The 124220-nt window shown below is 40.3% G+C and overlaps 2 protein-coding genes across 10 annotated transcripts; one reads left to right on the top strand and one right to left on the bottom strand.

The window, feature by feature from the left end:
* Positions 1–13953: 13953 nt before the first annotated feature.
* On the bottom strand, positions 13954–30732 carry LOC308394058 (calcitonin gene-related peptide type 1 receptor-like). Its single transcript, XM_080878204.1, has 13 exons — positions 30557–30732; positions 25925–26000; positions 24660–24813; positions 24296–24406; positions 23808–23920; positions 23620–23714; positions 21904–22027; positions 21658–21811; positions 21512–21572; positions 21363–21423; positions 19693–19905; positions 19566–19607; positions 13954–16343 (listed from the first exon to the last, which is right to left on the bottom strand). The coding sequence occupies exons 2-13, from the start codon at positions 25991–25993 to the stop codon at positions 16137–16139; spliced, it is 1404 nt and encodes a 467-aa protein (XP_080734330.1). The 5' UTR covers positions 25994–26000; positions 30557–30732; the 3' UTR covers positions 13954–16136.
* Positions 30733–37840: 7108 nt separating this feature from the next.
* LOC308394200 (inositol polyphosphate-4-phosphatase type I A-like) lies at positions 37841–116959 on the top strand. 9 transcript variants are annotated; one of them, XM_080878412.1, is made up of 28 exons: positions 37871–37976; positions 52891–52972; positions 65583–65642; positions 72601–72842; positions 73617–73661; positions 74048–74166; positions 74791–74907; positions 74990–75069; positions 78264–78375; positions 78872–78962; positions 83252–83399; positions 85647–85777; positions 85859–85963; positions 86059–86167; positions 86404–86421; positions 88162–88348; positions 88435–88650; positions 90438–90579; positions 91512–91700; positions 92205–92237; positions 92863–93035; positions 95594–95717; positions 95796–95863; positions 96619–96818; positions 96894–96991; positions 97101–97213; positions 97387–97541; positions 116467–116959. In XM_080878412.1, exons 4-28 carry the CDS (start codon positions 72734–72736, stop codon positions 116597–116599), a joined length of 3015 nt encoding a protein of 1004 aa, XP_080734538.1. In that variant the 5' UTR covers positions 37871–37976; positions 52891–52972; positions 65583–65642; positions 72601–72733; the 3' UTR covers positions 116600–116959. The 9 variants fall into 9 exon arrangements, with proteins under 9 accessions (XP_080734535.1, XP_080734539.1, XP_080734542.1 ...); XM_080878410.1 differs by lacking the exon at positions 65583–65642; XM_080878411.1 differs by lacking the exon at positions 52891–52972 and having other exon boundaries at positions 37883–37976.
* The last annotated feature ends 7261 nt before the right edge of the window (positions 116960–124220 follow it).

Here is a 124220-nt window from a genome sequence, read left to right on the forward strand (position 1 = left end):
AATACTTAATATCAATTTATTTCATTTACAACATTTGATACAGTTATTTAATTACAATTTTAATAAATAATTACATTTAATGAATTGCTTGTATATTTAGTTAATTTATTTTGGCCCTCATGGCCCTCCATTCTACCCAACTCAAAAACCCACTATCTCACCACTAGAGGGAGCCAGTGCTTTAGATTTCAACATCTGAGCACAACAACCCAGGTGGCTTGGGTAAATAAATGCTGATGATTTTGTTTTATAGATCCTCCATTATATAAATATATATTTTAAAAAAAAATTACAAATCCAATATAAGTGTATACTTATTAATCTGACTAAATATTTTTCCAATGGCAACACTTTTTAAAAAAAGACAGCCGGAAAGAGAGGGAGCGGGAAGGCGTCCTTACAGGAAGAAAAAGCCAAAGGTCAGGCAGCATATGTTTCTGGGTCGACCTCTCCTCTCCTCGCTTGCTGAAAGACGTGACACTCTCGCCATTTCCTGCTGCCCGAGCTCGCTGCACATCTGTCGAGGTGGTCATTTTTAGTCGGGCCCTGCTATTTTCATTTGAAGTGTGGAAAGTTGTACGGAGCCAGATTGACAAGTGTGGCTATGCACACGTTTCCATCAGTTTGCTGCAAAGAACCTTTGCTGTAAATGCAGCTCGAGTTTATCCACTTTGCACCTTAGATGTACGTTATTTCTGCAAGTAAAATTCAGCAGGAGTAATTTAACAAATGAATCCCTCACTGCTTTACAAATCAAAGACATGAACAACTCTTAATCATTTATTGTACCGTTTTTAAGACCACGTTGAGCATATTACCTCATTGCAATGAGCTTATATCTTATATGTTTATACATATTCTTAAAATATGTAAATAAAGATCATTTTTATTTGCATTTAATTGATTTTCTTAAAATATCAAGAATGGCTATGCTGTGTATCTGTCACTGGTGGGTTTTATCCTGCCTGTCATGCTAATGCAGGAGCTAAAACTTAAGGACTGAGTATGCATATAAGAGCATGTGGTCTGCATGTAGTCTGTGCATTTCTGACAATCTGACAAACCAAAATTTATGTTTCTCCATTTGCATACCTTTATTCATCTCTGATTTGCTCCCTTGGGTCATGCTGGCCAGGAGACTGGTCAACAACCAGCTGTCACTGAGTAAAATTGGTTGCAATTCAATTTGTTTCAATTCATTTTTACTTATAGCACCAAATCACAACAGCAGTCACCACATGGCGCTTTGTATTGTAAAGACGCTACAAAAACATAGAGGAAACCCCACCAATAAAAAACCCAGCTATGAGAAAGCACTTGGTGACAGTGGGAAGGAAAAACTCCTTTTTAACAGGAAGAAACATCCAGCAGAAAAAGGCTCAGGGAGGGACGGCCTTCTTCGGTTGGAGTGGGGAGTTACTGGCTGTTAGCACATTACCGGGGTTGCCTGTAGAGAATAGCGTCTTAAAAAATTATATTTTGTGTCATGAAACAGTTTCTATGAGCATGCAGATGTGAACATAGAGACACTGTCAGCATGCAGGGTTTGGAAATTTAAGCTTTGGACTTAACTTTTGGCTGATGGCACTAAATAAAAAGTGAAGCTAGGAGGGTGTGATAGATGTTTGAATATTATAACTAAGGCAAATCAGTATAACATGAAAACAATTCATGTCTATCACCCTGATGGAGCGCTAAATGAGCACTGTATGAATGCATATCAATAGTGTTATTATTATAAACGGGCATGTGGAAGTGCTTGTCCCCAGAAACTGTGCAGTCTTCTGCTAATCTCAGAGAGGAAGTCATTCCTCATCTCCTGAGGAAACACTGCACATGAGCACCAAGGCTCCTTCTCCTCTTTCCACGCCCTCCCGCTCACATGCATGTTTACATTTTGGGGTTTTCTCTGCAAGGCTTTCTGTGCCTGCTTCACCGAAACGACGGCCGCTGCAGTCTGCGACCCTGAGATGACTTGGCAGCGGCGCCCAGATCCTGACTGGGGTGTCCTCTTGTTCGCTGAGGAGCCTCGATGAGATTTCCCAGCTACACCTTTTCCTTCCTGTGCACCCTCCAACCCCACCTCACTGACGCCCCTCTAAAAAACACTTAAAGCACACTGGGAAAGGAGCATGAGAAAGGATCCAGCCTCTGGCGTGAGTTATTCTCACTGGCGTGAAAACTCTGGGCTGACAACAAAATTCTCACCATTGAAGGACGGCGTTCAGTTTTCTCTGTCAACAACAATTTGTTGGATATCCAGGGAATATGTTTTCTTGGTATTTCTTCTATAGCCTTAGCTTAATCTCATCTTTATTTCTTTTACAACTTCCCTCTGGTTTTTAAACACCTCCCACTGCTAATATCACTTTAATTGACACATTGTTGCCTACAAGGGGAATATTGTATTGAAAAAGTGATGTTAAAAAAATCCTCTGAACAATGGTTTTATAGCCAGAGATTGGATGTTAATCATATTACAGACAAAAACAGCAGAACTGATTTAAAACCAAAGTATTTTGAATGCAGCCTCATTTTCCAGACCCTACGGTTTGGTGGTAGTGGACAAAGTTTCCCTTCAGGGCTCTAGGAAGTCCCCTGTGAAACAATAGTGAGTGTTGACTTGTGATTTTTTTAGTGGCAGTTTGGTGAAGCAGCCAAAGCACCCCAATGGACACATTGGAGAGTATGTGAGTTTCAGCATGATCAAGAACTGGAAAAACTAGAGACTGAAGCACCAACCGTCATGGCTGCTGACTCTTTTCTGGGTTATGAGTCCTACACATACTGCAAAACTCTATTGGAGGTCTCCCCCAGATGGGACTCAAACCCATACCCCCTGGTTTATGAGGCCAGGGGTGAGTTGTGCCAGTTTTTACTTAAAGTGACTTTAAAGAGAGGCCATGAAAGTAATGCTTCCACCTTTCAGGATGTTGTGCATCCCTGGGAATAATCACTTTGGATGTGAAATATAGCATTTAAGAAATATAGCTTTCTGAAAAAAAGGTGGTCTTGCAGCACAACTTGCCCCCATTGTGGGGTAAGTTGTGCCTTTGAAGAGAATGACTTGAATTGTGCCACTGATTATTAAAGTAAAACAGTATATTTTGATCTCAGAAATTGTAATGCTCTATAAAAGCTAGACAAATTCAACACAAAATTACTTATCTAAGGTTTATTTAAAGTTATTTCACAACATCAGAGGCCAGTTTTATACAAGTCAATTGTGCCATATGAGCACATCAAAGTCAGTTTTATTAAACAAGGCCTAGTGTCACATGAACACATGTTCAGAACAAAATGAAACTCAAATGAAGACGAAATTAACTGCAATTCTCTTCACAGATCTGGTCTATTTCATAACATCCCACATGTTGATGCTACCCACTGCTCCCCTCTGGCTGTGGGTAGTTTTTTATGCACATCTTCTCTAGGGAAGACTCCGTCATCATTTTCTTTCAAAGTGAAAATGAGCACCAGTGTCGGCACCATCAACCGTCTCAACCAAAGACTTGATTGGCCGGTCCAGATCTTTTATATCCTTTTATAGCCTTGTTTCTTTTCCATCTACCTTGTCCTTTACATGTATCGTTTTAACGTCATCCTGAATACGTTCATCTTCCTCGCCACCTGACGAATGGACTTCCCTTTCTCCACTTCATTCACTCTAAAGGAGTGGAAGCCCTGCCTGTCCTCCTTATTATAAGTTCGTTGCATTATGGTCTATTTCTATTTTTGGCCTGAAATTAAGAATGTCACTGTGAAAAACTGTAAAAATACAACCTACAATTACAATAAAAGAATATGTTTAAAATATTTATAATTTGGGGGAGTTGTGCCACTGGCCAAACTTAACCCAGGCCCCTTAGCACAAATCATGCCAACCCCAACATTTTGAAAAAAAAAAAAAAAAGCATGGCGTATAGACTCATAGTGTAGCTTAGCAAAGGACTAGAAAATTTGGGAAGTGTTTTCAAACTTGTCTATAACTGTTCAGACAAAAAAATCAGAGAACCTTGATTGTAGAAATTTTACAGTTTTTAAGTGAGCTTATTTCTCATGCAGTGAGGCTCTCTTCTTTGCAGGATGAGTAAAATGGCTGACTCTTCACAAATGTACTGCCACTTGATCAGTTTCTTCTATGGCTTCCTAGAAAAAAGGGGTGGCACAAATTACCCCACTTTCCCCTACTGAGCAGAGGTCTCGAGCCACATCTTATTTCTTCAAGAAGTCAGACTTTCTTTCATTTTTAAAAGTGCTGTTGAGCAATATTTCTCCAGGCTTTTTGAACGTCTTTCAATGTGTTTCTTTGTACATTTGCTGCTTTTCCACTCTGACCATTTAGGGAGAAATGTTTTCGTTGGTTAAGCCCATTTAACACAATATATGACTCATTCAATCATAAAACAAAGTTCCTAACTCAAGAGATGAACCAGTGTTGTGTCTGCACATAAGAGCTAAGACTCAGTGTGTCCTTAAAAAAGATTTGAGGAAACTGGACAACACAAGTTCAAGGCCTAAAAAACAGAAATGGTCTCACTGGAAAGGCGGCCGTAAAGAAGCCTTCTTAAGAAGGGAAACAGGGAGAAAAGGCCCAAGTATAAAAATTACACAAGAACAGGACTGAAAATCAATGACAACAGGTCTGATAGGTTGATGAATTGGAAAGGTCTGGTTAAAATCCGCGCCAATATGTTTTTGTATGCTATATTTAAAAGATGATGGAGGCTGTGTCATAGTTTTGAGGCTGAATTTTGAACCAATGGTGTTGGAGATCGTGTCAAAAATAATGGAATACGACCTGGAAAGCCCGGAGAACTATTCCTAAAGAAATGAGGGTTGAGTCAACATTTTTGCACAGTACTGTATGTTACAGTAACGACTCCAACTATCAGCTGTACTTCCCTTTGTTCTCATTTTGGCTAAAGTGCGCTTTTTTTTAGTTGTTGTTGTGGGTTTCATGACAGCTTAAAAAAAGCCAGCTGTGTTGTAAAACTCTTTAGGGAAAGCAAACCTTTTTTTTGTTTTGGTTTTTTTTTGCATCAACACTTTCATTCACATGACTAAAAACGTCTTTTCTTTTTAAGCAGTTAATGCTGTGACGGCCTTTAACTTCCAGCTGAAGGTCAACAGTGGTGTTTTTCAACACCCCTGTGCCGTAAATCCACAAATCCGCCTTTTAATTGATTTAACTGATTAGATATTTTCCAGGAGAAACTCACTCATATGGTGTGACAGGAAACATTAAGAATAGATTGTAAACCTAAACCGTGGGAACTCACTGACATCACAAAATTTCAATCAGATCTGAATCTAAATGGTACTCTTAAATCTGCATACAGTACTTTCTAAAAGTATGATTTTATCTGGGTTATTGTTTAAGATCATGTATTGTACATGCCAGAGCTCCAGGCTGGTGTTTTTTCTGTTTTGTTTTGTTTTTAATCTCTTTTTGAGGTGGTATTTAAAGTCAAACGTCTCACATACACACAAAAGGCCAGTCACTTTTATGGATTCTGCTCCTAACACACCCCTCCTCCTCCAGCTGTGATGGTGGCTGATCAAAGGGGAAATGGGCCGCTATAGAATCCCACCTTTTCCCAGATCCTGGGAGGAGCCTGCGCCTGGTGGCAAAGAGAAGAACAATGGCAGGAAACTAGGAGAGGAGCTAGGGAGTTCCTGTTGGCAAGATGATCCCGAAGACGAGAGTGATGGCACGCCTCGTACAAGTGGACACTGGCCCGCTGCCCTGAGCAGGAGGAACTGTGCTCTTTAAAACTAGAATAAGGTTATTGTTTGAGATGTTTTCAAGAGTTTGATTTAAAATAACTGATGTTTGCAAAGAGGGATGTCTTAGATGTCCTGCTGCAAAATGTAAAACAACAAAAAACAAACTGAATATCAGAACACAATTGTTTGCAAGGTAAACAAATGGTAGATGTTATACTATGGTTCATTTAGACTAGCATCAAGCAGGGCTGAACCTAACCCAAGGGGTACTGCTGCAGTGGGTGGAGGTAGATGGAAAGATTAGCTCAACTATTACAGTTAGAGAATTACGTGGATCTTAAGTTAAATCTAAAGTTAAGGAGTTCAATTGAACAGATAAGGAATAATTAGGTGACTTTTTTCATGTTTTCAATGTTTTGATACTAGTGTCCGAACAGATTGCAACATAAAAAACTGTTGCGTGATTTGCCTCCAGTAATCTAAAGACTGATTTCCATCTATAGTATTGTCTAAAGGATTAACGAAACACATGCAAAAACAGAGTCTGTAAAATTCTAATAAACTTGAAAGGCAACATTTGGTGTGACCACCTTTATTCTTCAGCAGTCTGAACTCTCTTAGGCAGCCTTCTTTTCATGTCTTTAAGTCATCTTCAGGAATAGTTCTCCAGGCTTCTTGAAGGACATTCAAAGCTCTTCTTTGGATGTTTCTGCCTTTTGTTCTGTTCTCTGTCAACATGATCCCACACTGCTTCAATGATGTTGAGGTCTGGGCTCTGGGGAGGCCAATCCATGACTGATAGTGCTCCACTGTATGTTTTTATATAAAAGTATGAATTCACTGCATTGGCAGTGAGTTTGGGATCATTGTCATGCTGAAAATGAAGCTGCTGCCAATTAGATGCTTTCCAGATGGTGTTACACGGTGGATCAAAATCTGAAATTTGACAAGATCTCCAACACCGCTGACTGAAATCCATTGATTTGAACAAAGAATCCTGTTTTCAGATTTTTTTGTCCTCTACTTGTTCAGTTACCTCAATTTTTAAGGACACATTGCACACCACACTGATATGCAAAGCTTTCAGCTATTATCTCTCTGGGAATCACCTTGTTGGTGGAAAAATACTATTTTATGTCAAACTGAGTAATCTTTGGCATTTTTCACAGATTCAACTAAAGAAATGGAAACAAATGTGTTTTTGTGACAGGCTGCTCGTAACAAATTTCCTTAAGTCAGAATTTAAACTAGTTTTGCTAGGTTGTCTGTTAAATGTCTTTTTGTGCTTGAAGGATTCATAAGTCAGTGTTACGTGGCTTAACAAACAAAAAAATTCTTTTGAAAATGGTCAGGTACAAGGCCTGGACTGAAAAATGAGTAAAAAAGCAGTTATGTCCAAAGAAAACCTTGACAGGCCTTCAGAAAGCTTGGAGAAACATTGCTTAAGATTACTTTTTAAAAAGTGGCAAGAAAGTCTGTCTTTCTCCAAAATATAAAGAAATGAGGGTTGGCTCGAGACTTTTGCACAGCACCTGTGATTTATTTTAGCTGAGCTCACTTTTGGATTTTACTTTGAAATAAAATTATTAAGCTGACTAGTTTGACACCTGTCTGGTTATATGTGCCCTACTGCAAACATGATAAAAATGCCTCACCCTACAGCAACAGAGTATTAAAGAATATTTTTCCTCCAAGATAATGGCTCGAACGTCATACAGCTGCAGAGGACAAAAAGAAAAACAAAAAATGAAACAGCTCAGTAGGATTAATTAATACTGCCTTAAGAAATACAGTATTCTGTCATGGGTCCTAGCTACACCCCTGGCTGGCTAGAACTCGGGAAATGAACTCTCCACATGATATATTCACACATTTGATCGTGACATTCCTTTTGGAGCCTCTAAAGTCGACAACGAAGTGTTGACATCACGCTGTGATGAGTCGCTTAGATAATTCATGACCTTGCAGCGGTCTGAGAGGGCCGTGCAGCAAGCGGCAGACTTCCTGTGGTCCCACCCAGGCCCGGGTCACATCCACACGGCCGGGGCCACATCGCTCACCCCAACCCTTGTGCTGTACACCCTCCACGCCCTCAAGCACAGCCAAGAACTCATTCCATTGTTCTCAGGAGTGAAACATCCCCATGCACAAGTGGCCAGAACAGCACGCCATGGGCCAGATGTGCGTATGGTATGTGTATGAACAGGGCAAAGCATTGTTTTCAACAAATTCAAAAGAAAACCTAAGAGAAGTTTCTAATGAAGTGCAGTTACTGGAAATTGTTTCAGCTTATTGTTTCAAGCTTGAGTCATTCTTCCATGAAAAAAATTAACTAATTCTCGCTATTTTAACCTACTGCAAAATGTGCATGGCATGATGCACAGTATGTTCACCGGTGGTTGGTATCATCACATTTTCTGCACCAGTCAAACCACGCCAGAAGTGACAGAACACCTTCTTCCCGCATTTCTGAGCTCATTCAGACCTCTTCAGCATTCCTAACATACCGCCCACGATGCTAGTAAGGTAGATCTCACCGTGTCTTTTTTATCAGAGGGATTTTCCAATCATACACCACACTCATGACAAATGGGAAGCGGGGAGTTTCCTCTTTCAGGAGAGAAAAAATCCATTTGACTGACCCAGAAACTCAGATGATAAACTATTAACTTACTTCAACTGCATGACGGGCTTATTGGCATTTCTATTCACTTGTTTTAGTGTCTGTTAATTGTTTTTAGTGCAGTATATGATCACTTATATCATACAGAGCGTAATGCAGTATTATGAACTGAGCCATCAACCATTTAATGCAGTGGTTCTGAACCCTTTGGCACATGGCACATCCCATTTCAGAAGCTCAGAAATGGTTTCTTAAAGTCATGTCTTTAATCAAAAGAAAAGAAATCCAGCACAGAAGAGGTTGGGTGGCCATTCTTAAGGAAGGAAAACTGAGAAAATGCTGAGGTATGAAAATTACACAAACTGGACTGAAAATCAGTGACAACAGATCTGATGGACTGAAGCTGCATGTCTTTGGACGGTGGGAGGAAGCCGGAGTACCCGGAGAGAACCCACGCAAACACGGGGAGAACATGCAAACTCCACACAGAAAGACCCCGGCCTGATGTTGGAATTGAACTCAGGACCTTCTTGCTGTGCGGCAACAGTGCTAACCACCATGCCACCATGCTGCCTTGATTGAATTCTCATTCTAATAATTAACAATAATTACTGAGGAGGTCAGGAGAGAGTTACAACAGTAAAACATAGTGTGCTTTAAATACACTTTAAAACACAGTGGCCGCTGTGGCATGGTTTGAGGCTGCATTTCAGTCAGTGATGTTGGGGATTTTGTCAAAACTGATGAATAATGAACACAGAAAAGTACCTCCAGATTTTGATCCACCATCTGGAAAGCATCTGATTGACAACAGCTTCATTTTCAGCATGACGATGACCCCAAACTCACTGCCAATGCAGTAAAATCATACTTGCATATAAAAACACACAGTGGAGCACTATCAGTCATGGATCGGCCTCCCCAGAGCCCGGACCTCAACATTATTGAAGCAGTGTGGGATCATGTTGACAGAGAACAGAACAAAAGGCAGAAACATCCAAAGAAGAGCTTTGAATGTCCTTCAAGAAACCTAGAGAACTATTCCTGAAGACTACTTAAAGAAATTATCTATGTTTGCTAAGCCAGCTAGCTAGTATAATGTTATTTAAATAAAGACACATCTGGCTCCAAAAAACTCAGTGTTTTATCATCTAGTGGTTGCTTTTCCTTTTTTTTTTTTTTTTTAACCAAAGTGCTAAGAAAAGCTAGTGGATAAAGATGCAGTGTGATTAAAATGATTCTGAATTATTCATTATTAATAATTATTTGAATTATCATATGTTTATTCTCAGTAAGATTTAAAGACATGTTTCTTCTCACATTACAGAGCAAAGCCAGCATTGCATGGTTTACTGATAACTGAAGGTCCTAGTAGTCGTACAGCAACTTAATTGGTGATTGCTTTGCCCAGTGATGCAGTGATGCAGAGATACAGTTATGATTAAACATTTACATCCACTCATCATGGGCATGAACATCATGGTAATTTTAGACTTTTAATGATTTGAACTGCTGACCCAGAGCATGATGCTACCACCACCAGCTGGTACATTTTTCTTAGGTCTGAAAGCCTCGCCTTTACTCCAAACATACCTCTTGTCAGTGTGACTCAATTTGTCAGTCTTTGTCTCTTCTGACCATAGAACGTTTTGGCTTGTCTATGAGGGCATCTGCAAATTTCAGTCGAGCTTGAAGGTGTCGACTTTGGAGCAGGGGTTACTTTCTTGGTCGGCACCCTCTCAGTCCATGATGATGTGAAATTTTCTTCATGTTTTCACTGAAGACAATTCAGACTTGAGCCTTGGTGGTCCCTAGATTTTTCCTCTCATCTAAGGATGGAAACTTGGGTCTTCTTCCAGAATTGTCTACACTGATGATCTTTGAATCTGCAGTTGTTTAGAAATGGCTCCATGAGACCTTCCTAACTTGTCAAATCTACAATTCTCCTTTTTAGATCGTCACTGATTTCCTTGGACTTTCTGATTGTTCTGAGTATTTATCAATACAATAAATGTTGTTGAAAAATCCTTCATAGAGAAACTACCAGTTGTAGTCACTAATGAGACATTACCAGGCCTTAACCTTGTCAAGTAAAAAATAATCGTAGAATCTTCATTACCACCAAAGATTTAGTTGAATGTCTATAATTGAGATTGTATGTAAACTTCAGGCATCCAGTCTTGTTTTTTAAAGTCATTAAATGTGAATGCTCTACAGTCATTCTACTCTGAAAAAGGAACAGTTCAAAGAAATCATTAAAAACCCCAAATTAACATCACATTCATGCCCAAGATGAGTGGTTGTAAACTTGTCTACATCCCACACAGTCCAAGCCCTAATTTAAATCTCCACCTTAAGGCCTCAACTGTCACACACGTAATTGATGTCAGCTGTGTGTGAAGCAATAGTGCTTAACTGTGCTTGATGGTTTGAAATGCTGTGAACAGGAATGAGACCGCACTTTGTGTCAAATGCCTTGGCGTTACTTTGACTGTCTCAAAGCATGTTTCACACTATCATGGATTTGTGACGTTTACTTTGCTCAAGACGACCTAAGGACTACCTTCCTCATTTGAACATCAGCTAACAGTAACAGATGTTCTGCATTTTTATACCAGTCTATCCGTAACCACAGGAAATTACTTCAGATCAGTGCATCAGCTACACTGAATTAAATCTACTTGTGACGATGCCAATATGAGACAGATTTATGTGACGATTTCTGCCACATCTGCAGGATTGCCGCCAAACATGAGCGCACATGTGTCTATGTTAAGTCACGTCCTGTGGAAATGGCCTTGACAAATTCACAGAACTGCTACTGACTGCTGGAAACCCGGGGACAAAAACATGCATTAAAGTTTCAGTGAAGGCATGAGGAAGTTAAAGCAGTAAACAAGTGTTAGTCATGAGGCTGAGGAAGTGCTCGCTACCAGCACACAAGAGCCGACGGATCAGGAGTTCAATGGCAATGTATTCTTAGAAACAGGAAGCCTGCAATGCATCCAGTGGCCTGATTCCCATTGAAGTAAATAGAGATGGGTGCAGCTTATCCAGTGGTGCTGTGATGGGTAAACAGGAAAAACAGATCTTTACTGATCTTGCGCTGATGTTTTTACATGTGCATTTCTTCAAGCTGAATTTGCACCTCTGACTTTATCTCAGTTTTAAAGGAAGCCCATGCTACCGAAAACCTCACAGGATATCACATCCTCTAATTTTGAGCCAACTTATTAAACTTACTTAGCTCAAGTATTGCAGAAATGTTTCTGCAGAAAATTACAAGGGAGGGGACGGTTCATGATTACCGTAATGATGCTCCAAGCACTGCTCAAAAACCCGCAGATAACAGGAGTCCTTTGTGGATTGAGGTCATGACTATGAAAGGCATGTGAGATCATAAAAAAACCCCAAAAAACACTGGTCGTGTACAGATGCTTTTCATCAATGTGCATTGTCCTTGCAAATGAATCTGTTTAGGAGGAAAAGTAGCCGGTTAAGTGCTTTTACAGCTTCTCTCCTTTGAAATTAATAAAGTATGCGCTGTAAGTACAGATATAGTCTTTTTCCTTTGGGACTTCCTAATGGTACCTGCTCACATACATTCTGGATGAGAAGCAGACAGTAACACACCCTGCTTTGTGTGGAAACAATATTCATTGCAGTGGGAAACACTTTCTGAAGTCAAGGAAATCCCACCCTTAAATAAATATGTGGGAAAGATGGTTAAGATGGTTAAAGATGGATAAAGATGGTCTTGCATCTCAGTTTAAATCAGCTTATTTTTATTTACAGCATTGTTTCTCCAGTTTAAATGAGTGCTGTTAGGATTTATCCAGAAAAATGTTACAAAACAAATAAATCACAAAAAACTGAATGAAAAAAAGCCACAAAATACAAACTGTACAACAGCCCAAATTACTTAAGCTCTTCTCTCTGACACAAAACAAAAATTTTGGTCTTGTATTCATGTTTTACATCTGCTTTAAAGTTTCAAAATATGTAACACTTATGTGAAACGATAAGACCAGCTTTCCAGTCAGGTTGTCAATACACTACATTTACATTCTAAAAACAGTGGATCTGAGGGCGTAAGGCCACAGTCACACAGTTCTGAGAGACCAGTCTGCAACCATTTGGGAACCATGAGAAAAAAATGTGTATTCCCCTACAGGGTGGTAAGTGGTTGGTGACAACTGGCAGGAGAAACAACCGGCAGTGCTGCATGAAAAACTCTCTATGCTATAGTCCCTGGCGGATAGTTGCAATCACTTGTAGTGCATGTAAGATGCCAACTAGTCTGCAAACACTCAACAACTACTCTCCAAAACTGTGAAAAGTGCAGTGCTAAATGGAACCATTTGTCTTCTAAGTTGAAGCTGGTAATTCATAACTTTTACTTTGAAGGGGAATGTTCTCTATTTCCTGTTTGTGTTGCACTTTTTCAGATTTTTACCAGCTCTCGACTAGTAGTTGATGAGTGTTCAGGTCACCGTCTTGCATTCAAACTATGCATGACTGTGACATTATGCCAGCAGCCAAAATTGTGATGAGGTGTTTTTGGTGCAGCACCTAGCAACGACAAGCAACCTCCAGCAACTATTCTCCAATACACATTTTCCCCTAGCGACTGGAGTTTACAAGGGGGTCAGGAACTGGTTTCTTGGTCTGTGACTGAGACCTAATATAAAAACATTACTCTGACTAATGTGACATCAAAGGCCTGTAAAATACATCATATATAGACTGCTTACATTGCAAAAAAAATCTCTGCGTTCTGGATATTTTGTGACCACAAAGCAATCCTGTCAAATTATGACCAGTATAGCGTGCTATGTTTGTAAGGAAACTTTCATGGTAATCACCTGGTAGCATAGTTTTTGTAACAACATGTTTTCTCACTCACGCAGAGATGAGAAATAGCCATGGTTATGTAGCCATAACCACCAGGGCCAGAGGAATTTTAGCCGGTTAGCTTCATCAGGGAATCGAACACCTAGCATGGCTCTGTCAAAAATTAGCCATTAGGTTACCAGCTAACTTTAGCTAGCTATATTTCAGCTTGATATTTATTATTGGGTGGCTGTAGCTCAGGTGGCAGAGCAGGTCAGCCACTAATCAGAAGGTCGGTGGTTCGATCCCAGGCTGCATCCTGGCTGGCATGCCAAATATCCTTGGGCAAGATACTAACCCCATGTTTGCCTACTGGTGGTGGTCAGAGGGCCCGGTGGCGCCTGTGTCCGGCAGCCTCGCCTCTGTCGGTGCGTCCCAGGGCAGCTGTGGCTACAATGTAGCTTGCTATCGCCAGTGTGTGAATGGGTGGATGACTGAATGTAGTGTAAAGCGCTTTGGGGTCCTTAGGGACTAGAAAAGCGCTATACAAATGCAGGCCATTTACCATTATTATTTACAAAGGAAACACAATCATGTATGTCAGTCTTCTCATTCTCACCAAAAAAGTACTTTCCAAATCCCAAACTACTAATTCAAGAAATCAAAGCTGAGAATCCAAGAATAAAATGTTATAATATAAGCCAGTGTCAAAGATTTCTTTAACAGCAAGGTGCAGTTTGTTCTTCTGAGACACAAATAAATAATAATAATAATGGATACTTTATTGATCCCCATGGGGAAATTACTTGTTTTTCTCTGCATTTGACCCATTCACTCAGTGAAGCAGTGGGCAGCCCACTAAGCAGGCGCCCGGGGAGCAGTGTGTAGGGACGGTACCTTGCTCAGGGGTACCTCAGGGTAGCCGTTAAGTGGATTCGAACCGCCGACCTTCCGATCATGGGGCAACCACTTTACCTACTGAGCTATCCCTGCCCCCAAAGCACTGCATACTAGAGGATTCATTGTCATGCAATATTTTAAAAAATTACTTAGAATTGCTTTAGCAAGATTTAATTAATAAGTTGTAGAAGACACTGGTAGGAAAATTTGTTCCCTTTGGAAACTAAATTGCCCGAAACTTTCCCACAAAAAGTACCCACTCCAGTGCAAATACTTCTAGAACACTGCTGAGGGTCCTTATTTGTTAAATTCAGAACAAATGCCATTATAAAAAAATCTAGCATAAAATTAAAGAACAGCAAAGTTCTGTGTGTCCTCTCAAGCAACTCAAACAAAACCTCACCATGTAGACTGTAACAGCCAAGAGCTGTTTTCCCAAAGATTTCTCTGTGTTCACATTGCTCTAGAATTATCTGCTACATGGACACAACCGCCTGTTGCAAGTGAAAAAAATAGATTTCCCCACTGGTTAGAGAGTGATTACTGGAGGTTGCTGCCTGCTGCCAGGTGAAATCGATCACAAAGAGAGACCAAAACCCTCCTTATGATTGTTTTTGTCACGAGCAAATTGCCTGTAGTTTGCATTGTGGTTGCAAGGAGGTTGCAAACTGGTCTCTAGGCTGGGGCCATCTGACTCTACATTGCCATGCATCACATGTTTGGCAGTTAAGTAAAGCCTCAATAGAGCTGGAAATACTTTTTTCAACCAATTGCAACTCTTTTGCAAAAGGATTGAGGTTTAAAGCATTTTAAAATTATATTTTCCTTATATCAGACCTGCGAGCTATGCTGTCGACTTCTACATGACAGCCTCACGCTTGTGATCCTAGACAAACCTATTGGCTTTCATTGTTGTTTCCCCCATGTTGTCCTATAAAGTTTCACACCACCTTGCACCTGCACCGAAAACCTGCAGTGGAAAGGTGCTTCCTGTTTTTAAAGGCCAGAACCAGCAGCTCTACAGGACAGTTTTGTCTTTTAACCTCAGACATATACAGTTTCCCCCCATTTACTTGATTTAAATGACAGTAACAGTGAGAATGACAATAATTATCAGTGCATTGTGTGAAATAAGTGATCCAGAAGTTAGGAGTTTATGTGACAATATTGCTATATACAACGAATGGTTTATAACTGAAACTAATGAAAACAACATTATGTTAAGTCCCTTACAACATGTCATTCATACACAATCAAATTTAAGTACAAACATATCAATCACGTCTCCAGCATTTTGGAATACAACAACAGTGAGCCAAACCAGTATACTTATCTATTAAGTATTAACTTAATAGAGACTGGAGCTGTCGCCAAGCCAGGCAAAATTATTTTGTGGACCTCACTCAGAAAACAAGAACTACATAAATAGAAAATTTACCTCAAAGTTGAGTTCAGTCCTCGTCCCATGCCGCATATCTTTATTTGACAAACAGCTAAAGCATAATTGACATTTTGCAAAGCGAGCAGGTTATTTTTGAATGTGTCTTTTTATCCGTTTCTATTTTAGCTTACGTTATTTTACATATACTTTACAAATGCCATTGATAACCACTACAAATAATATAAATAAAACTTCTTGCTCTTCATGCTCGCTATTCAGCTTAACAGCAAACAGCTGCAACACTGAGCTCCTCCATGAAACTTGAAGTGTCAGAAGGAGTGATGATAGAGGAAGCAGTATTTCACTTAGTTTACCGTCTACTTTTAAATTCCATCAAGCTCTTGAAAATGCCCAGAAAAGATATCCGCACAATACAAAAAAGAAATATTCCCTAGGTTATCTGCACAGTGCAGTACACTTTATTGTTGTTTGATGGCATTATCCTCATAGGATCTTAAGTCTTTGTTCTCACAGTCCTTCTAATGAAGTGAAATATGGGAGGGTGTCTTTTGGTTTAGTTTTTTGCTTTGAAAATGGAAGAAATACCTGTGTTATTTCTCAAAAACCTTGGGAGGAGAGCAAAACAGTAAGTCATGAACCTGAAGAGCTTCACACAAAAGGGCTGTCCGATCGGAATATGTCTGAGTAGCTCTTGCCGTTCATGTGCTCAGTGTGACTCTCGATGCTGTAGCATCGGTGGACTTCGGTCAGCGACGACGCCACGTAGGAGGCCGAGCGGAAGATGTCAGCGTTGGCGAAAGTACCGACAAACTGCATCCGCTGTTGATTCCAGTATCTCCGGAGAATGCTCTGAACCTGCAAGAGGAGGAACAAAGACGATGAGAGAAAAATCCGTGCTGGTGGTTGGACTTATCTCCAAGGGCGGTCCTAGCCTGTTTGGTGCCCTGGGCGAACACTCGCTTTGTGCTCTATTTGGAAGAAAACAGAGCACAATTCATGCAGTCGGGGTCAGAAGTTCACTTTCACTCATCATGGGCATGACTGTCATGGCAATGATGTGCTTTTAATGATTTCATTGAACTGTTCTTTTTCCAGGGTAGAGTGATTGCACAGCATACATATTTCATAACTTAAAAAAAACAAAACAAGAACAGGATAAACAAATTTTAATTTATTTTTGGAATTTCAAGAACTAGAAACTACTGAAACATCAGCATCACTGTCCACAGTAACGCCTGTTTTACATGGGCTGAGCTGACCAAGAAAGACATCGCTGTTCCAAAATCGACACCTTTAAGCTAGACTGAGATTTGCAGCTGCTCACATTGACGAGCAAAAAAGCTTCATGCTTGGATTAAAAGATTGAGCTGTTTGGCCACAGTAACAAGAGGTATGTTTGGAGGAGTAATTGTGAGGCTTTCAAAGCTAGGAACACTGTACCAGCTGTCAAGCACAGTGGTGGTAGCATCATGTTCTGGGGCTGTTTTGTTGCCAGTGTTGCAAAAAAGTTTTGCACAAAATGGTTGGAATAATGAACGAGAAGTACTACCTCCAAATTAATCAACTTCACCTCAAATCAAAAGCTAGGCAGTTAAAACTTAGACACAGTTGGGTGGGTCCAACAGGACAATGATCGCAAACACACATTAAAACTGGTTTCGGAATAATTAAAGCAGGCTAACATCAAGTTTCTGGAATGAGTCAAAATGTACATTTTGGCACTGTGTGGTCAGAGAAAACTGTACACTCAAACCTTTTTTTCCAAAGTCATTAAATGTGTATACTGTACAGTCACAAAGTCTTTGAAGAAATCCTCAACCACAACGTTCGTGCCCAGCATGAGTCGATGTGTTTGAGCATAGCTGCACATTTTAACTCCAATCACTCGATTCATTATAACATGAGAACCTTTTTTTATTTTTGTGATTTTGACTCTGTATATAACAACAGTGGTTCTTAAATCAAACAATCAAGAGGTGATTAAAGTGCAGACTTTCAACTTTAATTCAAGGGGTTTTACAAACATTTCTACATTAACTGTTGAGGAATTACAACAATTTTTATACACAGTCGCCAATTTTCATTTAAGTTGAACAAACTAAGGTAATTTTATATGTAAAGGAATTGTTTAAAGACTTGGATGTAATCAAATCTATAACTCATGGACCTCACTAAGTGCCGCATTTCATCCCTCAATATGTTTTTCTTGGCTTTAGGTCAGCTAACTTATCATCTGAATAATATCCAGTTTCTTTAAGACTATAGCTCTGCAAACTTAAAGATTACTCCTGCTACTCCTATCAGCAGTCACATCGTCAATAAACCAGTCTCACTAATGATGGTGTCCTTCAGAGCAGAATTTTCTTTGACCGCTTAGTGGGAATTCCAGGGAAAAGCTACTAGCAAATGGAAATCTGCCCCATAACTTTCATCTGCTTAGCATGCGCACACCAGCTCACCCTCATCTTCACCAGACTCTTCAGCCTCTCACTGAATCAGGCAGCCATCCCATCCTGTCTAAAATCAGCCACAATCATCCCAGTGCCGAAGAAGTCTCCCATCTCCAGCCTGAATGATTACCGCCCTGTGGCCCTCACACCGGTAATCATGAAATGCTTTGAGAGACTAGTCCTTCAGCACATCAAGGATTACCTCCCCCCAGAATTCGACCCCCACCAGTTTGCATACCGTGCAAACAGATCCACAGAAGACGCCATCGCCACAGCCCTCCACGCTGTGCTGAGTCACCTAGAGCAGCGGCAAAGCTACGTCCGAATGCTCTTTGTAGACTACAGCTCAGCCTTTAATACAATCATCCCGGACATCCTCATCACCAAACTGGTCACTCTTGGCCTCCCTCCTCTCATATGTGCCTGGATAAAGGATTTCCTCACAAACCGGCCCCAGACTGTAAGACTCGGCCCTCATCTCTCCTCCACTCGCACACTGAGCACCGGCTCCCCACAGGGCTGTGTGCTGAGCCCCCTCCTGTATTCTCTCTACACCCACAACTGCAGTTCGACCCACAACAACACTCTCATCATCAAGTTTGCTGATGACACCACGGTAGTCGGACTCATCTCGAAGGGAGACGAGGCAGAGTACAGAGAGGAAGTCCTGAAGCTGGCAGCATGGTGTTCAGAAAACAACCTGACACTGAACACTAAGAAAACAAAAGAGCTCATTGTTGACTTCAGGAGACATAGCACCGACTTGGCCCCCTCTACATCAACGGGGAGTGTGTGGAGAGGGTCCACACTTTCCAGTTCCTTGGTGTCCTCATCTCTGCTGACATCTCCTCGACAGGAAACATCTCAGCGGTCATCAAGAAGGCCCAACAGCGGCTGCACTTCCTGAGAGTCCTCAGGAAGTACAAGCTGAACTCCAACCTGCTGCTGACCTTCTACCGCTCGTCCATTGAGAGCCTGCTAACCTACTGCATCACGGTATGGTACGGCAGCTGCACCAAAGCAGATAGAGTGAGGCTTCAGAGTGTGGTCAAGACAGCACAAAAGATCATCGGCTGCCCTCTCCCCTCCCTGATGGACATTTATTCCTCCCGCTGCCTCAGCAGAGCAGCAAACATTATCAAGGACAGCTCCCAGCCTGGCTTCAACATGTTCAGCCTGCTTCCCTCAGGGAAGTGCTACAGGTGCATCAGCACAAAAACCCACAGACTCAAAAACTGTTTCTTCCCCAAAGCGATAACCACCCTGAACTCACACATGCACAGATAGCACAGCCCCCCACTTCCCACTTCCTCTAAGGACCACCACTGTGCAATACCAATTCTATGTGCAACAACTCAACTGTATATACATAACACTATTTATTACATATCACTTACGTCTTGTATATTGTACATTTTATATGTATGTATATATATATGTTTTTCCCTATGTTACTATTGACCATATGTACATAACGCTGCAGAACTGTACCCCCCCAGCATGTTTACACTGAGTAGGAGATGCTCTGTATCTCATTGTACAACTGTATAGTGACAATAAAGGCAATTAATTATTTTTTATGGAAGAATCGGCAACTGTTCATTTATTAATTTGCTCAATTACTCACCTCCCCGTTGAAGAAGCAGAATATTGTCGAAACCAAGAGACCCTGAATAAAACAAAGAAAGTTTATTACGTAAAATATGTGCTAATATTAACATTATTATGCCTCTTTCTCCAATGCATGGACTGACCTGGTAGTGCATCAGGATGTTCATGATGTAGTGATAGATCTCAGAGTGGCCATCAGGTTTATATGGGAGCAGGACAAACTGGATACCGAGAAGAGGGATGAGAATGAGGGTGGCTCTCACAGCCCTCATGTAGAGGCTGGATTCGGCCTGGTGTGTCACTCGCAGCTTGGTGATGAGAACCCGAACGATGTTCAGCAGGAAGAAAAGGTTCACCTGGAGTCAAAGTAGGCACACACAACTTTTTATTGAAATATCAGACGCAGATTAAAAGGACAGGATAGTTCTTATCAAGTCAACACCGAAAGAAAACCTGTGCCAGACCTTCAGAAAGCCTGCTCATAAAGCAAAATACATAGCGTACAAGATATAAGGACAATAGGTGGTTCTAGAGTTTTATAAATTAGCGTATATAGTGAAGTACACCATCTTAATTCCTTATGACAGCTTCCACAATTTTACCTCTTTACCAGATAGATGTGTTGTTTTTTTGTAAATTTCTTTTGACCCCTGCCTTCTTTAACATACCTTTGCCTCCAAGTCCATACTTTCTTCTTAATACAGCTTGAATTATTTTGTGCATTGTATATCATCAGTGCAATGTTTACATCAAGTCAACTGAAAATTGTCAAAGTTTGTTGGTCATAATTTACTTTAGCATATAAAGTGGTATTGTTTGCTTTCAATGCAGTTGGTATGGAAGTACTGGGAATCAATGAACTGGTTCTTGTGAAGTGCTTTTCTACTCCACATAAGTACTCAAAGATTGGAAATGCGTCATTCACCCATTTACCTCTTTTCATATGCTCCGTTCTATATAACATTAACACTCACAAGCAACTTGGAGCTAGCATCTTGTCCAAGAATATTTGGATAGCCAGAGATCAAATCCCCAACCTTTCATTTAGTAAGTGAGCTACTGTACCCTCTAAGCTACAGCCACCCAGGTTATTTCTGCATGAGACAGATTCAACAAAGTGCTGGAAACACTCCTCAGAGATTTTGGATCCATGTTGACATGACAGTATGACACAGTTGCTTCAGATTTATCAGCTGCACAGCCCAAAGATGCTCTGTTGGATCGAGGTCTGGTGGCTGTGCAGGCCACTAGAGTACAGTGAACTTATTGTCATGTTCAAGAAAATATACTGAGATGATCTGAGATTTTTTATTCTGCAGTCATCAAAAAATGTGTGCACTGTGGTCATAAAGGGATGGACATGGTCAGCAGCAATACTTTGGTGCTTAGGGGCCCAAATGTGCAAAGAAAATATCTTGAATATCATTACACCACCATCAGCAGCCTGACACATTGATGTAAGGTGATCCTATAAGGATGGATTGTAGACTCGGTTTCCTGTTCTTAACTGACAGGACAGACTGGTGTGGTCTTCTGCTGCTATTAAGATGCTCTCCTGCGTACCTTGGTTGTAACAAGTGGTTATTAGAGTTATTTTCCTCTTCCTGTCAGTTCAAAGCAGTCTGACCATTCTTCTCTGACCTTTGACATCAACAAAGTATTTTCACCCAGAGAACTGCCGCTAACTGGACATTTTCTCTTTTTCAGACCATCATGGTTCTTTGGGAAAATCCCAGCAGATCAGTAGCTGCTGAAGTACTCAGACAAGCCCGACTAGCACCAACAAACACGTGAAACAGAGTTTAGTACTCACCACCAATGCAGCACAGATGGGTCCATGGATAATGTAAAGCAAGGAAGTGTTTATGGTGCACCTGTGAGGGAACAGATCAGATCATTATATCCAGATGGGATGGGAACACGTGATATCTGTTGAAAGGATGTGTGAATCCAAAGACTCACTTGTCACTGTAGTAAAAGTTACGCGCTATTGAGTATATCACTGCCGGCATGATTGGAAAGCCTGTGAAATCAATAATGTTGAGTGACATTTGTGTTTGATAGCCAGGAAGTATGCACGCATAAATATTCACATGTCTTTAACTTACCCCAACCCAGCAGATAATACCAAAGGAGATGCTGTTCTTCTGCAAACACAGCCACAACTATCAGAGTATGCAGGTAGATGCCCTCACAAAGCATCCAGAAGTAGTTACAGCTCATCAGGTACATATGGATAAACTCCATCAGTGTGCAGCTTATCTGAAGGAAAACAAAACGTGTTTTTACACGACTCAAACAAATGGAGCCTGAGTTACTATCCAATATAAAAGGTGGAAAAGCAGGTCACTCACAGAGTCAGCATATTTGTGTCCTTGCTTCGCTAACATTGTGAGCACAATAACGGTCGCAATCGAGTTAAGAATGAAGGAGAGAAAGAGGTTTTTGTGGAGAGTTATCCTTTGGCAGCTCAGACTCCTGATGGTTATTAGAAAAGAAGACACATTAGATTTTTACTTTTGAATCACAGATTTGTCCATAAGGTCACAACAAGCACCACTGAGACACCGACCCCATCTCCCCAGTCAAAACAGGTCCAGGCATCATGCCAAAAACTGCATCAGAAATGGACGGATGTTCATGCATAGATGTATATTGTTGCAATAAGGAATGCATTTTGTAATTTATTATTATTATTATTACTTAGGGATTTCTTTCTAACAATTTCGGGCACTTTCAGATGTCAGCTTGATAGCCTTTAAACAGCTGTTAACTGCTGTGAATGTGCAAGATCTAAATCTAGTTTCTCCTGCATTGAAAGTTAGTAATAACAAACTAATAATGTTATCTAAAACTTGGGTTTCTAAATGGCCCTGATGAGATAGGAAAATTAAATGTATTAAAGCTACCAAGAAGAAAAACAATCTATGGCAATTTAAATTGTGGAGATTTAAGGGAATAAAAAACAGAATTTAGCAAATTCTATGGGACATGAAATACTGGGATTGAAAGTTTGAAAATTTTTTAGTAATTAACCTTTTTCTTTAATTTAAGTCTCAAGACTTTTCAACACATTTATGCAGTTAACATAAATTTACAATGAAACTTGGTCTCATTTGTTGTATGTGACTTGTCTCCATTGACTCCTTGCTTTCTGTTGTCAGCATTACAAGCCTCTGCTACTTATTACAAAACAATTCAGAGTGAAAATGCAGAGAAGATGGGTACACTGTTATCATAAGGGGATAGACATTGTCAGCAACAATACTCAGGAAGGCTGTGGCGTTTAAAAGATGCTCAGTTGTTACTAAGTGGCCCAAAGTATGGAAAGAAAATACCCCCACACCATGACACCACCACAAGCCTGAACTGCTGATATTAGGAAGGATGGATGAAAGCACGGATATGCTTTCATGTGGTTTTCATCATTCTGACCACACCATGTTAATGTCAAAGCAGGACTCATCAGACCAGGCAACATCTTTCTTTTTCTTCTTTTATTGTCCAATTTTGGTGAATTGTAGCCTCAACCTCGTGTTCTTAGTTGACAGGAGTGGCTTACAACTGCTGCTGTAAATCATCTGTCTCAAGACTGAGGTGTTTTTCTGCATAGCTTGGTTACGACAAATGGTTATTTGAGTTATTGTTGCTTTCTTAGCAGCTTTAAGCACTAAAGCCATTCTTCTCTCAAGACATCGTCACCCAGAGAACTGAAACAGACCCCCCCCCCCCCCGATCACTCTATGTAAACTCTAGAGATTGCTGTGTGGCAAAAAGCTGAGCATTTTCTGAAATACTCAGTCCCCCCTGTCTGGCATCAACAACCATATCACATTCAAGTTACTTAAATGAGCGATCCTCAGTTTTCACTTCAGCAGGCACGTCTACACGCCTAAATGGATTGAGTTGCTGCCACGTGATTTGTTGCCAAGATATTTGCTTTGCATTTGAGTTCTGTACCTAATAAAGTGGGTGTACAAAATCTTAACTAATCACAGTAAGAGCAATACAAAAGATAAAATATAAAATAATATACTATAAAATATAAACAAGAACAGTGCCAGACTTACTTAAAATGGAAAAAAATTCCCAGTGAAATCAGCAAAGACAGCAGCGAAAGTCCATGACCGATCATAACCAAGTAGAAGTGAGTCATTGTTGCCTGCTACAAAACACAATACATACAGGTTTGCATTAATTATTGGCTATCGACTTCTATTGTGCTTTACTGATTTTATTGTACTTTGGTCACTTTTACCTCTCCGTGATGTGTGAAGTTGGCTTTGCAGTTTGTGTAATTGGTCCACGTCCTGTTGCTCTCCGGATGCCGTGCCCACTCTCCAGTCTCTGTGCAAACTTTTTGAGCCATCACTGTGAGCAGATTTGAAAATAAATCGTCATTTTATTATGTTGATACTTTGGGACTGTTGAGTTTAAACAGAAGGTGGACAGCAGAGGGGGAGAGTGCCATCAAGCTAAAGGAGGAGTCCAGGCTTGGTAACCCTGTGGGACTTCAGAAGCAGCTGACAGGTACCGACAGGCCAAGCAGGATGTAGCCCAGGCAGCAGCCGAAGCTTTAATTCAAACTGCATAAAAGTTCGAATCATTTATTGATTGACTGATCGATACCGTCTATAGTGATTTTACAGCTCTCAGTTTAACAACCCTAATGACATAAAGGAAAAATAATGTGAACGCTCAAGGTTAATGACGTTATATGAAATCACAGAGGGCACAGAGATTTACCGTGTGTATCAAAATCATCAAAGTAGTCTGGACAGTTCTGCTCTTTAACGCCAGCTTTAGTTTCATCCCAGCACAGCCAGCCGTCCCACGTCATGTTGCACATCGGCTCCGCTAACAGAGGCAGAAGACAGACCGGCAAAATCACGTTAAAGAAGAAAGGCATGAAAGTTCAGTTCTGCTTTTCCTTTCATTTTAATTATTTTTATAGTCATATTAATAGATTTTAGTACTGTAATACAAAATACACAATTCTTTAGGTACATATACAGATTATACCTGCAGCATTTACTGCATTTATGCAGAACTTTTACATGCCATTGATTATTTTTATGGTGTGATACTGTGCATGTCTACCACTGCTCACCAGTCGTTTTTGTTTTGTGCTGCGACTCTGTTATCCTCTGGAAACATCTGTACTGGGCCATGGTGATTTTAGACAGTCTCAACAGATCTCCATGGTTCACTGAATGATTCGCTGGTTCCTTGTGAGCATCTTTAGCTGTTGCCTCCACCAGCATCTGGAAACACAAAATTTGCAAATGTCAAAAATGTGTAATTCAACCATTCGAGCTGGTGTTCCTCAACTCGTCCCATCCTGTTTATCTCTCATACGGAGAACCTATTCCATAAAGCACCTTTCATGCTATACTCAAAGCAAAATAATTGACTTTTTATACATAATTTAGCCATCTACTCAACTGTTATCCCATACGTTTAGCTTGGAAGTTATACTCTTACAGTAAAAAGCTTTAGTTGCCAGACAGAGTTTCTCACATTGGACTCTATTGGGCTGTAAAACAAGCTCATATCATGACCCCTCCACCACTGTGCTGACAGCTGGTATGAGGTTTTTGGCTTTGTGCATTATGGCCAATCATCGCACTGGTCTCATCTGTTCAAAGGGCACTGTTCCAGAAGTTTGGTGGTTTGTTCCGGTGCAGCTTTACAAGCCTAAGCCGAGCTGTTGTGTTAGTTTTAGAGAGAAGACACTTTCTTCTGGTAATCTTTCCAAACAAACCACACTTGGTCATTCTTTTTCTAATTTTAGTGTCTTGAACTTTTACATTTAACGTGCTAACTGTGGCTCCGTTTGTGATAAATAAATACTGACACGATGTAAATTTGTCATGTTGTGAGGTTGTATTTACCTGCTGAGCACGAGAATATTTTTATTGAGAGGTGAAACCCTAGAACCAAAAGAGACTCTGCTTTCTGTTTACTGTGGCTGTGCTCTGACTTGATCTACTACAAGTTCTGTAACTTTAGGGAAGCAACAGTCAATCAAAAGAGCCAAACTTAGCCAATAAAAAAAAAGAGTTTACTGTATTTTGACAGAGAGTTGTTTGTTAGAAACAACGAGTTTGCATGAAGTTTATTTTAAATAGCTGAGATTATTTTTCAAATGCAAATTCAACATTCTGTGATACATCTGGGAACATTTATCTGACATTAAAAAAAGGAAAATGCTCTCAAGATATATCATTTATTCCAGCAGGGCCAACTTATCATTTTCTTTACTAAAAAAAACCTTAAAACATCAACTCATGGTGTGACAGTTAATGCTCAACTCATAAATATGTACCAGACTGTTGTCCCTGTTATCAATAGTAAAGGAAAACATTTAAGTACCTTGTTGAGGGAGCACAGGACCAGGAGTAGCACGATGTAGCTCAGATCCATGTGCGCTCTGATCTTCATACGTTTCCTAAAGAAAAGTCACAAGAGTTGCAGCTGAGGAAAGAAATTTCTCCAAATATGCACACAACATATTACAGGTGCTGGTCGCATACAGATTAAAAGCATAGCCTTTGGACACTCGCCATTAGACTGGACGATATTTTTATACTTTGTTAGATGTTATTTTTATTAGTGTTGGAGGAACAGGTAAAAATGTCACCACTATCCCAAATAGTTTTCTCCCAAAGGCCCGATAATAACAACAACACTTCCTGAGCTGCAGCAGCTGCTGGGCTGATCCAGCACACAATGTGCTGACAGGAGCTGGAAACAAACTCACGTGCTCTGTACTGCCAGGACCATAAAATAACACATTTAGCATTAAAATTTGGTATCTTCGTATTATTATTTTTACTATTAAATTTGTAATTTTGCCTTCTAATTATCTTTCAAAGCCAATATCAGGTCCCCCATCCTTTGAAACTGAGAGGGAAATGCTTGTAGCTTCATGTTTTTAACTTGTAATGAGCAGTCCTCTCCTTTTTTGGACGATGAGGTTACAGATTTGACCTGTTGCTTCCTCCGTTCTCCCTTCCTTCCTTCCTGCATGCTTATTAAGCACCGTGAGCAGGTTTAACCAAAGTTTAGCCAGAAGACATCACCACGTCAAATACCTGTACAGTTGGTGTGGCAGAAGCTCTTGAACCTAGTGTGGTTCGTACATTAAAAAAGCATGTATCCTTCAGTCAACAAGAAGCTCAGTTTTTCCTGACACATGTAGTGCTGTGCAAACGTCTGGAGCCCCTCATTTCTTTCTATTTTGCTTCCAAGGAGCCAGAAATACATTTTTGGAGGCACAGTGGCTGCTTTTTCACCCATTTTCAGAAGAATGCTTTTTTTGTTTGTTAAGCTACTTCACAATCATTCAAGCACAAAAAAGTCTCCTAACTCAAGGGATGAACCAGTGTTGTGGCTACATAACACATAACTCAGCAAAGAAACCATTTTAAATTGTATCTTTAGGCACTTTGTTGTTAGCAGCCTGTCACAAAAACACATCGTTTGTTCACATAGCTTTAGTTGAATCTATAAAAAAATGCCAAAGATAACACAGTCTGACATAACATTGTATTTTTGCAAGAACAAAGTGATTCTCAAAAAGCTGTTACTTCAAAATTTCAGCATATCTCAGCATATTGTGCAGTGTGTCAGAGGACAAAAGAAGTGGCAGGTCTAAAGAAACAAAACTATCTACAGCAGATGAACAGGATGTCATTTCACATACAGTAACAGGAAAAACCCCAAAGTCCTGCATTTCAGCCAGTGGTGTTGGAGATCTTGTCAAAATTAATGAATTACGAACACAGAAAAGTACCATCGTGCAAAACCATCTTGAAAGCATCTGATTGGCAGCAGCTTCATTTTTTAGCATGACAATCATCCCAAACACACTGCCAATGCAATAAAATCATACTTGTATAGAAAAACACACAGTGGAGCTCTATCAGTCATGGATTGGCCTCCCCAAAACCTGGACCCCAGCATTACCGGAGCAGTGTGGGATCATGTTGACAGAGAACAGAACAAAAGGCAGAAACATCCAAAGAAGAGCTTTGAATTGTACAAACTCTGTTTTTGCCTTACACACTGTAATTACACGTTTGTTACAATAAATCCCTCCACCCATTTCCCATTTTCCTAGAAAAATATAAAGAAACGGGGATTGGCTCATGACTGCACAGGACTGTAGCATAGAAGAAGCTAACATCAAAGCAGCTGCTACTTAGAGATATTTTAATTTAACTACAACAACAACTTTTCTTATGTTTGCAAGACTTTTTTTTTAATTCACTTTTTACCTCACTGCAAACTGTGGTTGAACATATGTATAAGAATATATTTAGTATTAAAAAAAATTAATAATGCAATAAAAACTGAAATATTAAATGCAACAGTAAATACATCAAGGGGAGAGAAAGGTTAATAAATAGAGAAGCAAATTAAAACATAAATATTAAATTTATGTCACATAAATTAATGCCTATAGCCTACAGCTTAAGTAAAAGTAACTTACCATGCCAATTTTGATCTTCACGCAGGCCTTAAAGGGCCAGAAAACTGTACCCTAACAGAAAATATTTTAAATCCTCTTAAATGTTTCTTGCAGATGCTAATAGATGAAGATTCACGTTTGTAACTAAACTAAATAACAGGGTTAAACCTGCTTTGGCAGGAAAAAGTCAAACGTTGAGCTGGGTAGTCTAAAACCAAAGTCTGTGTCTTCGGTGACAAAGGCGTTGCACAATAACTTTAAAGCTGTTGATTACATTAAAGCATTTGCACCACCTCATAAACTGTCATTAATGAGTCTACCTTTCATATCTACAGTTTAATGCAGCACCAGAAAGTCTCTCTCGACATCAAACTCTTTCTGAGTTTCTCCTCTCAGTATGTCAGTGTCATACAACCCATCTATAATCTTGCAGCACAAATGTAATTAATTTCCACCTCCTCTGGCTGCTAATTCAGGAAATCTTTGTCACTTTAACAGATTAATATCCTCTTGAACACACCCAAAAAAAGGGAAAACACTACATGCAGTATGATTTCCTGCTGCTATGCAAAAAAGACATCCAATATCTATTCGTGCAGTCACTCCCTTGGTGTGTAATCCATTTGTGTGAGAACTCAGAGATTTAACCACTTCTACATGAGAAATGCCCTTCACTGAAAACACCGTCCTGTCCTGGAAATCTGTGTTTTTCCCACTCATGCTATTGCAGCTTTTTGTTAGGTGTTACAGAAAGCATATACAGTCACCCGCCACTTTATTAGGTACACCTGTACATTTCATCGGCAGTAGCTCAACATATTTAGGTGTCCAGACCTGATCATGACAACCTGCTCAAGTTCAAATTGAGCAACAGAACTTGGAAGAAAACAATTTTGAATGCCTCGTGGCTGTTGGTGGTCTGTGAATTTCAGAAACTGCTTATCTGCTGGGATTTTCCTACACAACCATCGCTAGGGTTTACAGAGAGTGATCTGAAGAGGAGAAAATATGCAATGAGCGGCAGTTGTCTGAGTGAAAATGCCCTCAGAGGAGAATGACCATCCTGCATAACTTGTTGCCAGTGTTGGGACTAACGGGTTATTAAGTAACGCGTTACAGTAACTACGTTATTATTGTGGTAACGAGCACAGTAACTAGTTATTATGCCAAAATCAGGAACGCGTTACTCGTTACTGGGATTTAGATAGGCTCGTTATTCGTTACTTCGTGTGGTGGCTATCGCGGAGCTTCCACAGATTCAGTAACATTAGCAAGTGGTGGAGGCCAGCAGGTGGATGAGAGGAAGGGGAGGGAGGAGGAGGAGAGACCTGAGGCGGCTGCCGGTCCGAGTGTCAGGTGAACTGAACTTCAGGTAAGAAGTTATAATGAAACCAGGAGATGTCCTTATTGAATCATCAAAACTGAACAGGTGATGGAGAAACAGGTTTACCTTTTAGGTGACATGAATGAGTTGAAGGGAAGTTATGAACTGTTTCTGAGAGACAAATAACCCCAGGATCCTTTTTTATGTAGCTGACAGCTGGTAACTGTGCAGGGGCGGGTCTAGCAAAGTTTTGCCAGGGGGCCAGGTAGGGCATTAACAGGGAAAGGGGGGCACAAAGAAGTTAAAATTAACTTAAAACCAAAGTTACTTTCCCTAGTAACTAGTTACTTTGAAAGTAACGAGTAACTTGAAGTAACTGAGTTACATTTGATAGAAGTAACTAGTAATGTAACTAAGTTACTAATTTAAAGTAACTTACCCAACACTGTGCTTGTTGCGACCAAGGTGTGCAGAAAAGCATCTTACTAGCAGCAGAAGACCATGTTGGGTGTAACTCCTGTCAGCTAAGAACAGGAAATGTGGCTACAATTCAAATTTACCCCAAGTGGAAAATAGAAGATTGAAAAATGTTTTTTTCTCTGATAACCGCATTTATCCATGCTGCCTCGTATCAACAGTCAGGCTGCTGGTCTTATGGTGTGGGGGATAGTTCTTCGGCACACTTTGGCCCCCTCAGCACCAGTTGAGCATCATTTAAACACCACAGCCTGCCTGAGTTTTGTTGCTGACCATGTCCATCCATTTATGACCACAGTGTACCCATGCTTGACATGCTATGAAGTCAATATGGCCCAAATCTCTGAGGATTGTTTCCAGCATCTTGTTGAATCTATGCTAGTAAGAAGGCAGGTCTGAAGAGAAAGAGTCCAGCCCGGTACTAGCACATGTACCTAATAAAGTGGCTAATAAGTGATTTTACTGCATCACTTTGGTAAGTCGGTAAATATGTTGTGGACTCATGTCACACCATAAGCTCCCACCAACATTTTAAACAGTTCAAATTGGACTTGACGTTTGTTTGTTTGTTTTTTTCAGCTTGTCTTTTAATTCTTCCACATCATTCACACATTTTAATTTCTTTCTGTGCTCGTGCCTGATATGACAACAACGTGACATTAAGCAATGAACATTTTGACCCGTTTTCAGCATCTTGACCAGAGTGCAAGTACAAGTTCCAAGAGCTTACCTTCACACAAAAGAAGAAACAAAACTCAGAGTTGCCAGAGTCAGGAGTAATCCTTCAGTCTGAGAGTTTGGCTTTGCTGATAAAGGAAAACAATGAAACAACCCTGATCCCCCTTTTTTGTTTCCAGGGGCAGATCTCCACTGCTTGTTTCACACCGGAGACACAGGCGACACTGAGCTGGGCTGTCCTGATAAAAACGGACTGACTGGAGCTGCTGATGACATCACACGCTTGTCTGCTGTGACGAGACATCCCAGGAGAGCAACGATGAGCATTACAACGCAGCTGGACATTAATCATATAGATGAAGGATGTGAGGATGTAAGTGCTGTGACTGAACAACGGATTTATTGCTACCTGTAGCTTTACTGCATAGAGAGTTTTATAGCCTTAAGAAATGACTGCAAATGTATAGCACTCATCGGCGACCTTATGATGAGTGGAAGCAGGACGAAAAACAATAAAATGACGCAATATATAATAAATCACTGTGCATTTGGACCTTTTTTATTTATTTATTTAACTGCAGAAACCGAACCAAAGAGCATGAAGGTTTTAATTCCTTAACAAAGGCGACCTCTGCTGGGCAAAAATAATAAATAGAGCCGGCACTCCATACATCCTTGATTTAAATCTATGGGAATTTATCTTTAAACATAACTGAAACCACATCACACATTTGTGTGGAACAAAATCAGTAGATCGAAAGCAATGTGGGCTGTAGCTCATCTTATGTATTAGACTGGTAATCTGTAAGAGCACGAGCTGTTCTGTGAGATTTTACAATTTACATTCACTGACCACTTTATCAGATGCTGGAAACATTCCTCAGAGATTTTGATCGATGTTGACATAACTGTACCACACACTGTGGATAAATATTATACAAGATAATCTGTATGTACATAGAGTTTTGGCCTTTTTAACAAACAGTTCACAGCTGTCAACAGAATTGAAAAAAGGGAACTTCAGATCCTTAAGTGTGAGAGGACAGCGAAGGTTCAGCTTTATTCCAGCTGTGAGAGATGAACTTCACATTTGAGAGACTGTGATGATTCGTTTCTCTTTGTGATTACAGGAGCTGCCCTCAGATTCAGACCTCAACACCACCCGGTGACAAAAATAAAATCATCCTGTGTGTTCACTCTTTATGCTAAGAAAGTTAAAGGCAAAAAGTTAAACTTGGTTGTTACCTCTGGGGAATCATCGTGTATTTAAGATGACTGGAACACCCCTACACACTGTGCATCAGCGCGAAAGAGCGCGCTATATTGAGTTTTGAGGTTTGTGTAATTTGGCATGTTTTGAGGGTGTAGTTTTTTGTATGGTTTTGTGTAGTTGGTGTGCAGGAGAGTCATTTGTTTTTGTTTTGTGTGTCAAAACAATGAGGGCACTACTGAATGTCACAGTTGCTAACCACCAAAGGCAGATTGCATTTTTAGGTAAACGGTTGTGTACACACTTTGTCTGGGTCATTAACAAGCGTTCGAAGTCTTTTCATTAGTCTTTTTTCTTCTTAATATGTTTAAAACCTAGAAAATAAATTCAGTGGAACACCCCACCCAGTCAACACACACAAGTGGGGCCCAAATGTGGAGTAGCAGGGCTAATATTTGGGGCCCACTTGGGAAACCAGCTAATTTTGTCCTCTGTTTCCATGGTGGCCCAAAATGTGTTTGTCCAATTGGATTAATCAAATCAGGCCCAGCCAAAAGAACATGTGTGTGGCCCAGATGGGTAGAAGCATGTTTGATATTTCGGACCCACTTCGGTTACCCGCCTGGGACCCAGCTATTTTTGTCCTCAGTTTCCATGGTGGCCCCAAGTGTGTTTGTCCAGATGGGATTTTGGATAATACAGTAAGCTATAATTTAAATCACCTGTACAACAAAGACAGTTTATCTTTTTTATTTATACAGACTAATATGAAATTTTAACAGTATGCTTTTTTAATATAATACTTTTTTTGTTTATAACATATTAACTAATATGTCCAATGTATACACAAAAAAATAACAAATCAATGTGATACAGTTTAAAAGAAAAAGAAATGCAGCGAACCACAGCTTTTCACTCATTCACCGATCATTGGTCCTGGAAAAAAAATATTAGTGCCTTTTTTAACAAACAACATCAGATTTACGATACTACTTGAGTTGTTTTGGAGGTTGTGCTGATCAAGTTGTTTGACCCCCTACACTGAACTCACATGGCAACAGAAAAGCTATTTACAAAAGGATTAACCAAGTAGGCGCTCAAAAATCAAGTTAATGAGAAATATTTTACCTTATATCATCTGAATTGAAGACAACTGTTTAAAAGACAGTGTCTCAGTGATGGACAAAGCTTAGAACAGGCAAGTGGTTAACCAGTTTGTTGCATGGTGCAGAAACAATCACCTCATAATGAACACAAAAGAATGGATGATTGTGGATTTCAGGAGGAACAGGAGTAAACAAAGCACGGTTTATATGCTGAGAAAGGAGGGAGAAGTCTGGAAATGTAACAACGACTACATCAAACAAAAAGAGAACAGATTCTACTTCTTGAGGTGTGTGCCAGGTGGGCACCGAATATATAATAGGGCCATCAGATAAAGTTTGGGAACGACTACTTTAATGTCTACACCAAGATGCGGAATATCTTCTCCAAGTCTCTTGTGGAAATTTCAATCTGCTTTCCAGCCATTTGTTCGGGCAGCAGCATCAGAGTCAGTGAGTTTTAAGTCAGTTGTCAGTCAGTTGTAATTAATTTTACCTCCACAGTTTGTACAGTCTATCTAAACCTAGTCACTAAGGTATACCACTCTTGCACAAGTCACTGTGCCCTTGCCATGCGGGTTCCTCCTCTAGCTCTTGCACCAATAAACCTGCCTTTTCTGCCTCTTTTTTCTTCATCTGGCTGGTAAGAGCATTTTTTTCAAGCTGCCTGTAAAGCACAGATATTGACCACAAGAAAGTGAGACTATATTACTGAATCTAAAGACACAGCTGTCGTTGTCTTTTCCCTTTTAAACATGCTTATATTTATACTGTGACACTGCATAAAACCTTACATAAATGAAAAATCAGAGTATAAAAAAACTTAAGTGACTGATTAAATTGTTTGGCAGAACGACTACAGCTGTAGTGAGCATCTGTTATTCAAACATCAAGAAAATATCTTACAACTAATGAGCTTACCATATAGCACTTCAAAAACTTTAAGCCCTCAAAATTCTCGCTTTCCATGGCGCCCAACGAAATTATATTGCCTGAAAAGAGCACTTACAGTAATGAAGGGCATCATTCTTCTTGTGGTTTCATCAACAGTGCTCCCTCCAATCTCTGCCACAACAGCAACCTTAGAACAGACAAGGACATTAATTTTACTGACAGCAGTAGCTTCAGTCACACCTAAAAGAAAACAAGCAGAGCTACACAGTAATTAGACTTAATAATATTCATGCTATTTGACTGAGAGAGAGTTAAGTGTTTGCTGGGCATGTTCTCATTTAGACACACCCCTGTGTGTCAGTTATCTGTTTTGCAGAGAGAGCGATGCTGCTACCAAAGCAAAGTTATGAATAAATTTGCGGATACCTTCCCCGGATTGTTGAGACTGAAATCAAGTGTGTAAGTAACTTTAAAAACTGATCTAACATTGTAGAGCAGCAATTTGGACTGGTCTCCATTTCAAGAGCTTTGCCACAGATTGACCATCAGCCCCAAACATCATCTCTGACTCCCGGTCCCGTGGATTATTCCTCACCCTCTGAGCCACATGCTGTACCATGGCACAAAATGCCAAGAGAAAAGACCAAACTCTAAGGAGAGAAGAGAACTTTTTCGTGTTATTATTGATGATGTCCTGTGTAAAGAAAATATATTATATAAGACATGCAGCCTGTACTGTGGAAGCCGGATTGCTCAGGGGTGTTTTATCATTTGTCATTGTGTTACAGTTTGACCGTGCTATTTTGCTTTGTTTTTTAATGTCAATTTTATGTCTAAGATGTTACGCGACAACGTGTTATTTTGTGTTAAAGTTCTTCTCATGTCGTGCTGCATAAATGCGTTTTAACTGAACATAGCGAGGAGATACCAGACTATCGGATCTTTAAGTCTGACGTAATTTGCTGTGTCTGGGCCCAAACTCTGCTGCAGGTCCATAAGTCAAACGATCACTGCGGCATCACTGAGAGTTTAAAAAAACTGTCTAAATTCTTTCATCTGTAATAAAATTAAGGGTGTGGCTGCTCTACCAGGTGTAACAATTAAGATCAACATCCAGGCATCTATGAAAACAGAATTATGAAATTTTACGGAGTTAGAAGTTAGCAGGTGAGTTAGTTCACTAGTTTCCATCTGAATATAATGTACCATGTTCTGACTGACAGATTTCTGAAACAAATTAAAACATACAGCTCTGCTTCTGACATAAATGAAGACAGGAAAGTAAACAGCAGTGACGTATGTAGGGTTACTGAAGTTGGGCTAGCTGGTTTATAATAATGAGCTACGTGATCGCTAGCAACACAGCTATGTTAGCATAATATAACAGTGAATCTGGAGGACAAAGGCTAACTTCTTCGACTTGATAAAAGTTAGAGTTCCCGATGGTTAGGGACAAATACAGTCGCATGGCAGGATGCTGTAAATTGACCAAACTTCAGTTATGAGAACAACTGAGATAATCCATCCACAGTATATGAGGTTAGTCATTAATATACTGCTGCATGGGCTGGACTGTAGTTACATCGTAAGGGTTTAAAAGCTGAGCTTTAAAATGAATAGCGGTAATAAAAACCGAGAGAGGCCGACAGTGATTACTCACTGTTTTTAGGGGCTTGTTGAGATTAAATAGAACAAGATACAAACCATTAAGATATGTTAAAAACACAACAGCCAATTAAATGCAAAGTAGTTGGGGCCTGGAAGCAGGGTTCATCACATCATCACTTAAAGACTCTAATGCTTTTCTGGATGATGGCTTTCTCTTCACAGTTCTGTTCAAAACACGGTGACCTTTGGTCTATTTAATAAATGTTCATCCTGTTTGGCCTAAACGTTAAAGCGTCATTTCAGTTTTTTCGCTTTCTGTGATTGAGTTTGGTATCCCTGCTTTATGGAGCTCAAACCAAGGCAAATTTTAGGTGATTACACTGTCCCTTAAATTTATTTTTCATTTCTTTACTTATTTTGTGACACAAAACACCTCAGTGTTAAGTAAAATTATGAGTAGCAGATGATTTGACCTTTGACCTCTGGGAGTGGGTCCTTTCAGGGGCCAAATATCCATGCTAGCTACTGCTAAGACTAATATCATCATCCCTGAGGCAACAAACCAAGTTCTGTTGGTGGGAGGGACGAATGTATTGATTCACATATGAACAAGGAGCCCAAGCTCCCAAAAAGTAGGTTGAAATATTTTTTTGTCTGAAAATTTAAAATCATTGCCATAGAGAGTTAAAATAATTTAAGGATAAAATGAATTCAAATGATTTTCTGCGACTACAAAAATGACCTAAATAAGACAGAAGTACACATTCAATGTTTTTAGGTTTTTGTCTACAACAGGCATGAGTTTTCAATATTTGTTATGCACAAGGTTCAGCTGCCCCCATGAAGTGTCTTATTTCTATTGAGCTCCTATTTTGGATTTAGGAGACAGACACTCTTTCTACTTTTAAGATTAAGCTTAAAACTGAACTTTTTGATAGAGCATATACTAAGGGCTGAATCAGATATGTGTTTATACACCGCTCTGCATTTAATTAATAGTTATTGTTAATCTCTTCCACAGCGTGTCTTTTGTCCGGTCTTCCTCCCCTCACCCCCAACAGGTCGCAGCATATCGCCGCCCTTCCCGGAACCTGGTTCTGCCGGAGGTTTCTACCTGTTAAAAGTGAGTTTTTCCTTCCCACTGTTGCCAAGTGCTTGCTCAAAGGGGGTAGTCTGATTGTTGAGGTTTTTTCTTTTTTATTGTAGGCTTTCTACCCTTCAATCTAAAGCGCCTTGAGGAAAATGTTGTGATTCGCCTCTGTATAAATGAAATTGAATTGAATTGAGTGGGTTCAGCAGTTTTTAATAAATAAATAAATAAATGTGACTGATATTGTAAGAAATACCCTGCATGTAACTCATGGTAAGAAGAGCAATATCGCCCCCTCCTGGTTCAACTAAACTCCCATGTTTTTGTCAGAGAGACCGAGTAGTTTATTACTGTTATTTAAAATTTTCCTTCTGTGTATTTAATAAATAATTATATAGAAGTCAGTAACACCTACTCATATTTATGAGCAGCATTCCACCAACTCATTACAAACGAGATCCCGTTAACTACTGCTAAGTGGTCTTGAGCAGTAGTTCCCCAGGAGAAGTTTTTTTTTCCTTTGCAATAATCCCTTCAATAAAAACACATATGCACTAACCTCATGCTTGCTGTTAACAATAGCCTAAAGACACAAAATCAAGTCAAGTTTTTTCCTGAAGTTGACATTTATTTATTTATTTATTTATTTTATAATTATATTGATTCTATTGATTGTTTGCCAAGCACTGAAGTCTCTGCTTAGACTGTTCTACTGGGATTACTAATTTAAAAATGAGGCAAAAGCACCAACGTTGTGTTCAAAAATGGCACAGTGAGCTACAACCTGTTGCTGTAGTAACTCTAACACGGTTATTTATTTATGCTTTTTTAAATACATACGTGTTCAGTTTTTTTTATAACTAATTATATAATTTTTTTTCTTGCAAAAATGTCACCTTAACACCCAAATACGTACATACGGAATTCAAAACTTTCTTATGATTACCCGTTTGGCTGGTAACATGGACCCAGTCTGATGTAAACTTATTGAATATTGCTGCTGAACTCTCAGCCATTGACTGTATATAAGTTATATAGAGATACAGTCTTTATTTTTTATTTTTTTTTATTTTTTTGAAGGCTGCAGTCAAAGCAAATTATTGTAAAAACAAGACAAGTCAACTGTGGAAAAGTAACAAATCAGAAATCCTGTTAACAAATAATATTACAAATTGAAGAGCACTGATGAAGATAAGAGGAAGCATTTCAAGTTAGTCATTCTCCCGGTGAATACAAATCAAAATAAAATACGAGGAGATTAAAAAATACAAACATTAAAATAAATAGCTTTATTATTTCAACGTTTAACAGTTTCTTATTATTAAGGAAGATAATTTCTTAATTTTTGTCAGTCTGTATAAAAAAAATAGTAACGTAAATTGCGTAAAGGTCTGCGTGATGACGCTACCGGCGTGCTGTGCGGAGGGGGCGTGGCCGACGGCTTTGGCTGCTGCAGCCAGAAAGAAGCAGTGAAGGAAACAGTGCGGCAGTTTGAGGACGCTCTCCTGCTAACAGTTTGTGTTTCTGTTCGTTAATCGGATATTTAATCCCGCACGCAGCCGAGCCCGTAAGTAGAGTTTATTTACGGTAAACCTTAATTTAGGTGACGCCGTATTAAGATGTTTTTTGTCGGCTGTTTAGAGCTAATTTCTGCGGATGTTGTCAGTGTTTATAGTGCTGAGTGTAAGTTGGGAAACGGAAGCGTTGGTTTGGTTTCAGTGAAGAAGACAGTTCACAGATAAAACTTGTAACTGACGTCTAACGTCAGACGCAGAGGACATTAACTAAGACAGCACGGGGGGTATAAATGCGCTGAAGTGTTCAATGTTGTACTGACAGGACATATTAAGATGTGTAGGTGGTTTCTTGAGTGTGGCAGGCGGGTCAGAGCGCAGAAACGCTGCTGCCTCTATTACGTAACTTATTGAGGAAAACGATGCGTTTTCCTACAACCCCGTGCCTCTGTGTGTGTGACAGGAGTGTAAACATACACAGTGTCCTGCTATGACACCGCTGGGCGTGCTTACAGCAGTGATGCTGCGGCTCATGCACGCATCAACATGGCCATTTGTTCTCGCGTTACTGCGTGTGGATGCTGGCACATGTGGTCCGCGCACTTTACTGCAGTTTTTTTTCTGCTGGTTTTGAGTTTCAAGGTCAGCTGGACATCGATTTCTGAAGAGCTGATGATGCTCTAGAGGAGGAGGAGGAGGAGGTGGTGGTGGTGGTCGTGGAGGGTGACCTGCCAGGAAATAAGGCCTTCAATGCGAGTGTGTATGAATGGATTTAAATTAGCTTCAATGCTGGTGCCAGATGATGAGCAAATAAGTCTTCCAGCTGGCTTTTGCATCTTTGATTTCAGGCATGTAAAGAGACCCCTAAAAGTTTAGTCTGGTTTATTAAACAGTATATATATATAAACAAATTACAGTATATAGGTTATAATCACACATTTGTGTGGAACAGGTGTTACATTTAGGCAGTTTGAGTGTGTTTTACTTTGCTTTGGTGAAAGTATTACATCCTTCAGGTCTGTCTTAATTCTTCATGTTGTAGTGTCAATAAGGTGCTGGGAACACTCCTTAGAGATTTTGGTCAACGTTACATGATAACATTGCAGAGTTGCAGCACATTTATCGGCTCCACATCTATCAGAAGATGGTGCACTGTCCAGGGACCATGTCAAGGAATGGACATGGTCAGTAAATATACTCAGGTAGGCTGTGGTGTTTAAACGATGCTCAGTTGGTACTAAGGGGCCTAAAGTGTGTCAAGAAAATATCCCCTATACCATGACACCATCAGCAGCAGTCTGAACTGTTGATATGAAGCCATACAGATCCATGCTTTCATGTTGTTTACATCAAATTCTGACTCATCTTTCTAATCTTCTATTGTCCAGTTTTAGCGAGCCTGTGTGAACCATGGCCTCAGCTTCCTATTGTTATCTGACCGGAGTGGCATACAGTGTGGTCTTCTACTGTTGAGATGCTCTTCTGCATACATTGATTGTAAAAAGTGCATATTTGAGTTACTGTTGCCTTCCTTTCAGGTCAAAGCAGTCTGGCCATTCCGTTGTTGGCCATTCTCTGTAAACCCTGATGATTGTGTGGGAAAATCCCAGCACATCAGCAGTTTCTGATTTACCCAGACAAGCTGCCATGCCACATTCAGTGTCACTTAAATCACCTTTCTTCCACATCCTGATGTGCAGTTGCCATGTGATTGGCTGGTTAAAATTTGTGTGTTAACGAGCAGTTGAACAGCTGTATCCGTCTGGTGAAGTGTTCGCTGAGTTTATATGTAATATTTTAGAAGTCAGGGAGGCTTTGAAACAGTGATTTTTTTTTTAATGATTTCTTACAGTTTTTTGTTTACATCTTTGACTGTGCAGCAGTTAAACCGAGTAATGGAGACAGTAACTAACAGAAAAAGAGGGAATTCTGATTATGACTCAGGATTGGCCACATTTGAGGGTTAACTTCCTCTAAATAAATCCAGTTTATGAGAAAGAAGAGCGGCAAATACACTTGCTTGCTGTTGATCGTTAATTACCTTCGAGTGAAGAGGCTTCGCATGTCAAGTTAAATAAATTTAGTCTCTGAATTTAGAAAGATGGCGTATTGATTCTGTCTGTATTGACAGATTGATGTGATTTGAAGCCATCTGGTCACTGCCCTCCTCTGTCTGTTATATTTGTGTGTGCGCGTGGTGACTCATCAAACTCTCCCACTCAGTGCCGAGCTGGGGGTCAGGCGGCAGCACGTTGATTCATCTTCATCCGCGTCTCCCTCTGCGCTCTCGTCATGTATACAGCGAGCACGTGTGCGGCGGCGGTCGTGGCAGATGTTCTCTGTTGTCTCATTACCCGTCTGTTTTAATACATGCAGGAGGAGAAGTATGTAGCTTACATAATGAGGAGGAGGAGGCCAGTTGGTAATGAGCTGTGTCATCCTCTTCATCAAAATACATCGCTCCATAAACCCTCGATGTTATCAGGTCATGTTAAACACAAAGATGGAAAGACAGTGGAGATGAGCTAGTAGATCCGCTGCCATCAGCATTTTGCTGGGATTCAGGACATAAGCAAAACTGAATAAAACCAAAGAGAAACGTTTCATCACATCTGCTAGTTCTGGTTTCATTTATTGATATCAGCGACTAATGAGAAGTTACTACACCAATAACTAGACTGTGGGTATCTGCTGATACCAAGCACTGGTCTGATACAAGTGTAAAACTAATTTAAAGTTAAATTAATAATATCTACTTTGAGCAAAGTCTTGAGCCACCTCTCACTTCTTTATATTTTGCTTCCATGGAGCCAGACCTTTCTTTCATTTTTTAAGTGCTCTTGAACAATAGTTCTCCAGGCTTTCTGAAGGTTTTCAAAAGTTCTTTTTCCTTTTTTTTTGTTAACCCATGTAACACTGACATATGAATCACTTGAGCACAAAAGGCTCCTTACTCAAGGAATGAACCAGTGTTGTGTCTGCACACAACAGACAGCTCAGCAAAGAATCAATTTTAAAATGTATCTTTAGGCACTTTTTTACTATCATCCTGCCACAGAAACACAACATTTGTTTCCATTTCTTTAGTTGAATCTATGAAAATTGCCAAAGATAAGTCCATGGAAAATTCCAAAAAACAAAATAGTATTTATTTTCACAAACATGTTGATTCCCAAAGAGATGTTACTTGAAATTTTTTGCATATCTCAGCATGGTGTGCAGTTTGTCCTTTTAAAAATCAGAGGAAATTGGACAATCGGAGGTCAAAGAAGTGGCAAGCCTAAAAAGAGAACTGTCTACAAGAGATGAACTGTATTTGAAAGTCACGTCTTTAACAGTGAGAAAAAAAAATCCAGCAATCCTGCTTTCAGCCAGTGGTGTCGGAGGTCTGTGTCTAAATTAATGAATTATGAACACAGTAAAGTACCATCATCTGGAAAGCACCTGATTGGCAGTGGCTTCATGTTCCAGCATGACAATGACAAACAAAATAAAGAAATGAGCGGTGACTCGAGACTTTTATACAGTACTGTGTAACGAGACGTTATCTCACAGAGGCACCAACAAATATTCTAAAGGTAATTTAAGGTTACATTTCAGTTTCCCGCAAAGATGTCTTCATGTCTGTTGCAGTTCCAACTGATCAACAGAAACTGAAAGACATGTAAAGCTTTCTTGCAGTAGAGTATACAAACCAAATGTTATTCACATTTAAATACCATGCATGCATGCATACCATGCTTATGTGGCAATTGTACTGACCTTTAATCTCTGATATACAGTTGAACAGGTCTACCTGAAAGTCTGGTGAGTGTAATTTTAACCTGATAAGTATCTTATTTTTACCATATCTTACTTCTGTTCAGGAAAAGAAAAGGAAATAATTTTAATTCCAGATTTGCAAGAGTTATTTAGTTTCTTCTACAAATATCTTTTGTGAACAGTTCTTTTTAAACCACAAAGAAAAGTTCTGGTAAGAAATTAACCATATTGTAGTAGACTTAGAGTTTAGATAAAGTCCTTACACGGTAGTGTCTTGCCCAAGGATACTTTAGCATGCAGACTGGCACCAGTCATCAGTTTAGCAGATGACCTGTTCTACCGCCTAGCTACAGCTACCCGAGCAAACTTAATAAAATAAATAGTTAGTAAAATACAAGGAGACCAGTTCAGATTGATTAAGAGGAATTTGAAAAGTTCTGCTTCAAGCTAGTGTAAAATTGTAATGACAAGTTGGCTATAAAATAGTTTAGATGCTTTGATTTGACCATGTCTGCACTGGTTTTTCAGATGGAAACTGAAAACGAGTGTCACTTGCAACCGGTTCCAAATTTTTCCAAAGAATGAGACTTTTATGTGCGTTTATCAGCTTTATTAATCCATGCAGGTTCTGGCTCATTATATTTTCTGTAACTTATTTCAGTTGAGGTGAAGCCAACAGCAACATGCTGAAACATGAATGAAAACGATCGTCATGCAAATATTTTTTCACCTCCTCCATTTTAAATGTGGGAGAAGGATTTCAGATAATAAAGCAGTTGTATCAACACTGAAAATGTGCGTGGGTATACTTGTTTCCTCATGTAAAACCAGGTTAAGAATCAATAAAGGGACTCGATAAAGAAACACATCAGTAAGCCAATTCGATAATGACTTTGCTATCAATAAAGCCTCTGTCAAATAGAGTAGGAAAAATGTATTCCCGCCACTACAGCTATTATAATATGCAGTTTTGAATGTCCGAATTTGTTGCTTAGTCCTCTGTGATCTAAGTCTTCACCATTGCTTACCCCAGTGGTGTCCAAACCCAGGCATCAAGGGCCGGTGTCCTGCAGGTTCTAGATGTGTCCTTGATCTATCACAGCTGATTTAAATGGCTAAATTATTTCCTCAACATGTCTTGAAGTTCTGCAGAGGCCTGGTAATGAAGTAATCATTTGATTCAGGTGTGTAGACCACTATTATCCTTCTATCAGAACACAAAATATTGATTTATTTGATTGTTCTCTTGAGTCTCTTTCAGGGAACAAAGAAAAATAATCCTTTGAACTTGCGCACCAAAAACATTTTCTCCAAATTAAGTAAGTAAAGTAAGTTTGGAGTTTCTTTTCAGATCCTTTCTAGCTTCTGTCCCTTTAAAAGCCATCCGTTTTCTCATTGGCTGCCCCTCATAAACAGATGGCTTGAATTGCAGGTGGGTGGAGCCAAGATGTCAGCTCTCAGTGACATCAAACAGAGCCTAATGTAAGAAAAGAAAGCATTTGACACTGAGCGCAGAGCAGTCTGAAGCCTGGGGAATGACTGACCTTTACACGTGGTGATCTCATTATGCTTTTAATATGAGAATCCACCATTGTAACCACACAGGCTTATATTTGACACCATTTTGGAGAGGTGCAGTTTGGGTATGATGGGACACCTCTTGAGGAGATGTTGTTGCTTTTTCTGGCAGAGAAGGTATTAACTGGCTCAGATATTTGGGAAGCAGCGAGCTGGAGACAAATGTTTGCAGACAGGCAGGGAAAATAGGAGGATGCAAACCTTGAGGAATGATATACTGATTTCTCCCTGCAAGACAAATAAGAAATTTATTTAGAATTTCTTTTAAATTTTGATTTGCCCTACTGCTTGTCAGTGCGGTCTAGTCTTTGTGAACTATGTTTGCAGATGACATCGTTATCCATAGTGGGTGTGTAAAGGAGGAGGAGGAGGAGAGTCCAGAGTCGCAATGAGGGTGCTACACCAGAAGCCTCCTTCTGATCGCTTTAGTTGCTAGCAACCAGTTGGCGTGATGAGTCCTTCCTTTCACTGAATGTTTAAGAAACTAAAGCCCTGAGTGTTGATTTTAGAAAGTTCTCTTTTCTTGCTCATCACCCACTTTTATTAAAACTGCTGATATTGGGATTGTGGAGAGTTATAAGTAAGTAGGTAAAATGTATTTATATAGTGCTTTTCACAGCTAAAAATCACAAAGTGCTTTACAACACAGGAAATGGAAATATAAAACAATGTAAAACAATAAAAACAACATAAGAGGAAATTAATCAAATGCTTTTCTAAATAAAAATTTCTTCAGCTGTTTTTTAAAAGGATCAATGGAGTCCGTGCAGCATAGAGACAGTGGAAGAGAATACCACAACTGTGGTGCCACTGCCTGAAAGGCCCGATCACCACGAGTTCTAAAACGAGTGCACGGTACCACCAGCAGTCTCTGATCTAATGACTTTAAAGCTCGAGAAGATGAATTTGGTTTCAGCAGGTCAGATAAATATTGGGGAGCTTGACCATGTAGCGCCCTAAAGGTTAGAACTTAAATTTTAAAATGAAACCTAAAACTTACAGGCAACCAGTGAAGGGAGGCTAAAACTGGAGTAATATGAGATCTTCTCTTGGTGCCTGTTAAGAGACGTGCTGCAGCATTCTGCACAGTCTGAAGATGATTTAAGGCTGATTTGTTGACCATTACAGTAGTCTAAATGGGAGGAAATAAAAGCATGAATAATCGTCTCAAGGTCAGGCTTTGACACCATTAGTCTGAGTTTTGAAATATTCCTTAAATGATAAAAACAGTTTCGGACCAGCTGCTTAGAATGCTGCTCGAGCGACATCGAGCTGTCAAATATGACACCGAGGTTTCTGAGGCTCGATTTTACATAAGGGTCTAAGAAGCTGATATGCTGCCTAATTTCTGAGGCCATGTTGTCTGGAGCAATAATTAGAGTTTCTGTTTTATCAGAGTTTAGTTGGAGGAAATTGTCATTTAACCATTGGTTGATTTCTGTCTGTTGCTCTTATTGTAATTATAACTTTAATATTATTGTTTTGTTTACTCTTATTGTTGCCTGCTCCTAAACTAATTTCCCCTTGTGGGACAATAAAGAATTTTAAATTCAATTGAAATTGAAATTCTGCAGCACGGTGGCACGGTGGTTAGCACTGTTGCCGCACAGCAAGAAGGTCCTGAGTTCAATTCCACCATCAGGCCGGGGTCTTTCTGTGTGGAGTTTGCATGTTCTCCCCGTGTTTGCGTGGGTTCTCTCCGGGTACTCCGGCTTCCTCCCACCGTCCAAAGACATGCAGCTTGTGGGGATAGGTTAATTGGATAATCCAAATTGCCACTAGGTGTGAATGTGCGAGTGAATGTGAGTGTGAATGGTTGTCTGTAGGGCTGCTCAATTAATCGAATTTTAATCATGATTACGATCTGGGCTTTCAACGATCATTAAAAATGACTGAGCCGATTATTAGCCCCTCCCTAATTTATCCGCGACACCTTAAAGGCCGGTCCGTGAAAATATTGTCGGGCATAAACCGGTCCGTGGCGCAAAAAAGGTTGGAGACCGCTGATTAAGAGGACCCGAGGGAAGCTCGGAAAGCTAAGCAGAAGTTATTTGGAGAGTGACTGCCGTTGGTTGAAAAGAGAGTTTAAAAAAAACAAACTTCAGTGGTGTTGCACACTATTTTATATTATTTTTTTAAAGTCATTGTTAACCCTTTAAAGCCGGTGGACTTGGTTCTATAGTAGGTCTTAACGGGTTAAATAAATATCGTCAAATAATCGTGATCTCAATTTCAGTGAAAAATAATCGTGATTATCATTTTTGCCATAATCGGTTTGGCTGAGATGAAAGTTATAGTTTTTACAATTTCAATTTCAGTGAAAATAATCGTGATTATCATTTTTGCCATAATCGAGCAGCCCTAGTTGTCTGTCCCTATGTGTTAGCCCTGCGACAGACTGGCGACCTGTCCAGGGTGTACCCTGCCTCTCTCCCTATGACAGCTGGGATAGGCTCCAGCGCCCCCCGCGACCCTGAAAAGGATAAGCGGAAGCGAATGGATGGATGGATGGATGAAATTGAAATTGATTGCTGCTAGGCCTGCCACAAATGATTATTTTGATAGTCGACTAGTCACCGATTATTTTTGCGATTAGTCGACTAATCAGATTCTGCATCCATTGGGAGTAAAACGTACAGCTTATTGCACCAGCATGCATCTGCTCTTATATAACTATCATTAGCTCACAGCTTTAAGTGTTTAAGGTATGTGCTAACTAAAAATAAAGACAAGATGATAGTTTATTAAATTTTAATGAAATTTGCAGATTGTTTCGGTGAAGTTTAATAAACTCCTTGCTATCTAAAATATAACGGGACATCGGAGTATATTCTTGAGCATCTCACACTCCTGATGATCAGTTGTCTGCTTGACGTTTATTCAGCTGTGTAAAAACTATAACTTTCATCTCAGCCAAACCGATTTACTCAGGAACAAATAAAATACTGAAACGGGCTCTAGTGAGCCTTGAACCCCGGCTATCGAGCTAGTGGGTAACAGACGTCTCCGAAAACGTCGGAACGCTTTTGAAAATATGTGGTGTCTTGATAAACTGAGCAGATATTTGAAGTTTACACAGTTACATTCTTGCCCGAAAATATGTTAAACGTTTATTTTGTGACCCAGAAAGAATGATAAGAGTAATATTAAAACTAACTAGCTGCCGCCATTGTTGGAAACTGAGCTGGGCCGCGCTGTGAATTCTGGAATAGGTTGGGCCACGAAGTATACACCCGACGCATCCTTCAAATCTAGAAAAATGAAGGACGCATTTGTCAGCCCCATTTTTCGGAGTCTTCGAATTTGCACAGTCTTTGTCGTGTCGCTGTAACGTAATCGGCCTACAAATACGAGCACAGGAGGATGCGGTTCCTGAATTTGGACACAGCTACGATACCGGACACTGCTTCTTCTTCTTCAGGGTTTAACGGCAGCTGGCATCCTTGTGCATGCAGTGCTGCCATCTTCTGTTTCAGTCCGTTATTACACAATTAAATCCTACTACTTATTTCTGCGTCTTTCAGGATCTTACAAAGCTTCAAATGACGCGTCAACTATTAAATTAGTCGTTGACGATTTTAATAGTCGACATAATCGTGACTAGTCGACTAATTGTGGCAGCCCTAATTGCTGCTGTCACTCTTAGTTTGTATGAAAGATGCAGACTTGTCTGCAAACACTCAACTACTTGCAGAGGAGAACTCAAACTGGTGTAAACTGGAGATGGGGCCTCAGTGCTGCATTTAACACATTAAAAGGGCCCTGATGTTGGAAGGTGAATGTTCTTCATTTCTGGTTTGTGTTGCACTTGTTGCAGTTGACAAATGTTTGCAGACAAGTTGGTGTCTACCATGCAAACTATGGCTAACTGCAGCAGTCTGCTAGCAACCAATTTCAAGGATGTTTTTGTGCAGCACCCACTTTACCTCACATCCAATTTCAACCATTGACTGCCAGGAACCCCAGGGAGCCCCTTGCCAAACGGTAATACACATTTTTCCTTAGCAACTAGTAGTTGCCTGGTGGTTGCTGACTGGGCCGTACTCTTTTGTGACCGGGGCCTAACAACACTTCTTAGATGAGGATGATGAATTTGTGAAGTGTACTGTTGCTGTCTGCTTGTGTCTTGTTTGTAAATGATTTGAAAGAAAATCAAATGTGCAGTGATATGTAGAGGGAAAGGAAGAATTCTAGCGAGGAAGGAGGTAGGATAATATAAGCAATGCTGTGTTTTTGGTATATACAGTTGTCCATATGTGTCTGCGGGGAAGTGAAATCTTAGTCTTAAAGGGTGACGATGACCTTTATTTAAAAGGCATTGAGGTGAGTAACCAGTCAGGATGTTGGCATATCTTACTTTATTGGCTTCTTTACTACCCCCTTCCTCCAACACCCAGCCTATTGATATTATTTTTGCCTACAGCAGCCTTAGTGCTCCGTGTTGCCGCCTTCATCATGGTGACATTTTTTTGTGTCATTGTGATGATTCATTATTAGTGACTTACTTCTCCTTCGCACCAGATAAGGTCACGTAGAACTGTTTATTAGCGGTTTTTCTTTCCACCCTTATGAGCAAAATAAATTTTTCCTGCACATGCAAGCACTGAAGCATTTCACTTTTCACACGACTCAAGGGACAAGACGGTGAAATAAAGCCAGCAGTCTGAGTATCAGTTTTCACAATTAGAGCCGTGGAAAGTTTTATTTTCTAGTAATTGTAAGTCAGCTTCACCACATAGAGATTTTATGTTAGATAACTGTTGCTTTCATGGCTGAAGTGTGACTGGTAGTTTTACTGTGTCATTACTAGGGGTGCAACGATATTCGTATCGATATTGAACCGTTCGATACAGTGCTTTCGGTTCGGTACGCGTATGTATCGAACAATACAACATTTGTAATTTATTTTATCAACTTTCCTTCTGACGATGCTGTCTGTGTGGAGCGCTCAGTGGATTTGCGCTCGACAGTGCAGCCTAGGCGGAGTAGTCGAACGCAGATTCACTGAGCGCTCCACACAGACAGCATAGTCAGAAGGAAGAGCGCAGGGCAAGCTAGCGTGACAGAAGTTAAGCTCTCCTTGCAACATGGCAAATTGAACCTCCCCCACCCTCATTCAGATCTGGCGTTTGGAATTATTTTGGTTTTCATGTGACGTATGACCCTGAAGGTAAGCGCTCATGGACTAAAGTAAAACAGTATGTTGGATGTGCCATGCAATGCTCAATTACATGGGTGGGAGCTAGCGTGTTAGCGCAGTTAGCTTGTTAACGTGTTGGCTGTCTAGCCCCATGCACGGGGCTATCAGGGGTAGCTCGTTAACGGAGATTTGCCGTGTTGTGGCGTTAAGGTCATTTTAACGAGATTAACCTGAAAGCACTAGTGGGAACACAACGAATATGACTGCACATTTACACCAATATCATCCTAGTGCAAAGACAAAAACAACAAGCATGCATGCTACAAACTTTACCCGAGTCATTTAGAGAGCCGTTAGCACAGGATTCGCCTTATGGGGACCTGATATGTTTAATATGCTGCTGAGAATATAGCCCAGAAGAAGCGGATAGTATAGCTTTTATTTTGGAAAGAGACATTTCTCTGTAATAAACTCTCTTTTCCAAAGATGAGTGATTCCTCAATAAGATACAGGGCTCGCAAAATCACTAGCCCGACGTCCCGGGGCTAGCGATTTTTCCAGTCGGGCTACCAAAATCTATCTCTGCCCTGCCCGTCGGCCTATCGTAGGAAGGAAAAATATATGTCAATGCTTTTGCATTCTTTCGGAAATGTAGCTGGGTAATTATGTCATTGGCATCGGTGAGCCACTGTCAATATGTGACATATTGAAGTCGCGTTTGAATTTGCGCTTGTTTTTTTGCTTTCACTTTGCAATCGCGCGAACTGTGTATAGAGAGCGACAGCACTGATCTGTGAGTGATGATAATTTGTGCACCAATTCCTCTGACATCGTCTTATTAATCGTTAGCTTACTACGCAAACATGACAAGTGAAATCTCCCGCAGCTTAAACATGTGAGAGGTTGATCGCGCAGAGAATCGCTGAGCTTATGTGAGTGCGCGTGTAAAAGCAGCAGGATTTATTTCAGTTCTGCTGAGCCAAATAAGACAGGTCAGGGTGAAGAAGTGACAGCCAAAGAAAAGCTTACCACAAAACGGAGAAGTTATGACAAATCAGACTATAAGGCAAAAAGAAAGTGCAGCTTTATGGTTTCATGGACAAAATAATTTCTGTGGCTGCGATATGATGAGCTAAATAACCAGGGCTGCACATAAGTGGTCCACAGGTGCGCATTCGCTGTCAAAATAAAAAACACGCACAAGGGTTAGGGTTAAATTTAAAAACTGTACTTTTGAGTTAAAATATATATTTATAATTTTAATAAATGACAAATTAAAAAAGCATGAACATTTTATTTTGTATCGAAAAAATATCGAACCGTGACACCAAAGTATCGAACCGAACCGTGAATTTTGTGTATTGTTGCACCCCTAGTCATTACAAACATACTTAGTAAGTAGATAAAGGGTCGTGATTGAGAAAAGGATGAAGAATAGTTAGCAAAAAACAAAAGGTGGTTTCAAAACTCCCTGATGTTTGTGCCCACATGATGAATTTAACCCCTGGAGGGTCCTAGAAAAATGCACTATTGGGCTTAGAGCCACAAATCGACCTAAGACCCTCCAGGGGTTAATGGCAGTTCAGTCTCTGAATTCATGTTAAAATCTTATTTTAAGCCACAATTAGAGCACAAGCCAACTTAAAAAGACTGAGTTTTGACAACTTTTAAGGACAAAGAAAAAACATGGATTTGCTGCTTTTTAGTAATGACAAATGCCACCATCCTGGTGTTGTAGTGCTGTCAAATGTGCCAAATATCACCTTTGATTTTGTGTATTGTATTTTTTAGATGGGTTTTTAAAAGACAGAATTGATCTTGAGTCTCACTTTGTGAACAAAGCACAGCAGAATGGCCCTTAATAGATTTGTTGACCTGTCCCTTTCCCCAAAGAGCCAGTCTACAGCAGAATTTGGGAATGGTGTATCGAATGCCAACTTAATATAAAATAGTTCACAGTATGTAAAATCTCACCACTAGATCTCAGTTGATTGGAGATTGCAGTCGACTGAGTTGTTTTCTTTCCACTCCGAGTTTAAGTTCATAATCTATGGTGGTCAGTGTAGGACTAACAACTCTGGCTGCCGCAGCTTACCATGTGAGTTCACATCTATGTACTTCGGAGGAGGCTGTAAAACTTTGTGGAAGGAGTCTAATACAAGTTTATGAGTTGGTGAAGCTCACTAATGTCTGATGACAGCAATATGGAGATGGATTTTTGAGGATTTCTTAAACGTTACTGTTGGTAAGCGTGGATGTTTTTGCTGCTGTTAGCCTCTGTTACCTGCTGTTAGCCTGCATTAGTGAAACTTTGCTTTGAAGTGGATTTAACATTGTTGGACTCGGACACTTGGTGAATAAACTCTCATACTATGAGAAAATGTAATCAAACTGTTTATCAGAGGGAAATGTTAGGACACTGGAGCCTCACATTAGTTGATATCATGTTCGCTGATAACCAGCTGCTGTTGTTTAGCCAGCTTTTTCTCAGCTGTCTGGAGATGTGAGGGTCGCATTTCTAATCTGCTGACAGTAATTAACTGCGTCAATATTGTGAGTAAATGAGCATGTTTAAGCACATTATCATGTGTTAGAGCCCTGACTTCAGTTGAGGAGATGAGGCTTGAAGTAAAGTGGATTGAAAGAGGTGGCGATGTGGGAGGAGAGAGAGCAGTGGTAGAGGAGGGGATAGATATAATGAGAAAGAGACGATGATGATAATATACAAGTACAAATTTAAATGGTCATATATAGTTGGAAGGAGCTACTTGTTTCTTTCCAGAGAACCTTAAAAAGAGACTGGATGGGTCACGTGCAGGACATGCTTAAAAAGTCAAATTTGTTTTGATGTCTTTGTCACAATTTATAAAAGTCATGGCTGCCTGCTGACGCCTTTCAACAGGCATTACCACAGTGGCTGCAGATTGGCAGGTGTTAGATACACACCCAGTGTTTGTAGTATTTTGCAGCATTGCTGTATTAAACAATAGTTAGGTCATTTCCTTTTGAAGCGGCGGAGCTTGCAGATGTTTTAAGAGCCCTGTGTTGTGTTTGTTGGCTTAAGGCTTCTGTTCTTCATCAGCAAGTCTTCAGTGATTACTTCCTTTATGGTGCAGGAACCAGTGCTTACAGTTTCCATCAAAGAGAGACTCGCAAGTTGACACTGCCAGCTCGCTTCTGCTTTCATTGTCTTCTAGTCTTCCAAAGCTGAAGACACTTCTTTTCTGCATCTTTTTGTGTTGCAGCATAATCCTGAGCAGAAAAGACCTCCGCGGCTTCACTGGTTCACGTTTGAAAGCCCTACAGTATTCAGTAACCCTTTGTGTGTTTATTTAATGTCCGGAACTGTACTCGTCTTACGTTTATGCTGGAAAAGCCATCATCAGGTATTGTTTGAATCGTGGCTGTTAAGGAAATATCCCTGACAAGTCAGTATCCAATGTGTCTAAACAGAGGTTTTCACCTGTCAACATGTGACTGCCAACTTTCTCTTCACTGGTGAACTGAGTGGTTTGTGTGCTGTTTTACTTCTGTGGTTGTTTCATTTCATTAAAGAGCTGTGTGATGGTTGGTTTAAACAAGTCAGGCTTCACTATATTTAATCCTATGTCTACAAACCCAACCTTTATGTTCTAAAAAGGTCTAAAAGACCTTCAGGAGATATTTGTTAGTCAGAATCTGAAGTGTAGGAAGACTAGTATATCAGCTCTTAAGTGTCATCAGGGGGCCAGACTTAGAGCTGCTGCTGCTGTGGGCCAGATTGTTTAAAGACACTTCCTGAAACAGCAGAAGGAAGTGGGTGCTGGCTCAAGCCAGAAGCAGTTTCACACTACAAAACACAGAGTGAGGCTTTGACTCTCCTTTCATACTCAACATCCCTCTCTGTCAGCTCATATATTCCAGGACGTTTTCAGCAAATATCAGAAACGTGATTAACAGATGTACACGTCAGCTTGTTGTTGTTGTCTGGGTTTCTTTGGCTCGTAGGGCTGAGGAGAAGTCGTGGCATTTGCAGCTTTTTCGAGCCAGAGTTGAGCTCGATTGAAGTGAGAAATGGATGGTGAGGGTGATGAGGCTGAGAGGGAGGGGGAGAAAGTGGGTGTACTCTGAGGTCGTGGGCAATGCTCATTTTCATGTGAAAGGGCTACAGCTGCTCTGTCGCTCTGAAGAAATTATTCATGCTTTATTCTAATGCCGATCCCAGAGGGGACACACACACACACACACACACACACACACACACACACACACACACACAGAGGGGTAACTGTTATCGGCTCATGGGTGCAAATGTTGACGACTGATCTGCTGCTACTGCTGCTGCTGCGTCATTTTTATTTTCCAGCTTTGCTTCAGTGGTTGAAAATGAACAGCAAGAGCAACTGCTAACCCAACCCTGACTGTGGGTTCATTTAAGAGTTCCGTATGTGAGAGGGACACATCGCAGATCAGCTCTAAAACCCTGACCTTCTGCTGCCATTTTTCAGATTGTAATATGTGCCTGGAACATCGTCCTCACTGACCCCAGATCAGATTACTTCCTCTTTCCTGTTTTCCCATCAGCAGACTGTGAGTAGGCAACAAATATCAGTATTTAGTATTAGTATTTATTTATTTATTGTCATTGTCAAGAAAAATGAAATTGCGTTTGGGGCTTCCATACAACCCAAAAAAAAGAAGAAAATAATAAATACCCCTTAAAACCCAAGTGTACATATTTAACCCAGTGTGACTCCAATGCAATAAGACAATCCTTAGCAATAATGTTCGTAGAAATTCAGACAAAGACCTGAGAAACATGACAAAATACAACAATGCAACCCATTCAATATTATTGTACTGTGAGATATGATATCAGATATACTATCAGAGAGACCACAGACCTAAACCACTAGAACCAACGAGCATGGCACCTGTGGCTTGAACTATAAAGCAGGATATATATATCCAGGATATGTTCCTACTTTCTGGTTTCACTTTAGGGCTTTATACAGTGAGCAAAATACAAAACACAAAAATCTGCTGTAAAAAATGCACATAAATTGACAAGAAGAGGAAGAAACTGAGATGCTGGGTTCATCCGATTCTCACAAGCAGGGAAGAGTTTGTTTTGATCCTGGACCCGCTTTCCTACATATTTAATTAACCGAATTTCCCAGAGGAACCCACCCGAGGGATTAATAAAGTTTTATCTTATCTTAATTTCACGTTCTAGCTCTGTGTTTCACGTAAAATAGTTTCATTTTACTGAAAAATATTTTTAGCGCACTAAATATTCGCATATAAAAGACTTTACTGTGACACTGGAATTCAGCAGGGGTGTGCGGCTCTATCAACAATCGTTTAGTATCGATACTATGTCGGTATTGGTATCGATACTTGTGTGGTAAGTTCGATATTTTGTCTTTGTCTTAATTTTCGTGTGTAAATTGATAATGATTCATCTCATAAATCATGACACACTACATAAGTTGCCTTTGTTTGTGGAAAGTATCGGTACTGGTATTGGTAACGGCAGTATTGACCCTGTATTTACTTGGTAGCAGATAGAAAATTTGCAGTGTCGCACAGCAGTGTAGGTTAAGGTGTTGCACAAACGTGGTTATCAGCTTCACAGGTCAGCCAGGGTTTTGTAAGTTTAGCTACGAGAGGTGGTGGTGGCACAGAAAGGTTTGGAGAGGTTAAAAACACTTAAATACAAGGCGACACAGCTGCTGCAGTGCTGCGCGAGTGCTTGTTCAGTAGTGTAGGATTTTATATTAAAAGTAAATCGTGAAAGAAAACCTGAACAGCATTTTATTGTTAATAGCAAATTATACAAAAACATTATATCCAGACATTCAGCACGAGCCAAATGTAAGCTCAAACGTATCCTAGGTGGTCTTTTTTCCTGGGATTTTAAGACCTAAGTTTAGCTCCACCTTATCTTGGCTTGAGCTTTTTAACAGTCCGGTTAAACCCTGCTTTTCCACCATTTAATTCACAGTTTCCTTTTTCTGTGCTGCTATCAAGTGCTGGGTGGAGTCTTTTGTTTACTTTTCAACAGCTGCTAACATTTCCTGTATGCGTGCCTTCATCGCCTCAATGGCCTTTTTTTGTTGTTGTTGTTGCCTCCAGCTGTGAAACAAGTTTGTTACGGTCATCATCAGATTGCTTTCAGTTGTTCTTTAAAAGCTTTGTTGAAACAGCTTTCTTTTTAGTTACTAGATAGCAGACATGGGAATAACCAGACACCCATGCTAGGAGAGTATCACAATACTCAATACAATATTATCATGTTGTCATATATTGTCAAAGTTAAACGTTGTCAATACTGTTTCATGTGTCCACACTAACACTGTCATTCAAACCTGCCATACATGTTACCAAAAGATGGACTCAGTCTGCAATTAAATGTGATCAAGCCGTTGGTTATAAGCCGTCTGTTTCTGATAATACAGCAATTAGCTATGATTAATCATCGAAGCTAAGCGTGTCCAGGGTTTTTCAGTTGAGCTGATTTAATGTAAGCATGAGTTGAGCCCTCCTTTTTTTCATAGCATGCCCAGAACATTTTAATTTATTTAATAAAATATTGGTATTTGGTGTCCCTGTATCGATACGCTGATGCCCAGCAGTGTTATTGTATCCATGACAAATACCTAAAAATGTATACTGGTGTTATGGTGGTGAGCATAGGACATGACCTTAAAGTGATCTGCCATCATAATCCACAAAACCCACAGCACAGGCCTCGGGTAGTGTGCATTTTAATTCCTTCATTTATTCATATTCATAATAATTTCCCACATATGGTTTTATATACAAAGTCATGTCTCAGGGCTGCACCAACATGGCCAGAATCAGGACCGCTTCTGTCAGTATTTTATTCTTGAATATTTAACGTGAACAAGCTTTTAGAGTTCTTTAAATTTAAATAGGATGCAAATGGAAAAATTAGGGGTGGTGTTCCCTTTTGTTATGTTTGCTTGAGCTGAACTAAACTGCTTTTAAGAAAAGGTGAAAATGCACCTCTGTAAAAGAAAAGGTGTGCTTGATTTACAACACAAGACAACTATAATCACTGAAAGTGAAATGAAATTAAAATCCAATGAATCAATCAGACATATTGTGTCCTCATGTGTCTTATTTTGTCTGAGTAGCTGTGAAACCCCAAAAGATTGTAGCTGGCAGTGATGTACAATTACATTACTTATGTTTCCTCCATATCTTAGAGCTGTTTGAGGCCAGTAGATACACAACAAACACTGTGGGCTCAGAAGTAAGCTACTTGTGCAGTGAGGTTAGATATGCACATTTGATCTGCCCTCAGGAAAACAGGGTTGGAGGAGGGATTCAACTAGCTCCCATGCTTGTCGTTTCTTGCAACATATGGAGACTTTTCGTATTTGATGTCAAGAAAAATAAAGAAAAATAAAGCTCAGAAATAGTGATTGACAGCCGGGCTGTGTCTGTTTATTTTGTCCATATTTAGCCCTAAAAGAGTTGTGAAAGTATGACAGCACGCCACCCGCACAAACTGGTGGAAATATGACTCTTAATCAACCCACTGAGCCTTTTCCTGTTAATTATAACATCTGAGTGGTGCATAAAGACAAAAACAGTCCTTTATTTCTTTGTCTCGCACTCTGGTTTTTCACAAAATGAAGTCTTGCCTTCTTTGAGAGAAGTGTTTGTAACCTTCTAACTGAATGATTGCTAAAGACAGTAAGGACATTTGTGAGTATGAGTGGAGTTTATTACATGTGTGATGTGGCACAGATAGCGTGGTGTGGTCTTGTAACTCTTGATTACTGTCACTTGCTGTTTCACATTGTTGTGCTTTTGTGAACCAGCTGGGCGACAGTCGACAGAGTTTTGGCAGCCAGCGTCATGTTGTCGGTGCTTCCTCTAAAAGTATGAAGGCCGTAAAGGCCACGGCACGCCTGGGCAGCATCGTATCACGTTACACATCAGCCCGAGCTCAGCAGAGGAACTGATTTATTCATATTTGAGAAGGTTTTTGCATGTATATCACAGACAGAATAAGCTTCTCTGTGCTTAAAAACTCAGAGTGATGGATCATTGCTCTGAGGGTCAGAGATGTAAGCTAACTCCTTCCCCTGGATCTATTAATCCTTTAATGCTAACCTTCAGATTATTATTATTATTTATTTATTTTTTTGGGGGGGGGGGGTTGGATTTTTTTTTTTTTTTTTTTTTTTTTTTTTTAAACAGTGAATCACTTTTACGGATTTATATCTGTGCAGCTTTTCACATTCACATATTTGTGTCAAGGGCTGTTGGAGTTTATGGGTGTTTTAAAAACATTATCTCCATTTATCTCAGGTCTGTCCTCCTCTTCTCTGCTCCTTCAGGAGCTGCTTTACTGCAGCTGCACGCTGAAAGTCTGAGTAAAATAAAGTGACAGCAGGTTTTGTCACGCACCAAGAGATTCACTTCCCTCAGTGAGCCGTACAGTCAGACTGAGTCACTCACACAGGTGCAGATAGGCTTTTGTTGCTCTGCTGATGGGTTAATTCTGAGTTTACTGACTGTTTTTGTTGCTCTTGCTGCTACTCGTCTTGTCTTCTCTGCTTGCTGAGCATATGTGCTAAGGTCTGGTGCTCAGAAGTAATTGGACAGTAGTCAGAAAAGCAGTTTCATAGCCAGGCAAGGCCTGTTTCCTTTGTTACTTCAAAAACCCAGGAGATTGATTCCAAGTGATGAGCTTCTGTTTGGTAGCTGTTGAGTGGATTTTCAGTATGAGGTCCAAAGAGATGTCAGTACAACTCAGGGACGCCAAACATTAGGCTGAAAAACCAAAATAAACCTATCAGAGAGACAGCATAAACTTTAAGAGTGGTCAAATCAATCTGCTCCCCGAAAGGGCCTGAATGACCACAGAAGACAACTAAAGTGGATTATTTTTGATACTGTTAAACAGTTTATTATATTTGTTGGCACTCTGATGTTCCATTTTACCCTCATATGTTGTATACAGAAGGATTACTTTTTATAATAGATATTGCAATGTTAACAACATGATAACTATATAGTTAATTATGAGCATTTATTAAATAATAATGCTCCATAAATAAAAGACAACAATGTTGTTTTTGTGCATAACAAAAAGCTCACAATTGTGCAGTCAAAATGTAAACTAACAGACGCTGAGCATAATAACAAAGAGATTTCACAGCTGCTCTGTTCCCAACTTCTACTGCCTGACTGACAGCCTGGAGTTTGAAATCTGCTTTGTAACCGTGTCTCTGAACAGGTGCCATTTATGGTCCTTATACACACACAATACGGTAATATTACGTTGAAGCACAGTACGTATCACTCCGCGAGGCTCCTCGGTAGCCGTAATGCTCCAACAATCCATCAAGCCGGTGCAGCTCCGTAACTTACCAAAGTCGAACTAAAACATTTTTTGACAGATTGCTGAGCGCCGTGTATCACCTAAAATCGGTTCGCGGTCAGTAAGCACAACCAGAATTCATACATAAGGCGCGCTGTCTATTTTTGAGAAAATGAAAGGATTTTAGGCCGTGCATGTCGTTAGCGCGGTTAGCTCGGTTAGCCCGCTATCACGTTGATGCCGTCCAGCCCCACGCACGGGGCGATCCGCGGTAACTCGTTAACGGAGATTTGCCGTGTCCATCTTGTCGTTGCCTGCAGATGAAGCGATGGAGGAGGGGAGCTGTGTTCAGTGAAGGAGAGGCGAGGCCGAGTAACGTTGCGTAAAGACAAAAGTGGACGAAAGAGCGGCAAACTTGTGGCTCCACAACTATAATTATAACGTAACTTATACTATATCGATATAAACGATATTGTCACATCTTATATCTCGTATGAAAATATATCGATATTTTTTAAAAAAACTCGATATATCGCCCAGCCCTACTTCACATTACCTTAAACACTCAGAGCCACACTTTTTTTTTTTCTTCCTAGGCTTGGATATTTTTCATGTCATTAAGAGTAAGATTCCTAATATGGAGCTACATATATAGAGATACAGAAGCCTCACCCATCTGCTGTTTAAGAAGAATGCTATCTTAAAGAGTTAGAAAAAATTTTATTTTTACCTGTGAATCATGCAAAGCTGCTCTAGTAAACTTTAGGGATAAAAATAAGGAGCTGGAAGTATGTCCACTTTAATATTGATGCCATATGTTAGGAGTGAATTAGCTGAAAACTATAAGATGATGAACTTGGGGGCAACACCCAACAAATCCAAATCCACATGCTGAAACTGGAACAATATTAGCCATATTCATGGTGGGATTGTTTTTATTTATTTTTTTATTTTTTACAACAACTGAAAGTAGTTTAACATGTCATCTACAACCATGTCCATCTGACCCTTTCCTAAAATGTTTTAATCTATCTAAACACAGTGTTCCCTAGAGTCTCTGTGCATTAAGTGTATCCGTCTAGTTTATTTTTATGTCTGTGCAACTTTAATCTTTTGTGTGATTTCGGAAATGCATTGCTCTGGATTGAGCCATACACTTGTGTACCTTAGCACATGAATTCACATATAGCATTAAAAAGCTTATAAAAGCTTATTTTGGTTCAAAGTCACCAAACCTTAGATTTGACTTGTATTTTTTTACGTGTAGTTTTCAATTTCGCAAACACCATTATAATAAAAGTTATAGATATCGCCACAGTTATTCCTGTAAATAAATAAGCGTGGCAACATGTTCTTTTAGAGGAACTGATATGGGGTAAATTTTAAACTGAATTATGCAAAGCTGCTCTAGTAGACTCCAAGAATAAAGATACAGAGCTCCATTTAAACGGCCACACTGGGTAATAGTTTATATGATCATTTATATCTGGGGTGTCAAGAAACTAAAGCATGCAGAAAGAGACGTGATGGTCAACTTAATAAAATGTCGTCATCCTCTTCATGTCGTGCCTCATCTCCTGCACTGCATAAACATGCTCATTTATTTATTACTGATATAGTCGTAATTATTTAAGCTAATAAGTTGATATCGTTCTAGTTAATGTTGGACTCAAGTGTGCTAAAAAAAAAAATCGCACTTTACCTCTGATGAAGAGTTTCCAACAATGCTAAAGCCACCTCAAAGAAATGTTTGCTAACGCCAGTGAACGGCAACTGATGACAGTTAACTGTAGCTAATGAAGGCTAACAGCAGTCCTGCCTGCAGCTCAGCATATGCTCAAAGACTTCCCTCAGCATGACTGTCATTGGTCAGAAGTGAGACACGCACCTGAATCCTGTCATAGAGTTTTACAGCCTTCTCAGAGTAAAGATAGGTGGATGTTTCTTACCCAGCCCCTACAGCTGAGATAAACAGTAGATTGATAACCTTCCACAGATAGGGAACAACTTTGGGGCGGAGCCGGATCCAATCCAATATCAAAGGTAGATGAAATACAAAACTGTACATTCTGTGATTTTGAGAAAACGATTTCCTCTTATCTCCGAGGAAGTCCATCCACTCTGCACACAACGATGATGAGTATTAAACCTGTCAGAGCTCAAGCTCTGTGTTGGACAGCTAATGATGTGGCAGAATAAAGCTTTTTTTCCCCCTTCTGCATCGAGGAAGAACCAAATTTAGAAGAAAGTGTTTGACAGATGTGATCAGACAGACACAAACACACTTCTCCCATGAAAGCGTGTGTCGTAAGGCTTTGTCCTCACTGTGTGAAAGGCCTCATGGCACAGAGCACGCTGTGAAAAGGAGGTTTCACCATGTATGGTCAAACTTGAGTCTCATGCTCATGCTTTCCAAATCTGTCTTTTTCTGCCTGAGGATGAAGCCAAAGACAGAAGCTCCAAACACACATAAATATGCACTCAGACACTGTCCAAGGCTAATGTGAGCAGGGTTAGAAACCTAAATGTGTTTCAGACTCGCGACTGAGAGAGCTGAAGGGTGGAGAGACCTTTTTTTGTGGACTCTTGTCATGCTAGAGGTTCATTGTGAGCTCTCAGTGGCTCGTTGTTCTGCCAAATGACAGCAAGTAAGATTTCTCAATCTACTGATTAAAATCTCTAATCCTATTCATGCTGGATACCCACCAAATTCTCCAGGATAAATGGAAATAAAGCAGCTATTATCCCGTATGTTAAATATTGTGATTAATGATGGATTAAGGATTTATTCCTTAAAGAGGGCTGTAAATAATCATTATAATCCTGTGATTGAAGGAATAAACACATCTACAGTTTACTACATTCACACATCTTCTTCTTTTCCAAACAAAAATGCAAATTCACTACTTTTAAATATTTAAGTAATACAAGATTTTGCTTGGCAAAATGACCTGAATGATTTCTTAAATACAAGTAGGAATTGTAAGATTTTCTTTAATTAACCAGTAAATTATGGCACTATTAAGAGTTTTCTATGACTTAGTTTTGATGGCATTAAAGAGTAAAATGACTAGCTTTATACAGGATACCTTGACTGCATATATAAACAACCCAACTTAATTTTGACCTCAGGCTATTTCTTTTCCAGTATGATAGGTCTTTTCATAAAAAATAATTCCTGAGGAGGTTATGTCTGACTTAAAATGAGTTGTGTTTGCAGGAAATGATATTATAATCGTAAAATAAGAAGAAAATAGTAAAATTAACATTATTTATTTTATTTTTTATTTTTTGCTAATCAGTGTTTTCCCCTAGAATTAAATTCTGATTATGGCAGTAGTATAGGGTAGGGGTAGGTAAATGCCATTTCTGCACTCACCAGCAGGCCTAAATTTTCTTAATAAGTTAATATCTAATAATAGATGTGCTGTTCATCAGCCTCTCTGGTTAAGCTGCGTCCACAATGGAAGCAATTGGAAGAACATAAAATTTAAAATTTTTGTGGTTGTAGTGTATTGGTTTGTTTTTTGTTTTTGTTTTTTGTCTTGTTCTTTATGGATGATTCCTTGAGAGTCTGACTGTGAACACGGTTTCCCAGTAAGGACAAGAAAATGACAGAAGTCATTGTTTTCCACCTGAGGTGATCAAATGCTTTCAGATCTACAAAAATTATAAGCTAGAACTTAAGTGAGGCTTTTATTGCTTGCAGTATTTCATAGTAAAACTTGAGATGTACCCAAGTCCTCCCTGTAATTGCTGCTGTTGATGGATCTTTAGGCCTGTTTGTACCACTAATTAACCTGAATGCGCTTTGTGAATCCTGGATCGGGGTTTTAGGTCAGGAGCTCTGGCCTGGATTAACCGTGGTGTTTATACGGTGTATGTGTGTCTCTGGTTCATCTGACTCAGAAACCTACATTGACACATAGAAGCATGCCAAATTTGGAGCTGCCTTATATGGCGGGTTTATCCCCTTTGTAAAAGTTTGTCATTTGGTGTTTTTTGTTTGTAGTGAATTTCCAGACCTGCTGCATTGATTCAAGAAGTTAAATCTGTCACTGTCATCTGCTGCAGGCCATACAGAGAGGGTTTGTTTTAGGCAGGATGTAGTGTGAACTCAAACTGAAGAAGGAAAATGCCAGGAAGCAGTATTTGTTTGCAGATCTGTGAAATGGTGAAAATATACTTGACCATTTCTGGGTAGTGAAAGGATTGAGATCGCTAACTGCTGCCCATTAAATGCCTGGACTTTTGTTTTGGAGTGTGTGTATGAGCCCAGTTTTGATAAGGAAAATTGGACATCTTGAGCCCTCTCAAACCCTGGTGTTTTTTGGCCCTGGGAGTGGAAAAAGTGACTTCAGTTGGCTGAGAGGCTGGAATTTTTTTTCTTCTTCTAGAAACAAAGACCAGAGATGCACAGAGTCTAATAGATTCTTTCTATTAAACCTTTTCTTTAGGGGGGTGGTGACACCTTAAATGTTTTGATTCTTGCACCAGGTTTGATCCTCTTTGCCTTCAAAACTGTCTTAATTGTACGTGGCACAGATTCAACGAGGTGGTGGAAGCATTCCTTAGAGATGGTGATCCATATTGACATGATAACATCCCAAAGGTGCTCTGTAGGATTGAGATCTGGAGACTGTGGAGGTTCATTTGAGTACAGTGAACTCATTGTCATGTTCGAGAAACCAGTTTGAGATGATCTGAGCTTTGTGACATGCCGTGTTATCCTGCTGGAAGCAGCCATCATAAGCAGGTACACTGTGGTCATAAAGAGATGGACATGGTCAGCAACAACACTCAGGTTGGCTGTGGAGTTGCTCGATTTGTATTTCGGGGGTTAAAGCGTGCCAAAAAATATCCCCCACACCATTACACCACCAGCAGCCTTAACTGTTGATACAAGGCACAATGGATCCATGCTTTCATGCTGTTTAAAGCAAATTTCACAGCAGAAATTGAAACTCGACGGACCAGCCAACAGTTTTCTGAACTTCTGTTGTCTAATTTTGGTATCTTGTGTGAATTGTAGCTTCAGTTTCCTGCTGTTAGCTGAGAGTAGCACTTAGTGTGGTCTTCTGCTGCTGTTGAGATGCTCTTCTGCATACCTTCGTTGTAATGAGTGGTTATTTGAGTTAATGTATCGGCTTGAAGTAGGCTGGCCATTCTCCTCTGGCCTCTGACATCAACAAGACATTTTCTGTTTTTTGGACCAGAGATCAGAATCAGAATCAGAATGGGTTTTATTGCCAAATGTTGAGCAGGTTTACAACATTAGGAAATTGCTGCGGTGCTTCAGTGCAAACATGCTGTCATAAATTGCGCTTAAATAGACATGAAAAAAATAAAAGTAAGAATAAGAATTAAAAGTGCTACGTAGAAAGATATATACATGAGTGCAGGTGGTGATCAGTGCCAAAACATGGAATGATGCAGTGAACACAGCGTAGGGTCATGAGTTAGTGGTGGGGACAGTCGTACGTTTATTGTTCATGTGTCCAACAGCAGAGGGGAAGAAACTGTTCTTATGGCGAGAGGTTCTGGTGCGAATGGACCGGAGCCTCCTGCCTGAGGGGAGCAGGTCAAACAGACTGTATCCAGGGTGAGAAGGGTCAGCTGAGATCCGAGCTGCACGCCGCAGTGTCCTGGAGGTGTACAGGTCCTGCAGAGATGGGAGTCTACAGCCAATCACCTTCTCAGCAGAGCGCACAACACGCTGCAGTCTCTGTTTGTCCCTGATAGTGGCTCCAGCGTACCACACGGTGATGGAGGAGGTGAGGATGGACTCGATGATTGCGGTGTAGAATTGCATCATCGTCCGTGTTGGCAGGTTGAATTTCTTCAGCTGCCTCAGGAAGTACATCCTCTGCTGGGCTTTCTTGATGACGGAGGTGATGGTGGGCTCCCACTTCAGGTCCTGAGTGATGGTGGTACCCAGGAAGCGGAATGAGTCCACAGAGGTGATGGGGGTGTCAGTCAGGATGATGGGGGGGAGTGGGGCTGTGTGCTTCCTGAAGTCCACAATAATCTCCACTGTCTTCTGGGCATTCAGCACCAGGTTGTTGTGGCTGCACCAGGACACCAGACGTTCAACCTCCCTCCTGTATGCAGACTCATCCCCGTCCGAGATGAGTCCAATAACGGTGGTGTCATCTGCAAACTTGATTAGCTTGACAGACTGGTGGGTGGAGGTGCAGCAGTTGGTGTACAGGGAGAAGAGCAGAGGAGAAAGAACACAGCCCTGATAGATAGATGTTGTGTGGAGGGAAAAGCAGTTTATGTAATACTTTGAACGCAGCATAGTTATTGTTATAAGTCACTTAAATAGATCATTTAATCTACATTCTGATGTTCAGTTTGAACTTCAGCAGGTCATCTTAAATATTTGCATTAACAAGCAGTTGACATGTTGTACCCAATAAAGTGGCCAGTGAGTGTATTTTTTTTTTTTTTATTTGGGATAAAAGTCTCAGGCAGTGGAGATGAATATTAAATACAGCTGTGAAGGTAGTCATGGTAGTGAAAGTACCATTAAAATCATCTTAAATCTTCTATAAGCACTCATGACAGTTTCAGCTCCTTCTGTAGATCACTCCTAGAAAAGTGGTCTCCTATTTAAAAGTGCTCATCCCCAATTCTCTTCTGACTCTTAGGAAAAACATTTGATACTCATGGCGATCTACACGGATTAAAGGAAACTTGCCAAAGGTGGAAACTAATTACAGGAGAAAGCTGAATGTATTGGTGAGGAAAAATCGCTAAAACTGCAGCAGCAGATTGGATTGTTACCTTAACTTAATTTGAAACCTTCTGAAATGATTAAATAAAGTTGTACAGAATTTTCTGGCACACCTGCTACTTTGAGTTTATCTAAAGACTAATCAGAAGGGTCTGAACGAAGCTGCTCTTGATTATAACATGTATTTTCATGACTCTGTGGCTGTTTACAGATTGCTCTTCAGTGGCCTTTCCTTCTTTCATTAGAGAGATCTATTCTATCTAATTAGTGCTGAATGACCTCATGTAATTCAGAAAGAGACTCTTCTATTGCTCGGAATGCTGATAGTTTGATTAGTCGTTTAATAAGACTGATTATCTGAACTCATCCACACACCGCTGTTATTTTATCCACTGCTGGGACAGTAGATCTGAAAGCTAAATCAGAGGTATTGTCGTTGCCTTTAAGTACTACTCATGAGGTCAAGGGTTCTTCCTGAAATCTCATTCCAATTTAAAAAAAATCAAAAAATCAAAAATCAGTCAAATAGGAAATAAATTCCCTACATGACCCCCTGAGAATTAGCTCATTTGCTTGCTAGCTGTATGTGCTTTCTTTAGCTTGCCAAAGGCCTACTTACAATTTTACCTACAGTTTGACACCAGGCTCAACTAGTTTTCTAATATAAGATGGACATTTTCAAGTAACTACAGCTTTTGCTTATGAAGCTTAGAGAGCTTAAAATGCTGGAAACAATTCATTTAAAAACAACAAATATCACCTATTTTCAAAGGTAAAAGTTTGCATGAGTTCATTAAATATACTAAAGCTGTTGTACAGATACAGTTGGCTGATAGTGAGCCGGTCAGATGGTAGGCACGCACTTGGAGTGGAGACTTGCTGCAGTCATTAAAATGAACTGGAGCCACGATGGCTGTATAGCTGTTGACGTGTGTGTGTGTGTGTGTGTGTGTGTGTGTGTGTGTGTGTGTGTGTGTGTGTGTGTGTGTGTGTGTGTGTGTGTGTGTGTGTGTGTGTGTGTGTGTGTGTGTGTGTGTGTGTGTGTGTGTGTGTGTGTGTGTGTGTGTGTGTGTGTGTGTGTGTATATAAATCTTTAGGGAGATGGAGCTGCAGCCATCCTGACTGCTGGAGTCCGAGTTCACAAGCAGCATTTTAAGGTTATAGAGTGCACAGTTATTGCATGTTTACTGTTCACTGTGATGCACTTTGTTTTGTATAGTATCTGCACATACTGTGACTGCAGCTTTTAACAGATGCATTGGATGATTTTATTAGTAAAAATTGTTAAATTATGCCTTGCTGCTACTTTTTATGCAGAAATTATCAGTATGATTCCCATTTATCAAACTTAGAAAAACAAATTGTCACAGTCTCTAGAAAATGCCCTCCAAATTTGTTGGATTGATATTAAAACAGAGTTGTTCCACTAATTTCTAGCTCCTTAGTTTTACTCTTGGACTCTACTAGAGGAGCTTTGCATGGTTTATAGTTTAAAATAATCCCTCCTTAACTTTACCAGACCTCTGTGAACCCCCCTTACTTCAGACTGTTCTAGTTCCTCCCTCCTTTATGGCAGCTTTATTCTGATAGGTTGCCCCTCGCATGGGCACTCTTTCTGACATCATACAAAGCCAAGAGTAGAAAAAATGCCTGAAACTGAGCATTTAGAGTTTTTGAAAGCCTCTTTTGGCTCAGAGTGATTACTTTTACATTATCTTGACCTCACAGATCAAAAGCACGGTCACTTTGACCGTGCTTAACAACACTGAAAGGAAATAAGGTAACAGAAAATAGCTAAAAGCACAATACCTCCACCGTAAATGAGTTTGTCTTCACAGGTCTTAAATTTTGTACCTCATTAAAACAGAGCTGTATTAAATCTGTCTGAACCTGACATGCATGCTGTGCATTCATTTACTGACTCTTCTCCAATTATACATGCATTCATTACCAGGCAGAAGTTACATAGGGAGGGGATATTTAAGGCCAAATGATTAAAAAGCAGCCATGCTAATAGTAAAAATACAGCTCTTGAATCAAAATCTAAAGCCAAAGTAATAAAAATATCTTGTTTATATGCATCAGCGACAAATGTCACAAAAGGAGAACGCTATTAAAAGTAAAATAAGACAATACTATGTGTGGTCTGGTTTATTTAAGTCAGGGGTCCCCAATCCCAGTCCACGAGGGCCGGTGTCCCTTCAGGTTTTAGATGTGTCCTTGATCCATCACAGCTGATTTAAATGGATAAATGACCTTCTCAACATGTCTTGAAGTTCTCCAGAGGCCTGGTAACGAACTAATCATGTGATTCAGGTGTGTTGACCCAGGGTGAGATCTAAAACCTGCAGGGACACCGGCCCTCGTGGACTGGGATTGGGGACCCCTGATTTAAGTCAAATTTGCTCGAAATTACTGGTTTAACCTTTACTTAGGTGTTGGGTTTTATTAATGTGACTTGCTGTTCTCCTTTGTGTAGTTCTGCAAATGTAAGTGTTAAATGCTGTGTAATAACATGAGGAGGAGTTTTGTGGGTTTGCAGGACAAATTGTCCAGCTGGGGGAGGTTTGCTTATTTTGTATGTGTCAAAATAGCATCCACCTGAATGCCAGGACTGAAGTTTTCCAGGAGAAGAAGATGATCAGTGTTGTTCATTTAGCCTGTCAGTGGTTTTAATGTTTTAATGATCAGTTTTGCAGCTACAGTGTCCTATTGGTTAATATTTCATTGAGTAGTCAGCCACCTCATGGTGTAGTTAGGAAAATTTGGACCCGCAGCATCCTGCTCACAGTCCAGTGCAAAACTACATTTGAATGCAAATGCAAATAGGGTAGATTTTCCTTCAGGTAGTGCTCCACTTGTTTGCAGTGACAGATATAGGGCACCTCTATCTGAGAGGCCCGAAATGGAACACTGTTAGTGGTGGACCATATACATCAGGAAGTAGGCCAGCGACTATTAACCCAGACCCACAATTAAGCTCACATTCTGGACCTCTTTGGTTAAAATGCCGGTTTTATGGTTCCAGTTTTCAACATCTGAAATTGAAGGAACACATTTTGTGCACTCCTGTATGTTATTTTTTTAATATTTTCCAAAGATAAATACATTAACACTTTTCTTAATGAGCCACTTTAAGTTATTTTTAGCTCAATGCAAGAACATACCATCTTTTGATTACTCTGTAATAACTGGGCTCAGCTGTAATGCTCGAGTCTTTTATTCCTTTCAGTGACAGTCAGACCGCATTACTTATTTTAAGAGACACTTCCAGCAAAATCTGCCTGCTGCACTGTCAGATTTACCAGGTTCATAACTAAAAGTTTTTGGGTTTTTTTTGTTTTTTATTTTTGTTTTTTTGCTAGTTTTACGAACTCTTGGCTTGTAGTTAGCAAGTGCTTATATGCATGCCGGATGACTGGGGCAATCTGCTAGCAACTAAACTAATGAAAATGGGGCTTTTGGTGTAGTTCCCTTCAGCAACCACTCACCAACTGGTCACAGAACAATCGTTTTTATCTCTCCACCTAAGTTTGCCAAGGGGTCTCTAACTGGTCTCTAGCGTGTATGACTGAGGTCTAAGCTTCCTATCGTTAGCTTAGTGCTCCATGCTCTCGTCCAAATATGCTAATTTCTGGCTTCAAACAACTAACCTGTAAAACTGCTAATTCTCTAACCACTTAGACCAAAACAAATGGGTGATGTCCCAGTGGCTAAGTCCATCTTTTATATACAGTGTGTGTTTAAATGTGAGTGGGCTTTTGTGTAGCACATAGTGTCAGGAAAACAGTTTGGCCGTTTTGTAGAAACAGGTGTTATTATCCACACATTATTTTGATTATTTTTTTCTGTAGGAAATGGAGCACAACTCAACCCAAATACTGCAGAGATCTCCTTGTGTGTATTGTTAATCTAGACCGCGGTGCTCCTCCATCTGAGCTGGGTACAGTCCCTCGTGTGGACAGCTTTGCTGTAAATAGGCTAATTGCTCTTTACAAAAATGGGACAAAGAGAAGAAAAGCAGGAGAAAGAGTGGGACATTTGCTTGTACACAGACCGAAACCTTTAGGGGGACAATCCCAAAAGAGGAGTGGAGCAAAAAAAAAAAAAAAAGTACAGGGGTGAAGAACGATGGACAGACAAGATGTTGGTGAGACGCTCAAGATGACATATATAAGGATAACAAAAATAAGCAGGAGAACAGAGGAAAAAAAAAATAGATGGGCAAATGGGGAACGTTCATCAGGCATTAAAACATCACATAAAATGCTCTGGTGAAGCAGCGAGAGCTCACACACAGACACAAACTGTGCTCTTATGTATTTTCCACTGTTTATGCAGACGTGCTGGGGCTCAGGAGGCTGACAGAGCATGTTCTCTCACACACACACACACACACACACACACACACACACACACACACACACACACACACACACACACACACACACACACACACACACACAGAGAGACAGATACGCTCTTCACTCTTTCACACTATCAACATATCCATATATGAGACAACATAGCCTGGGACGTGTTTGGACTGTGACACCATGTGGAGTGTTGGAGGTGCAAGAAGTGTAGACTTAAGCTTTGCATTTGAGGGGCAGAGCAAAAAATATTTTTTCTTTTCCAGTTTAACACAGTCAGAAATTAAATGTTAATGGATGTTACTAAAGAACTGGGTTTCCAGTTGTTAGTTTGTGTCTTCAGCACGTGAAGTTCATGCTAGGTTGAGGTATTTGCAGAATTTTCAAGTTCTTTACCTTCAAAACCTTCCGAGTGGCCTTTTCAGTTTGTTCTTCAGTCCCCTAAAGCAGACAAACACCATTACCACCGTTAAAAATGGTCCACATTCTTTCACCTCTGAAAAATTTGTAAGTAGCACGTTGAAATCTACAGATGATCTGACTGAGGTTTTTTAAAAACAAACAAAAGCAGCACTGCAACAACTTTAGACATAAACAAAAGTGGAAACCTTAAAAACTATGGTTATTGATGTTGGTCTAGTCCACAATGCACCGCTTGAGGTTAGTCCTTAATGTTGCTGTGTGATTTGAATTGAATTATTTGCTTCCAAACATTCCTGGTCCTGAGCTGACGGCCAGTCTTCCTGGAAGCAGTCTGATGTTTTGATTTCTGGGACATGGCGGGACACGGCGGACTGTCTTTCATAAACCCTTCATAAAAACAGTTTTTATGAAAGACATAAATAGTGCTAATAAAAAGTTGATATGTTATTTAACCAGCGGAGGTGCTGTATTCACCTAGGCTGCTCCTGTGTTGTGTCAGCAGTAAACACCCCTGATTCAGTGGCACTGGACAGGAGTGATGTTCATGGCTTAGATACAAGTACCCTCGAGTCTACACCAAGGTTACTGTCGTTAAATTAAACTAAACTAAAACAGTGTAGTTGAATAAAATAAAAACTACTAATAGACCTTTGAAAAAACTTTGGGAACTTGGGTAAAATAAAATAAATATACATAGTTTTGGTATTTGTATATTTTGGTTAAATTTGTTATCACAAACTGTCTGATGAGATGTCTACAAGATAGAGAGCCAAGTGCTGTCAAATGTTCTTGTTATATTGTTATACGTGTCCTGATTTTCCTTAAGCTTTCCTGACATTATTCCAAAAATGCTGTAATAATTTTTTTTTTTTTTTAAAAAGCTCGGAAAGCTACCTGAAACTCAACTGAATTTAAAAACCAAAAGTGAAAAAGGAAAAAAAAATTGGGCCATATTCATTTCATAAATGTAACATAAATATGTAAATAAGTTTAACAACTCATGTGGTCCCTGATATATCTTAATATGAGAAAAGAAGCTGAGCCCAACAAAACAAAACAGAAAAAGCTGATTTCTTTAATAGACTGTGAAAAAACCAATTTTTTATGTCATGTCATTGTTTATGGGTTAATTACTTTGGTAATAAAATCTATGTGCAGGGGTCTAAAATTAGGAAAAGCTGCAAAATTAATGAAAACACAGTTAAAAATCCAAAATCTCTGTTCTTCACATTTTGTCAAAGCTGTCCAGTGGACTGGATTGGAGTCCTTACGGCCTACTTCAGTCTTCACTTCAGTCCTCACGTCAGGCCCTGGGCCTTATGTTTGACACCCCTCATTTAGTGAATATACATCACCTTTAAAAGGGGGCACAGCTCAACCTTGTGCATGTAGCACATGTGCACTTCTGTGGTGGTTGGGTTAAATGAATAGCAGATACATTTTGGGTGTGTGTGTCTCAGTGAATGAAGCAGTAATGAAGGCCCACGGTGGGAAAAGAGGATGCTCGCTCATTTAAATTCGAACCTGCAGCTGATTCATATTTGTAAAAACAAGATTTTCTGTTTGTGTCCTCATGAAAATTAATGTGATGCTTTTGACCTTCTTTACCCTGAACACGCTGCAAGGGGCCATCTCCGCTCTGGCTGTCTGTTTTGTATTTGCATGGAGAGATTTGCATATGATTAAATTATTGAATGTATTGCTGTGTTGTGTTGTGACCCTGATGTGAAAGTGAGAGCCACAGAAAGTTGCTGCATGTTTCTCAGATGCTGAGATGATGCCGTATTGATCGATCCCTGTTAGTGAAATCAGATTCTTCCAGCAACAAAAAGGGTGTACGGTTGAAGCAGAACATGAGCACACAAGCAGAATATTAAATAAGCTGGAGGAAGACGAGCTGAGCCTTAGAAGAACTTATGCTGCAGGCTGCGTCGGCGGCCATTGTGAATAAAGGCTCGAGTTCTCGACCCCAAAAGTCACATCCAATATTTTCAGTTTGTCCTGTAAGTTTTACTTTCTGTGACTCGTTCCTCATTTCTGTTCTTCAAACACTTTCATTATTGTATTTGTTGGAATTTATGTCGAAACTACACCACATGCAGTTTTTAGATTTTGTTTCTCTTGAAAGACGTCGTCCTGATGATGTCCAGCTAGTGTCCATAAACCACGAATTCTCTGACTCCTCTGTTTGTGCAAACAAACTTGTTATCACAATAGATTAAATGGACTATATAAGTCTAACCAGACTAAACAAGTCAAGCGTATTAAACAGAGAATAAAGCATAAACAGTCTAAAACAGCAGTGCAGTTTATTTATGTATTTATAGAGGACCAAAACTGCCAAAATTAAAATAAATAAATAAATAAATGCCACAACAGATGTTGCTGTTAAATGCTTGAAAAGAATATCGATAAATATAGCAGTTAGTTGATGTTTTCTCCAATTTGCTTCTTAGAATTAACTTTATGTTAAAGGATCAACATGCTGTGTGATGATTGTGATCGACTGTGATCTGAGGGGTATACCACGATTCAAAAAGGTCAACAACAGCAAGCTTTCTTTGCTCTACCCTAGTACAAGATGACCAGTATCACAACGGTGGTTGTCAGCTTCCTCTGTTAAGCCGAGCTCTCTAGGCCTGGTGTATGTTTACATAAAAAGGGGTATTTCACTCTTCTTTTACACAAAGAATCCCTGTGAGCGCCCCCTACCCTGATCGGACACGTTAGCATGTAACGATAAAAGGTGAAAAAATGTATAACGAACATAAAAAATATAAATACAAAAAATAAAAAAGTGAAATGCAAATTTGATTGTAAATAGGACAACATTAATACCCCAGAAAATCGTTAATCATTAGATTTGGTGCACAGATCGGTAACATAAACATTTTAACTTTAATTAATTACTGGCTGCACGTCAGATCTGTGAAACTTTAAACTGGATACTTTGAAACATTGAAGCTGACTGTCTCACAGCCTGGTAAACAAGATGTGGAGATAACTGTAGTCAGGAGATCAAAGTGAAATGAACTTGATTGATTGCTCTGGACCAAGTTATGTGTTCAGCATAAGTTACTATGGCGATCAAAGCTGAAGACTTAAAGCTCAACATACCTACAAATCTGCTAATCCGACTTCATGGCACAGCCCTCAGATGATGGGGACATAGGTGTATGTTGTTCTGGGTTTTGGAACTCCAACTGATCATTGATGCCTTAAGGACAAAAGTCATTTTTAAAAGATATAACATTGCTGTAAATTCTGGTTGGTAAACATCCCTCACCTCTCCTCTTCTCTCCGCTCTTGTCCTTTGTAGAGAGGTGAAGCGTTTCCTTGGCGCCGCCGTGGATCTGTGCAGGTGGAGGGTCACATCACATGGGAGTGTGCGACTGCACGCGTGACGGTGTGTGTTTAGGCCTCCTGCCGTCACTCGCTCCTCCCAGACAGGCATGGCGGGGGGCAGGGAGCGCAGCGGCTCGAGGACGCAGAGGCCGTGGTCGGTGTACCGAGCCAACACGCTGGAGCTGTCCAACGAGATGATCAGCTTGGCGCTCGCAGGTCAGAATAACGTGGAAACTGAGCTAGAGTCAGAAACTTTTTAGTGTTTTGTGCATTTGAGCAAAATAGAGTGTCAAATATAGTTTGGTCACATTTAAGGAGGTTAGGTTTAGAAAAAGGTCAAATAAGTCCAACTCACACTAATAAAGCATCCCTGAGATATTCACACATTATCAAAATGGTCAGATTTTGTATTTCAAAATAAAAGCCATTGAAATGTCCTGTATGAGTTTTTTACCTTTAATTTACAAACAGATTACAGGGAAACGTCCTGTTTTCACAGACGTATTTCCCTTTACCTTGATAGTATAACACGTCAGACTGTCACTCATTTAATATCAAGGCAGTCTGATTTGATCTGATCAAAATAAAAACCTTTCCTACAAAGGTAAACATGGCTTATAGCCATGAAAGGGATTACAGGAAAACATCCTTTTTACAGACATGCTATTAATCTAAAGGGAAGTATAATACCTCAAGCTGTCATTCCACGTCAAGTCATTCTGTGTATTTCAAAATAAAAGCCTTTATAAAGTCTGAGCTGTGTTTACCTTTAATTTAAAAAGACATTACAAGGGTGCTAGTTTCATTTTCATCTAAACATAATCAAAATTGACGTAAAGTAGCTTCAATGTTGCAGCTGGAGATGATTTTAATAAATGAACTGCTGGTCGACTTTGTTTTTTAGTACTGCAGCATAATTTATCATGTACAAAAGCTTCAAATGCTGTTTCTCTGACTTAATGTTATGATGACGTTTGTGTTACTTTGCAGGAAATAGTCAGGACCCAGATGAACCTGTGCTGGAATTCAGTGTGGGTGAGTAATATGAGCATTTATGATGGCTGTCCGTGACATTTATAACCCGTATTTAAATTTAGTGGTCGTTAGTGCCTCAGTTCATGATCTACTCACTGCAAGTGACAGTGACTACCATAAGAGCAGAGTCTGCTCTTATGGTAGCAAAATATATTCAGAAAATCTCCATAAAACAGCAGCTCAGCAGCAGAAATATATCAGACAGTGAGAATATATGAGTATATGGTCAGCTGGTTGTGAGTTAATGAGTATGTGTAATCAATCCAAACATTTTGAAACAAACTCTCCAACCTCGCAGCTGCAAGACTGCCTGTGCAACCACAAGTGCCTTCAGAGAGTCTTCCTGCTTGCCTCTTGGCTTGATTTGCTTGTGTTTTCTCACCCAGCATGCACAGACCTGGTGACTCCTTCTCTGGACCGAAAACCCAACACCTTTGTAGCAGTGAGCTGCACGACGCCGCCGCAGGCCTTCTGGACCAAACACGCCCAGACTGAAGTCATAGAGGTCAGACTCGTCACACAGATACAGAAACAGACTTAAAGTTACAGTTGGACTAATGTTTAAGCAGCTCTAGCTTCCATAACGTTGATTTCAGCTTGTAGGTGTGACTTAACGACGGCATAGTGACCTGTTTGCCACCACCCACACCTTCCTTATCTACGTCATTCAGTCTGGATGTGGAGGACGAGGGAGAAATGAATAATAAAACTGCAAAAACACACTTTTAGAAAAGTTTTGTTGCCAAACACGAATGTGACCTCTGAAAGAGCAATTTCAGAGGTCACATCACTTTGTATTGAATGCATTTATTTGCACGCCCCCTCAAGTGCAGAGTGAGTCATCAAAAATAAGGATTTTGTTGGGTAAACACTCATAAATATGTATTTTTATGCATATTTGGCAAAGTTAAAATGATACAGTGTGAAACCAGTGTATTTTTAGGCGTATCTGTATGTGTTACAATGACTTTCTTCTTCCAAAATGCCTGGTTTGAACTTTTAACTTAAATTTCAACGCAAATTGAAGCTGCTATTGTGTTACTTTTCCTTGAAAATGTGATTATGATAATAACAATAAAACAAAACATGAACTGCTGAACTATTTTGTGTAACCTGTGTCTCTCCACAGGGTACCAGTAACCCCAGCTTCCTCAGCAGCATTGCCTTCTTCCAGGACTCCAACATCAACCAGCTGACGCAGGTCAAACTGGCTGCGTATGATGTGAAGGATCGCTCGCAGGGCACGGTACGACCAGCAGCACTGATAATTTTATTTTAATAATTTGAGCAAAGAAGCAGCTCAGCGTGTGAACTGTCTGTCTGTCCAGATGTACATGTTGGGCTCTGCACTTTTCCCTGTGAAGGAGATACTGCAAGAGAAGAGCCACAAATTACAGCTCGAACTGCGGTAACACACACTTAAACACACAACACTTCTGCTTTTTTACTGCTGTATTCAAGATTCTTTAAATTCACCCCAGTTCTTTAAGCAAAACTCACTCCAACTTATTGCTGTTTTATTGCCGTCTTGATGCACCACTTTCACTTTGAAGACATAAACTGACTGCGAGTGAAAGATTTCTTGAAGCCATTTCTAAGCAACTGCATATTCCAATATCATAATTACACCCCCACTAATATTTGGTTCAAGGTCTCTTAGCATGTTGCACCTCAACCAGACACTTTTCACAGCCACCAGTGAGCTTCTGGTATAATCCTGGCTTATATTTGACTGCTATTCCTGGCAGAATTGGGAGAGTTAAAGTGTTTGGTTTCTTGGCACAATCTTGGCTTTTAAGCTCAGTCCACAAATCTTTTCAACAGGGTTTAGGTCGGGGTTTTGGGAAGGCCATTCCAGAAGTTCAATGTGAACCTGCTTTATCCATTCAAAACTAGTTTTAATGTGTGTTTGGGATCATTATCCTATTGGAACACCCAATTATGTCAAAGTTTCAATGGTCTAGCTGTTGATTTGAGGTCAAGTTAAAGATTTTGGAGGTAGTCCTCCTCCTTCATTATTCCATCCACCTTTTGCATCACCTGTACCACTGACAGCAAAACAGCCCCAGAGCATGATGCTAGCACCACCCTGCTTGAGAGCTGGTACAGGTTTGAAAACATACCTCTTGTCATTGTGGACAAATAGCTCAATCTTTGTTTGGTTTGACCATAAAACCTTTTTTCTAGAAGGCATCTAGCTTGTTGATGTGGGCAGCTGCAAATTGTAGTCAAGTTTGAAAGTGTAGATCTTCAAGAAGGGGCTTTTCTCTTGGTCAGCACCCTTTCAGTCCATGATGATGTAAAACAGGTGTCACTGTGGACAGAGATTTTGGTCTTCCAGCAGTTTCCAGTTCATGACAGGCTCGAGTCTTGATGGTTCCTGATTTGTTCCTGGGCATCCCTACCAATTTCCTCTTATTTGAGGGTAACAGTTTGGATCTTCTTCCAGACCTCAGCAAATCTGAATAACTTGTACTTAAGTACAGTTGTTTGAACCGATGACCTTGGAATCTGCAGTTGTTTAGAAAAGACTCCAAAAGACTTTCCCAACTTGTTTAAATATACAGTTCTCCTTCTTGGATCTTCACTGAGTTCCTTAGACTTTCCCTTAGTTTTGAGTATTGGTCAGTCCAATGAGTTCTATCAAACAATCCTTTTTATGCTGCAAAGAAAAGCTACCAGTTGGACACAATCATGATCACTAACAAGAAGTTAACAAACATGTGCACCCAGTGTTTTAAAGTTGTTAAAGATGCATGCTGCACAATCATTCCACCCTGGACAAGAACAGTTAAAAGAAATCATTAAAAAGACAAGATTATCAATCAATCAAGCAATTTATTTATAAGCAGATTTAAAAACAACACAGGCTGACCAAAGTGCTGTACATAATAAAAAAGTAAAAAGTAGATCAAACACACACAAAGAACAAAACAAAACTCAGTCACAATTAAAAGCTAGAGTGTAAAAATGTGTTTTGATTGATTGATCGATAATATTTTATTCATCCCGATGGAAATTGGGTTAAGGCTGCCAGCCTTGCCAGCACCATACACCATTTTCAAACAGGTTTTAAAAATGTCTAGTGTTGGAGAGATCCTAATTTCAACAGGCAGACTGATCCAAGGTTTGGGCGCAGCAATCACAAAGGCCCGGTCTTCTCTGTTTTTTAGACTGCTTCTAGGGACAAACTAGAAGCAACTAGCAGCTGACCTAAGAGTTCTATTTGGAGTATTTTTAGTTAACAGATCAGAGAGGTATGCCAGAGCTAATCCATTTAGAGATTTAAAAACAAGCAATAAAATCTTAAAATCAATTCTACAACATACTGGAAGCCAGTGTAAATGAACCAAGGCTGGGGAAAATGGTCATGTTTACGAGTGCCTGTCAAGAGTCAGGCTGCAGCATTCTGAACTAGCTGAAGATGAGAGAGCAGAGCCTGGCTGATACCAAAATAAAGACTATTACAGTAGTCAAGCCTGGATGAAATAAATGCATGTCTCACTTTCTCAAAGTCAGCAAATGACAAAATGTTCTTAGTTTTTGCAAGGGCTCTGAGCTAGAAGAAGTTGGCTTTTACAACAGAATTTATTTGTTTCTCAAATGAAAAGCTGCTATCAAAGAACACTCCCAGATTCTTTGCAAAGGGATTTCTGGATTTTTCCAGAGGACCATGGTCAACCTTAAGAGAAAAGCGAGGGTCAGAAGGTCCAAATAGAGCAATCTCAATTTTTTGGTCATTTATATTCAAAAGATTTAATGCAAACCATGATTTAATGTCATCAAGGCAGTCTAGCCAAAGAAAGATTACCATGACATTCATGCCCATGATGATTGTGTGTAAACTGCTGACCACAACGGTAAGCAAGAAATAAAAGATGCTTGAATTTTAACTGTACAGAAGAAACATTTCATTTTTATGAAATGTTTCTTCTTACTTTGAAAAGTAAGAAGTGTTGTCATTTATGTATTTACAACATATAAAAGCCTGCTTGTCATTTACTTCAATTTTTTTCTCCATCTTGACACAAAGCCTAATGTGGTTAGTCAAATGAAATGATGTGTGACGTCCTTCCTTTACTTTAAGTGTGTTTCCTGCTAAATTTGCAAGACAAAACTTGAAATGGAAAAAGCATATAGTGACAGATTTGTGGTTCTAGTTTTTAGTGTGCCACTGAAGATCTGCTGAGGATGTTGGATAGCAGAAGGACATGTAACTCAATATAATCGAAATGGCAGTGGTGGGTGGCACTCTGGAAATGAATCATCCGGCTGAGAAGAAGGATATTTAAAAAAAAAAACACAGAACAAACGTGGGCTGAGGAGGGAGACTTGAGGAACACCGCATTTAAAATGAATAGGAAACAGGAAGCAAGTATTAGCTAAGGCTGCTAAAGATGTTCTTTCAGAGAAGAAAGAGCCACTGACTGTAGAAGATCTTTATACAGCCATTGGTAAGAACATAGAAGATTAAAAGCGGATCTCTTAATTTTAACCTAGTTTGCAGAAGGTTTTTTGGCACTTAAAAAAGCTATTTAGGAATTAAATGATACTAAAAGAATGATTAGCAGCTTTAATGCTGTTTTATGTTCAAATGGGCAGATCAGCAGAGAACCAGCGGGTAGGGAACATCACTGTGGCGGCGTGGCAGATGGAGGAAAGAACAGATCAGAGGATGTCGATGGGACGTCTGCCAGAAAGTATCAACGGCCGGGTAAGAGGCTGGCAGCCACGGGCAGATTTATTTATCTTCCTTGTGATCTGAGTAGATATTTTCCATGATTGGCTAACACTGGCGTCAGTTATTATATCTGCAAGCTCAACAAATGTTCTGAGGTTAATTCAATTAATATAATTTTGCATTTGCATCAAAAGTTCTGATGTTTGCTTGTAAAGAATTTGATTAGACTTGTATACTTAAATATCTCAGACAGACTTCTGAGTGTTTACGCTTCATTGTCTCTCAAATGTTGGTAAAATGCTGCATGTTTGCTCCTGAGCCTTGCTTTCTGTGACTGCATATAAAGCATATATATTAAATGATCATGGTACAATAAAGACATCGCCATGTGGCAGTAAAGTCATTTATCTCGGGTTTGTGTAGAAGCTCTGGGAGTGTGGTGTAGGTGATAGTGGAGAGATAAAGGAAGGTGGATGCTGCCTGCCAGAGCTGACGTAGTGTAATGTTGGTGCTTGTGCTTGTCCTGCAGACGGTGCTGCCTGTCGACGAGAGCCTGACGGAGTCGATGGGAGTCCGAATCAAGTACGCCTCGTTGTGCAAAGATACCCTGCTGCGCTCAGGTGGGACAGCTTTGCTCTGTGACTCGGTGTGTGCAAAGTAGCGTGGTGTTAGTAAGGTTTTGGTGAAGTTTTGTTTTTCTTTCTTCTTAAATCAGTTAAAATAACTTGGCTACATTGTCCTGTACTTTGCTGATATATTTCTAATCAGTTTAATTAAACATTTGGATCAAAATTGTTTAATCTGGTAACTGAGTAAGCATTTAAAGACATGAATGTTAAACAGATCTTCCTGCATTAAATGCCTTCATTAGAACCCTTTCACATAAGCTTAGAGATCAGTCCGTGGATCCCTGGCAACCTCTGGTGGGAAGGAAAAATGTTTAATTCCTGGCTGGTTGTTGAGTGGTTGCTAGAAGCTGCTGCCAGTCACATGGTGGTGCACAATAAAACCTCCGTTAACAAGATGTAAGCTTGTTTAGAAACACTCGTTGTTTACTGTTTGAGTGAAAGTGAAACTCGGATAAACTGTCACACAAACCAGAAATGGCAAAAATTTGCCTTCAGTGTAAAAGTTGTGCCAACACACCACAACTTGTAGGTATTTTCTAATTGTTTTTTATTTTTATTTCATTTTGACTTTTGATTTTCAGTTGAGTTTAGTTTCAGTTAAGTTTCCAGAGTGGGTTTTCTTATTTCAGTTTAGTTTCTGTTGTTTGAAAATGTTTAGATATAATGTAGTTTATATTAGTTTCACTGGTAGTTTTAGTCTATTTAATTAAGGTTGAACAGGTTGATCAGGTCAAAGACAAAAAGACTCAATAAAAGTTTTTACCCACCGGCTGTCAAACATACCCTACCTCCACCCTGTTTGAAGGATAACTGCACTGCCAACACTCATTACACTTTATTTATAAACCGTATTTTTATTCATACTATAAAGCAAACCAACATTCCTACCTTTGTAAACTGTATTTCTTATAACCGTATTTATTATAGTAGCAACAGCCCCCGCACACACTGAGTGTGTACCTCACAATGCACCTGCTCCTCAGATTGCATGTATGTGTATGTATATATGTAGGCGTGTATGTGGAAATATGTGTGTGTGTGTATGTGTATGTATGCATGCATATATGTGTATATATATATACATACATATACAGTGGGGCAAAAAAGTATTTAGTCAGCCACCGATTGTGCAAGTTCCCCCACCTAAAATGATGACAGAGGTCAGTAATTTGCACCAGAGGTACACTTCAACTGTGAGAGACAGAATGTGAAAAAAAAATCCATGAATTCACATGGTAGGATTTGTAAAGAATTTATTCGTAAATCAGGGTGGAAAATAAGTATTTGGTCAATAACAAAAATACAACTCAATACTTTGTAACATAACCTTTGTTGGCAATAACAGAGGTCAAACGTTTACTATAGGTCTTTACCAGGTTTGCACACACAGTAGCTGGTATTTTGGCCCATTCCTCCATGCAGATCTTCTCGAGAGCTGTGATGTTTTGGGGCTGTCGCCGAGCAACACGGACTTTCAACTCCCGCCACAGATTTTCTATGGGGTTGAGGTCTGGAGACTGGCTAGGCCACTCCAGGACTTTCAAATGCTTCTTACGGAGCCACTCCTTTGTTGCCCGGGCGGTGTGTTTTGGATCATTGTCATGTTGGAAGACCCAGCCTCGTTTCATCTTCAAAGTTCTCACTGATGGAAGGAGGTTTTGGCTCAAAATCTCACGATACATGGCCCCATTCATTCTGTCCTTAACACGGATCAGTCGTCCTGTCCCCTTGGCAGAAAAACAGCCCCATAGCATGATGTTTCCACCCCCATGCTTCACAGTAGGTATGGTGTTCTTGGGATGCAACTCAGTATTCTTCTTCCTCCAAACACGACGAGTTGAGTTTATACCAAAAAGTTCTACTTTGGTTTCATCTGACCACATGACATTCTCCCAATCCTCTGCTGTATCATCCATGTGCTCTCTGGCAAACTTCAGACGGGCCTGGACATGCACTGGCTTCAGCAGCGGAACACGTCTGGCACTGCGGGATTTGATTCCCTGCCGTTGTAGTGTGTTACTGATGGTGACCTTTGTTACTTTGGTCCCAGCTCTCTGCAGGTCATTCACCAGGTCCCCCCGTGTGGTTCTGGGATCTTTGCTCACCGTTCTCATGATCATTTTGACCCCACGGGATGAGATCTTGCGTGGAGCCCCAGATCGTGGGAGATTATCAGTGGTCTTGTATGTCTTCCATTTTCTGATGATTGCTCCCACAGTTGATTTTTTTCACACCAAGCTGCTTGCCTATTGTAGATTCACTCTTCCCAGTCTGGTGCAGGTCTACAATACTTTTCCTGGTGTCCTTCGAAAGCTCTTTGGTCTTGGCCATGGCGGAGTTTGGAGTCTGACTGTTTGAGGCTGTGGACAGGTGTCTTTTATACAGATGATGAGTTCAAACAGGTGCCATTCATACAGGTAACGAGTGGGGGACAGAAAAGCTTCTTACAGAAGACGTTACAGGTCTGTGAGAGCCAGAGATTTTCCTTGTTTGAGGTGACCAAATACTTATTTTCCACCCTGATTTACGAATAAATTCTTTACAAATCCTACCATGTGAATTCATGGATTTTTTTTTTTCACATTCTGTCTCTCACAGTTGAAGTGTACCTCTGGTGCAAATTACTGACCTTTGTCATCATTTTAAGCAGGGGAACTTGCACAATCGGTGGCTGACTAAATACTTTTTTGCCCCACTGTATGTATGTATCCGTATGTATGCAGGTGTATGTATAACTTGTACATGTCTTTCTTGTGTAAATGCAAATTTGTCTGTGTTATTGTGTAAATACTTAGGCTATTGTGCTTTTCACACTCATGGAGACATGCCAAACTGCCTTTCATTGTTCTTGTAAGAGTGACAATAAAGAGCAATTCTATTCTATTCATATTGTATGCAGGGCATACGTTAGAGGCAAGACCTAGGAATATCAGCATAGTTATTACAATTAAAAAACAATTAAACAACTGACAAAGATAAAATCTAAGGATATGTGCTCTATAATTAAGTTTCTTAAAATTCCTTCAATTTTATATTTTATATTTTATATATATATATATATATATATATATATATATATATATATATATATATATATATATATATAAAATTAATTTTATTTTTATTTTAGTTTACGGAAATGTTTTTTCATTTCTAGTTATAATTATAATCTTGAATCTGATTTTTTAGTTTGGGTTGTACTTTTCACAGTTTCACTTTCCCTATGAGAGTAGTTAACAAATTTTAGAAGACAAGTCAGCGTCTTCCAAGCAAAGTTTTGGTCCCAAAAGTGCCCAGCAGCCTCTAGAAACCACCTGGTACCTGGGTGGGGAATACAAATTTTCCCCTATTGACCAGAGGTTGTAAAATGGTTGGATACTGGTCTGTAGCCCTGTGTCACTGAGACCTTAGGGTATTAGGTTTATGTGCATGGAAAACCAAAGGAGAAAGTGTGAAACAAACTGACTAACTCGTTGAAATTAATATTTAATAGTTTTAGTTTAATTTAATTTTAAAGATGCCAGGCAAAATGTATTCTGCACACACTGAATATTTTCTGAGTTAAAGTCCCTTGAGGACATAGTAGTGGCACTTTTTAACTCGCCTTACATTTTCCTGATACCAAATCAAATGTACACTAAGACTGTGATACTTCAAGTTTCATTGAGCGATCTTGTAAGCGTATAAATCATGGGATAAAACCTAGTTTCAATAGCCCCATTTCAGTGTGTAGGATGTAGAGGAACAGAAACGAGCATTGGTACCCTGAATGTTTGATCTGCTTTCTGATAATTCACAGGAAAAAAACTTCAAAAAGGCAAAACTTTGAAGACCCATATCACCATGTGGCATACATGACTGCTCAAAACAAGTTACAACATATGAACGTGAACATTTTTACCTACATCTTTATACCAAGCTAATCTCCGAGCAGTAATTCCGTCTCTGGAAAGAAGTGACTCATTTGGACACTTTTACAGAGCTTCATTAACCCTTATAGTCATATATTCTGAGAGGAGTATGTCTTCTGAATTTCAACCCTGCACCTGTTGGTTTTTTATTTTTTCTCTCCTCGTCCTTCATTTCTCTAACTCACATTTTCCATCAACATGCAGTTGAGTTGTATTGATTGTCCCCGGTGAGTGGGAGGTGTCTGTTTACCTCAGGGATTGAGTGGCAGTCCAAAAATAACGGAAAGCAATAACGTTGTTTACTGAGAAAAACTTTGGTCAGATCTGTCTTCATCTAATCCAAGCTAACTGAATTTTGTGTTGCTTCAGTGTTTGGCGGCACGATGTCGAGGATGTACCGCTTCCCCACCACTGATGGGAACCACCTACGAGTGCTGGAGCAGATGGCCGAAAGCGTCTTGTCTCTAAACATTCCCAGACAGTTTGTCAAACTGCTGCTGGAGGAGGATGCAGCCAGGTACAGCCATGCATGCATTTCTAAAGTTTACCAATAAAGAACATGTTACTTGTTCTTACTTATTCTTCATTTCTTATACTGAATAAACTGAACCTCTGTCTGTAAAACTTTTTTCGCTCCTTGCTTTGTGCTTTTAAAGAATGCATAGTTTCTCAAAATGGGTTCAAAACAGGTTAACACTGTGTAAAATACAACATCAGATGTTTCAACTGCAATATTTATGCAGGTGGAGAATTTTAGCAGCAGCCTGCTTAAATTCTATGAGACGTGGACATCATCACAACTGCTATTTCCTTCAACCATCACCAGAAATCAGATTTTCCCACCATTGCACTGTGAAGTCATTTTGATCACAAAATATAACAATGAAGTTGTTAAATATATTTTCCCTCAACTTTGGACATTACTTACCTCATCAACACTCGACATCTTTAAAGCCTGAGCTTTGACTCATTTCTTTTGTTTTCTTACTTGTTCGTCTTCAGTTTTTCTGTATTTTCCTGCTCTGTTTTCTTCCTCTTAGCTGTACGCCACTTTGGTCAGCTCTTGTTTTTAAAATGTGCTTACAAAGAAACTGAATTGACACGACTAATAAAAAAAAAAAAAAAAGAGGCAAAACTAAGTTCCTGTAATAACCAACAGGAGACCAATGATGTGTAAACTGACTTCGATATGGCTTACTGGTCAGTAGTTGGACAGTGTTTGCAGACAAGTGGGTGTCTTGTCTGCAAACACTGCTGCTGAGTACAGAAATCGGGTTGTCATCAGTGCAGTCACAAAGAGGTTTTTGTCGCACACAGCTAGCAACCACTTGCCAACTGGTTGGGAATACAGTCTTTCATAGGCTTGTAACTGATTTCGAGGCCTTTGTGATGGAGGCCAAATGAATATAACAAAACAAAAATTAGCAGAGACCTAAAATGCATGCTTTTGCACCATTATGGTTTATCCAGTGTTCCACTTCATAGATGCTCCCAACTCGGCGGTCTCGTGATTCATCTTCATAACTGTAGACAAGCTTGTGAGCTCAATAATTGTTTCAAACCTTTGAGGGGTTAAATATTTAATACATAAAGAACAAGAATCTTAATTTTAAATTTTTTTATAGCTTAAACTTCATAATACCCAGTTTGACCTCTTCAGATGTTTTGTTTTCTCTACAGCAGCTTAAAACCCAAAGAAATGTACTTTATTGCTTCATTAAACTTTGTGTCCTTAGTTTCTATGGACAAAATTTCTAGTCATAGCCAGATAGTTGGACGATCTCAATTTTGGTGGCCTCAGAATATCATCTCTGCTTTTTCTAGATGATTCTGTTCTGTTGGCTTCATTGGGTAGAGGTCTTCAGCTTGCACCGGGATGGTTTGCATCTAAGTTGCAGAAATGATAATGAGCACCTTCAAGTCAGAGGCCATGGTCTTCAGCAAAGAAAGGGCAGAGTGCTCACTCCAGGTCAAGGATGACTTGTTGCCTCAAGGGGAGGAGTTTAGTTACCTTAAGGTCTTGGTTGAATGACGGATTGGGGCTCTGCTTTGGTGAAGAGAGAGCTAAGCATAAAAGCAAAGTGTTTGGTTTATCGGTCAATCTACCTCCCCACCCTCAACTATGATCGCAAGCTTTGGATAGTGACAGAAAGAATGAGATTGCAGATAGAAGTGACAAAATAACCGTTCTCTGAAGGGTGGACAGCCTCTGCCTTTGTAATAGGATGGAAGAGTTCAGTCATTGGGGAGACATTTGGATTAGAGCCACTGCTCCTTCACATCAAAAGGAGGCAGCTGAGGTGATTCTGGCATGTGATTTGGATGCCTTATGGATACCTCCTGGGTGAGGTGTTTCCGGCATGTCCTGTGGGGAGGAGGCCCCAGGGCAGAGCAGGGCTCGGTGGAGAGATTGCATCTCTCAGTTGGCTTGGAAATAATTCAGTTTTCCCCCAGATGAGCTGGAAGAGGCGGCCAGGAAAAGGCAGGTCTGAGTTTCTCTGCTTAGACTGACCAAACCCATGACCTTGAACCTGGATGTATAGGAGAGGGAGGATAAATGAAAGGATGTTACATTAAACCAAAACAAGCAACAAATTATCCCGTCCGAGAAGCTGAAATCAGAGAAATTCCTTAAATTATGGAAATTATTTCTGATTATGGATAATTGCCACAGCTCTTATTGAAAGTCATTTGAAATGCATATTGAAGCGAGCGCAGTACTTGATGATTCATTTTTTCCTCTTTCTAACTATTCCGTCTGCAGGGTTTGTGAGTTGGAGGAGTTGGGAGAGTTGTCCCCCTGCTGGGAGAACCTGCGGCGGCAGATCGTCTCTCAGTACCAGAACATAATACTCGCTTACCAAGAGACACTGTCTGACCTCAGTGAATACAGAGGTCAGTGTACGTGCAGGCCCGAGTACACCTAAAAGAAAAAGTTAAAAAGATAACGACTAAGCTTCTTCGTCTCTTTGTCAGGCCCATCATTCAAAGCCAGTAACCTGAAAGCAGACAAGAAGCTGGAGTTCATGCCCACTAACCTTCACGTTCAGAGGATGAGGGTGCAGGATGAGCTGGGTTTTGGTTAGACACGAATACAAATTATTAAAAAACAAATCTTGCTGTGATTGCACGCACTTCTTGTTGTGCCTTTAAAACGTCCTTGTTTGTCTTTCCAGAACAGACATATGATGTGGTAACAGTCGGCGCCCCGGCCGCTCACTGCCAGGGTTTTAAGAACGGCGGTCTGAGGAAGATCATCCAGAAGTTCGAGGAAGCAAAGAAACAGTAAGTTGAGCACAAAGTGGGGCGTCACATAGGAAAATGAAAGAGGTGGGGGGAAGCAAGTTGCAATGACCTCTGCTCCTGTTTTGGGTTTTTATATTTTGCTTTATTCATCTTGTGATTTGTATTTAAACAGTTGTTTTTTTTTGTCATCTTTGTTTCTTCAATTTCTGCATTAATCCTGCAGTTCCCTTTTTATGGCTTCCTCTTAATTTTGTTTTTGTTACTTTTCCGATCAGCATATATGAGGAGGAATGGTGAGTCGTTGCACTGCTTTGCTTGTTTTCATTTGACACTTCTAAAAAAATACAAAATAAAAAATCACACTTTCATAGATCCTTAAGATTTGTACAACAATGTATTTTCAGTTTTAAGCTGGAAGAATGGGGTTTTGCATAGCTTATTATGTTAATGCAAAGAAATAACGGCACGTGGCGCATCAGTCTTAACAGTGTTGTGTTAACTAATATAGAACTAAAATGTGTGTCGTCTTAAAGCGAGCACAAGGTTTGTCACAAAGTTGTTTGAATACTGCTCACTTTATGAATTCAGTCATCATTTTAAAGTCCATTAAAACATGTTTCTGTGCTTAAAAAGTCAAACCCTGACAATATTAAAGAGACATTTTTAAAATTCTTCTACATGAGATGGTCTGAATTTGTGAAGCGAGTGGTATCGTTCCCCGTCCCTGGCGTTTATTGAAGTCTGCTCCATGTTGTCTCTCCGGTCCATTAAGAGCAGGCATGTGCATGCAGACACTGTATGTTTGTACATCTGTGAAACACTAAAGTTAAGAGTAGTGGGTAATGTCTCTCACTACGTTTTTGAAACAGACCCTCTGAAGCTTGATTTAGACTTCTGCAGGAAGTTTACGTTCTAACTTAAGACGTAACCGAAACCCTTCTTAAACCTAAACAGGTTGCTGCTATAGTATTCTGTTTCCAGTTACAGCGTATATTTCCTGCTGAAGCATATTTCAGACATAAGACAGAAACATTACAAAAATATACACCTACAGGCCACTTTATTAGGTGCACCTTGTCAGTACCGGGTTGGACCTTCAGAGCTGCCTTAATTCTTTATCGCACAGTTCAGCAAGGTGCTGGAAACATTCTTCAAAGTTTTCGGTCCATATTGGCTTGATGGCATCACACAGTTGCTGCAAATTTGTCAGCTGCACATCCATGATGTGGATCTCCTGTTCTACCAAATCCCAATGGTGCTCTGTTGCACTGAGATCTGGTGACTGTGGAGCCCATTTCAGTACAGTGAACTCATCCTCATGTTCAAGAAACCAGTTTGAGATGATTTCATCCAACCTGAGGCAGGATGGATCCATGCTGTCATATTGTTTATGACAAATTCTCACCCTACCAACCAAATGTCACAGCACAAATTCAGGCTCATCAGATCAGGTGACATTTTTCCAGTTCTCTGTTGTCCAGATTTGGTGAGCCCGTGTGAATTGTAGCCTCAGTTTTCTTGTTCTTAGTTGACAGGAGCGGGACCTGGTGTGCTCTTCTGCTGTATTCAGAGCTGCTCTTCTGCATACCTTGGTTGTAATGAGTGGTGGCTTATTATTGCCTTCTTATCAGCTGGCTGGCTGGCTATTCTCCTCTGAAGGCATTTTTACCCAGTGAACTGCCACTCACAAGTTATAGCCTTAGTTTCCTGATCTTAGCTGACAAAAGTTGGATCTTTATGGTTTTCTGTGGTTGTGGTTGTCTGACAAAGTCCTAGTAGATCAGCAGTTTGTGAAATACTCAGACCAAACAACCATTTAAAGTCAATTAAGTCACCTTTCTTCTCCATTCTGATGCTCAGTTTGAACTACAGCAGGTTGTTTTGACCATAAATGCATTAAATTGCTGCCATGACCAGTTGAACAGATGTACCTAATAAAGTAATAAAGCACCTAATAAAGTGGCTGGTGAGTGTAGAGTATCCTCAGTCCCAGCTCGGATACAGACGTGTCTGTGTGTCTTTGTTCCCTACAGTAGCGCCCTCTCCAGCTCTCAGTCCATCATCTACATACCCCAGGACATTGTCCGAGCCAAAGAGATCATCGCCCACATCAACACGCTGAAGACTCAGGTCAGCTACTACGCAGAGAGGCTGTCTCGAGCTGCCAAAGACCGATCGGCCAGCGGACTGGAGTGGACGCTCGCCAGTCTGGCTGATAAGGTACAAAAAGTTTTTGGAAGTGATGTGACGTTACGTGGGGACGCTTCTTATTTCATCATATATCATTCATACCTTCTTCCTTTCAGACCCGTCAGCTGGTGACAGTGTGCGACTGCAAGCTGCTAGCTTCAGCTATTCAGGCCCTGAATGCAGCGCGGCCCGAGTACATCGCCTCCAAAGCGTCTCCTTCAGCTGAGTCCGAACAAGTAGTGCTCCGCAACGACCAGGACACACTGACAGCAAAGTACAGCGGTCGCAACAGCCGGTCTTCACTGCATGTGGACTGGCACGAAGAGGAATGGGTGAGTTCATCAGCAGTTTTTGGCTGTTTTTTGATTCCAGATTTATTTATTTATTTATTTTCGCATGAGAACAAATGAGCTTCTTGGCACGCGTTGTGCATACAGCTTAAGATCTTAACTACACTCTGTACCAAGCTGGATGACAACCAGTCTTCAGAAGAGGACACGCAGTTTGTAATTTAACAGATTTCCAACTGAAAGTAGAAAAAACAGGTGAAACTCAAAAAGGAGAAGCTCTGGGTTCATTTTTCAATCTTTTTTTATTTTTAGCCATCTGTTAGCTAATATAAGTAAAACGCAGTATCTGAAAAAACACGTGAGTGGTGGTTAAAGCTTCAGGATGCTTATAAGTGAACTTTTGAGCTCATGTTATTGAAAATATATGCACAACTACGCATCAGAATATTTAAATGATTATCCTTTAATTAACAGTGCCAGTTTCCATCTTATTATTTAAGTTCTTGTCACTTTGTTATTTAGATTTTGCACTTATCACATTTTTTGAGTATAGTAGCAGAAAAAAAACAAAGTTTTTGTTTTTTTATATCACTACTGTAGATAAATATCATATAACAAGAACAGGAACTTCAAATGACAAAGGAAAGACATTATGCAGTCATCACACAGTCTTCATAGAAATGGTGGCTTCTCTGACACTGCTTAGTGGTAAATGATGCGCAAAATATCTTTATTTAAATTTAATGAACTTGAAGTGACATTACTGTCATGAGTGCATTTTGCCTCTGTGTACTGAGACGAGGGTCATGTAATGAAATCCATGAATCTTCGCTGATTGAATTCCTCCTCTCCTTCCTCTGACTTGAGTATAATTCCCTGCTGTAATTTATTTCTTCAATAAAAACAGTACTGTGTCCTGAACTTCCCCTCATTTAGTTATATTTTGTTTCCAGGAGGACAGACTATCTTTTGTTTGTAAAGTACTCTTGAGCAATACTTTTCCAGGCTTTCTTAAGGTGTTTCAAAGTGTTTCTTTGGACGCTGGCTACTTTTTTTTTTTTTTTTTTTTTTTTTTTTTACTCTTTTTCAGTCTAGTCCTTGTACCTGAACATTTCCACAGAAATGTGCTTTGGAAATCTGTTTTTTCTTATTTCCGTTGTGTTTTGTGTGCCTTTGCAACATTTTTCTTATTGCTGGTGTTTTCTTAAGTTGCAGTCCGTTTGGCCTCTCAGGGCCACCGTAGAAATATCACCTGGAAATCATCTGATTGACAACAGCTTCATTTTTCAGCATGACAATGATCCCAAATACACAAGGAATGCAGTAAAAGAATACCAGTGGAGTAATATCAGTCATGGATTGGCCTCCCCAGAGCCCAGACCTCAACATTATTGAAGCAGTGTGGGATCATGTGGACAGAGAACAGAACAAAAGGCAGAAACATCCAAAGAAGAGCTTTGAATGTCCTGCAAGAAGCCTGGAGAACTATTCCTGAAGACGACTTAAAGACATGACAAGAAAGCTGCCTAAGAGAGTTCAGACTGTGCTGAAGAATAAAGCTGATCACACCAAATATTGACTTTCAGGCTCAGAGTTGTAACGCTGTTTCTAATTGAAACTACATACAAGCAAACATTTATAGCATATATACAAAGAAATTAGGAGTGGTGTGAGACGTGCACGTTTTTTACTCCTTTTTTGCACATAAATATTTTCAAAGTGTCACCTTTCCTTTTTTAGCACATTACTTAAAGACGCTCTTTTGATTGGTTTGTTACTCTCTAAAATTGAAGCTGAAACAGCTGAATGTTGTAAACATGTCCTCTCAGGAGAAGGTGTGGTCAAATGTGGATAAGTCTCTGGAGTGCATCATCCAGCGCGTCGACAAGCTGCTTCAGAAAGAGAGGAGACCCAGCGTCGGCAGTCAGGACAGTACCCAGAGTGACCAGCAGGGTGGCAGCAGTAAGAAAGGTAAGAGACTCTTACAGTTTTTTAGCTGTAGTTTACTTCTGTGCCCTCTCATCAGCACTCTTTAATTTATGCTTGCAGTGTTATACTGTTTCCGGGGGGTGAGATGCATGTGTTGCTAACATGTTAATCTGGCTCAGAGGTGGTAAACTGTTGGAGGAAAACAGTGTCAATATGATTCAAGAGCTGGTAAATGTCTTTACTGACATGCTTTTGGTACCATTAATAGGAATCTGCAAACTGGAGGACTAAAAAATGCACAGCAAAGTCAAAAGATTGCATTTTAGTGAGTTAGGGAGCCATAAGAGTGGGAGTTGGTATAAAAAGTCTAGAATAATATGGGATTACTTTGAAACCAGCTTGGATCTCTTAGTTATGAGGTCCTTTATGTTGTGAAACCAGACGGCACAGGTGAGGGATCAGAAACTGCACAGGACCACAGTTTACAGCAAAAAAAGACTCTAAAGAAGAGGCCAGAAGCTCATGAGCCCAGTGTTTACCTCGTTTATAGGAGCCATGAGATCTGCAGTTATGAGTGAGCAGATGTCCCAGTTGTGGGACTACGTTGTTTTTTTTTATATCCCTCGGCTCTCCCTGTCCCACAGAGTAAGACAGTATTCCTGGAGTCTGGCTTTAAACCCAGTGCAGGTTAAACCTCTCGCAAGTCACCGATAAGATGTTAGCAGCTCTGCAGAGTTCAGAGAAAAATACCACAAAGAGACAGTAAATACTGAGAAATAGAGTTTTGCTCTTGTTTGTTTCCAACATAGACAGATATAGTGTGAAGTTATCACCACTTGGAATTAGAAGTCAATTTCACCCACCCGTTCTCTTTATTTATTTAAATAAGAAAATTGAAATATTCTCGTTGTTTTATACTAAAGTTCTAAACTTGTTTGCTGACCCCTTGATTTTTTTTATGTGGGTGTGAAAAGGCGATGGTGGGAAGTGTTTAGCTTTCTGGATCAACCCAGAAAGTATGTCAGAGGAATCTCCATCCTTACCACCATCATCATCATCATCATTAGAACCACCTCCACCATCATCATCATCTCCACCACCATCCTCTTCCTCTCAGCTTGCCCTCTCCTCTGCACGGCCTCCCAGCCCCGAACAGAAAACCTGTAGGTTTTGTTTTTTTCCTGTTTTTTCTCTTCTTCTTCTTCTTCTTGAGTCATCCCTCCACATCTATTTTCAGCTCAGGTCACTGCTTACTTTTAAGAAGTTGGAGGATTCATGAGCAGATTTTTCCTTCACCTCATCAGCCAACTTTATTCCTTGAGAAAATGCTCTTAAATGACTCGTCTTTAAAAAGCGTTCAGTGTTTTATGTGTGGTCTGCGTGTCTTTATGTGCACAGTGTTGCAGCAGTACTGTAGCAATGTAGCTGTTGTATCTGAGATTTTCTACATGTTGTAGCAGACCAGGGTCCAACATCTGTCCAAATTCCCCCCAAAACACACTAGATTTTCATAAAATAAGACAGAAAAGAGTTCTTCCTCGTGAGCCATTAGAGAATAAGGATGTTTGGACTCTGGTCTGCAGTGTTTCTTCTGTGTTGTCTCTGCTGCCCTCTATGGCGTACAGTGCTGCTAATCATGCATGTCGCACCTCCAACCCCTCTTCCAGATGGAAGCCCCAGTGCTGAGGAGGCGTATCCAGGTAAGAGCTGCCTCCCCACATGTGCTCCTCTCACTCTACTCACTTTTCCAGACGGATTTTGATAAGAAGTCCAGGCAGAGATATTCCAATGTCTGGACTGAGTAAACTCCAACAAACCCTGAAATAGTTACAAAAACTCATTATTTATTTATTTATTTTAATAGCTACAGTGATTGACTCATTTTTAATACCTAAATCTGCCCTCAGTCCAAAAACCCCCCACAAATCAGTGTCACTGTTTTAGAATCTGCTGTGACTGCTCTAAATTTGCACCTTTTTCTTTACATAAAGACTGGGGTCTGTAACACTCAGCTCGTTTCCTATTTTTTAAGAACAAGCCTGACAGCAGGCTTTTGACTCAAACAGCTCTGTCAGATCTCTGCAAGTGTTTTTAGGTTCTTTCCAGCAGGATTTGTGGCTAGTCCTGTGGCTTCACCCTAAAAGATTTCAGTGTGTGTGTGCTTCTCCTTTCCCCATTGTCCCTCTTGTCTTTTTTTTCTGTTTCTGTCAAATTTAACAAGAAGTGGACTCTGAAAAACACAATCTTTGCTACTTGGTGTGGAAATTATTGGTTTGAAGGCATATTTGTGCTTGGTCTCTCATGGTTTATTTGCACTTGTTGCAGGCGAGTGGAGCGAGGCACTGTACCCTCTCCTTACCACGCTCACGGAGTGCGTTGCCATGATGAGCGACAAAGCCAAGAAGTCTATGGTCTTCCTGCTCATGCAGGACACCGCCCCGACGATAGCCATGGACGTGTCACTGCAGTACCGCCGCGACATTGTCTTCTGCCAAACGGTCAGCACGCAAACATCATCCAAGTGACTCAGACACACTCACCTACACATATTTCTGGTAATGTATGTCTGAGCTGATGTGTTTATCCTGGAGTGACTCAAAGTGAAGGAAAAGGCCAAGAAAAGTGTAAATATCGTAAAAGCAAGGAGTTCAGAGCTCTATGACTTTGTGGCTTTACGGTATTCATATGACTATTAAATGTCTGAGTAAAGAGTAAAGGCAAAGGGAGCACAGCAAGTAAGGATTTCACACTCCCACTCACCTGAGACTGCAGTTATAAAGAGGATATGATGCCAGATGTAGTCCTCAAAGTGGATCCCTCCTTCAGTATTTTTAGAGGCTCTTTGCGATTGTAGTTTTTGGCAAACCCTCTTGTCTAACTAACATCAGTTATATTTACCCAGCGGTGGATCCCTGCAGCTCTTAAATGAGCAGCTACAGGACTCAGACACTTCAAGTTAAACTCTAATCCAAGCATTAAGTAAAGAAGTAAGAATAGCATTTCATAATAGTCAGCTATAATCAGAGCTGAAATACTTACAAGTAATCAGTCAAGCATTTTCAAAGCATAAAGCTAAATATTCTAAAATTTCTTTTTGCGCCATTCAAGTGGTTTGAGTTTCATTGCTCCAAAGCAATGTTTAAAGACGGTGAGATCCTGTTTTCTGACATTGTTAATGCTTTGATTATAGTTCTCAGAAATGACCCACATGTGTTGAGAGTGGCCTTCCATCACTGGCACATCCATCGTTTTTCCCTATGCTACAGTCACACTCTGGGAAAACAGTGGTTGGAGGCCACTGCATGATCACAACCCCCACCATGCACATTGTGATCTTGTTTCCTCTGAAATTGTTGCTTCAAAGACGGGGACCAGGTCTGATAATACGGCGATTAACTGTGATAAAGCTGAGAAAATTTGAACTCTCTTGCCGTCTACATACACAGACATTCACATCAACTACTTACATTTGTAGATTTGACAGAGAAATTCAGAAATTCCTCCATTGGCACTCGGCAATTTTCACATAACCACGATACAACCAGTTTGCAACCACTTAAGTTCAGTCCTCTATTGTAAAAACACGTGTCCCAGAATTGCTGCGCTCATCTGTGCAGACTGATTGCAATATGTTGACAATCTGTCTGTGTTTATAAATTAGACAACAGTTATTTGCAGATCTTTATCATTCTGCCTCAGAGTGCTTGCAGTCGGTCTGAGTTGGACTGCAACTATTTGGAGACAGGTTGCCTCCCAGTAGGCAGTCGGATTTATTATTTTCCTTTCCTAGCTGTAGAGATGGCTGTCGTTTTGTTTTTACTATAGTGTGCTGGGCCATTAATGGCTCGTCCAGTTCTCAGAGGGGCTGGAGCGTATCCCAGCTATCATTGGCGCCATCACAGGCACCTAAGGCCAACGTAGAATCACTGGTCAGTCTAACATACTGGGGGTTATATTTACTCATCAAATAAAAATATCTTCCTGAGTTTGGGACTCTGCAGGCAGAATTTCAGACTCTGTTTCAACCATGCATTAAAGAGCATATTTAAGAGCACACAACTGCAAACTCAATAGTGATCCTCAGCCATTCAGGGTTTGTTGGGTGTATAACATTTCTGATCGTCTTCAGTCAGATCCGTGTGAAGTTAGCTTCTGGCAGTGTGAACTGAAAATCAGTTACATAAAACTTGTCAGTGCAGTCCTCAAAAGCGTGCGCCGCAACACGCTGAGCTGCACAAGGATGCACAGAAACCAACCGCATGAGTCCACTTACATAATGTGATAAGCAGCCAATCGGTGGTGTCTTGATGTGAAACCATATGTTGATTTGCATTCGAGAATATGATGCAGGTTTAAAAACCGACACTGCAGTCAGTGTCGGGTGTGTTAAAAATGAAAGTGTGATCTGAATTGTAAATTAAATGTAAGATTTTTGTGGTAATTACAGCTTAAATCATGTGTCGTTTAACATTTCAAGGAATCTGCAGTGAAAGTACTTTGAATTTGACTTTATTTAAACTGCACAGATTCACAGCAGCAGCAGGCATCAGTGACAACAGACACAGGCGATTAATGCCGAGCTCAGACTGCAGGATGTCTTTGTGTGTAGTGATGATCAGTGTGCTACACAGACAGCTATAGAGTCGTTTTGCTTCCTCATTGCTTTTTTGGTCAGGTTTATGGTTGAAAAACACTGTACTCATATTTGTCGACCTCACAGACGTCAGATTTCAGATGGGACATCAAATGCAGCTCAGTTTCATATTAAACACGAAAGGAACACTATAGCTCAGTCACACTAGAGCAACAGTTGCAAGGAGGAAAGGAGGAAAACTTCCCACTTTTGATTGTAAGCCACAGGTTGACTGGTGGGAGGCTGGCGTGGACCGGGGTTGCAAAGCAGCTTGCAGCAGTAGCTTTGGCTGATGATGGTGTCAGACCGCTGCTTTAAAAGTTTATAAAACTGAGCTTGGAAAACAACAAACTGACTCTTTCTTGTCTGACCTGCTGTTCGAGTTCATGTGTGTGTGTGTGTGTGTGTGTGTGTGTGTTACAGCTCACCGCTCTCATCTGCGGCTTCATTATCAAGCTGAGGAACTGTCTCCGTGACAACGGATTCCTGCGACAGCTCTACACCATCGGCCTACTTGCTCAGTTTGAGTCCCTGCTCAGCACCTACGGTACAAACACACTCAAAGCTTTTTCTAATCGCACACAGCTGCTTGAGCCTCTGATTTCCAGTGTGTGTGTGTCTGCAGGAGAGGAGCTCGCCATGCTGGAGGACATGAGCATCGGCATAATGGATCTACGCAACGTCACCTTTAAGGTGAAGCAGCATGCTAACTGTCTTTCCAGGCTGTAGAGCCACTCTACGAGGATAATATTAGGAGGCCAGAGGTCTGGGTGGAGCTGGCATGAAACGTGGAAACGGTCACATAGATTAGACCCACTCTGAAGACACGATTTGGAGTAAATGTACTGCAGAACTCAACTGAATGAGGATGTGTTTACTGACCTTTTTATTGTAGTTTTCCTGGCTTTGCATTAAAAAAGACATGAAAAGTTTTGTGTTAAACGTAAACAAGCAGAGTGAAGCTATAAAGTGCAAACATGGACTCTGTCCATTAAAACTGCACAAAAACAGTTTTTTATTTTGAAAGCTTTGGATTTTTTTGTCCCTTCCTGTGGGACAAAAAACGATACAATCTTTCCAGGGAGCTCAGAGTCTAACTCAGCTCTCTGTGAATGGTACTCATGGTCACTGGTCAGTCAAGAAGGATGAGGAAACGAGGAGGTGAATGTATGGTTATGGAGTCTGAAGAATTCGGTGTTACGACGTATCTTTAATACAAAAGTACAAATCCCTCTCTGATTGAGCTTGTGATCAAAGTTGAGTCAGTTTAATACTGAAGCTGAGGTTTGGTCTCTGCAGAGTTGAGGACATGCTCAAAAACTTGCAGCCTCGCTGGACGGGCTCTGTTAATTTTAATTGAGTATTTATTTTGCTTTTCAGGGGCACTTGGTTCACAATTTCCATCTAGGTATTAAAGCTGCGTATACATGTACCTTTGCTCCTTTAAGGTCACCCAAGCAACCGGCACCTCCACCCCCGAGATGCTGCCGATCATCACAGGTAACCGGGATGGCTTCAATGTCCGCATCCCGCTGCCGGGGCCCATGTTCGAAGCCCTGCCCCGAGAGATCCAGAGCGGCATGCTGCTGCGGGTGCAGCCGGTGCACTTCAACGTGGGAATCAACGAGCAGCAGACGTTGGCCGAGAAGTGAGTGAGCACGTCCGGGATTTACCACCACAGGTGTTTGAGATTGGAAAAAATATTGTTTTGTGTGTTTTTCAGGTTTGGAGACACATCCCTGCAGGAGAACATAAACTCTGAGAGTCTCTCCAGACTGAACTCGTACTACGAGCAGTTCAAAGAAGTCCTGCCGGAGGACTGTGAGTACACAGTTTTCACGTTTTTCCTTCTTTCTAACTTGCACCACAAACCATTAGTGTCGCAACTCCTGCTTTAACCCTTCTTTTTTCTGTTCTTATCTACTTTCAGGCCTCCCGAGGTCTCGCTCTCAGACGTGCCTTCCTGAACTGCTCAGGTTTCTCCGGCAGAATGTCAACGCCAGGAAAAACAAGAACGTAGACATCCTGTGGCAGGCTGCGGAGGTGACATTTGCGCTCTTTTACTCAGAATGTCCGACTGCTTTGTTAGCAACTTTTAATTCTCCAGTAGGATTTTACTGCATTATAAATTTTACAGCTGCTTTTCTCTGAAGATGTCAAAAACGAAATCATCAGCGGTGACTCACCTCTCCTCCCTGCTTGCCTCACCATCTCAGATCTGCCGGCGGCTGAACGGCGTTCGCTTCACCAGCTGCAAGAGCGCCAAAGACCGCACCGCCATGTCCATCACGCTGGAGCAGTGCCTGATCCTGCAGCATGAGCACGGCATGGCGCCGCAGGTCTTCACACAGGCCCTCGACTGCATGCGCAGGTAGGATGCCCTCACAGTGGCCGAATGGAAAAATGCACAGCTGCAAATCGCACCTGGGCAAAAAAAAAGACAACTTTTACTAAATAAATAACTTCTGTGCAGGGATGAAAAGATCAGGAGTTCATCAGTGTGCTACTTGGTAATCTGACTTTAACTGTTCTCCATGTAGTTTTAACCAATGGGAATACAGTAGGTGTTTAAATGGTGTGTTAGTGGTTACTTCTGTCCCACTTCAAATATGTGGATCCGTCTGCTGTGGGAAATAAGGGAGCAGTGTCTTACTTTTTCTTTTTTAAACTAGAAGATAATATATTTTATGGAGGCTTATTTTCACACTGAAAAACTTTTTTTTTTAAATATATTTTTGATAGTATTTTGTAATACAAGTCAAAATTTCTTGTCGAGAACTTGGTCATTTGAGAGGTATTCCAGGCATGTCCTATCAGGAGGAGGCCCCGAGGCACTTACAGGATTTGCTGGAGGGATTATGTCTCTCAGATGGCTTGGGAGCGACTCAGTTTCCCCTCCTGGATGAGGTGGATGACGTGGTCAGGGTGAGGAAAGTCCAGACGTCTCTGCTCAGACTGCTGCCTCCATGACCTCTGTCATGTGAAAGTACAGTTCGGGGGCCTCCTCCCAGTGGGACATGTCCGGAACACCTCACACAGGAGGCATCCTTGTCAGATGCCCGAACCACCTCAGCTGGCTCCTTTCGATGTGGAGCAGCAGCGGCTCTACTCCGAGCCCCTCCCGGATGGCTGAGCTTCTCACCCTGTCCAGCCACCCTTCGGAGGAAGCTCATTTCCGCCGCTTGTATCCGCGATCTCGTTCTTTCGGTCACTACCCACAGCTCGTGGCCATAGGTGAGGGTAGGGACGTAGATCGACCGGTAAATTGAGAGCTTCGCTTTTACACTCAGCTCCCTCTTCACCATGACGGACCGGTGCAGCAACTGCATCACTGCGGCCGCTGCACCAATCCGTCTGTCGATCTCCGGCTCCCTTCTCCCATCACTCGCGAACAAGACCCCGAGATACTTGAACTCCTCCACTTGTGGCAGGAACTAGGGCTGGGTATCGTCACTGATTTCTAGAATCGATTCAATTCCGATTCACAAGGTCCCGAATCGATTCGATCCACGATTCGATTCGATTTAAATCTGGGAAATTTTGACAGTCAGAAATATAATTCAGATCAGTACATTTACATATTTTTGTATCTATAAAAAGGAAGCTGACACTCGCAAGACTTTATCCAAGGTGTGAGCATCACAGCAGATGCCTTGTGTCAAAGTAGCTGAAGATAAAACACAGAAAAACATGAAGGTGATTTTCCTGGCCTGGGATTTTATAAAAATATTCTGCAGTACATCAAAAACGAAAGAAAACCATTAATTAATGAACATTACCTCTGACGTTACAGCGGTTTTATTAGAGACACGGCTAAGCATTTTGCATTTTGAATAATTTTAAAAAGTTTCAATTTGTTCAGTATTGAACAGCAGAAATGAGGTTTTCTTTTCGGAAGAATGTAAAAGGGAAAAAAACAGCGGCCGACAGCGCTGTAAGCAACAGTAGACTTGTGCGTAACAAGCAAGCGAATAATGAAGAAAGGGAAACTGTTCGAGAGAGAGAGGGGGGGGGGGGGGGGGGGGGGCGGGGGAGAGGGGGAGGGAGAGAGGGAGAAAGAGAGAGCTGCGCATCGCAATGGAAACAAAACAGTAAAAGAGTGAATTCATGACGATGTTTATGTGAAGCGTTTGGATCTTCTTTTGCTGCTGGTTCGGTCAATATTGTTTGGAGAGAGATAAAACTAACAGCTTTAGAATCAGCGCATAAAGGGCGTGAACACAAAGCGCGGACCCGGATCAGCGAGCTGTCGGCTTTCAGCCCTGACTGTGAGAAAGGCGACATCTAACTGATTCTGATCCGCGAGTCGCGCTGTGTGTTTAAGTCTATGTGCAGAATCCCTGTACCTGCTCTCATTTACTGTTTGGTGGTTCTTGAAATTTTGTGAGATGTCACCAGAGATTCTGGCATTTCGGACAAAATAAATTTATATTAAAAAATCAATTCAGGATTTTAATGAATCGATTTTACGTTATCCAAGCCAGAATCGATTTTAATCGATGAATCGATTATAAAAACCCACCCCTAGCAGGAACTCATCCCCGAAAACCGCATTGTTCCTCCTGTATCCGAGGTTCGACTAGCGGACGAACTCTCCTTTCCAGCACCCTGGCATAGACTTTCCCAGGGAGGCTGAGGAGTGTGATCCCCCTGTAGTTGAAACACACCCTCCGGTTCCCCTTCTTAAAGATGGGGACCACCACCCCGGTCTGCCAGTCCAGGGGTACTGCCCCTGATCTCCACGCAACATTGTAGAGGCGTGTCAACCAGTACAGCCCTACAACGTCCAGAGCCTTCAGGAGCTCGGGGCGGACCTCATCAACACCAGGGGCTCTGCCACCAAGGAGTTGTTTAACTGCCTCAGTTCCCGGAAATTGGCGGGTCATCCCCAGACTCTGCTTCCTCCTCGGAAGACGTGTCAGTGGGATTAAGGGAGGTCCTCGAAGTATTTCTTCCACCATCCGACAATTTTCTCAGTTGAATTCAGCAGCGCTCCGCCAGCACTATACACAGTGCAGGTAGAGCACTGCTTTCCCCTCCTAAGACGCCTGACAGTTTGCCAGAATCTCTTCAAGGCAGTCCGAAAGTCTTTTTCCATGGCCTCTCCAAACTCCTCCCACACCCGAGTTTTCACTTCAGCCACTGCCCGAGCCTCATTCCGCTTGACCTGTCGGTACCTGTCAACTGCCTCCGGAGTCCCACAGGCTAACCAAGCCCGATAGGACTCCTCCTTCAGCCTGGAGGCTGTTGAAATCTCCCAATTCTTTGAATCTTTGGGCTGAAGGAAGGACAATACTCGGTGTATAAATGCTCAATCAACAATCATTTATTTCCATACAATTCAACAATCAGAGCATTACAACGTCCGGACGGGAGAGATGCCTGCAGAGGGTCAACAGCATGTCTCAAAATGGTAGCAACTTTCACAGACTTTTATAGCTAGTAACAGCCCCCCTCCTTGTCATAAAAGCTGCATCTTCACATGTTTTTCTAATTCTTAGCGAGCCTGGCTCCTGACCTTGCCTCCCTGTCTTTCTGTGTGAAGTAGGAAGGGGGGTAAGGAATGTGGTTTTATCTCTTCTGCCCAGACACCTAGTCCCCTGCTTACAGCCTTCTTCACATGATTCAGCAATAAAACATTTCAAGAAAACAGTGTAAGACATTCACAGCTGATCAAGGATACAGAGTAATGCACACTTTATCTAATGAACTACAAAATGATTATGTTTCTTTTATTCAAGAGTATAATAAAGACTAAACTACATACATAGCACACCATCAGAACTAAAGGATAATATATGGCCTACAGCTGTTAACCTAATTTACTACATTGACTACTGGTCATAAAATGGCATATGTTTAACTACTAGTCTCAACAAGGCTCCCTTCACCTCTGTTGTCCACCATTTGGTTCGGGAATTACCACCACGACAGGCACCAACCACCTTGCGGCCACAGCTCAATGCAGCAGCTTCGGCAATGGAGATGCTGAACATGGTCCATTCGGACTCAATGTCCCCAGTCTCCCTTGGAATGCTGTTGAAGCTCTGCCGGAGGTGTGCGTTGAAGATCTCGCGGGCTGGGGCCTCTGCTAGGCATTCCCAGCACACCCTCACTACACGTTTAGGTGCACCGGGTCTGTCCAGCATCCTCCCCCCGCCACCTGATCCAACTCACCACCAAGTGGTGATCAGTTGACAGCTCAGCCCCTCTCTTTACCCGAGTGTCCAGAACATATGGTCGCAGGTCTGGTGATACGATTACAAAATCGATCATCGACCTGCAGCCTAGAGCGTCCTGGTGAAGAAAGTCCAGACGTCTCTGCTCAGACTGCTGCCTCCGTGACCTCTGTCTTGAATCTGTCATGCAGTAAGAAATGGCTGCGTGGAGCTCAGGCTTGTGAGGAAAAAAATATTTTTAAATTTCACGAAAATTGCTTTTTCAGGGGCGATAACAAGCTTCCATAATATTTGGTTGAGTCCTGTCAGAACATCAGCACAAACACTGTCAGCGGCTCCATTTCAGACTAGTGGAGGTGAAGTCTGCACGTCAAAGCAGCCAGTTTCAGCCGCATGCAGTTGTTGGTTAAAGAGACTGAAACCAGGCTGTCAACATGTTTATTTTTGCTGTAATGATGGACATTTTAGCATGGCAGTCTATGGTGACTGACTCGCTGTTGAAGTCAGCCTCAGGCAGACGTTTGAGGTACTTGGTCAGTTTAATTTTTCAGTCCTTGTTGGCACACGTCTGTAAGAGAAAAGAGATATATAATTTCCTTCTGCGTCCACACATCAGTGCATGTCAAAGTTTTCTTTTGTGCCAAAGTGCCTGAGTGATGCTTGTTAGTACCCCCCTCTACATGTATATTACAAACAGGAACCACAGACAAGCACATTTCTGACTTTCTCAAAATTCAGAAGGACAAATGTCCACTTTAAAATGTGGAGACATGGCTGATGTTACGCAGCTCTAGGGAAATACATCCACAGCTTCTCAGATTCAGTGTTTTACTTTATTGAATCTCTAAAATCAGTTTTGCCCATGTGTGGTTTGAAAACTCATCACCTGCTTCCTCTGCATAACGAGGCGAGCTAGAGGCTGTCTCGAAGGTGATGCTCGAATGAGTTAAGACTCAGTTGGTTACCTCACTTCACCGGCAGATTCCTCTCAAAGTTTATCAGTAACTTTTGATGCTTTTTAAACCTAAGAAGGACGCTTACATGGAGAAGAGAGCTACCCAACTGCTACTCAGTCCTTTTAATGGTTATGTCGAGTGTTTGTTGGTCTGTGTTCTTGTCTTGTCTGTCTAAACATCAGTTTGAATATCCGTCTACTTGTCTCAACTGTCTTTCCTTTATTTGTGTAACCAAAACACCTGCCATAGAGTTCCTTCACCCATCCTCATTTTATCGCTTCCAAAAACAATTTCTGCCTGTGTAAAAGAACTGGACTTCGTTTGCCTCTGTGTGTTTTTAAAAAATAAATAAATAAATAAAAATGATCAGGGTTGAAGTCAGGAACACCAGATAAAGGTAGAGATGGGGTGGAGGTGGGTTGCAAAGTGCCTTGCAGAAGCAAAAGTAGGCTACAAGAGCCTTAAAAAGAAGATTAGCCTGTAGAAACATTGGGCTTGACTTTGTGGCAAATGCTACTGTAAACTAACGCTGATTCAATACTTTATAAAGTCAAAAACCTAGGCTTTTCTTTTCCTTCATTTGCTTAAGATTTTTTTTTTGGATGAATTCACCCCACATTGTTAAGATAAGATAAGATAGAACTTTATTAATCCCTCGGGTGGGTTCCTCTGGGAAATTCGACTTCCAAAAAAAGCACAGCAACGACCGAAGTTACAGTTACAGAATTGTTTTATATATATATATATATATATATATATATATATATATATACACACACATACACATACACATACACACACACACACACACACACACACACACACACACACACACACACACATATAAATACAGAGACAAATATAAATAAAGTATACAAAGGGGATAAATAGAATAAATAGGAATAAAAATTAAAAATACAAGTGAATTGCACATTTCAAGTATTACTATGGATAGTGTTACTATGGGAACAATCATTCTCTGTTCATGACAGCAAATTAGGGTCACTGAAGGTAAAAAAAAAACTAAATAAATTAAAGGAAGTAGATAAATCAAAAAAGGGTCTGAGTGAGAGGAGTGAAAACTCAAACTTTTAGAGTTGAAAAACAGAGGCGCAGATACAGAGGTTTTCTCATACATTATTCATTTTTTGTGGTAAATTTGCTACTTTTTCCTCTGAAATTTGCCATTTTATTCATTTTCCACATTTATCTTGTATATGTTTGTAACTTTTCTTGGAAATCTGTCACTTTTCTCTCAAATTTCCCACTTATCTTGGTAAATTTACAACATTTATCACTTAAATGTATCCGTTAATGTAATTTAAATTTCTTGTGAAATAAGCATGTTGTTTGCGACCCTTTTTCTTGTAAATGTACATTTAACTCTTTAATTTGCCACTTTTTCTGGTAAATTTACTAGTTCATGTGATTTTCTTGTGAAATAGCCACATTTCTTTGCCATTTATTTGGCGCATTTATCTTTAACCTTAAAGTTTTTTTTCTTAAAAATTCTAACCACTCTCACTCAGCCCCCTTTAAAAGAAATGTTTTCATTTACAAAAAAACCCAGGAAACACGAGGGATGCTGGGAATTTGTATTCCTGAACGGAGCATTATTGATATTTATGTGATTTCCTGCTGGAGGACAGTCAGTTTTTCTCCTTTAAAAGCCTCTGAAAGTGTTTGTTACTTTCTCTGTCGACGGTTGTGTGACTTCCTGTTGTGAATATTTCTGTTAAAGATGGAAACACGCCTGTCTACAATAAAGTCCTGCAGATACTCGCATGATATGATGTCTCTTCACCTTTCTTCCTCTCCCCTTTTTCCTCTCCTCCTCCTCACCAGCCGACGTGCATGAAATCCGATCATTTTTAGAATTTGTTTTATTATGTTGGAGCTCAGAAGCATGCTAAACAATGCTTGGAGATATCGGCCCCCTTCACTCCCTCTTTTATCCCCAGCTATCTGCACTAAGTGGTTTAAAGTGGATGAAGTAAATGGATAAGACACCCTTATTGCATGTTACCTCTAATAGGACGCCATCTTTATCATTTATAGTCTGAAGTTCTTCCTTTAAGCTTTACTCCTTCAATAAAAGGGTGTTTTTTCCAGTCTTTTCCCTCCATCTGTCCCTCCTTCCTCCACCCATGTCTTAGAGTATATAAACATGGAGAGCCATTGGTGTGTTTTCTTACCTTCTTTCCCTTTCTTAATTTCTCTCTTTTCTCTCTCCTCCTCCTGTTTCCTCCTCCTCTTGTTTCCCGTTACATGATTGCTGTTTTGCTCCTGTGATTGGCTCATTTTTGCGGGGTTGTTGTGTTGTTGATTTCTACTCCGTCCGCCCATTTGTCGTCGCCTTGATATTATTGCTTTTATTTTGGTCTAAAATGCCTCCGGTCATTGTGGATGTGGCTTCTTCACTGTCACTCTGATTTTTTATTTTTTTTTGGTCACGTGTTAATTTGCCGTCGCACTTGTGTGCACTCACACTCCATCTGTTTATTTTGGCCTCCTCCTTCACCTTTCCTCCTCCCTTCTTGCAATTTCCTCCTTATTTCTTCTCCTTCCTCCTCCGTCCCTCTTCTTATCTTTATTTCCCCCTCTTTTCCTCCCTCCTTCCCCCTGCCTTGTTTGCTGCTTCACACAACCACCTCCTCCTCCTTCTCCTCTTCTTCCTCTTCCCGTCCCCGTGGCTTGGCAGCATTGGCACGAGGGAGGGGGTGATCCAGAAGAACCTGAGCGGCTTGCTGCCAGTGCGTGACTTCCGGCTGGACCCCAGCCTCATGTACTCCCTGCCCCTGCTGGCCCTCAGCCCCAACCTCCTGGTGGTGTGGATCTTCCTCAGCATGGCCTACTTCCTGGCCAAACTGCGCTGCAGCTGAGCGAGCAGCTCTACGCTGGAAGTGACCAAATGTCAAACGTACTGCGAGGGTGGGCGGGGACTCTCCACGCTGACTCCCCGGGGTGTTTCTGAAACTGTGCCACTGACCTGTGAGAGGGGTGTAATCAGCTCACACACACTGTCCCACCCTCACTAAGGGCTGTACGCGACTTACGTCCCACTTATCAGCAGCCACGCTTTGGGCTTTTTCTTTCTTTTCTATTCTTTAAACATCTTTTTCTTTTTTCTATTAAAAACCTGTCATAGCTCAGGGGTGTCAAACTCATCTTATTCGTGGGCCACTAACCCAATCCTATATGATCCTAACAGGACCAGAAGGCTAACCTCTTCCCACTCCCCTAAACCTCCAAATTGTTCTTAATGTAATGAATTGATCTGATTTATAAATCTGATAAACTCTCTGTGATATCTTGAACTCCTGAGACCCTGCATCATCATACAGGGATATATGGTAACATATTTACTCTTCATTCTTCTTAATAAAGTGTTTATCTTTTCAAAAAAACACAATGATTACTTTATTCTGGTGGGCTGTCAAAGAAATAGTGGAGTTACGATTAGGTCCAGCTAATCGTAAATCGCTAAGAAAAATTAAAAATGCATCCCTAACGAGAGCTCGGGTGTCCGGAGGTTAAGGACAGAGTACAACGAGAAGACGTCCTCAGTCTTGCAGGTCTAGCGACCCCTGCCTGTCAACCACCAATAGTTATGGAAAAATGTGCAGCACCCACTTTGGTGGGCCTTTTGAAATGTTCAGATGACATTTTTTTTGTCTCTATTACAAGTTTTACACCTTTCAGTTTCACTGCTGCTTAGTAAGCAGTTGCAGACAAGTTGTCTCACTTGCAAAATATGAGTGACTCCTGGCTATCCAGTAGCAGCTACAACAGTGACGTTTGTAGCGCAGCACCGTGTACGTCTTTGCAACCACTTGGCAACCTATTCAGTAATGCACATTTTTCCCTAGCAACCTGTGGTTGCCAGGGATTCACCAACTGGTTTCTAGTTCTGTGTGCCTGAGGTCTTACTGGCCTAGTTCTATCCCACTTGTTTGACACTCCTGATATATTAATTGTGTTGCCTACATTTGAGCGTGAGGCCACATGCCATGTTCACACTAAGCCTGCTGAATGTGAATTCTACATGAATCCATTCATGTGTTTTTTTAGGATGATATTCGTCCACGTGTACACGCTGAAATTACCCAGATTATTTCCTTCTCTTCTCTCTTTTTTTTTTTTTTTTTTTTTTTTTGTCCAGGATTAAGATAGCAGACACTGCTGTTTTAAACTCACGATTCACTTGTCACTACAGTCCAAAACGCTGCCACGTGATTAATCCTTTTTTTGGGCTTTTATGTGAAATACTAAATTTTAACCATTACGATGTCCTAAATCTCCAATTCTGTTTTCTTTACTGAGGTTTAACCAAACATGCATTTTTCTAAGACTTTACAGAAACTAACGCTGCAATTTTCAGATTCAGTGTATTTGAAAAAGCTCAGTTTTGTCCGCATGGACGGTATTTGCCAAAAAGAGGACTTTCAAAAAAAATTTGGCTGGCTCCGTGCGAACATGTAACACAAAGCCATTAAAAGACATTAAGATATTACCTTTAGTAACTCACAGGATTATCCACTTCCAGTACTGCCTAACGAGAGTGTATTACTTCTTTCTTAGTGTATAGCGCCCTCTGATGGACATATTTTGCTCCTTTGTGATGGTCAGTTAGTACTCTGCCTTACCCTTCACTGGTGGAAGGTAACAGTTTATTGTAAAGAGTATATAATGTGTATAAGGATAAGCAGATGATATCTAAACTTTGATTTCAGGAAAGACCCACAGTAGCAATCAGATGATTATTTTATTCATGATTTAAGCTCAGCGCAAACAGCTTATATCATCAAAACATTTTCTGGAACATTTGGTTTATCATTGTCTTCCATGTGCTTTTGCACTTGCCCCACACGCTAATGTGGAGGAACCTAAAGCTTTTATCTCGTGCCAAAATGAAGCAAGTACGCGCTTGCTTAGATATATATTTTTAAGGCAGCATTTGCTTGTTTTTGTTTCTTTTGGTCTTCCTGCTTCTTTATAGACGGTGGAAGCATTTTCCTGCTTCTGCCTGAGCTTTTGCACTTTCCAGCAGATCCGGGTCTGTCTCTGTCTTTGTTTAGATCCAGCCTATTGAAATGTTTATGTGAGGTAGTGTTAGGAATCACCTGATAGCCCTGTTTAATCAGAAAAAATGAACTGAACCCATTAACTGACCGTTTACTTGATGGACATTAAACACTTGTGCTGCTGATATGAAAACTATGCTTGTTCACATTCATTTAGCCTTAAACAAAAAGCCCCGTGACATGTGTGACCCGTTTTAAAAGAGGAGTTCACTGAGCAGGAATACTGCTCTGAACTGTGTCGACTAAATGCGTATTGGCACAAGTACAAGCAGTATTTCGAACTCCTAGCACACCCACAAAAATAAAAATAAAATCATAAAAGCTGAAATATTGTCGCTAGTAGATGGAACAATCTAACAGTCTTATATTGAGTGTAGAGTGTGCCAAAATAAGTAACATCAATGTGAAAGCTGTTATTTTTTACGTTCAAACCAGTGTTAAAAAATAGATGTGGAAAAAAATATTTAGTTAACTGGAATAAAATGAACAACTAGACTTTTGAAAAAGAAAACTACTTGAAATGATGCAACCACATAGCTGCCTTAAAATAAATAACAATACACTGGAAATGTCTTTGCAGTTAATTTGGTCTTAATTTAAGTCTAAATATGATAAATGTCTGCTGTAAAAGTTAGCAAAATAAAAATAACTACAACTAATGTAAACTAAAAAAAACTTTGAGTTTCTCTTTAATTAATTCCTTATTAAAATTAAAGCTGCCCTGCTTAGTAGATTCAATGTCGAAATGCTCATTTAGTAGTGATGGCGATACTGAAATATCGATTCCTCCGATACCAGTCATTTATTTTCTAGAATCGATTCTCGTATTAAAATATCGATATTTTAGTAATTTAGGGTAAATTTGTAGTTTATCATTAACAGGAACACAGTGGAAATAAACTATATCATTCGGATTGTCTACATTGGAAGGAACTACTTCCTCTTCTGCCTTTCATAGGTAGGTATGTAGGTATGTTCAGGCCTATACTTTAGTGGCACAATTTACTGTCTTTGAGTCCAGTGTTTTGTATTTGCATTGCACAGCTTTACTGTTTTACTTTTCTCCTGCTGCTCTTTAGTGTCAGCTGTTTCCCCCATGAGCTGGTGGAGACCAAAAATGGAGCAAAAACTTTGATTTATCAGGTAGTCACAGTATTAGCTCCTCTTCTTTTTCTTCCTCCTAGCGTTATTCCCACTCTGCGGGGTCTGCTTTTCTGCAAAGCCGCCTCCATTTGGCACGGCCAAGGGCGTCGTTCAGGTTGGCGCTGATATTCTTCACGTTGCCTTTAATTTGGTCCATCCATCGCCTTTTTGGTCTGCCCCTTGGTCGCCGTCGCAGTGCTGTTCTTGCCACAGAGTTTTAATCACTTCTGACCACATGCCCATACCATCGCAATTGCACTCCTTGCATCTTCTCTGTGATTGGTGCAATACCCAGCCGCTTCCGGATGTCGATGTTCGTGACGTGGTCCTATTGTGTCAGGCCCAGGCACCATCGCAGCATCCGCATTTCCATTGTGTTAAGGGCCTGTTCGTGCTTTGCGGTGGCTGGCCAACACTCTGATCCATAAAGGGCCACAGGGCGCACTACACTCTTGTAGATCTTTGACTTGAGGTGGTCGGGCATTCATCGGTCGCACAGGACACCAGTGACTTGACGCCACTTCATCCAGGCCTCATTAATCCTGGCTCGTACGTCTGGCAGGATGTCGCCGTCATCGCCATCACAGTATTATCTCCTAATGCTAGTAATATTTATTAAAAGAATCACATATTTAACTAAAAGCAACCTTTTGAATTGTACCCCTTTGATCAGTTAAAATTCAAGTCAGACTACACAGCAATAATATGACCCATAATTAACCAGAATACTTTTAATTATCTTTTACTGTCTTTACTGCCAAAACAAAAAAAGTCCTGTAGCCTGGATTTGCTCATTATCATTAAAGTGACCCTCTCAAGTTTAAAGTTTAGGCATGAGTGGCTGTTTTGTCATTCTTTTATCTCTTCATGGACTCAGGTTTTTCCAGTCTGGCTGAGTGTTATTTATGGGTTCAGTTCATTTATAAGACACCGTCACATCCTGGTGTTCACCTGCCCAGAGGCTGAGACTGGCCAGCGATGGCACTCTTCAAACACTTTAATTGGTCCCAGTGTGCCAAAATAGATGCAGTAAGTCAGCGATTTCGACCCACATCTGCTCTGCAGCTTTCAGGACAATGCAGTCGAGATCAGCTCTGTCTCACCGACTGACAGAACTGATCTCTGCGTACTTCAGGATGCAGCTTGTAACTGGAATGTATGATTGTAGGATATTCAGGGGAAATGTGTTTGCATTGCTGCAGCTTGTGAACCCTTTAGAGCATTTATCTGTACCAGCCGATATGTTTACATGAGCTTTATAGAGACAGTAGAGTGTTTGATGAGTAATGTGAGGTGTTAAGATGCAAAGAGTTTAGGCTATTAAAGATGGGATGTCTGCATTCATTTTGGCTTATGCATCCTAGAAACAAGGGACCAATACACAATGCAGTGTGTGTCCCTCTTGTTTCAGGCATTCTTGTGTCAAATAAAGATCCCAGTGTGATGATTTCTGTTAGCTGATTAACTGTTGTTTCTAGTCTTACCTTGCCAACAGTCCAGAACCCAAAGATAATTTGCTTACTAACATATTTTAAAAATAGCAAATTTACCATTAAAAACGCAAATATTTGGCATTCATGTTTAATAAATGGCTAAAATAATAAAAATACATGCCAACTAATTAAGCCACTGGATCATCAGTTAATCATCTTCTTGATTTTATCTAACTTTATGCACTTTTAATAGAGCTTCCTATAAGAATGTTGTTTTGATGTTTGATATGCCCACTGCTAATTATATCATTGTATTATTATGAAGAGCCTTATTTCCCAGTTACTAACTCCATGGCTTCCATGATATTTTGGTTATATTGAGAATGAAGTAAACGGGACCTACTTTGCTTTTTTTTTCTTATTTAGTGCACGGCAGCACGGTGGCACGGTGGTTAGCACTGTTGCCGCACAGCAAGAAGGTCCTGAGTTCAATTCCAACATCAGGCCGGGGTCTTTCTGTGTGGAGTTTGCATGTTCTCCCCGTGTTTGCGTGGGTTCTCTCCGGGTACTCCGGCTTCCTCCCACCGTCCAAAGACATGCAGCTTGTGGGGATAGGTTAATTGGATAATCCAAATTGCCACTAGGTGTGAATGTGCAAGTGAATGTGAGTGCGAATGGTTGTCTGTCCCTGTGTGTTGGCCCTGCGACAGACTGGCGACCTGTCCAGGGTGTACCCCGCCTTTCGCCCTATGACAGCTGGGATAGGCTCCAGCGCCCCCCGCGACCCTGAAAAGGATAAGCGGAAGCGAATGGATGGATGGATGGATAGTTTTAAATATATATAGCCCCTTTTCCATTAGTGCCTACTCGTGTTGTCTCGCTACTATTTACTGGGTTTTCCATTAGGTGATAGTACCTGGTACCAGGTACTGGGTTTTTTTGGGGGGGGTTTTTAGCACCTACTCGCTCAGGGTTCCAAGTGATCCAGGGCGATCTAAAAATGTGACATCAACAGACTGCATGCCACCTATTGGCTCGTCAGTGACGTCACTCCATGAGTCATTAGAGCGTCTCCCTCAGGAAAATCAAAACTGCCACTTTTAAAACCCGGCAACAAGGAAAATGGGTTCAAAAAGCAACGCTGTGGTCCCAGAGTCTGGAAAAAAGCCACAGACCAAGCAGGAGGTATATCGTTGCCTCGACGTCCACCTTTGTGGTTCTTATCCTGTGAAGAGTGCTATATAAATAAAGTAAAGTAGGTGGTACTCGATTGTAATGGGGGGAAAATGATTTGAGGCAAGTCGTGCTGTTTTGAGCTGAGACGAACCGAATAGGTACTAATGGAAAAAGGGCTTTTGTGACAGGAAATTCATATTAAATGGAATTCTTATTAAAAAACTTTCACACAGGAGAAAAACTTCGGTGAAAATAGTCTAGTAGGCACTAACAGTACAGCTCGCAAAGCATTCAGTGCTACCCCTCAGCAGGCTTCCCGATACTGGCCTATTCAAAGAAAGTAGACTTTCAGGTGAGGGTGCTCTTAGGTCTCAATCACGCAGGCTTAGAGAACAGTTGCCAATGCCTGGTAACCACAGTTCACTAGGGAAAAATTAGGGTTCCCTAACTAACTGCGAGTGCTTGTCGGCAGTCGCAAGTGGAAATTGATTGTTAACCCTGTTCATGCAGTCATACTGATGGCTAGTTACCCCCTAATTGGAAGGGGAAAGGGTGTATTCTCTAACCAGTTGGTGATTGATTGCTGGGGGTTGCTTGTTGTTGCTAGGTTGTAAAGTATATGGTGCCCTACCGAAAACCTCCTTGTCATTGCTTTGGTTCTGAGCAGATTGTAACTTTTCATGTTTCATTCAAACCAGAAACTCAGAAAATTTGCCTTCAAAGTAAAAGTTGTTGGTTTCAGTTTTAAAACTACAGTTGCACTAGGGATAAGGTTACAGACTGTAGCACAACCAAAATTATGACAACTGTTGGCATTGAACTTGCAGTGGCTAGTTGAAGACTGGGAAGCTACATCCAGATGAACAGAGTCAGCTGTCTGGACTTTTCTTACCTGGATAACTGAGCGCGGAACGAGGACAGACCAAAGCAATCGCAGAGAGGATTTTGTTGCAGCTGACTTCATGCAATGATAGCCAGCAACCTCATCAAATATGTCAAGAAATAGATGATTTTCCTTTGAAACCTGTCAGGGGTTGCTGACCAGTCTCTAGGCCTGTGTGACTGTAGCCTTAAAGAGAAAGTTAGGGACAGAAGATAAACTGAGGGACCTCTGTGAAATATTAAGTATATCTGAACTGTGAGCCATCCATAGCTACTCTAATACAGTGCGCCAATAAAATCATAGAGCTGGAAACAAGCATAGTAGGTCCTCTTTAACAATGTATGTGGAAACTGTGTTAGAAACCAGAAGCACTTGGATTGTTTTACATATTGGAAATCTATAATGTAAAAATCAATATCTTTGCTTGTAAAGCTAACCATCAGCATCGGTCGCCTCCCTAGAGTTCAGAGGCTCTGCCTCATTAAGATCGACCCAGTATGGAAATGGATCAGACTAAAATAGCTTCCTTTGGGGAGCTTACCCATGCTGATGACCTCTAAGCAGTCACATACTACAGTAAAATGATCCTTCCTGTATTGAGAAATGTTTTGTGTCACAGGAAATGCAGTATACGTGTAGTAATTTCAGTAAAATATCAGTCTTGTGCTTTATATTAAAAGAATAATATTAAATTTGGGGATTTACTTCCTGGAAGGTTAGTGAGACGATTGGTACCATTTTTAATAAAGCGGCTAGTTAGCTTAATTTAGCTAATCTTATAAAACTAAAAGTTGTTTTTATTCTTTAAATATTTAACAATCTTACATTGTTAATGTAATTACAGTTAGGATACTGTGTAAAATGTGAATATAGACAGAATACAATGATTTGTAAATCTCACATTGATATTTTATTCACAGTACAACAGAGAAAACATACAAAGTTTAAACTGAGAAATAAAAATATTAGCTTAAATTGAATTTGATGGTAGCAACATGACACAGGGCAGTGTTTACTGCTGTGCAGCATCCCCTCTGCTTTAGCAGTCTATAAATATCTGTAAACTGAGGAAACTAACTTTTAGACTTTTGGGAGAGTCCATTTACTTCTGAGAAACTCTGCCCGTCTATAATGGTACATTTTCTCAGTTTAAACATATTTTTCCTATGTAAAGAAAATGGGAGTTTATGAGATTTGTAAGTCATCATATGTTTTTATTTACATTTTATGTTGTGTCCTAACTTTTTTGCTCATAAAGGAAAGGGCCTTTAGTCTTTAAAGCTGCTGGTTGGTGGATTTTGTTTCTTTTGAACTCAGCCAGGCTAGCATTTTATTCCTTTTTACCCATTTTGTCTATTAGCTGTAAGCTAGCTTAATGTTTTAAAGTAAGACTAAAAATAAAGCTGGGTAAAAGGCTTTGTGAAAAGCTACAAAAGGTATTTTGAAAATCCACCAGCACCCTTAAAGCTCTTTTTTTTTAAAATCTTTAATTAATATAAAATATGTTTTTTGTTTTTTTTTTATCAACAATATAGCTAACTAAAGCTAACTATCTGCTGGCGGAAGCTTAGCATGCTAATGTGAGTGTGGGGTCAACTTTTTTTTTCTTTTTTTTTAAGCTCAAATCCAGCAACAATGCAACTACAAATTGTCTCAATTTAAGTGATTATACGCAGCTTTTGAGGTTTTTAGCATTAGTTTTAAGGTTATTGCTTTCTTATCATCTGTTGAACTACCTCTGTGAGCTTAGCATTTATTCAAAAATAAAATAATATCAAAACTTATCATCGCTGAGCAGTAGGAATGTAAGTATTATTGGGAAATGGTAAAAAGTTGTGGAAGTTTGATCAAGACTAAATGCCAGTGAGGGATAGTGGTTTCAGATACTTTGAACATTGAGTCCCACTATACCTGCAGGTGTAACTACCCTAAAGTGCTTCCTACAAAATTAATCTAATGTTATATTATCCACCTGAAGAGAAAACATCAGTTTGCCTTTTCCTTTGCTTTATTTATTTATTTATTTTTAGGAAATCAGATATATCAGAAAATATATTTGTACTGCTGTAGATAAACTATATTTAAATGCCTGTATTGCCAAAATGCTTTATTTATCATATTGTTGTCTGCTATATGTATACATATATATATAGTCTGCGGTTATTCCAAAGTAGAGTGTGTATATATTGATTATTATAATGCTTGTGCCATAACTGTCACGCTGTCATTACTCTTGGTCACAGCTGAACATGACTGTTGTTGAGTTCCCTGTAATATGCATATTTATATGTATTTTGTTGTGTTGTGACTGTTAGCTGTGGATTTGATTGCTTCTCTGTTTGCAGGTGTTTTCAAACCTCGTTTTGACGGACTTGCACTGGTTTTGTGGCTCTCTTGTTGTTTAAGTTAGCAAACAGCAGGAAATCATGGTACCAGATTTTCTGTTCTTGTTCACGTCCAAAGGCTTTTTATCTCGCTGAGTATCGCGAACCCCAGAAAACCTCCCCTTTTCCTGCTCAAATAAATGCTTCCTGCATCCACCTGCAGAATGTAAACCGTGTGATATTTTATAGTCTTTAAAGTTTTGCACTCTCATCTTATTCTAACCTGCTTTAACGTGTCAGGTTCTACCTGGCTATCCTTGAACATGCTTCAGCTGTGCTCTGAATAAAGAGACAAATGTGATTATCCAGCTGGTAGCAGACAATTTGGAGGTCGTTTATCTATTTATTCATGTGTTTGTCAGTCCATGTGTCATAATGTGCATTTGTTGTGTCTATGAATGGATTTTGTTTTTTTTTTTAATTCGGCAGCAGTCATGCTGTTTATCAGGTTAAGAAACATGTTTTGGGCTGCTGCCTTAGTGGTGACTGGCTTGTGACCCCCCCTGAGGATGAGTGTCTCTCCTCCTGGTCTCAAACCAGAGATCTTTAAGGCGTGGGGGAACTCCAGGCCTGAAGGGCCGGTGTCCTGCAGGTTTTAGATGTCCTTCATCCAAAACAGCTGATTCAAATGGCTAAATGACCTCCTCAACATGTCTTGAAGTTCTCCAGAGGGCTGGTAACAAACTAATCATTTGATTCAGATGGGTTGACCTAGGGTGATATCTAAAACCTGCAGGACACCGGCCCTTGAGGCCTGGAGTTCCACCGTGCCTGCTTTAAAATATGACTGCTTCACCTGAGCCTTTCTAGAGTAAATTTGAAAGAGTGTAAACTTACTGACCTCTGCTGGTCATAAGCAGGAATTGCTATTGTGAAATAATCCATAGGCTTTTTTTATTTATTTATTTATTTATATAATAAAAAATACTTTTTTTTTTTAACCCTTGAACCCTAATGTGCTTTTTTTTTGTCACTAACATTGGGCCTATTTTACTTGATATACTGTTAAAACATACTTAACATCAACAGTACTCTCCTTTCTCTACGTAACCTCTATGCAACGTCTCAAAACAAAATAAAGGAATCATGGCGGGACCCTCCAGGCTCTAATGCACCGCAATGAAAATCACGTAGCTAATATCACGTTGGTGAAAATTACCTGACGTTAGTGTTCTCGGGTTGAGACAGATGCTTTTTTTTGTTTTGTTTTGTTTTGTTTTGTTGAACGTTTTTAAATTAAAGTTTCAGTCTTATTTTCTGTCATTTGTACTAACATTACATTTAGTGATCTGACTGCCTGTCTGCATGGTAGATTAGATTGATATAAAGATTAGATATAAAACCTGTAAAACATGTTTTCATCCATTGTCTCCATCCTGCATTCTTTCTACTCCTGTGCCTATAAAAATCAGTCATTCTACAGACATCTGTGACAAAATTGACCCTGCTTCTCATTCAATCTCCTGCTTCATAATCACAAAACTATCAGAAATGTGTTCACTGGTCTCTAGTTTTGAGTCTTACTGAATATAATGTGATTTAAATTTATTTTTTTTTATTTTGGTTCCATTTGAAGTGAAATCGACCACACAGTGAGCACTTCTCAGTCACATTCACACCTTATGTGGACAGCTCTGGTTTAAAAAAAAAAAAATAAGGCTGAGGAGTCACAGCATCACAACAACTAAAGTTACCTTTAATTTTCATGGTAACCAGGAGAAATAATAGAATAGATTTTTATAATATTTTAACTTTGTTTAATATTTAAATCCATTTCCTTTTGAAAATAGTGTTAGTTTTACAAGTTCACAAAATTGAGTTTATCCCAGAATTTCAATCCATCAACAAGAGTTTCCCTTTGACTTCATATGAAGAGACGTGTGTCCTCTAACAGAACTCTTAGTCCTTTGCACTCATGGTTGAATGATCATTTTCATCTTTTCTTCTCATCATGTGCACAAGTCATCATTTCTGCTTTTTTTTTTTTTTCCTTTTGCTCTCATTCTGCCTGTGAACGCCCTCTCTCCCCTCTGTCTCCTCCTCCTCCTGTCTCCTCAGCGAGGGCTGTAGGCGAGAAAACACTGTGAAGAACGTCGGATGCCGAAAGTACGCGTTTAACTCGCTGCAGCTCAAGGCCTTCCCCAGACACTACCGACCGCCCGACGGCACCTTTGGCAAAGTGGAGACCTGACTGGAGGAGATCAGAGGACTGCTATGCGATCAAACTGAGTACAGTGAAGATACTGTGATGAGAGACTGTATAATTTCACCATCATGTGGCCTGGTTCCTGCTGTAGAGGTTTTAGATTAGATTATCGTGGAGGTAGACTGAGTGACTGAATGTCACACTAACAAACAGTAGCTCCGTCCTGAAAAATAAAGACGAAAAACCACCTTAGTGGAATGACTGTTTTTAGGTACTGTACACATTGCTTAGAAATGTTTTTATTTTTTATTATAGAAAAGCACTGCCTCACTTCCACTTCCAGTACTGATGTAATCGATATGAAGGATGCATAATTTCTGTTCTACAATAAAGATGAAGAATATCAGAAAATCTGCAACTGTGTTTGACTTCTTTCCAAATGAATACAAATGCAAACAAATACAAATACAAACAGACTTAGTTTTAATAAACCTATATTTGCACTTGTTAATTTCCCAATACACCGAAGATTGGGGGGGGACAAAGTAACACCCCCTTGATTAATAATGTGACTAACCACATTTTGGAAAGCTTTCAGTTCAGTTTCATGAGCCATACTCAGATTACTGCCAGACCTGCTGAATCAATAAATCTGTTAAACGGAACCAGTCTGACAAAGTGAAACAGGCTAAAAGATCGCAAACAACAACACATCAGGCCATGATGCAAAGAAACGGCTGAGAAACAAAGTCAGTGACATCTGTCAGTTTAGGAAAGGTCACAAAGCCATTTCTGACTCCAGTGAACCACAGTGAGAGGCATACACACATAAAGAAAACTTGGGACAGTGCTGAAGCTTCCCAGGAGTGACCAGCCCACCAAAATTACTCCAAGGATGCATCGGCGACTCATCCAGGAGGTCACAAAAGAACTCAGAACAACAGCTAAAGAACTGCAGGCCTCACTAGTCTCAGCTAAGGTCAGAGTTCATGTTTCAACAGTGAGACAGAGACTGGGCAAAAATGGCCTCCATGCAAGAGTTCAAGGAGAAAACCACTGCTGACCAAAAAGATCGCAAAAGCTTGTCTCAGTCTCACATTTACTAAAAACATCTTGATGATCCCCAAGAAAATATTCTGTGGACTGATGAGACAAAAACTGAACTTTCTGGAAGGTTTAAGTCCCGTTACATCTGACATCAAACTAACAGCATTTCATAAAAAGAACATCACAGCAACAGTCAAACATGGTGGTGGTAGTGTGATGGGGCTGCTTTGCTGCTTCAGGACGACTTGCTGTAACTGATGGAACCTTGAATTCTGCTCTGAAGGAGGATGTCTGACCATCAGTTTATGCTCTGAAGCTCAAGAGCACTTGGGTTATACACAATGTTGGGTAAGTTACTTTAAATTAGTAACTTAGTTACATTACTAGCTACTTAAAAGTAACTCAGTTACTTCAAGTTACTCGTTACTTTCAAAGTAACTAGTTACTAGGGAAAGTAACTTTGGTTTTACTCAGAATTATCTTGTTAATGTGTTGCTTCCATAACTGGATACCCAGCAAGATTGCAGTCTTCTAGCTTGCTTACTTGCCACAAGTGCACTGTGCATATTTACACAAGAGAAATCCCACGCCTAGACCGTTGTTGACCACTGCCATGATTCTAGCCTACGTCACAGCGTCATGTGCGCTTTTTACATCCAACACAAAAACTGCAGTCGTGGTGCTTTCGATTGTACTCAGAACTCAGAAATTCTGCCTTCTGAATAGGAAGATGTAGGTAACACCAGGCTGCAGATGAGCTGCATACAGAGCTGGACTGGGACAGAAAATTGGCCCGGGCATTTTGACTAGAGACCGGCCCAACATTATAGGAATAATCATAAAGCCTTTGAATGAAAACAAACACTGTTGTGACAGTGATGTACACTGTTCTGATGGTATATATGCTTCAATCTATCAATCGTTTGTTGTAAGACTCAGATAATTATTTTTTAAAGCTAGATATTTTAAATGAGAATAAGAAAGAAAAGTATTTCTTTGTGCCCCCCTTTCCCTGTTAATGCCCTACCTGGCCCCCCCTGGCAACACTTTGCTAGACCCGCCCCTGCACAGTTACCAGCTGTCAGCTACCTAAAAAAGGATCCTGGGGTTATTTGTCTCTCAGAAACAGTTCATAACTTCCCTTCAACTCATTCATGTCACCTAAAAGGTAAACCTGTTTCTCCATCACAGCTCTGATGATCCAGTAAGGACATCTCCTGGTTACATCTTCATGTTTCCCTCTCACCCATAGCTGGACTGGCCATCGGGCATACCGGGCATTTGCCCGGTGGGCCGCTGGTGATTTTTTGTTTTTATGGGCCGATGGATTTTTTTTTTATTTTTTTTTTTTAGGAAGGGTATATATAATGAAAGGTGTTGGATTGGCCAGTTGGTCATGATCGACTCTGGGCTGGACCAATTACAGCCGAGGAGGCCGGATGCACCCGCCCCCTAGTTTAGCAATCACGTGATTTTCGCGCATTGCATGCCGGGAACTAGTGGCAAAATAATCCAAGTACCGCATCAAATGCAAGCATTTGCAGCACCGCAAAACGTTCATTCTCCGGTTCCAATACCTTCTTGTTTTTTCTTTGCCGCACAAAAATGGAATGTACAAAACGAAGGAGAACAATGCCGGTCCGTACAAAGACAGACTCGACGAAAAGACAAAGAAAAGATACGAGGAAAAAACTCAAAGGTGTGAAAGGGTCAGACCCTTACGAGCACACAGAGTGGACAAAAGACGTTAGCGTGCTGCCCAACTTTCACCACGCTCAGATTTATAATTATACAGTTCTTGGAGTGAGTGCATACACTCATGAAGTTCAGTAACTTCAGGTCACTGCAACAAGCCCAGGTACAGTTTACCGACGGATGGGTACAGGACCTTGAAATGCACCGTGTAGAACGAAAGACCATCGTACGTATCATAAGTTTACCAGTCTCACAAATCGTCGTCATAAATACACATTCCTTAACCGTTTATTAATATAACCTTTGAGCTCAACGGTAATTAATTAGTGGAAATAATTTCTGGTAGTATCACAGAAATGTAGCAGTGACAATAATACTGTATGCTGTAATCGCACTGGGCAATTAGTGATACAAAAAACCTGTTTTATCCTGTGAATAAAAGTATATGTTTTTGTCAATGTACCATAATAACAGAAGCGAAACACAATATTGTGTTAGCACAATTCACTATTTATGCACAATAAACACAATAAACAAAGGAGCATAGCGCGACAATTTATGTTCAGCGCCAGACTTGCTTGTAACCTATATCACCAATTATGTTAAGAAAAATGACGCATTAACTACTACAAAACTCTGACCTTTGTGGGAATGCTTGGAGCAGACTAACCTGTGAGCTGGAGTGTTCTGAGACGTTATATTTGGTATATCCAGACCATCCGTCGGCTCTTACTTCGGAAACATGGCTTAAAAAATTTCTCTTCAACGACGTAATCCGATAAAAAAAACAAAAAAAAAAACGATCTCTTTACCCGTCGGCTTCCTGTGGCTGTCATGCGACCGGCTGTTGCAGTTAATAATACAACAGCTTCTTGACATTTTTTGGGTTTCTTTTTATCGCTGTGTAACTGAGTTCAATTGAAAGCCTGCGTGCGCTAGTACCTCTTGCCACAAGTTCCCAGAATCCTTTGCGGTTTTTACCCCTGAATGACGTCACATTTTCAATCTTTATCCTGGTGGGCCGGTCTCTAGTTAAAATGCCCGGGCCGATTTTTTGACCCAGTCCAGCCTTGCTCTCACCAGATAACCAAACTGATATCATGACCAGCAGGTTAACAGCTGTGGCTCCAGCAAACATCAGCTGATACTAGAAATTAATATTAAATAAATTCTAACAACAGCTGATCAAGCTTAAACGTGCTGCTGTTGTTTAACGCTACATCCACTGGTTTCTTCTTTCTGGCGCAAAGTGGGCGATAAACAAACGAGAGAGAAAAGCTGATCAGCTGATCATTGATCAGTTTCATGATTGAAGTAGAAACAGGAGAGAAAGAGAGAAGAAGAGGCAGCTGTGCAGCGTAAACACAGAATAACTCCAGCTTTGTGTCTTTTTCATTGTAGCTGAAGTCCGGGACAAACTGCGTTCCTCTTCACCTCAATACGAAACGCGAAATATTTTCTCTGAAAACGAGACGATTCTGTTTTTTACAGGACGGCTGGCAACTCTAATAATTAACCTTATGAACAAAATAAAGTTCAACATCAGTAACATAGCACCACCCAGCTGTATAGAAACTCCGTCATGCTAGTACCCAGTTCGAAAAAGTCAGCATAACGAAAATAAACTCCACCTAAACTTGGTTCATATCTGACCCAGATGGACTGCAGGTCATAACTTCTTACCTGAAGTTCAGTTCACCTGACACTTGGACCGGCGGCCGCCTCGGGTCTCTCCTCTTGCCTCCCTTTTCCTTCATCCACCTGCTGGCCTCCACCATTTGCTAATGTTATTGAATCTGTGGAAGCTCCGCGATAGCCACCACACGAAGTAACGAGTAACGAGCCTATCTAAATCCCAGTAACGAGTAACGCGTTCCTGGTTTTGGCATAATAACTAGTTACCGTGCTCGTTACCACAATAATAACGTAGTTACTGTAACACGTTACTTAATAACACGCTAGTCCCTACACTGGTTATACAGCAGGACAATGATCTGAAAAGTCCACCTCAGAATGATTCAAAACCACAAAATTATGGTTTTGGAGTGGCAGAGTCAAAGTCTGGGCTTAAATTTAGATTTATCCTTTTTTTTTAATAAAACAAAAACAAAAAACCCAACTTATTTGCATATTTATTTCAAAAACTAAATACTTTTTAGTTTTTGCAAAACATCTTCCCATCACAAGGTAATGCTTAAATTCTTATCCAGCTCTGCTTTTAACATAATAAATCAGCAATATCTGTCACAGGTGGATCTAGAAGGGTGGCATGGGGTGGCATGTGCCACCCTAAAATGATCTTGTGCCACCCTAGTTTTGCATATGACAGTGTTGTTTATTAAAACAAGATAACATTGGGCCTAGCAACAGTTAACACTGAATGTAAATTCTAAAACTGAATATATTACATAGTGATACCCCCCCTCCCCCATTAACAAATGGTTCAGCCCACAGCACAGAAGCATTATTTCTTGTTCCAGAAGGAGTGGCTACATTTTTAGATAAATAGTTGTATATAACTTTATTGTTTAGAAAAGTTGTGCAGAAATTTTCAAAATTTACAACTTATATTTGCATTTCAAGTGGTGAAAATAATTTACTAAACATGTCTGTGGTTTTTACAGTAAAAAAAAATATAAGTACTACTAGGATTTTTGTTTTTTGTGTGATTTCAGATCAGTTGTGTTAATACTATATGTCAATGAAAAAATAACTGTAAATTCAGACGTGAGGCTGAGGTGAAAAGAATGATACAAGCAAGGAAAAAACCAAACACAAACAAAAGAACAATTTGAAGGTGAAATGCAAATGTCAAATCAAAAGTAGTCAAAAATGGCGAATTACATTTTGGACATCAGAGGGTTAACGCAACAAGTCATGAAAAATTAGGTTTAAATTTTTGTTCATGGCTGTGTAGATTTGTTACATTTTGTGTAAATTTAAGCATGCATCAATTAGATTTTTTCTAAGAAAAAAAGTTTGACACTTTACTTAGACATGTGTTTGTAAATGAACTGCCCCATGTTGTGTAGCTTTCTGGATTTTATACTTATTGGGCTACATATTTATTTATTATACAGGCTATACAGTGTATAAAAACCAAAAATTCACAAACTTTATGTAACTGAAATGTTTACTTGTGTTTGCTACAGAAAATAATTAAATTATAGGCTACATTTATATTAAACACGTATACATACTTCCTTTGAATCATTTTAACCATATGTAACACGTGCATTTGTGTGTGTGTGTGTGTGTGTGTGTGTGTGTGTTTTAAAGGCTTTGATTTGGCCACCCCATTTGATTTCCACGCCACCCTCGTGCCACCCTAAGAAAATTTCTCTAGATCAGCCCCTGATTTTATGACTGCTTGTGTTTTCCACTCAGGCTGCCGTTTATCTGCAATGACCCATCTGGCCACACGGGGGAGTCACTGCGCTGTAAAGCCAGGCGAACAGCTCAGTCCTGACTTCTTCATACTTTGCTTCCAAGCAGCCAGACTGTTAATAGTTTTTAAAATATGTTTCTGAAGTGCTCTTGCGCAACAGTTTTCCAGACTTTATGAAGGGCTTTCAAGGTGTTTCTCTGGAACCCTGGTAAGCGGTCAGCGGTGGGACCTTCCAGCGGAGGAGCCCAGCAGGAGTCTTGTTTCCATGACAACCGTGTCATTACCTAGCATGGATTGTGAAGCGGCTGCGGCTGCTACTTAGAGTTTTACCGACAAAAACGGGTATGCAAAAGGTCGCGGGTTGTTTAATCCAGCAGTTTGGCTCCAGAGAGGCTGTTTGTGATAGTAGCACTAACCGAGTAACGAACGTAGAGACGGACGTCACGCCAGCTGTGCTTTAACCTGGGAAATAAAAACAGGCTGTATACACGTGAATTTTACTTTATTTCAAACACACAAGTGGTAACAATCGAAGAATTAAGGTGTATGTGGAAGGTGATGGTGAAAAAGAATAAAATGAATGGCTGGAGGACCAATCCTGAGGAAACAAACAAACAAGTTTTTAAATTAAAGTATCAAATTCATTTTAAAAACTATGAGCATGTTTGTCTTTCTCATAAATTCATATTTTCTCCTTGTAAGTAGATCAGTTTTTCCTCCAACTTACACTTTGTTTCTCACAAATTTCCAAATTACAATTTCTTGTCTTGTAAATTTGTAAAAACAATTTTTTTGTAAATGTATTATTTTGTCCTCATAATTTACTTTTTTTTAATGTATCATTTTTACTCATAAATTTGCATGTTATTCATAAGTTTGTCATTTTCCATTTTTGTAAATTTATCATTCTCATAAATTAACAAATTTTAACTTGCTAACCAACATTTTCTTTTTAACCAATTTAACGGGTTTTGTTTTGTTTTGTTTTTTTAATGTCATTTTCCCCCATAAAATTTTCTAAAAGCCTTTTTTCCTATGAGTGTAAATTTTTTTAGTTCATAATTTTCTCGTTGTTTCCCCACAAATTTGCCATTTCTTCTTAAACTGTGCCATGAATGACAACATATACCAAATAAGTTGATCTATTCAAATGAAATTCAGCTCGTGGTTCTCCAAAGATTTATCTCTCTGTAGTTCTGCAGTTATAATAAACATAAGACTTTTTTTGAAATTGCCACATGGGGGTTAAAAGATGGCGTCTTTGTAGCACAGGGGGTGTTAACATCTTAGACATTCCTGTCATTTAGCTGTGTTAATCCTAACGTATTTCTAGAAGGTGTAGATGACAGTGTCCCAAACGTCATACTTGTACTCATGCTGCCAAGCCTAACCCTGAATGCCAGCACAACCATCAGTCCTGACTTGTCACATAGAAATAAATCATTAATTGTAAAGAGCTTCTGTACTCATATGAGAATTTTGTGCTGCTAACAGGAAACTCCAGGGTGGGAAGGCTAAATGAGCATGACTCTTAAA

This window comes from Rhamphochromis sp. 'chilingali', assembly GCF_963969265.1.
Source record: "Rhamphochromis sp. 'chilingali' genome assembly, chromosome: 3".
Lineage (NCBI taxonomy): Eukaryota > Metazoa > Chordata > Actinopteri > Cichliformes > Cichlidae > Rhamphochromis > Rhamphochromis sp. 'chilingali'.

What these genes read in the sequence shown, in the direction of transcription:
- LOC308394200 (XM_080878409.1), top strand. Translation starts at nt 72,734, where the DNA reads ATGGCGGGGGGCAGGGAGCGCAGCGGCTCGAGGACGCAGAGGCCGTGG. An exon ending in ACATTGTCTTCTGCCAAACG is followed by an intron (nt 93,036 to 95,593) that starts GTCAGCACGCAA and finishes TGTGTGTTACAG; the next exon opens with CTCACCGCTCTCATCTGCGG. An exon ending in GTCCCTGCTCAGCACCTACG is followed by an intron (nt 95,718 to 95,795) that starts GTACAAACACAC and finishes GTGTGTCTGCAG; the next exon opens with GAGAGGAGCTCGCCATGCTG.
- LOC308394058 (XM_080878204.1), bottom strand. Translation starts at nt 25,993, where the DNA reads ATGAAGATCAGAGCGCACATGGATCTGAGCTACATCGTGCTACTCCTG. An exon ending in GACACAAATATGCTGACTCT is followed by an intron (nt 21,812 to 21,903) that starts GTGAGTGACCTG and finishes GTTTTCCTTCAG; the next exon opens with ATAAGCTGCACACTGATGGA. An exon ending in GTATTATCTGCTGGGTTGGG is followed by an intron (nt 21,573 to 21,657) that starts GTAAGTTAAAGA and finishes TTGATTTCACAG; the next exon opens with GCTTTCCAATCATGCCGGCA.